General features: G+C 41.9%; 1 protein-coding gene across 8 annotated transcripts; it reads right to left on the bottom strand.

Moving 5' to 3' along the window:
* Window positions 1-3,557: 3,557 nt before the first annotated feature.
* On the bottom strand, window positions 3,558-113,884 carry LRRC8D (leucine rich repeat containing 8 VRAC subunit D). Of its 8 annotated transcripts, XM_061183915.1 has the most exons (4): window positions 112,565-112,852; window positions 95,109-95,181; window positions 91,871-92,021; window positions 3,559-6,758 (listed from the first exon to the last, which is right to left on the bottom strand). In XM_061183915.1, the coding sequence occupies exon 4, from the start codon at window positions 6,754-6,756 to the stop codon at window positions 4,180-4,182; it is 2,577 nt and encodes an 858-aa protein (XP_061039898.1). In that variant the 5' UTR covers window positions 6,757-6,758; window positions 91,871-92,021; window positions 95,109-95,181; window positions 112,565-112,852; the 3' UTR covers window positions 3,559-4,179. The 8 variants fall into 8 exon arrangements, 7 of the variants coding, with proteins under 7 accessions (XP_061039899.1, XP_061039900.1, XP_061039903.1 ...); XM_061183914.1 differs by lacking the exons at window positions 95,109-95,181; window positions 112,565-112,852 and adding an exon at window positions 113,451-113,883; XM_061183913.1 differs by lacking the exons at window positions 95,109-95,181; window positions 112,565-112,852 and adding an exon at window positions 113,002-113,385.
* Window positions 113,885-144,179: the final 30,295 nt, after the last annotated feature.

The raw sequence follows: 144,179 nt of genomic DNA on the forward strand, positions 1-144,179 counted from the left end.
TTGCTATGGTCGTACAGCTGAGGCCGAGGCAGGATTCAAATCCAGACACTCACTCCACAGCCTGAAATCTTGGGAGCAAAGAAAGAGCTGATTAGAGACAGCAAGCAGGACAGGGGCAGTTTCTAGCAAAGGGGTCCTGCAGCAGTGGGAGGGTGCTGGGTCATGAGTCAGAGATCCAAGTAAAAACATCTTACTCATTTCCACGAGCAAGTTGTGGCTTACTTGGGCAATTTATACATTGTATTTCTAGAGGCAGAAGGGCGAAGACAGCACAGCTATTCTTCTTTGGAGTTGTAAGACTTGTGAGTTAAGGGGCTTATTCCCCCGATGTTGGTGGCATGGGCATGACCGTCTCCCCAGGCTAGGCAAGACTTGATGGGCGAGGGCTTGTGGCCTGATGGTCTTCTGCCCCCTCCCCTGCAGCAGACACCACTCTGAATACCTGGTGCACTTGTCCCAGAAGAGCCACAGCTGGCCAGGGCCAGACAGGGCCACTGTTTTGTGTCACAGTCACAAGTTAGAGGACATTTGAAAACTGTTTTCCAGGCTTTTTTTTCCCCCTTCTTTTCATGAAAGGGGCTTTTTGTTAGTAATGCCTTTGTTTAGGGATGATAAAGGGACCATTTTATTGGAATGAATTACTGACTCAAGTGCTGCCAGAGGTCCTAGCGAGAGGATAGCCCTCTGGCTTCACTTCAGCAGGTGAATGGAAACAACCAGTGGGCATTGGTCTCAAGGGCACTTTGGAGTTTGCTCCATCAGCAACTTTGAGTGTAGTTGCTGGCCGAAGTCGAGTCCAGGGGAGGCAGTCACAGAAAGTACTAGCAGTAATATTAATAAAATATAACACCTTTTCCTTTGTATATGAAAAATGTCCAACGATCAGGACTGTTGTCCAGGACTTACAGAGAATGATCTCTTCCCACCCACTACTAAATTGCTAAATCTCCACTACTAAAACGGGGTCCCACTAACAATCTCACCTCATCTTTCTGAACCCCTGAAAAAGCCAATCCTCTCTGCAGAGCCAACTGAATGTTGGTGGAAAGGAAGTCAAACAGCTGAAAACAAGCCAGATTCTCTAAGACTCTGTGGAATTCATATAGACATGAAACATTTAAAGATACTTTAAAATAATTTTCTTCAAATGGTGCTCCAGGGACTTTAGAAAAAGATATGAAAATACTAGTAAGCCAAACTTGTACATTTTAACTTGTGTTTCCCCCATGTCTAGAGCATGCGGTGCCAGCATAAATTTGTGAAGACATATGGGTTGACAGTATATTTGGGCCCATAATCTCATCTGCTGTTTTACTGAGACTCCAAGACCCAGTGTATTTAAAGTCTGCTAAATGAATCAGCATTTCTTAGGAAGCCTCTTTTAAAATATGGCTATTTGCAAACAGTGGCAAGGAATGCGGCATTTAAATCAACTGACCGTGAACTCTTCAGAGTTCAAGGATATCATTAAGGGCTAATAAAGTCAATAGAAGTTTGGGTAAGAGCAAAGATACCCCTTGATATTGTTTGAAGGCATCTAATACCAATCAGCTAGCTCTAAGTGACTGAACCCCAAGTACTGATGAGGAAACAGGTGCCTAACGGCAGCTGCCAGTGGTCAGGCTGTGGGAAGGTCAGACTCTGGCTCCTACAGGCCTCTCCTCTGACAAGCAAGGTGAGTTGTGGGTAGGCTGCCACTTGTGCCCTTCAAAAACAACAGGCACGGGCTTCCCTGGTGGCGCAGTGGTTGAGAATCTGCCTGCCAATGCAGGGGACACGGGTTCGAGCCCTGGTCTGGGAAGATCCCACATGCCGCGGAGCGACTAGGCCCGTGAGCCACAATTACTGAGCCTGCGCGTCTGAAGCCTGTGCTCCGCAACAAGAGAGGCTGCGATAGTGAGAGGCCCGCGCACCGCGATGAAGAGTGGCCCCCATTTGCTGCAACTAGAGAAAGCCCTCGCACAGAAACGAAGACCCAACAGAGCCATAAATAAATAAATAAATAAAATTTAAAAAAAAAAAAAAAGGAAAAAAAGAAATAAAAAAAACAACAGGCACTTGTCTTAAGAGAGGAAGGCAAGTCTCCCAGTCCATAAAGCAAGGATTGTAAGATCTGGCCTGTTTATCTTACAAGCAAGACAGTGTGGCATCCTTCTAAAGATGCTGTACCAATTTCTGCTGGTGGCATTACTACGCAGGGAGAACAGTGCCCTACGTGGCTGGTGGTAAGGAAATGTCCAGGAGTGTTTACAGGCAGAGTTTCTAAGTGCAAAGCTTCCCTGAAGCTCCTCTTTAACCAAATGTGCCCCCTCCCAGCCGTTACTCATGCACAGATTCTGTACACCTTCTGTATTACAACTGTAATCAATCATTTGTATTATTTGCCTAATTGATATGATCTCCCACACTTTGTTATAAACCTCCATGTAGCCAGGGGCTGTGACTTATTCCAACAGTTAATCCCCAGTTCCTTGAACCTGCAAGGCACAAAGTTGGTACATAATCAATACCAGCGAATGTATCAGTGAATGCTGAGAGAAATGGAAGATGTGTACCTGGAAGAGAACGTGCTTACACCAAAAATCCGCCACTGTCCTCCGATTTTCTAAACTTGGTCTTTTATAAGCTAGTCTTCTACCTCAAGTCTTTTAGGAGGAGAGGGAGTGGCCAGGATGCTGGAGCTGGGGTCAGCTGCTAACTCAGCCACAGTGGCTGCAGCCTTTCCTATTAGCGATACTACTTCTCGAGGTATTTAGAAGCTCTATGGCAAGCAAAGGTCGCCACCGCTTCCAACAGGCCAGTAGTAGCCCGAGATCAATTTTGGGGAGGAAAAGCAAGAATGTTGAGTCCATCTTTTCACATTCTCTGCAAAATCCTTCAAGAGACTATCCAGTGTTTCACTAAATGAGTCCAGTCGTATATGGAGAGGACACTACTTTGTTACCCAGAGTGCCAGACAGTTCTCTTCTCTTGAAAAAACACTCCTGTAGAAAAGCCTATGAAATACCTGTCAACCAATACCCACACAGGTGGCAGGGAATATTTTGATTTTCTGAGATGGGTTTAGCCACTTTGTAAGTTAGATAAAGAAGGAAAAACTATCATCCAAAAAGTATATTCTGCCAGCATTTCCCCGGACATGACCCCTCCTAGCTGCAGACAAACACAGGAAGTACAGCCTGTCACTAAAATGAATAGAGATATAGTCAGTTTTCCAACTCAATGAACTACAAATCCTATTTTTCCCCCTACAACAGTGGAAAGGGCAAGTAATTTAATGATACTTGCTTTGAATTTGTGTTATCTTACAAATGGTGATATACTGGAAGGATGTTAGTCATCAAGCCATTAAAATTTTTATTTTGCCTGTAATTAAATTTATTTTAAAATAACATTTTCTATTTATTGGCAGCTCTATAGTAGTGATAGAAACATGTATCATATAACCAGAACTCCAGACTATGGAAAAACAGCTATGAGTAAGGAGAGCATTCTTTTATTTTTTCTTGTTATTTATTCTTAGAAAACAAACAAACAAACAAACAAAACTCCCTCAACGATCTACACACTTTTACTGCATTCCAGGCCTTTAAGAGTGTAAAATCTACAAAATGGGATTCTCAGAAGCGGTAGCACCAGTTAAATATTATAAGAAGTGCTTATTTGAGGTGCTTGAAATTAAAACAAAAAATAAATCAGTATTTCAGCAAATCTAAATTTACAAGATTGGACCTGATGTGCCTTCAGAGGTCTGAGTTAAAGCACTATTGCACCAATTAAGCAAAGTAAATCAAGACACCTCAAAAAAAGGTGGTATAGTAAGAAAATGTCAATTTAATCATTTACTTTAGCAGGCAAGCAATTTGTAAACATTCAGTAGCGGCAGCATCCAAGTTACAAACAATTTAAAAAGAAACCAAGATTAGTGATTATAATTTTTCCTTCCCTTTCCCCAAAAGAAAAAAAAAAAAAGAAAAGATTTGGAAGTGAATGACTTAACACACTACAAACGTTGAACATTCAGTTATGTCTTCTATCAGCCTTCTATGCATCCTCTCTGTGTTGTATTTTTAAAGGTGTATCTACTCCTAAAACGCATTATCTTGCAATAACTGGTACATGAGCATTTGCAATCTAGGAAGTTGTTCCTGCACACGGATGTGCACGTATGATCTCAGTTTAAATCCCATTTGCAAAGGGAATATTTATGTCTTGATTCAATGCTTCTTTGACTTCGAGTGGCAGGGTGTCAAAAAGGTGATCTTCCACAACAAGCCCGCTTTTCTTGAGCAGGCGACACTGGCCCAGCTGGGCTGGCAGGCGGTCCAAGCAGTTCCCTTTCAGCTCCAGCTGGGTGAGCTGGGAGAGCTGACCGATCTTCTCCGGGAGGGAGGTGATGCAGTTCTGCCCCAGATTCAAAGTCCTCAACTTAATGCATTTAAACAACTGTTTTGGTAGAACGTCCACTTTGTTCCCCGTGATATGCAAATGCTGCAGGTTCTGAAGTAATCCTATTTCTATTGGGATCATGGAAATGTTGTTGTAGCTTACATCTAAGCATCTGAGTTTCTGTAAACTAAACACTGCCACAGGTAGGGATTCGAGCTTGTTGTTAGAGAAATAAAGTGACTCCAAGTTTTTGACGTGGGTGATGGAGGGTGGAATGGTAACGATTTTATTATGCCATAATTTTAAACAAGTCAGTCGTTTTAAATGCTGGAAACTGATGATTTCTTCAATTGTGCGTATGTTATTTGACTTTAAATCTAGTTCCTGTAAATTAGAGAGGCTGAAAATAGCATGTGGAATTCTCTCTAGCTCACAGTTCTGGAGTTCGAGCTCGGCGACATTCATCATCTTCTTAAGGCTGTTCAGTACCAAGAGTTTAGTGCCGTCATTATGAACGACTAACCTGGTGAGATGTGGAGCCACATCTGTAATGTTGGAGGGGACTTTGGTCAGATTGCTCTTCACGTGGAGAATCTTAAGGTGCCGCAACTCTCGGAGAGATTCAAGTCCTATCATCTTATTGTTTTCAGAGTTCAAGTTGCCTATCAAGTACAGCTCGCGAAGGTTTTTGAGCAGATACACCCAGGCGGGAATTTCTGCCACGTCAGTGAACTTCACGTGAAGGCATCTCAAGTGATCACGGAGAAAGCTAAAAGCAGTCTGTTCCACTTTTGCAGGGCAGTGGCAGAGGTGAAGCTCTTGGAGATTAGTCATCTGAGAAATCTTAGCAGGAATTTTAGCTTCTGGAATCAGCTCGAGTTTTAGCACATCCAGGTCTGTGAGGTCGAAGACAGCATCGGGCACACCTGAGAGCATAAACAGATGCAGCTCCTGCTTGTCCTGGGCGTTGCGTGACACGTGCTGCCTCAGTTTTTCAAATGTCCACTCGTGGTTCAAACTAATTTCCCTCAGTTTATTTTCACTGACTTCTGACAAGAACACCCCGAAACGCTTGGAATAGAGCTGGTCGTACTGGTCTACCATGTGTAGAAGGAACGCAAAATCATTTTTGACATCTGGAATGTCGCTGAAACTGCTCTCTTCTCTGACTTTTTCAAAAGAATATTCCTTCAAAGGTATCCTGAATAACCAGAAGAGAGTGTAGAGGCAGATGAAACCATAAACACAAATAATGGATATGTAACTGATGAGCAGCTTTTTCAGCATGTATGCCATGTTGTGGGTGCACTCGAACACCTCGTAACCAGTCAGGTGCTCGACTTTGGGCTTGCACACGTGTTCAAAGCTGATCGCATTGACAAAGTTTGCAGTGTAGCAGAGAATAAAAATGAACTTGGCTGTTTTGATAACTGTTTGGACCACATAGAGTTTATAGATCAAGTCACTGTCTTCCACGTGAGCACGGAACTTCCTCACTTTCTCAAACAGGGCTTTGGCCTGTTCCCCGTCTTTTTTGTCCAGGATGGTCATGCTGGGGACTTCAATCACGGGCTTTTCAGCTGAAAATTTTAAGCCAGTTTTGCTGATCATCGGGGTGCTGGCGCTGGGGCTCCCTTCATCACTGCTGGTAGATACGTGCTTTGGTAGAGTCTGGGCACCTGTTATTCTCTGCTTGTTTTCCTCCGAGTCTTCGCATGCTGTCTCAGACAACGCTTTAGTAGTCCAAGGAGATTCAAAGCACTTTCCTAATATTGAAACGAAATGTTCTACTTTTGAGCATGTTTTGGGATATTTGAACCAAAAGTTGCTACTGACCATGAGAATAATAGTATGTATAAGAGCAAGGTACGGAAAGTACTTAGAATACCACGGAAGGGCCAGATGGTAACACATCTGATTAATAAATACATATTGCTGAAAATCCAAGTTTGTTTTTCGGCCTCCTGGGTCTTTCTTCTCTTTCTTTGCCTCCTGATTTGGAACCGTGGAATCTGTGTGAGGATATGTGGCTCTGAGAGGTATGTCAGGTGTCACAGCAGATGCGCCAAAGGAAATCTCATTTGTCATCCGCCCATCTTGGTCTTGGTCTGTGGCTGACTCCATCTTCGGGATGTTGGTGGTAACGTCGGCACTTCCTGGTGGTGTGTGTGCCTTTGAATTTACAGGAGACGGCAATACTGGCAAGCAGACCACCTGATCTTTGGTAAGTTGCATGGTTCCTGCAAAGATGGCTACCATCAACATAACGACAGCCAAGTAATCCATAAACACGTCCCACCATGGTTTCAGGATTCGGTAAGTCGGTTGAATGTCATTAAGCGAAGCAACTTCCGCAAGGGTAAACATTCCTAGAAAACAGGTAAACAAAAGACATTATGACACATGCAAGTGAAAACATTAAATGAGAAAATGCTTTCTTTTTCTAGTTTCTTCTTCCAGTTTCTCCAACCAGCCATTCTCCCTTGTGTTCTGCTCCTCCGATGCATCGTTTCCTCTACCTGGAATACTTCCTCCTCATCCCTTCATGAGGCTATCAGGTTTCTGTTGCCTTTCCCAGGAAGCCCTCCCTGATCCCTAGTCTGGGTGAGGTGCTTCTCTGATGTGCTCCCACAGGACTCTGTACCTCTATCCATCACAGCCCTTATCACACTGGCAGAACCAACTGTTCACTTGTCTGATCCCCCATAAGATTATAAGTTCCATGGGGACATGGATCATGTCCATTTTCCTTACTGCTATACAGTCAATGCCTGAAACACAGCTGATGCTCAATCAGTGAAACACTGTACGGGTTCTTGATCATCACCTTTATCACCATCATCATAATCAACATCAAAATTCCTCAGGAACATTTATTCACGGTCTACATATTGTATTGGGCAGAAGAGCATTTTACTAAACTTAATTGCCACCACAAGCAACCTGGACCCAAGCAAGAATAAAAACTCTAAGCCAGTCCTCAACATAAAAAGTTAAAGGACCACACAGCAAAGAAACTGTGGGATTCTTGTAACCAGTGACATTTTGCAGCTGTCAGAGTGTCAATGGTAGTTTTCCAGCACATTGTACTTGGGACAGGTTTTGATCCCAGGAGAGAGAAGAGGAGGCTGATTACTTTCCTAGAGGAGGAGGAAAAGGTAAAAAAGGTGGGGGGCAGAGAACACAGCAGTAGAGTACTGTAATGTCACACTGACCCTGAATGGTCACCAGCTCGGCCCAGCACATCCCTTCAAGGGCGATAACACCCGAACAACCAACACCAGCACGCAACGACTCCAGCCTCAGATGGCTTTTCTCTTCCAGCATGCAGTCCACACTGCCACTCCCCAACAAGGGTTTTGGGCCCCTGCCGTTTCCTCCAGCCCATTTCCTTTTTTTTCTTTCTGTTGAACTCTGACGTATTCTTCAGGTCCCAGCTCAAGCACTACCTCTTTCTCAAGCTCCTATCATACTGTCTAAAAATAATCTATTTCCAGTGTTAGTCTCTTCAACTAGCACTTGAGCTCCTCCTGGGTAGAGACTATGTCTTATTCACCTTTGTATCTACCGTGCCCTATTCTCTCCCCTTAGGAACAGAGAAGGCATTGAGTAATGATGATGATGATGATGATGATGATGATGATAGCAGCTATCATTTGTCATCTTCCCTCCATATACCAAGCACCGTACCAGGAGCTTTGCCATCTGATACAATCTCCTGCTTTTGTACACAGCACATTCCTGAAAATGAATGTATTAAAGTTGAGGTTTTGGGGGCTGAGGGAATGGTTCTATTTCCAAAATGCTACACAATCTTATAATATCCACCAGAACTCCTAAAATTAAAAAGACAGGTAATACCAAGGATGTGAGGATGTGGAGCAATTAGAACACTTAAACATTGCTGGTGGGAGTGTGAATTCATATAACTGTGTTGGGAAATTTTTGCTTTAATATCTACCAAAACTGAATATATGCAAACTCTATTGCCCAGCAATCCCACTACTAAGTATATACCCATGAGAAATACATATACTCATCAAAAGACGTGAACAAGAACATTCACAGCAGCACTCTTTGCAACAGCCCTAAGCTGGAAGCTATCCAAATGCCCATTAGCACTAGAACGGAAAAATGAAATGTGGTATATTTACAAAGTGGAACATCAGGCAGCAACGAGAATGAATGATCTGGTTACAAGGGCATATTCAGTTCATAAAACGTGATCTGTACACTTAAGGCTATGTGCCTTTTTCGTATGCATGCTTCAACTTCAATATGGAGTTTCAAAAAGAAATGGTAAAAGAAGCTGTAGCAGAAACAGCTGCCCTAGGAATGTGCTGGGACACGAGACTGAGGCTTTGCCTCACCCCTGTCCCAAGGCACACCCAGGCTGGCTGCGGTCAAAGGCCAGGCGAACCCGTAACGTTCTCCGGCAGCCTCCCCTTGCTGTCCATCTTCCCGGCTTAAGAGAAAGGGCCTGCTCTCCCTGGGGTACAATCTGCCACAGAAAAGAGGGTGCAGGGGTATGAATATACAATGTACAAAAGCTCTGGCTGGTAACAGTTGAACGTATACAGACAGAACACAAGTGGAACACTGCTTGAATTCCATCTAACCTTCACAACATTACTCTAAGTCGCCAAAGTGTTATTACCTCCCCTTGACAAGTAAAGAAATAGGCTCACAGGAGTTAAGTTGTGGAAGTCAAATAATTAGTGGTGGAGTCTGGATTTAAAACCTCATTTAAGGCCAAACGACCTGTTCTTTCTACCAAATTCTATCGTCTCTTTTCTTTACTTCTCATGTTTGCAGTGCTTTACAGTTTGCAAGCTACTTTTCCATAAAATATCTCAACTGATTCTCACAATAACCCAGTGAACTAGGCATTACTATTGCCCAAGGATATGAGGAAACCTGAGGCACAAAAATCTTAAATGACCTTCCCGAGCCAATTTAAGTGACAGAGCTAACAGAATCTTTCATCTTCAAACCTCCTTCTCTATCACGCTGTCATCCAATGACTGTGCTGTTGGCTAAGGCTTGGCTGTTGAAGGAAAGACCTTCTCACTGTCGTCCTTGGCTTTGAAGAGACAGAGGAGTGAAATTATGTAATCATCACCTTCCCTAAAAACAACCTTTTATGACACTGACTCAGAATTCAAGAAAACCACAAGTCAGGCACCATGGAGGAGAAGATAGAAATGGCCCGTCAAGGAGCTCCCGGTCTAATGGGGGATGACAAGCAATAAGTGTGCTATTACAACATGGTAAGAAAATTGCTGACCTGGTTAATGCAAGGTATAGGAGAGGCACAGGACAGGGAAAACTCACATTTGCATTTGGTAAGTGGGAGGATTTCACAAAGATCTGGTTGTTCAGGTGAGACTGGAAGGATGGGGGCTGCCATGGGGTGGTGGGGAGGGGAGGGAAGATAATTTGGGGGGAAGAAATAGCAAGTCAATGACATAGACACATGGGAGAAATCATGTTATAGAAACTACAAATAACCCTAATGTCATTCTATTATTAGTCTAGTATGCCCCTGAATAGATATCACATTTAATGGGTAAGCCAAGAGATGGAAACCAAGGCATAGATGGTTTAAATGCAGTTATAAGGAAGTGCCTGGGCCATAAGGCAGGAAACCAGTACTTTCCTGCAATGTCAGCCACCGACTAGCTCTTATCTCGAACATAAGACTTCAATTAATGTGTCCGTTCTCCTATTTCACCTATCAAAAACTGGGTGCAGAACTGGGAGTGTTTCAACCACTAACTGAATTAAAGATGCAGTGGCACTTTGAAAATAAAAGTTGCTTTTCATATGTTGTGTATGTGTGTGTGTACATGGGACGTTAAATACATATTCATATAATATAGTGTATTAAGTCTATTATGATCCTCAGGTGACTTTCTAATCTAAAAGTCAAGTCAATGAGAGAGGAGATCGTACCTAGTTATCTTGAGGCTTGATCTCCTTAGTGAGTCAGGACTCAGAATGGCTATAAATGGTTATTAGGGGATTTTTTTTTAACCTGAGGAAGGCACATTAATAAGTACTAACTGCGTACATGCTTTGGACTCTCCTTTATAATATGTCTGTTGCAAAGAACGTAAAGAATTACATTATAAGGAAGTGGATTTCACATTCCAAGACTTCTCCATGGCACGTATGAAAATCAGCTTAATATGCCTGTAAGCAAACATTTCTCATGGAAGTTGAGGAAGCTTTTTGTACTAGAACTGAAAGGGGAATGTTATTGGACTTTGGTTGGACAAAGATGAATCAGAAAATAACAAAGAATGGAGCTATATTATTTTATGATATGTGATTCTGTTTCTTATCTTACGGCCAATAATAATGGAATAAACCAATAACCAGTAGTCAGGTTCAGAACAACCCTGAACCTGACAACCTGTGAATATACTAAAAAAACACTGAATTGTACACCTGGGTGAATTGTATGGTATATGAACTGTATCCCGGTAAAACTATTAAAATTTAGAAGCTAGATCTCAATCTTTGTTAACTTTATTGCCTAAGCTGACTCTCAACAGAAATAGGAAAGTGAAAGTAGATAAGATTATAGCCTAATTGTAGATACTCATGCTAGACTATGTACATTCTAAGTTCAAACATGTTTTTAGATGGCTGCTATGTTATTATGATTGAATTGAACTGGTTCTGGAGAAAAATCTTTAGCATTTTACTTATCCTCTCTAAGCATCCATGCCTCACCTATAACATCTTGATATCAACACCTCTCAGGGTCATGTGGGTCATGTAGTGGAAATACCAGTTCAGGGTCTGACACAAAGTAAGCCCCCAAAGATGTCTGCTAAATCTGAATGCAGAAAAAGAATCATTAAGGTGAAAGCAAGCCCATCTTAATCAGTCTTTAACTGAAAATGACTGGGCCAATTTCTTGAATTTTGAACTAGCATGTCACACTATGTACACAGAATTCATTCTGTAATAAATGATTGACAATAAAACTTTGCATTCAGTTTCATTTATTCATTCAAAAACATTTCAATTAAAATTTCTTATATTAGGAGGTGGCATATTATACTAGAAAGAGCACAACTTTGATGCCAAAGAGACCAGGATTCAAATCTTGCTCTTTTTTCCTGTTTATTAGCAGTGTAAACGTGGTAGTGTTTGCTGGAAAACTTACGTTAATGAGATTATTATTAGCATACAGAAAAAGTCTAGCATTAAAACAGAAAAATATGATCACCTAGGGCTTCCCTGGTGGCGCAGCGGTTAAGAATCCGCCTGCCAATGCAGTGAACACGGGTTCGAGCCCTGGTCCGGGAAGATCCCACATGCCATGGAGCAACTAAGTCCGTGCCCCACAACTACTGAGCCTGTGCTCTAGATGCCGTGAGCCACAACTACGGACCCTGCGAGCCACAACTACTGAAGCCCACGTGCCTAGAGCCTGTGCTCCGCAACAAGAGAAGCCACCACGAGAAGCCCGCACACCGCAACAAAGAGTAGCCCCCGCTCGCCGCAACCAGAGAAAGCCTGCGCACAGCAATGAAAACCCAACGCAGCCAAAAATAAATAAACACATTTATTAAAAAAAAAGAAAATGATCACCTAATTTAAAACTTAAAAAACTTGTCCCATCCGCACTAGGTCTTCATACCCCTATTAAAAGGAAGAAAGTCAAATGGCTTTGAAATGTCATTTAATGAAAAGAGTTTAATGTAAGAAGAAGCAAATAGCTTGATTAATCAATCTAATACATACACTTTCCACCTAGGTATGAGTTCCCTACCGAATCAAACACCAACTTTCATTTTCTTTCTACAGTGTTCTGTGAAAAAACAATCAGCCTTCTTGGTCAAACTGGGAAAATGGGAGAACACCCAAGAGACTGGTGAGGATCAAATTCTCAAATCTTTCACAGAAATAAGTAAAAGGAAAACAAATTAAAGTTCATAAAGAGGTAATAAGCTACACCCTCACTACGAATAACCCTTCCTCAACACCCAGCATACCCTAGTGCATGGATGCACACACACCATACCCAATTCAGGTACCTAAAATTCATATGGTTAAAGAAAATAAATGCTTCACATATAGAATGAGAAGGAATGATTCAGTTTTTTCCAACAGAGCTCTGTATTACTGGTATTAGATAAGTGTTAACAGTTATGGATTACAATTATACAAGATACTCTATAGTTGATATAATTCTGTATACAAATAAAACAATTTACTACAGTTACTCCCTCTTAAAGATTATGATAAGAAATTATACTTTTAAAAGTAGTTTTCTTCTAACACTACTTTGGTTTAGATACCTCAAAAATAACTGAAAAAAATATTTAAAGAAAAAAATTCCAGAGTTTTCAGGAAACTTCTTATATAAACCCTATCAAAATCAGATTCCACACTGGGCAAAACCCATCCATTTAACGCCTGAAAGTAGAGGACTATAAAAATTTCAGAACTTGTTAACTATAAAAAGAACTTTACACAAAGTATACTTTAGTACCTATATTTTAGTACCTATTGGGGGTTTTTCTCTAGAGTACTGCTATTCACAGAGAAAATTTACTTCAAAGCTCAAAGCTGAGAAATATAACTCTAAATACACTTTAGTAGACGTAAGGCAAAATATCTTAGGAAATATAACAAATGAGTTATATTTATATGTAACAAAGTTATATATAACAAATGTGAACTTTTTTGCTTTTTCTTGTAGCTTTTAATTCTAAAAGTCAAGTCCCATCTTTGAGAGCTAGAAATGAGATATTATTCATGGAACAATACAGAAAAGCCTCTAAATCAAGGGCTTCCACATTTTATTCCACACAACATCAGAGTCTCTTCTACAAGTTAGCACTAGCGTTCCCTTAACCACAAACTCAGGCCAAGAGAATTTCAGAAATGCTTCAGGACCTACTGGGCTCTCTTAATATACCCTCTACTAGAAACTTCATTTTATTCAACAAATATTTATGGAGTATACTCTGTGTGCTGGATACAGATCCTAGAGATAAGAAGGGGAATAATAATAATAATAAAGTAGCTGTCCTGACTGAGAAAGCAGCCTGGAGTAAATACAAACAGAAAAAAGAGATAATGGGCAAACGGTTGACTAGCCCCTAAAAAGAGAGCCAGCAGCTAATGGATCTTAATAAGGGATCCAGAGAAAGCCATCCCAAGATCAGAACTAAGTGTCTGGTCAAACCTTTATAATCATAATTTCATCCAGTTTACTAGGCAGCCAGTGGGATTTCTAAGGGGAGCTTTATTTGCATTTCTGCTGCTTCTTTCCATCTGTAAGATAGAAACTTAGACCCAAAATGACCATTTTCCTTTTAAGGGCACTCACCTTCAATCTTGTTTCTCTAGAGTATGTCTGGCACATGCCTGAAACTGGGCTAAGGGAAGTGAACTAGGATGGAGCTCCCTGAAACCCTAGCAGCTTTCCATGGTCCTGGGAAGTCTGCCACATTCTCTTCCAGCTGTCTTTGGGACAGAATGCCCCTCTGATGACAAACCCATGGATATCTGCTCTGGATATGGACAGCTGGGAGCCTAGCGGTTTTTATTCCTGGCTTGGTAAAGACTGCTAGAAAGCATGTGAGTACCTTGCCCCGGTGCTCTAGTTACTAACTCTCAAAACACTTCTTGAAGTTAGGAAAAGATACTCAGACATTGATACAGTGTACCCTGGATAGGTAGCTTATTTAGTTAAAAAAGGCTACTTGGCAGTTTATTAGGGACCTTAGCCATCAGTACTAAAAACGTATGCAGAGTTAGACAATGGTTGCTCATGACCCTTCTGAACTGGGAGCTCCATCAGTCTGGCTAGTTCCCTTTCTCCCTCCACCTGGGTTTGAATCCCTAACCTAAAGGGAGGAGAGTTTCTTCCATCTGCACGTCCCCAGGGCATGGCACAGGACAGGCACTTAATAAAGGTCTGTAACTGAATGAATCACGCAGCCCTGTAACAGCATTCCAGGAGAGGGCTCAGAAGGCACTGAACCTGGGAGCCAAATGCTGTCACTATTAATTACAGTGACACATAAGGTCACTATTAATTATGCCAAAGTCAAAATGACCAGTTCTGACAGGCGTCCTTCAATGTCCAGATGGACAGCAGTACACAATTCTTTGGAACAGGTTATTCTGAAGGTAACTCATTCTGATAGACCATCTGCATGCAGTTTGGCTCATAATTAAACATTTTACAGGAAAACAAAAAGACAAAGGTAAATTTCGGCACACGTTAACCAGGAGAGAAGACTGAGATCTGATTCCTGATGGAAAGCAGGTGACAAGCCAGTGTGAACTCTAGGGCAGAGGCAAATGAGCACCAATTAAACACACAGCCAGGTGATGTAAAAGGCCAGAGAGGAAGGAGCACCAGAGAGGCAAACTCCCTGAGATAATGAAGCTGCCAGATCCTCAGGCCTTCCTTTTTTCCTTGTCCGCACGGGAGTTTGCTGCCCTTCCCCCTGGGCAATGGATGCAGAAGTTCTGATTGTATCTAACTGTGCACACACACAGTTTACTGGAGTCGATAAACACTTAAATCAGAAAACCGTGTCAAAGTGTTGAGCAAGTGCCCAGAACGGTAAGTGCTTAATAAGATTAGCCACTGTTATTATTCACTGTGTTGAATAAGCTGTTTTACAGAAAGAACCCTATACAAATGCATCTTTACTACTAGTTGTGAAAAGAAGTTTGTCTTTCACGATTACTGATATAAAGAGCCATGGAATCCAGATGTTCTCCACTTAGCTTTGGCTTTCAAGAAATCTGGTTAAATTTTATATATGCATTATAAACATTAACTCTTAGCCTGAGTCTTCATTTAATTATTCACTTACTCATCCCTTCATCCATGAAATATATACTGTATACTCAAGTATTAACATGATGCACATTCCTGGAGAAAACTTGGTGAGCAAATTCAGGCCTATTTCCTTTCTCACAGAGAGAAATGTTCCTGTAACTGGATATAGAAAATGGTCAACTGAGAAGAGCCACCAAGAAGAGGAACAGGCAGAGGCAGATTTGCTGTGCAATGAAAACTCAAGCTTCAGGACACCTTCCTTCCACAGGCCCCTTTCAAGGCCCTGCACCTACTTTTATGTCTCTAACTTGGTGTTTTTTTCCTTAAACAGGGCTCCTTCCCCAATTTCAGATTCCAGAAAACCCAGACCTTCCCTGCTTGCCTGGGATTATGAAGGCGGATAACACGGGACTTTCCGCCAGTCAGTAAGACTGAGGAGGAAGTCAGGACTGACGTGAGGGGTGAAGAAAGAGTGCACGGTGGGCTGGACCAGAACGTCCAAAGGCCGTATGGAGAAAGAGGGAGAGCAGAAAACACTGAAGAACTGAAAGAAGGTCAGTGGCCTGGAGCCTGGGCAGTGAGAGGAACGGGCGGCAGGAGATGAGGAAGTGTGAGTGTTTCTGATGGCATCAACCTAAGGGCAGTGGGAAGCCAATGATGTGTTTTTAGTGGAGGGGGGAGGTGGGTTAAGTCAGATTTGTGTCTCTGAAAAGATTACTGTAGGCCTAGTGTACAGGTCAGTGAGGGAAGATGTGAGATGAAGAAGGCAGCTACTGCATTGCTCTGAGCAAAGGATGGAGGGAAAGACTAGGCTGTGACTGATGGAGAACTAAGTGAGTAAAATGGGTGGATTTGTGAGCTAACAGGCCAAAGAAATAACAGCAGGACTCAATGGATTGGATGGGGAGGATGAAGGAGAGAAGGGTGTCAAGGTTGACTCCCAGATTTCTTTTAATTCTCCACTTACTGTTCCATACCCTTCTTCTTTTACATCCATTTACATGGTTTTATTGTAACTGAATCTTTTTTCATAAGCCCTTCAAATCCTTTTTTTTCCCCTCATACATCTTCCAGAATCCTTTATTCTTTTCTTTTTCTTCAAGTCTTTTTAAAAAGTAGGTAGGTTACAAAACAACTAATACTAAACTTTCATTGGGTTATTTGTATGGAAATATGTTAATATAAATGTTTCAGACATTACGTGAAATTTCTAAAAATCTTATATGTTCTGGTATAATGTTATAAGTCATAATTCTAGTTATTACTTTAAAATGTATATCTCAGAAATAACTAAATTTCCTTGCCAATTGCACTATTATGAACTTTCATCAAATCTTTAACTGTGGTCATTTTTAAGTCTTTTGTCATTTACAGACAGTTCTGGGTGTACTCTGATGCTTTTGCAAATATGTTCCTATAAAAGGGTTTCATCTTCAAGGAATTCATGGAAAAGACTCTGACAAGTACAGGTTTCTGGTAACTGACTATACTGCTGAACTGAATGAATAAGCATTTTCAGAACTCTAATGAAAAACTGATGAACTCATAAAAGTGCTAACAAAAGATCAAGATGAAAAAAAATTAATTACATGGGACTGAGTGAACTGATGAGGATGATTATAATTTTTGTGACTTTCTGTTTGAATTAAAAAAAAAAAAATCCCACAAGGACTCAGAGGCAAAGAATATACAAATCAATTTTCACTGCAAAGTAAAGGAGCTGTTACAGTGGAGGATTACTGGACTGAATGTCAATATTATGACATAGTATGAGTGTGTTTCGTGTTTGGTAATTGCAATCATTGTTGCTTTTGTTGTGGTCATCCATTTACAATGCTTGGTGTCAGTCTATTTATCTCTTGTAAAAATAAAATACAGTGTGTGTGTGTGTGTGTGTGTGAAAAAAAAAGTAAACAATGCTTGATAGGATTAAAAAAAAAAAAAGTAGGTAGGTTATATATAATAAATGAAAAGAAATATAAGCCCTCACATGCTTGGCCATGAAATCTATAAGCTTAGATAGTTTGAAAAACATTACTTTAGTGTTATCAACATACAGATGATTGACAGCTATCTTTTTGTAATACTTCTGGGGTGAAGCACAATTTTAAAACCCCAAATAGTCTGCCTTCATCTATATTTGGAGAACACATACATATGATGTATTTCACTGAACATTATGTGCAACATAATCAAAAGGGAGCCAGCATATAATACCGTAAGAATCCTACCTGTGATCAAAGCCTGTGATTATTCATGCTAATAAAATCTGGTTTCTGGGAAAAACTATACAGAACAGTAAAAAAACAAAAATAAAAACCCTTTATTATACCTTTTAATGGAGACAGGGGAAGGCAGCATAGTTTCATTCTTCACTGTGCTTTCTTTAGGTCAATATTAAAATGAGTTTACATTTTATAAGTAAACAATAGCCGAACAGTAGGGTAGCAATAAAGGTGGAGCAAAGGTATAAGGGGTAATAGTATGAGAACAAAACCAAATATTTTAAACGTGTACAAAGATAATCAAGAAATGGTGTCATTTATGCGCAAATAATCTAGAGTCTTCTTTTTCTGAGCTAATAATTTAAAATGGAATTCAATTCTTAACAAGTTGGTAGCATAATGGATAAGAACGAGGCTTAAGGAGCTAGCCTCCCTGAGATTTCATCCCATCTCCACCTCTTACCAATTCAACTGTAAAACAGGAACACAAATAATGTCTCACATCACGTGCTGTGTAAACTTGGGCCTTTGTTTTCCTTATCAGTGAAATGGGGATAAAATACCACTGTGACAAGATATGCAAATCACCCAGTATAACGTTAAGCACATAGCAGGATGTTCCCACACTAAGTACTCTCCAAAATTGGCCCTAGATGTCCAAAAAATTGGGGAAGGTGGGAGACCTTGAGGAAAACCCAGGATTGAAATGTGGTGGCAACAGGGAGGAAAAAGGACCATGAAGGCTTTGAGGGTGAAAAAAAAATTAATGAAAAAAAAATTAATGAAGGAAAGAGAGAAAAGAAAATCAAGAAAACTAAGATAAGGAGGAGCTGACTTCAAGAGAAAAGGTATAAATCAAATACCGCAGAGATAAAGGACAATCAAAACTCTTAAAAATCATTAATGACCTTTGATAACATAATCTCTATTATAGTGTAATTCATTATCAACATTAGAAACCATCTTAGAGTTGACTAAAAATGACCCCAAAGGGTTAGCCTTTTAGAGGAATGCAAACAAAGCCTTGCTTTAGAATTAGTCATGATAAATTGGTAAACTTGGTGGAATATCACTTTTGTTCTATTTCAAAGGAATGTTTATTCATATTCAATTTGCTTAATCTTGTTTCTAAGGACTTAGCATCTATTTGTGTAACTCTTGTGAAAATTACAAATGATCTTTAGAAAAGCAGGTCTGATAGGACGTTTAACTGGAAGACGTTCACTAGCTAAGATGTGCATGGAATTCATGCTCTTCTCCTTTTCCCCAAATTATAACAAACTAATGGAGCTGTAACAGAGAGCCACAGTCATGATGTTATAATTTATAACACTTCCCCCATTTATAAAGAATTAGTGAAGCTATAAAATGGAATCACAATTGAGCAGTCCACAGTTTGTAAAAAATCCCTAAACCTTTTGAATTGGGAAGGTACATAATTTCTTTACACATCACTTTAATTATAAAAATACATAATTTCTAATTTAGTATGCTGTAAGTTATTTCAGATGAGTTGCTTCTTTGAAGATTACATGAAGATCTTTGACTTTGGAGATTTGGGGATATTTACTTTCTGCTAAAGCATGGCATCTATTTAACTCTGAAAAAATGGCCCAAGGTAACATTTTTGCAAAAATGTATTACATGCTTGAGTGCCAATGGTGCCAATGTATTTATTTAAGTATCTACTATTCTAATTGTAGAGATCATTAATGGCGCTTCCCAGCCCAGTTCATGTCGTGACCCACAGAGAAGAGGACATTTTTACATGCCTTTGGGTAAACTTAAGAGGGTGAACACAGTCAGGCCCAAGGCTTTCAGCTGATGAATGAACTGATATTTCAGCCATCTGGTACCCATTCCTAGAACACTCACTGGGAATTCCAGACTAAAGTATCAGACATTGGATGTAAACTAAGGTCTAAATCTTCTAAGTGACAGAATTTATCCTTCTGAGGTATGATCATTTTTGGAGCAATTAAATCTCATCTTCCTTTCTTTCTCATGAGAGCCAAAACAGTAAAAACAAATCATTATAACCAAGAAACAACTGGCTCACTTGTATAATTTTTACATGCAACACATGAGAACTATAATCATACTGCCTCCTGTCTTGATGGACCAGTCTCACTAGGTAGAGGCTGCCAATGTTAAGATTGAGAGTGGCTGTTCAATCATTCATCAATTCATTCTCAAACACTATACATTGTGTTAGGTATTAGGGATTTGTAGTTGAAGATAACTTACCTTGCCCATCAGAGACTTCAGAAAATGTTTGTTGTCATGAAGCCATCAAGTTCATACCATTTATATTTTCAACAATATTTGCTTTAGGTGATGTGATAGTTGCTGAGAATATACATAATGGAACAAGATAGATACAGTCCTTGTGTTCCCAGAGCTTAAAGATCTGTCCATGCCTACCTTAGGTATTCTGGAAAAGATGAAGCATGAACCACTACACCATTCTGCCCAGAATTATTTAGGGTAAACAGCCCTAAAAATGACATCAAAGTAAGTATATGACTGTCAAGAAAACTGTGATAGCTGAGACCAGCTATATGCAACATAAGTAAACATATAATTCACCTTCTGAACTGGAAAACTCTTGATAGTGACAAATGCTAAACAAGGTGAGATGCCAGGCTATGGTATAACTGGGACTCTCCCAGGAAAACCAGGAGTTGTTGTCACCCTAAGTATGGGCCACATGGGCTAGGAATATGATGCCATTATGTAAGGCATGTATAAACAAGTCTAGATCTTCTTTAGACAAATAATCTGTACATACATCCTAACTTTGCTATTTCACACTACAGTCAATTCAAAGTAGTTGATGTCTCATGATAGTCTTTACTACTTTACGAATGGAGACTGACCTTTTATCATGGTAGCATGTTACATATTACAACTACTTTCTAATAAGAAATCTAGAATTGAAAAAAAAAAGGAAAAGAAATAGACACAAACCATCTAAACAGCATTTCTTACACTTTTCCCCAATAGGATATAGTAGAAAATGATAATATTTGTACTGTACAAAGTGGAAAAATGCTGAAGCTGCTCCCAGATGGAGTGCTCTGCATTGTGGGCTAAGAGGATCTGTATTTCGGCAAACAGGTACTTATGCTGTTACCTGTGTGCCAAGCCACACCAGCTGAGAAACGGATCCAATATGCAACACATTGATAGGTGATGTTTACTTACACATCTGAGAGTGAAGAATACAAGATGGCAGGATGAATGATAACACCACTGAGAAAGAATATGTCAACATTATCTTTCAGAAAATGTTCTGAAGATGGTGATAAAATGCTACCAAAAGTTGTACTAAATGTGAAAATATAAATGGCGAGTGTAGAGGGAAATTCCACGCTATGAGCGTTACTCTGTATATCTGCCCATGTATCAGGTGCCACCAATTTTTACCACAGATGCATTAGTTGAGGATAAGAGCTACAAACTGCCCTTTTCATTCATATAGTCTTAACCCTGAATAACATATATTTTTTTTTGGAAGGGGAAGGAAAAACAGTAGAAGGTGTTGAACGAATCCTATAACTTACATATTGTGACTGCCGAAACCTTCCAGAGTAGGTCCAGATGAGTTTTTCAAAAAAAATCACTCATTTTCTGCCAGTTTGGCTTTTTAATCAACATAGTTCTTTCTTTCTGTGATAAAGACAACTAAGTATCTTCCCGAAACCATTCTCCCTTTCTACTTTTTGGTAACAGACACTCAGTTTAGCTGGGTGCACTGCGGCCCACTAGAGATAACATTTCCGAGCCTCATTTGCAACCAGCGATGGCCATGTGACTAAGCTGGGCAAACAGGCTGTGAGAAAAAGTGACTGTTCACTTCCTGGTAACCTCCACATAGACAAGGCTACTGGACTTGGCCTTCCTTTTCCCCTTTTCCTGCTGGCTAGAAAACAGGGAAGCAGGCACAACCTCAGAAACCATGTGTACACGGCAGAGCTGTCCTGCCAGCCCTTGGCTGCTCACACCTGGGCTGTTATATGAGAAGGAAATATCTATCTTATTTAAACCACTCTACTAGAGGTCTCTGATAGAGCGATTTAGCAGGTACCACAATTAATCAATTTCAAATTACTAAAAAATGCCTCTTAAATAAAAGCATCTAGAAATAGAAAGATTTGGATAGACTCACTCGTGAGTACTCCTTTGTGGTTTCCCAGAACACAAAGGGGTGGGGGATTCTGCAGGAGTAGGGCTCAGGGAATGTGCAACCCTGTCAGATCCAAATTAGAAAGGGACAATAAGGAACCCCTGAAGGGTCTGAACAAAGCGAGCAATGAGATCAGCATTCCAGTTGAGAAAGAATTCTATCCAGAGTATGCAAGGGGAACCAGAGGGAGGAAAGACTGGAGGAAGGGAAATGAGAAAGTTTTACTAGTCAAGATGATTTCCAGGTAAATGTAATTTTTCAGCGTGAAGAACTAGAATTGGTATAATAAGTTTAAGTAGAGATGTCTAGTAGTCAGCAGACCTGCATCTCAGGACTACTGAGAAGGACCTGGGATGGAATTACATTTTATGACTAATCAGTGTATGGAAAATGAGACTACCCTAGGAGCGTCCATATAGAGAAAAAGGTCAAAGAATCCTGGAGATGACTAACATTTAGAGAACAGGTAGAAGCAAAGGATTCAGCAAAGGAGAGGGAGAAGAAAGGGTCACAGAAGGAAAAAGAGAACTCTGTCCTGGAAGCCAAAGGAGGCAAACGCTTCAAGAAGAGACTGGAAGGCAGTATCACTTATCACAAGCTAGTCAAGGAAGTTAAGGAGTAAAGAAAGTGACTGCTGGCTCTGGCAGCTGAGAGTCCCCTGAGAATTTGGCCCAAGCTCTCTCCGTGAAGAAGTCAGGCCCACCGTGGGCAAGCAGTTAAGTGGGAAAGGGAACATTCGCTTCTCAGAAGTTGGCTGGGGAGAAAAACAAAAGGCTGGGAAAACAGCTAGAAGAGGAGGTAGGTTTGATGGAGGGGTGTTACTTTTTAGGATGAAAAGGAGCAGGGAGTTAGAAGTTAAAAATAACAGTGAGAAAGTACAGAGATGTTTTCATATGTCTGTTTCTCATTTCGAGCATAAAGTTAAATAATATACGGTAAACACATTTCTACTGGGAGCGCTCACCCAAGTAGGTATGCTGCTATGACTACATAAAGGTATCAAGATTAAAGAATTCATAATTCTATGGAAATTCTTAAACAGAGTTTGGATATATATTGTTTGCTTTTCCCTTCAGAGAGCTGGTAAACATTAACCTTGCTAACCACCATATTATTTATCCGGTCGTAAAACTTTAAAAGGTCTTTTCAGGGAAAGTCTAAAGGAAAAAAAAAAAGGTGCCTTACAAAAATAATTCCAAAACTCATATAACTTTGAAAAGAAAACACAGCCCATGGACATATGACTGAGTAGCTCTGTATACGTTCAAGGATTCCAAACAGTGTCAGGCTTTCTCACCCACTGAAACTCCCTTTGAAGGTCAAGCACTGAAAGAACTCAAGTCAGATTACACTGAAAGGAAGAAGGTGGGAAAAGAAATATTTACTATTCCTAAGGAGAGTGTCAGTGACCTAAAGCAGCTTCATTTTCTTCTCCTTTCCCTGGCCGCAGTATGCAGGGGAAAAGACGAGGTGGGGAGACCATCTTTGGGTGGCAACCTCAGGCTGCATCTCACCATGCAGCACTGAGACTTCTGTAAACACACAGGAGGAGACAAGAACACCGTCCCTACTGAGTGACCAAACATTCACACACTCGAGCTCATTAAATTGTCACATCCTCCCTGAGCAGTAGTATTACTGTTCTTGTTTTACTGAGAGAAAAACTGAGGTTTAGAAAGTTTGAGTTTGACCAAGAACATGCAGCTAAAATACTGTCGACCGGGATTCAAACCCAGATCTGACTGCCCCTACCAAGCCCATAACTGCCCCCTTCAGCTTATTTTAAATTCGAGATTAGCTCAAATTAAATTAAATCCCATCCCCCACCAATTCACAAGTTATTAGAAGGAACTCTTAAGCGAAGGAGACAAAACCCTGGTGTTCAAAGGCTGCCTCACGACACAAGGAGCAAAGTCTGAAATGTGAAATTACAATTTACAGCCCAAGTGCGATTTAATAAGAGTATTAGCTAATGTCTTTATCATCACCTCAGTTTTTAAAAGCACTTGCATGGATTCCAACTAATCTGATCCTTACAAACTACTGAGAGACAAAGAAATAGTGTCAACTTCATTTTTTTGGCCAAGAAACCACTGCAACAAGGAAACAGCATAGCTGAGATTAGAACTGGAGATTTCCATAGCACCAAGTATACTAGAATGGGCCTCTAATAAGTGTTAAGAGTCTCACAATTTTACTTATCTTCAGAAGGAGATGTTAGCAAAGTCAGACCAAATATCCAGTATAAGCTTGTCTTTAAATTTAAGTCATGAAGATTTCCTTTTTATTCTGAATTCATTTAATATAAACTGTAACTGTAATTATAAAAGTGTAAAGAAGTCACGTGGCCAGCCAGTTCCTAAATGCAACATGTACTAATTATCCATTGTGAACAGAGTACTGCCATAGCTATGATTTCAGGACTATTAAAGGAGGGGGCCAAGGGCTTAAATCAGAGGTAAGATTCTTACTCAGTAAGGGGACTGGCTATATTCCCTATATTCTTATAATTCTACTTTGCTGAATAAATTTACTTTAGTGCTACTGAAATGATGCCCCACTGGCGCTCCTATACACATTCTCTTTCTCTTAAATTAGGCAATAAAAAAACTGACATTAGAGAAAATATTTCTACCTATTACTTTTAGTTATGGAGTCATTGGTTACACAATCAAATCCACCAAGTTTCAGCCTGGTAATCTATACCTAATGGCGACTTTCCATGAACTATGGCATGTGAGGAGGTAGTGTGTTTCTTAAATGACTCAGATCTTTATTCACTAATAATATAACCACAAGCAGAAGAAAAACCAGACCTGAATTGCACAAGCATCATAGTAATACCACTGATACAAATTACAGGCCTCCTCTAAATGACTGTCATCAATCTCACACAGAGGTTCCCGCCCAGTAAAATCTGCGTTAATTGGTTTTCTTTCTGTTGTTGAAAAACAGAGAGTGAGCCAGCTCAGGCAGCATCATGGGAATTTCAGACACACACACACACACACACACACACACACACACACACGCACACCCTTTAAAGCCCAAGTGAGTACATCTAGTTTTTAAGGAAATACTAACAAGGAACAGGTTGAGGGTATTTTCCACTGGTTTAAAAATAAAGCATTCTACCCGTTAAAAACAATAAATCTCAGAATTATAGAAACAGGAAGCAGCAGCTGGATTTATCATCCTTCATTTCCTGAGAGTGGTAATAAGGAACTCCCCCTCGAGACTAAAGCAATGGCGGGGTTAGTCTCCTCCTGCTGGACCCACACGGCTCCCATGCTGCGGCTGCTTGCTCCAGGGCTGGCTGGCCACTTCAAAATCACCCTGCTCACTGTATCTTATAAAGCTTTCTGTGCCGAGGCCCTACATTTTGAGAAAACAAAAAAATCTGACTGGACCGTAAACACACATAGATAACTATCCTGATCCTAGAAGAGCCTAGCTCTTGTCTCTCCTAGGCTCACTCCCGGAGGCTCTGGGGGGACACCACCACACTCTGAGCGACTCTGAGCCTTGGGCCAGGGGCTACGTCGGAAAGAGCAACATAGTGGCTGGGTTCGGGCTTCCTCCAGCCACTTGTGATTGTAGCTGAAGGACTTCGTCTCTCTCAGCCTCATTCTCTCACGTGTGAGATGGCAATGAGACACCACCTACTTCACAAGGGTGGGATGAACGGTAAAGGAGACTATGAGTGTGAAAATACTTTGTAAATCACACATACACAATAACAGACTAGAGGAACAGCGATATACATCCTTGCAGGAGGGGTTTTACCAGTTCGAAAGCTTTCACAAACATTATGGTTTCGTTTCATCCTCAAAATGATACACGGAGATAAAGGCGGCAGTGGAGGCATCCTCATCAACACTATCATTATTGTTTTAAAAATGAGCTAGTCTAGAGAAACACAATAGGAAAATTGTGTCCTAGCTCTGTAAGCGAGCATCCAAATCATCTGAAAACATTTCTGGCAGCACGTGAGTGATAAGTGCTAGACGAGGAGTCACGAAAGCTGTTCACATTTCAGGTCGGCTACTCTGGGCAAGTCCCTTAACCTCTCCAGGCAACATGATTCATCCATTTGTCACCAGACTAGTGGGAGACAAAAACAAATTAGACCTGGTTCCAGCAATTGAAGAACCCACTTGGAGGCAAGGGTGGAGGATGGAAAGAAGTGACATATAAACAGATTAACTACAAAACAGTATTTACTTAAAATATAGAGTATGAACAAAGTGCCTCGGGATCAAAAAGCAGGAAATGACTAACTTTGTCTGGGGGACTCATGGAAGAATTCATCTCATTTGTAAATTGGGAAAAGAAGGAAATCAGACAACATATTTATCAATGTCCCTTTTGTGGCTAAAACTCTGAGAAAACTAGGCCTAGAGAGATTGTAAGCAACATTAATACACAGCACAACTCCTCTTACACATCCGCTCAGAGCCCACACATCAGTGAAAATAATTTAGGTGGCTTAAGTGCTCAATAACTGTATTCTAGAAAATGATGAAAAATAAGATTTTTCAGAATATTATCCAAACACAAATCATACTTGTAAGTCTGTGGAAGCTTGTGGGAGCTGCGTCTATAGTTAGCCCTATGTGTAGTAATTACAAAACTAGATCCTAGAGCCAGACTGCCTGGGTTAAACTCTTGACTTTACTAGTTATTAGCTGTGCTACTAGGTAAGTTACTTGATTTCAGTTTGCTTCAGTTCTCTCATCGATGAAATGGAAGTGGTGGTGTGCTGGGAGGAGGAGGAAAAGGGAGAATAAAAGTAATGATGATGGTGATGATGATGGTGGTAATGATGATGGTGATGGTGATGGTGATGGTAATGGTGATGGTAATGGTGATGGTGATGGTGATGGTGATGGTGATGGTGATGATGGTGGTGATGGTGGTGATGGTGATGGTGACGGTGATGATGGTGATGATGGTGGTGGTAATGATGATGGTGATGACATTGATGATGGCAATGTTAACAGTGATGATGTCACCAGCCTCCTCACTGTTGTGAAGATTATATGAGCTAATATACACAAGTACTTAGAACAGTACTTGACACAAAATAAGGGCTACTTGAGTTAGCTGCTGTTGTGATTTGCCAAAGTGTATTAATTAGCATTTTTGAATTGCTCCTCTAAAAATACTCTCTTAAGCCTGAAAGGTTCCAATTTGATTTCAATCCACAATTTTCATTTTTTTTAGAACTGTATGGAAAATTCAATGAATCAATGATGAAATGTAGGTTGTCTGCTTCAGAAACACACTTAAGCAGAATTCTGGAGAATGCAACATACTAAGTTTTTGAATGATATTTTGGAAATTACAGAAAAGCAGAAATAAAGGAGGAGGGAAGCCCATATTTCTACAAAATTTCTTTTTTTCTATTGTTTCAGTTTTATATTTAAAATATAATTTATAGTACTTTAAAATTCTCAGCAATCAAGGTAATATTAAAGATGCAAACTTAGCCACCCACTGAAAAATATAAGCATTTAAATAACAAAGTTATTTTTTTCTCATTGAATTCCCACAGAATTTTAGGAAATTATTTGGGTTGTTAACAGTATTTTAGAATTATTATATAGTAACTGTCAGGTGAAATGGATTTTATCCGGGTAAAATTAAACTTCTGTAAATCAAACTGGATGTTTTCATTGGCAGCATTAGCAACACTCACCAAACCAAAAGATTCTGCCTTTAATATTTAATATATTAAACATCATTCACCCATTGGCTCTCAACCAACATCAATACTTACTGACTCTTGAGGCTTGTGGTTTTTATTTTAGTCAATAATGCTTGGCTTCAGGCCTTAAAATTTATCATTAAAACTGGCTGCTCCAGGACATGGAAGCAACCTAAGTGTCCATCATCGGATGAATGGATAAAGAAGATGTGGCACATATATACAATGGAATATTACTCAGCCATAAAAAGAAATGAAATGGAGGTATTTGTAATGAGGTGGATGGAGTTAGAGTCTGTCATACAGAGTGAAGTAAGTCAGAAAGAGAAAAACAAATACAGTATGCTAACACATACATATGGAATCTAAGGAAAAAAAAAAAAGGCCATGAAGAACCTAGTGGCAAGACGGGAATAAAGACACAGACCTACTAGAGAATGGACTTGAGGATATGCAGAGGGGGAAGGGTGAGATGTGACAGGGTGAGAGAGTGTCATGGACATATATACACTACCAAATGTACAATAGATAGCTAGTGGGAAGCAGCCGCATAGCACAGGGAGATCAGCTCGGTGCTTTGTGACCACCTAGAGGGGTGGGATGGGGAGGGTGGGAGGGAGGGAGATGTAAGAGGGAAGAGATATGGGAACATATGTATATGTATAACTGATTCACTTTGTTATAAAGCAGAAACTAACACACCATTGTAAAGCAATTATACTTCAATAAAGATGTTTAAAAAAAAAAAAAAAACTGGCTGCTGCAAAAAATGTTCACCAGAACCCCAAAAGAATAGAGAGGCAGTATATTTATCATGTCCTTACCATGTTCTGAAAAGAATAGGATAGTTTTTCTCTATACAAAACAGGTTTGCTCTGTTATAACATATTCGCAGGATATGAAGCAAAGTAATCCAAGCTATACTTTACTGAGATTTAAGTATGTGCCAGGCACACTGGCGGAGGGGTTTTACAAAAACTATTTCATTTAATTAATACAACTCCTTGAGGCAAATTATTTCCCTAATTTTACAGGTTAAAACAAAAAAGCTGAGAAATGTTAGGTAACATCATCCTCATAAGGTTCATAAAGTCACAGAGTTAAAAACTGACAGACCAGGAGGCAAAACTAAACACAAACACACTGTTTTGCAGGTCGTCCAGGTGATCATTCTAGAGAAATATAAGGAAGGAAGGCATTCAAATGATTCTTGATGAGGGGATTAGATTAGTCTATTTAATTCTACTAATCAGGAATGCAAATGATACGAAAAATAAACTTATAAGTGCTTTCTGGATATATGGCCAAAAATTTAGAAATAAACTTTACAGGAACAGAAATTTTAGGCACCCCGAAGGTCAAAAGGCCACTCTCTCTCATCTAACAAATCCTTATAATCCCAGAATTAATTAAAAACAAAAAGAAGTATAGTGATATTTTAATAATTTTATGGAAGTGTTTTTTTTTAAGATAGGATTCAACATTCAAATAATTTGTGCCATTTATTAAGTTTCTGGTATATCTGGTGCAATGATTTATAGCTCCAAGATTACCTGGGGGCCACGAACTATTCCAATTAGCAAGCTTCCAGACTGCCCTGCCTTTTACTGTTTTTGTAATAAAGCATTAAAATAATGCAGCTAGTCCATGTACCAGGAGAGCTGTTACTTTAGTCTCATACAAACAGTTAATCAATCCTTCTAAGACAGCTTTACGATAAATGTGACTAAAAATAACAGGTTGTTCCAGGAGAAATTATACTCAAAGTCAATCCCATTTTCCCCAAACAATTATTTCTTTGGGTACCTCAAATTCTATTTCTAGAAGAAATAGTAAAGTTCTAGTGGAACTCTTGTCTGACATTGACTAGCTATTGTATCCTAGCAATGGCAATTAAAATCTCTAGGTCCCCAGTTCCTTATCGGTAAAATGAAAGACTGCGTTTTAGATTGTCTCTTCCTCCCTGATGTAAAATTCTAAGATTCAGTTCACACTTAAAATCCAAACTCAATTACATCCTTCAATGAAAGCCATTTGCCTCCCACCCAGTACGCCAAGGCTGAGTAAGCTACTCAGAGTAGCTGAGTCCCCATGCTAACTTATTTGCTGTCAGTTCGGGTAATCATTATGATATTATTATTTGTTTACCCAACAGACTGCAAGTTATTCCAGAGGAGAGACTGTGTCTTATTGATCTTTCTATATCTGTCATCTAACAGTTAGATCCTAATTGCCTGGTATACAAAAGATACGTAGCAAATGTTTTTAGAATAAATTCTTCGAACCACCCTATCAAGTAGTCATTGGGTACTTTGTTTACACCTAGACCACATCCTGAAGATACACCAAAGTTCCCACCCGTAATGCATCTGCAGTTTAGAAACAGGGCAATCGCATGTGATGATGAATAATAATACAAGTTTAGTGCATTTTAACTCATAAGTTTGAGCTCTACAGGAAAAAACATTCTCTTGGAGTTTAAGATGTCTAAGATCTTTGATGCTTTAACATTTTGTGACCGCTTTGCAGGGTTTTGCCATTTTTCCTCTTCCATGTTAGGGGTATGAATCTGTATCATGCTTATTTTTAATGATTCAACTCTTTGGGGGAAAAAGGGATCTCAAAAGGGGAAAGACTGATTCAGAGGTGGAAAAGACTAAAATACTTGAAGATAAGCAAAAGAAGAAAGTTTAGGAAAGGTTAATAAAATTTTTTCATGGGGTGGTGTAAGTTAAGAGTGAGGCGACCTCAGGCCAGGGCAGGGAAAAGAAAAGAAGTAAAGATAATGTATTTTTTGGCCTGAGAGTGTTTAGCTTTCAAGTTCCCAGACAAAATTTCACGTAGTACTTGTCTGTTCTTTGGTATTTATTTTTCTTGTTCATGCACATCCTGGACGATTAGGACAAATGGGAGTGAAGGCTGCTGGCACTTGTGCATAAAGGCTCAGTGGAAGACAGGAAGTCCAGCACCTGAATGGTGGCCAAGAAGCCCCTTGGGACCCTTTGTGTTCTGAATGTGACCAATCACAGTAGCCTCTCTGCATGAGTAAATGCTGACAGGTTTATACGGAGGAGCTGGAGTTACCCACTCTTTTGTGTTTCTTCTAAAGTAACAGCTGAATCAAGATGAGCTGGAGCACATATTATAAATTCAGATTCCTTCTGCCCCACCCGGACCTACCCTTTCTACAGTAGCCCCCATTATCTGCAAAAGAGTCCCTGGCAGGCTGGAATGCAATGGGCAGTAAAGCAAACCAGTGAAGCTGTGGAGCCCTTGCCAGCCAGGCTGAGCCGAGATGACTCAGCAGGTTAGAGCCGTGACCCTTGCTTTCTGGAGTCATTATTCTGGTTCTTATCCAGTGGCTACTACAAATGCACACGCATGGATTGGTCTTACTCCAGAGCCCATCTGAGAACATCAGGGAACACAGCTGGGCGCAATCCACGGGCAGGTTTTTCCGCAGAAAGCCAGCCCCAGGTCCTGGTTGACAGCGGGGTTTGGCTGAGGACACCAACCAAAAGAATTCTGGTCTACCTTAAATTCTGTAAAACTCTGTTCTTTAAAAAGGGCACAGAAGTGGGGGAAAGCAGAAAAGAAAAGCTGGGTGTGATTGTGGGGTTCTGTTCAGTTCAGTACTACAAATTCAGTTCCAAAACTAGGAAATTAATCATGGTAATAATAATTAATAATAATAATAATAATGAATTCCCTTCAGTGATGATAGTGACTTCTTTTTTCTGTTCTTCAGCAGCTGCAATGCACTTGCTTCTGTTTGAGCCCAGTGTCATCATGCAATATACTCTGCATCCTGCTTATATTTAGGGTAAAATTCACCTTTGGGCTAAGTTATATACACCACCAGATGTTTGGAAGGCAGTACTGTTTGGCACTTTACAAAGAGGAACTCTTCCTCTCATCATTTTTTAGTCAAATAAGGATTAATTTTTTTTAAAGCCTAAAGTGGCACTTGAAAGAAGTCTCAGACGTTGGAAGGGGGCCAGTTAAAACGCCAGGGAAAAATGCGGCAGCCACAGAAAATGTGCTCCTACTCCACATTTAAAGCTTTAGAAAAAGCAGTGAAGAAAGGCAAAGCAGAGCGATCTCGGGTTCAGTCACAGCTGGACAGATGCCATACCTCCCTTTCTTACTGAGTATCCCTGGAGAGAAGGGCCAGGACCAATCTACCTTTGAAGGCCCCACTGCAGGTGTTATGAGAAGACTTTTATTTACTTTTCTCCACCTATCACCTGCAGAGAATTTCCCTCGATAACAGACCTGGCCTCTCTCTCCACCTCCTCCTCCCTCTCTTTGGGATCTGCCTGCCTGCAAAAATGGTGAATGCTGGACTTTTCTCCTGCTGGGGAGTAGGAGGTTTTCCCTGCTGGTTGCCAACTTCTGTTGTCCTGCTGTACCAGGGAAAGAGTGGGTAAATCTATCTAATTCAAGGATGAAATTTCAGAAGGCCTGCTTGGCTGCAGACCCAAAGCCACATTCTCCCAAAAGCACTTTCAGTAATAAAGATGGTATTTTGCTGTCCATCCGCCTGACTCCTTTATCTCTCTCAACTGCTTTTTAATTCAAGCTTGGAGGAGGGGTTATCTATGGGCCTCCTCAAATCTCAAGAGTGGGTGGATCTCCTTGCCTTGTATATCTTACGGTTTTTAACAACTATTTATTGAAGCTATACATGCAAAAAATGCGTTAAGAAGGGAAACTAAATAGTCTGTTTGGTCTTATTTGTTCGTGGGTGGGTACGTGACCATACCCCATCCCACCAAATGCTGGGGAGGGTAGTCTAAGACATGAAATCCAATTTCTGTGTGAATTCTTAAAGGGAAACAATTCATCTAAAATATATTCAAAAGGGAAACAATCACACCCAAAATATTACTGATGACTTAGCACACGGAAATAGGTTTCTGACCTATGAGAAGCGTTAACCACCTGTAAAGTTTTTTCCAAATGTTTTGCAAGCCAAATGACACAGGTGAAAACTTAACCCTTAGGATGATTTCTTTGCATATGCTGAAACAAACCTGAAGGGCACCGTGAAACGTCTTCACAAGTTCTTCTCCATTTTTATAGCCAGATATTTCACACTATCAATCTTTTATAAAAGGGTTATTTAAAACCTCCAAAATGAAGTGTTTCCATGTAAAAATTCATGTAGCTAGCATTTGCCTGCATCTGAAAAAGCCAGCCATGGGTAGGAAACGTAACAGCAAGGATACCGAACAGCTAACAAAGTGACTTTAACATATGTCATCATGTTAATTCATCCTGAGGCTACCCTGTGAATAAGTGTTATTATCAACCTCAAATAGGGGAGAAAACTGTGTTCAAGAGGTTCAACTCCTTGCCCAAGATTACTCGGCCAATTAACAGCGGTGGCACTAGGACTCAAACCTAGGTCTTGTGATGAAAGAATATAAGTGCTTTCCATGCAGTCTTGATTAGAACTGGGATGGGCGCTGCAGGAGTGGTAAACTGAGATCCAGAGCACGCCAGCAAAAACAAAAAAGTAACCTGGAGCAGACAGAAGAGCAAGCTACCTTACCAAGTTCAGATTCCCCTTTTGTATCCCTGCAGAGTCCTTTTAAGGAAGAAAAGTGAGTGAATTCATTTCTTTTTATTTCCTTCCTTCCTTCCTTCCCCTGGGCCGGACCCACAAAGACACAGCCCAGGAACCAGCCCCGGGGGCAGCTGACATCTCTAAAAACAGTTTCACATCTGGTAAACTACACTGCTCCATTAACTCCAAAGAGAAGCTGAAGGTCCAACTTTCCTGAATTTCCAAGTGGTCAGATGGTCATTTACAGCCACAATGCACAGCTGAGGCTGGGGACTCCTGAAGGAGCCCAGCTAAGGGTGAAAGGCCTTTGGCTTTGATGGAAGTATGGGGGTGCAAGGTAGAGAGATCTTTCCAGAGTGCTCAGAAAGATATCTCTACTATTAAGTTTTCATCCCGCCTCTTCACTTTAATTCTTTAGACTCTGCCTTCTCTGGTTTGTCCTTGGAGTAACAGCAAGTCTTGAGTCCTGAGTAGGGGGAAGTTGGGTGGTCTCAGACTAAACTGGGAATTCCATAATGATCATTATTCTTAGGGGTGAAAACAATGAATAATCGGCTGCCCCAAACCACTAGAACCATTAAATAAAGTGACAAGTGGGTGTTAGATACCAGAATTATCAGGAGAATCTTAAAAGTACACGTACTTATGTTTTGGAAGAAATCAATTCAAAGCTAAATATCAAGTTTCTGGGCTCAACTCAAGGCATCAAATTAGTCTTAAGAACTCCACTCAAGAGAAGTAGCTGACTGAAATGTTCATAAAATAAACGACACCTTTTCATGAAGCACGGGTATAACCACACTTAGGAACATCAGCAAACACTCCCCAAAATCAATGCGATAAAGCAGAGGAAATAATGTTTAACTTTCTGAAGGAAACCCTCCTTCTGAAAACAAACCAATGAACAATGCCAGAATCCTGAAAAGACACATCTCAATGTACGTAACTGTGCTTGCTTGTTCAGTGAGAGAGGTAAGACACCTAACACCACACTTTTTGGCTAACGATGCCATTTCTCTCAGTGGTGAGAACGGTGTCACCCAAGTGGAAATTATGCTTGGCAATGTGATACTGTGTACCTCATTGAAAAGGCATCCATATCAAACAACTTTTATTTTGATCAAATACTGAGTGAAAAAAAAAGCGATGAGGAGAATCAAAAAGATGGCATTACGGATAAAAGATATCATCTAATATATTTAAGAGGAAGCACTTTCTGGTATTTCCTCTTGTTTAACAATTCAAACAACTTTCATCTTGATGGAAAGAAACTCAGAATGAGTTCTTCCTACTTTGTCCACGCTGTCCCCAGCCTACGACACCGCCCAGCTCCTCTTTCTCTGAACACATAGTACAATGTAATGGTTTAGAGCAGGGGCTCGGGAATCACATTGCTAGAATAAGAATCCTGGCTCTGCCATCAGCTATATGGCCCTTCAGGTGCGTTACTTAACATCCCTTCCTTTCCACATCAGTAAGACAGAAAAAAATAGCACCCATCTCAGAGGCTGTGATGAGGATTTAATGAATCCACACATGTGCTGCATCGAGCACAGTGCCTGGCACACAATCACTCAATACATTTAACTTGATAATGACAGTAACGATGACATGGGCTTAACCAGACTGTGGTGAAAATAAGGGACTGGGGACCGACCACTCAGGGTCTATGCAAAAGCCAAATGTTCTCCTAAGCAACCACACAGAGTCTACTAGGAAAAAGACCTATCGTTCTGTGGGCCCAGGGGACTCAGCTTGGCTATTCTTCTCAGTGGCTACAGCAGTTTATCTGAAGGGACAGGTCCAAAGGACCAAAGCCAGGGCAGAAGAGATATGGAGGGGCAGAGACAGAGAGCCTGAGCCTGGGAGAAACTAGTTTGGGGCAGTTCTGAGAATGGGTAGCAGCCAACAGTCCACAATCATGGGATTCAGAATTTAGAAATAAAGTTAACAGGCCATTCAGATGGGCATATTTTGTTATTATGAAAACTCTCCACCACTTTTCCTTCAAGGACCCTCTGGCAGGGAGTATCTTCCAAAAACTGCTCTGCCTCTGAATTTCCGTAGCACTCCTTCAAATATTTACGTGCACTTGTGGCATTTAATTATTCTGGAGAATAACTTACGTCTCAATTTGATGGAAAACTTTGGAGGGGGGCATGAGTGTGTCTTATAGTTAGATGCCTCTTTTCCTGGCCTATCTCTGTCCCAGAGCCTAACACCCACCATGGAAATGTTCAACCAGAAAGTCCATAATAAAATGGAAGACTTTGAGTAAGCCGGGGCTATAGAAATACATGCCACTGTACTAAAATAAGCACACATGGCTAGTACAGAGAAGAGGGCACAGAGCAAACGAACGAGCTTGCCCCTACCTTTACGAGGCTTTAGTGAAAAGGCTGAGTCCAAGAAGTTTAGAGGTAGAAGATGAAGCCTTCAGCAACCCTAAGTACTGAATAGCTTTTAGTGTTCCTCCAAACAGAAATTAAATTAAAATAACAAACCATAAAATAAGACTAAGGAAGTCCAGCAAAAGTCTGCGTTTTTTTTTTTTTTTTCCATGATTGTTCTGATATTTTTTAAAGTAGTGAATAACAAATTCTCTTGAAACCATTTTCTCATGGTGACTGTGCTTTGCAGGTGCCCTAAACACACACTTAGTCTATCTGGAAATCCAGTCCTAACTGGGCACCAAAGGATTCCCTCTAGGTACGGAGAGGCTGGCACGAAAGAATGGAGCCAGGCAGGGGCAGGTAGGTGGAGAGGGAAGACCGAAGGAGGCAAAGGCGAGGGGCAAAGATGGGGAGAGCTGGAGACCAGGCAGTGACAGAGTAAGGTTAGGGCCTTTGATTCCTGCCAGCTTAAACCTAGAGAGAACTTCAGAGATGATCTAAACCCAGCCTTCTCCTTTTACAGGGGAGAAACTATAACCCATGGATGGTGACTCACTCAAGGCCAAAACTGCTGGTTTGAGGCCAGGACTGAAATCTGGGTCTCGTGGTGCCTGCTGAGAGCTCTTTCTACTCAGCACACCTCTGCTTTACACTCCCAGGGCGTGGGGGATCAGGGCTCAGGCAAACAGCTCAGAACTCAGGCAGCCATGAAAAAGCCCTGGCAGTCTCTCCTACCCCAGCACCATGTGTTGACAGAGTCAACAGAAGAGGCAGGAGAGATTAGGCCCCTGGTTATCACGTTGCTTTTGATGAAGCCATTTGGCCTTCTAATAGGATTCACCGGACGAGAAATGTACGGGGACAGTCTGTTTCTCAGCCAGAAGGAAGTCTGGCTGGATCAGGCTCAGGCTTGACAATTCATGGCCTGAAAGCCTACAGCACAAGAAGTATGCACCCCATACATTCCCTGCCCCCCTCCTGCCTCCACGGGCTGTGGTACATGAAAGGAAATCACCACTGGGCAGCTGGCTTTCTTGATTTCTGTGATTTCTTGACTCTGAAGAGAACACAACTGTGGAGAATATACAGGGTGAGGATAAGACACATAACTAACTGTGACAACTACTTTAAGAACAGACTTGAAGGGATGCCGCTGCAGTTTTGCTGACAGTAAAATCAGAGCAGACACAGGAAATTACCGTGAGGCTCAAGAGAAGCTCCTGCTCAGTGTTTTCTACGCGGTTCGCGGATGCCTGGTTCGCGGACCACCTCTGGTCCCCAATTCAGACCTCGTGAGCTATAAAGGCTTTCTTTATAAAACAAAGTCCTCTGCGGGAGACTTTCTGTAAGTACCACTATGCTTCAATGCCCACCTTGAGTGTTAAACATATACTACACCTGACCTGGACAAAGTGTTCTTTCTAATCATGGGGTTTTGGTGATGTACATCAATCACTCAACCTCATTCCTGTTCCATATCCCAAATGCCTACACAAAGTCAGGCAAATGAAGAGGAAAACAGATGACGACCATTTTAACCTGTATCTCTTGCCTTTCTTCCTTTGAATCCTCTCCAATGCACCCTACTCAATAACAGGTCACTTCTCCCAAGGGAAAGGAAGCAAGCACTGAATAAAACACCTATCAGCATTAGCATCACAACCTCCCTTTTCTGTGTTCTCACCTACAAGCCTTTGCTCACTCTGTTCCCTCTTTCTCCAATTCACCTTGTTAACCTCCACTCTGTCCTCCGTTAGCACCTGTGGGAGGCCTTTCCTGAAATCCCTATATCAATAACCCAGTCCTTCTAAACCTTCCTTGATGCTCCTAGTGTATCCTGTGCATTTCTGCCCCTCCACACTCTTTTAACCGTCACCTGGTTTTAAGCCTATCTCCTTCACTAAGCTATAAGGTTCTCCAGGGCAGGAGTCAAAACTTACTCAGGTCAGTTTCCCCAGGGACTAGTACAGCACCTGGCACACAGCAGGAGTGCAACAAATAATAAGTTGTAAGGCATGATCACACACATTTTTTAAGTGGATTCTTAAAGGGACATTTAGGCAGGAACTATCACTCTCATTTTACAGACAATGAGGCTCAGAGAGGTTTTAAGGCTCCCCAGGGCCACCCGTTTTTGATACCGTCTGGCTCCCAGGCTAGATTTTCACTTGACCACATTATAATCAGTTAACAAGCTCCATATAGGAGATAAAACAGAAAGCACTGATGTTCTGATGTGGGCATATATGTAGTGACCTGCACGATAGGTCACAAAAACTTTCAAATATGGGTAAAATCACTGTTCTGAAAGCAGGACCCCCAATCAGATTTGGAGATGGAGTTTACGCTAATTCTTTTCTCAAGGACCTTTCCATCCTAAAGCTCTGCAGAAATGTCTGGTGGACGCGACATTAGATACAAACAAAGGTTCCGCTGGTTAAAAGGTCATGAAACAAACTGTCTCTGGTTAAACTGCCAACACTGCCTTGGATGTCTTGAAAGAGCTAGACGTGGGACAGCGGCAGCTGCGGCCAAACTAGAAGTGACTGGGATGTGGCTGATTCACCATCAGGGCGCAGAGAAGCAACAACAGGCAGGATGGGGTTGGTTTGGGTCTTTGACCCTTCATGACCCTCTCGAGCTCTTGAGCCTCTCCGCTGAGGAAAGCAGCTTTCAGCACTGCTGCCTCTAATAGGTATCTGATGCTGGGCCCTACCCCAGAGGTGCTGACTTAGCTGGCCCTAGGGTATGGCCCTCATACCTGCATCTGGATGTTTAAACCTCCCTTGCAATTCTAGCGTGCAGCCAAAGTTACGGTGACAAGCACAACTGGACCATCTTCTGGGCCCTTCCATGGCCATGTATCCATCAAAGTTTAAAACACTTAAGTGAATAGCTGCTCAGTACTCTGGGGGTAGTGAAACCACTTTTAACTTACTTAAAATGAACTTTTCTAGAGATGGAAGCAGGACTTTCCTCTTACTATATCCTTGACTGAGAGATTTTCTAGCCTCTTCTACACAGGCAGTTCCAATGACAGGACACTTGCTACCTTAAAAGGCCATTTGGAATTGTATACTTAGAACATGTGAACGTTACAGTTTATAAATTGTTATCTCAGTAAAGCTGTTTTGCGTGTGTGTGTGTGTTTAGGGCACTTTTTTATTTTGGGAAGGAACAGTGCTCGTTACAAGAAAGTGCTTTTGGATTGACCTGGGAAATGAACCTCGCTTTATGGTACAATATATATCTACTGGTTCTAGCTTTGCTACTGGGGCCACTCAGATTTAGTCTGATGCCTCTTCCACTTGACTTTGGATTCAGAGACAACGGTGTTTGAATTCATTTACTAGCTAAGTGACCCACAGCAAATGATCTCTCTCTAAGCTTCAATTTCCTGAACTACAGGAAGTGGGAGTATTTCCTTTGTGGGACTGGTGAGGATCAGAAAGCATCTAATGTCTGGATCACTGTAAGATGCTCAATGAAGAATTCTTTCCTTCCCGTCCCCATAAAAGTAGGTGCCGGTCTTCCCCCAAAGTTCTCCTTTTTTAAGCTAAACATCCATGAAGTTTAGCAACCCACAGATACTTAGTGATTCCACATCAGGGTGTGGTTTTTCCATTCTTCACCCTCCCAGCTCTCCTCCGCTGAACTCTTTAAGATTTGACAATGTTTGCAGTGGCCTCGCTTCCATAGCACCAGTGGATTCTGGTACAGTGTATGTGGTATACCGTCAACTGCTTACTGGCTCATGTTAAATATTTTACAAGTTTTAGGAGCCCAAGATTTTCCCTCCCAATTAACAATTGCCTGTGGGCACTAAACCATATACAGAGGTTCAGTCACATTTCAGAGGCAATGAGTCATCTTTATTTAGCTCCTCAAGGATAAGTATGAGAATTAGGTGGGAATTCCTTCTGTTGTCCGCTGTGCCATCGGAGAGGTGGCCTCCTTTTATTACACCAGAACAATGCTGTTCCTTTGCTGTAAGTCTCCAGGATCAGGCTCACACCATGCTGCCCCCTACTCCATCTCTGATCTCTGTCACATTTGCCCCACCCTGTTTTAAATCTGTGATTCTGGCTTGGCAGCATAAAACTGTAGAAATCAAAGAGCTCTGGCTAAGGCAGACAGGTTCAAATCATTGCATTCTCTCTCAGACAAGCTATGTGACCTTGGGCATGTCATTTAATTCTCTGAATATCAGCACCCTCCTCTGTGAAAACGGGAACACAGTGCCTTTCTGCAGGGGTTATGAAAATTACATGATATGTTACAATAAAATGCACAGCCCACTGCCTAGTATATAATAGATACCCAAAAAGTTGAAGAGTAATTATTATCATCACTACCGTGATATGGCAATTTCCCATTCTTAGACTGGACTCTGCCCTGAATGTTAATCTATTTGGTGAGGGTCCTGACCTCTCTGCTTAGTTCCTGCCCTCTCTTGGCCTCCAGGAGAGGTAAAACCTGATCCTCATACAGGAGCTTCCCCGACCCCTGCCCTTCCTTACAGCCTCTCTCTCTCCAAGCCCCAGGGTGTGGACTTCCTATCAGCACCTGCATAAAGCAAGCGGGGAATCAGGAGACCTGGATTTTAGGTCCTGCTTGGCCACTAGCCATGTGACCTTGAGCTAGCCACATAGACCTTTTAGATCTCTGTTTCCCCTTCTAATGATGGCATTAGACAACATGATCTAAGATTACATAGTTCAAACCTGTTCACATCAAAGTAAAAGATGGAAATTAAAGATAAGTCAAAGAGAGAATGAAGAGATACATCTTTACATAAAAATTTCAAATCAACATATATGCTACATAGAAGATACATGTACTATATTAAAAATTTCTATATAATACACATATTTATATACAGTTTTCTGAGCTTGCTCAGGGCTAACTCAAGTTGCCTTTGAAATTTAAGCAGATATTTGGGATAAAATTACCTAGCTGTGAATTTTTCTAAGCTGTTTGCTTATAACGATAGCTTGAAGAAAACATACACGTCTGTCGAGTGGGTGAAGACAAAGAATTTAAAACTCTTGTCAAATAAGAAAAAATAAATGTAAATGCCATCTAACAGACTTCATTGTTTACTCTATGAATATAGTAGGCTTATCTTTTTGGAGTAGTCATGTAAAAGCTCTACATGTGCTCACAGTGTATTTATTTCTAGGTATATGTAATAATTCGGTTTCTCAAACATTTTTACTGTATTATCACACACGCAGTTATTAATTATCCAGCATGCCTATCTATTCTCAGACAAGCTGGTGTAGGAATCAGTTCACGCTGTTCACTGAAACACCATCCTGTGTGCTCACTGAGGACGGGTGGGCAGCGGGGAGGACACATTTGGGTCCTGGGCTGACAGTGAAAGAACATGAACCTGTAGCAGGGAATATAGCTGCTGCTTTTGTCAAGTGCATCGTTCTTTCTGAGCTTGACAGAACCTTCCTTAACATGTAACCCAAAGCTTCCTCAGCTATAATATAATACACGGAGCACCTGGTATCCTGGGGAAAGGTAAGAGACAAATATTTAAGCGGCTACTTGTGACTGCCTTTATGAAAATACACTTAAGTCACTCACATCCAAATAATGATTAAGCACAAATTATTTTTCTATAATTTAGCTTACTTAATATTGTACCGATGATGTACATGAACTTTTTCTTCTTGGTTTGCCCTGTTCTCAATTCACTTTCAGACCATTTATGCCACCATCCTTAATTATACGAACTACCTCTGAACCCCAAAGAATATGACTCTGTTCAATTTACTGAAAGCATTTAACTTACATCTCTCTAAATTTCTATCTAAAAGAATGTTCAAGATAAGGGAACATCTGAGTTTCCTATGTTCTGAAAGTTAACACTCAGAGGTAAACAAGACTCAGACATTTTCTACTGCACACTCCACTCATCTTCTAAGCATTTCCTTTCACACTCTTGTGCCATCGGTGCCGAGAATGCTACACAGTTGGCTCACTCTGAGACAAAGAGCAGAAAAGTGAGAGATATCATGGAGATACGGAGCTCTCTGCTCCCAGCATATACTGCTCCGATGAGAGTTATGGGGGAAGGTTTAGCACATTTTAATCTTAAGCCCATTTGGAAAGAATCCATCAAAAACTCAAAACGCCAATTATCTGCAAATACCAAAACACAACAATCCAAACTAAGAAAGTACTCCAGACATACATCCAACAAAATTCTTATTTTCCATTATGCTCTACTGAAAAGACTTAAGAAGAAAACTTATATCATCTGATTTACACCACGTCTGCAATCATCAAAAGATCTTCAGTCTAAAAACCAAGTGCATGTTTCCAGGCAGTATTTTACACTAGATATTAATGCATCCAAAACAATAACTCATTACCATACAATGGGTTTTCTATTTAGGAAATATCATTTTATCTACCCTAGGGAGAAATGAACACTTGGAAAGTAGGAGCATTCTTACCAACTCTTGAGCATCCATAATATCCAACATTTTGTTGTGTTTTTGTTTTCAGATGATACTTTGTTCCTGGGGAAATGTGCAAATTCTCTTCTTGCAATTCTGTTCTAACTTTTTTTCTAGCTATCTGAGCAAACAAGGTCAAATTTTAAGTATAAAATTAGACGATTTCTAGGAAAAAAAAAAAGCAGTAAATGTACCTGTCAAGTAACTGGAAATTATAACCTTGTTCTAGCTTACTGACTGCCTTTCTGTTCTCTGAGTACGCCAAAGTCACACATGCCTCAGGACCTTTGTGCTTGCTCTTCCCTCTGCAGGACTGTTCTTCCCCCAGATGTTCTCATGGCTCCTTTCTTCTTATCATTTAGACCCTAGCTCAACTATCAGTTCTTCACTGAGGACTTTCCTGATTAGTTCCCATTTTACTTTACCATCTTCATAGATTTTATAGCTATTTAAAGTATGTTCTTATTTACGTTTTTGTTTGCTTTTTTATCCATAAGCCAGGAACTCATATATTTTGTTCACACTACAGTCGTACAGTTAGAACAGTGTCTGTCATACAGTAGATGTTCAATAAGTATATGTTTAATTAATGAATAAGTGAAAGAAAAAAATTAAACAGATGTCATTGAAAGGTTATAAAGAACATGTAATTTTAAATCAGCTTTGTCTCATCAAACCTTACCTTTTTGTGCTATAGTAAGGAACACCAAAGACAGTCTACTTTATTTTCAGAAAAGTCTTCCACTGCACCTAAAGAGTGCTAAAGAATGTCAGGGGGTATCTCTGTGTAATTGGTCCTACCTTATCTGTTATCAATCATTTGGAAGGAGAAAAGCGCTTAGACTGCACAAACTGAAAAGATAGCAAATGCGGTAGAGAACAGAATTAGGTATCAGAAAGATCTCCACTGTTGAAAAGACAGGCTAAACAAACAAGATGATATTTAATAGGGATCAGCCCAAAGCCTTCAACTTCATTTAAAAATTCAAGAGTAGAGTGATGGAGTTCAGGACACCTGGCTTAATAGCAGCAGCACTTATAAAAAAAGGTCCAGTTTTCAATCATTGACTGTGCGCTTCATATGGGGCAACAACATGGCTTGGCTACCAAAGAGCCACTACAAGGATGTGTAACAGAACAATGCAGCATGACTAGGGAGGATGAACCAGGGTTATAAAGGCCCTAAAACCAAATTATTTCATTCAAATTTCTGAGCACCTATGATGTGACTGGCATTACACACAGGACTGGGGATGCAGGGATACGAGACCAAAGGTCTAGTGTGGGAGAGAAAAAGCCCAGAATTAGCACAGAGGGTCGGAAGGATGATGGCAGAGGGGCAAATTGTTAAGTTTCAGGAACAAAGAGAGTTATTCCGTCCACACAGACAGGCTGGAGAAGGTTCTGCAGAAAAGACAACACTTGGGGACAAACTGTCTAATTCAGAGGGTATTTTGAAAAAGTGAAATCAAGAGCTTAGCACAGCGCCAGGCACATAGCAGTCATAACAACAATGCTAGGCACGACAACTAACCCTACATAATAACTGTTGCAGGCGAGAATCACTGACAGATACTAAAGTATGCAAAAGTATCATGAGAAACAGGATATCTGCATGGTCTCAAAGTATCTATAAGATGCTTATTACACAAAGGGGAAAGTAGTGACTTTATAGTGGAGAAACCTGGTAGACACCACCCTTACTAAGAGATCAAAGTTAACATCCCCAGTGATGAGACATATCAACATCACGTACCCCCTGGTATGATATGGACTGGGAAGAACACACCCCTTCTGTGATATTCTAGCCAACAATGCATAACCCCAATCCAATCATGAGAAAATAGCTGAAAACCCAACTGAAGGACTGCGTACAAAATAACTAGCCAATACGCTTGACAAGTGTCAAGGTCATGAAAGACAAAGAAAAACTGAGAAGCTATCACAGAATGGGGGTGAGGAGTGCCATGTGGGATCCGGTGTTAGATCCTGAAACAGAAAAAGAAAATTAATAGAAAAACTGGCAACATTCAAACAAGCTCTGGAGGTTAATTGTATTGTACGAGTGTTAATTTCCTGGCTTCTACAATTGTTCTATGTTCTGTAAGACACTGCTATCACAGGAAGCTGGGTGCAGGGTATTTGAGAACTTTCTGTATTACTTTTGTAACTTTTTTTTCTGTATTACTTTTGCGACTGTATTACTTTTGCTTAAGTCCAGAAGTATTTCAAAATAAAATGTTAAGAAAAAGTAGATTTACCTGAGCCAGGAGCCAGAGATTCTGCCAGGAGATTAAAGGAGTGAGGAGAGGCTGCCTCAGACCTGAATTCTGAATATTGGGACTCCTAGGCCAAACTACGTCACAGGAAGATTGAATGGGATGATAGAGCGTACACAGAGCCTGGGGCTAGAAATAGCAAAAAGGTGGCTCTGACCAGGAAAGTGTAGTGAGAACCACTCTGGGTTAAAGTGGTATGTGAGGAAGAGTTGACTCAGCTCCAACATAAAGAACATCAATCAACACATGGTCTGTCATAGGGAGGCCCCAAGGCTCCTGGGGTGTGGCGTTCAAGAACTCTTGCAATGCTTTTGCAGTCCTGGTACCTTTCTCTTTCCTTAAGTAAACCCTTTGTTTTAAAATAGTTTTGGATTTACAGAAAAGTTACAGAAAAGTTGCGAGGCTATTAACAAGAGTTAGAATATACCTCACACTTGGTTTCCCCTATTATTAATATCTTACATTAGTATTTCATTTGTCACAACTAATGAACCAACGTCAGTATGTTATTATTCATTAAAGGTTATGATTTTTGCAGATTTCCTGCTTTTTACGTAATGTCCTTTTTCTGTTCCAGGATACCACATTAAATAGTCCTGTCTCCTTAGGCTCCTCTTGGTTGTATCTGTTGCTTAGACTTTCCTTGTTTTTGATGACCTTGACAGTTTTGAGGAGTACTGGTCAGGGATTTGTAGAATATCCCTCAATTGGGATTCGTCTCGCCTTTTTCTCATAATTAGACTGGAATTATGGGTTTGGGGGAGGAACACCCCAGAGGTAAAGTGCCATTTTCATCATGTCATATCAAGGAGAAGTACTACCATGACTTGTCACTGTGTTGTTATCAACTGTGACCAGCTGGCTGAGGTGCTATTTGTCAGGTCTCCCCCCTTTCCATACTGTACTATTTGGCGGAAATCACTATGTAAACCCCACACTTGGGGAGTGGCAACTATGATCCACCTCCTTGAGGGTGAAGTATCTGCATAAATCATTTGTAAATTTTCTGCACAGATTTCTCTGTTCTCCCTCATTTATTTATTTACTCAATCATTTACTTATATCAGCAGGGACTCAACGAGTATTTATTTATAATTTGGGTTATAATTCATTACTAGTTTATTTTGTTGCTCAAATTGTTTCAGCTTGGAGCTATTTCAGTTAACTCCTGTGCACCTTTGACAAACTTCCATCATTGTGGGGTTTTGTAAGCAACTCTCTCACTTTCCAGTACAGTAAAATGCTCCAGGTTCATTTTGCTGACTCCCTGCCCCAGCCCTAGAATCAGCCATTCTACAAGGGGTTCTGGCTCCTTTTATTAGAGACAGATATTAGAAACCAAGATCTGGGTGCTAGGTGTGCTCATTGCTACTGGAGTGTTGTTGCTTCCAAGCCCTCTCAGCTGACAAAGAAACGTGTGTTTACTAACCCATGTATACATACTTATCTATAAATATTCCCATATATATACATTTATATGTATGTTTAGCTTAATAATCTATTATATGAATCCATACTGATGTCTCCAACTGTAATCCATTTCCACATGGATCATTCCTTCCCTTGCTTACCTGTCACCTCCCATTCCACAGTGAGAACTTGGCTCCTACTACCCACTATACACTTACTTATTTAATTCCAGTATACATATAGTGGTTTCAGATTCATTAACCTGTACCCTCACCCTCATAGGAAATGTTCTTCAACTAGAGTTGATAAAGTGCTTATGAGCAGCTCCTTTGCCTTCTGTCTTATCGTCTCCACTCATTTCCAAAGTGATGTAGGTCAGTATCCTTTCCGTCTACTCCCTTCAGCGACCTCATTTCATACATTTGTAACACAGCCGGATTCTTCTGTCATAGTCCGAGTTCCATCCTGAGACCCTCCCCCTCTTAAATGTCATGTATCCCTTGGGTTTCTTCTTTCTGTCTCCTCCTGAGGCATCGGGCCATTATCTCAGGCTATGGTCAGTCCACTCATCTCTAAGAATTCTCTCTCCCTCTTCACTTATGGCTCCTAATCTGTCATTAGCCAAAAAACTAAATAGATGAGTTTTATTAGCATTAGATATAATGTAAGAATAAGCCAGTAATGAATGAGAGCCTGAGATGTTCATCTATGCCAATCTACGGGGAAGCCTTGAATGCCCGTGCACAGGGCTCTCTGTCCTATCCCTGTCCTGCCCCACATTTTAAATCAGAAAAAGTTCTGATTGCACAAAACTGAAGAGGATAGCAAATGGGACAGAAAAAGAACTAGCAATAAAAACATACCAACAGTCTGAAAGGCCAAAACAAAACAGGTTAGATTTAGCAGGGATCAAGTTAAATAATTTAATTCAAAAAATTCAAGAGCACGGATCAGGGTAAGAGAACTGGCTTAATAGCCACTGCATCTATGGGAAAGACTTCAATGTTTTCATAGATAGGGGGCTGAATATGAGCAAAGATGAGACTTGGCCACAAACGTTACCAGAACATTACCAGAAGGACAATGATCAGGACAGGGGAGGGGACGGTCCCACTCATCTCTGCACTTGTCAGATCACACCTGCCATTCTGTGTCCTGTCAAACTGACACAACTATTAGATGAACCAGGGTTGCAAAGGGTCTGGAAAAACTAACCCAATAAGCACTTAGTGAGTACCATGATTTATTCAAGGTGTTATAAAAATGTGCTAGTATCCAGGGGTGATAACAATGAAAATAACCAGCTTATCCTATCCCAAGCATTGCTCTAAGCACTTTTTATATATTAAGTAATTTACCCAGATGACTTACTTTGCTTCTTGGTAACTTGTCCAGGTATCTGAGGCTTCCAGATTTCTGCCCACATGAACAATCTCTATACTCAACAGGTTGTGTTTAATCCCTTATTCTCTCATATTTTACTCCACACGTTTCCCCTTATTTTTCTTCTTTAAAGAAATTTAAATAATCAAACACCAAATTGGTACACACCTGTCATTAGTTGGCATAACCTTTTAAAAGTGACTTTTTGATTATAAAGTTAATAACACTCAACGAAGAGAAACTGGAGAATATAGACACAGAGAGAGGGAAGTAAAAGAAATGAAACACATCAGATACTTTTCTGACCATTGTATACGTCTGTGGTGTTCCCCTCCACTTTTTGTTATGAATACATGTGTGGTTTTCATTTTACACTGAAGTTATCATACTGCATATGCATATTTGTGTTTGACCTGGTTAACCTGATAAAGCATTTTCCCCTTTTACTAAATGAGCTGTGTTACTGTCAATTTATGGGCTGTGAATATACCATATGTTCTGAGATAAACACCAAGGAAAATGTTTCCTCCTCTGCTCCATTCTAAATCACTTATTACCAAGTGATTGCTTTAAGGTTTCTAAAACGATGTCCTTGTCCTTGTAAATGAATGTAGCCTCTTAATTGTTACTATGATTTAAGGAGCACTTATCATATTGGATAAGGAGAAATTTTACTCAGTGAGCTAGACTACGAGAGCTACCAGATCCTTCCCCCACTACTTATACCCGTAAGAAGAAACTTGGACAAAAAAGAAAATCCTAACTGTGGCTGCTATCTCTTAGGCAGTTACAAATTACTACCGGATCTGTACCTCTTGAGAAGGGTGCTTCCTGTCTTAGGGCATCTCTCCCACTCTTCACCGATTAAATGAATTGGCAAAAAGAGAAAATCTTTGGATACTTAAGTTCCTACCACCTGCTATGGATGAGGCACTAGACTCCAGAAGAAGATGGGAAAAAAGAATTTCAAAGATTAATGAAATTCATCATGGATGAGGTGTGACATGGGACAGAGTCTCCCAGTAATATCCCTCTCAGCCTCTCCTTACGGAGATAAAGGCAGTGAGGTAAAGTATCTCAACAAACCAGAAAAATTTCAATTGTGAAGACTAAGCAAAATAGCATTTGTCTCTATGTCCAAGAAACATCTGGTTATGCCTACAGAAAAATGATGGAAAGCAACCTGGGGAGTGACCTTACATGCTTCTTTGCCTGTTCTGCCTCCATAGCCTGTGGTCAGAAGCTACGGTTTGAGTTGCTGAGGGTCCCGGCAGAGACAGACAGTGCCCTGCACCTGACTCTGCACACAAGGTCTTCACTGATGCTTAAGCAGGATGTGTTTATTCCATCTAAGTGTTTATTCCACCTAAGTAAAGGGTTAAAGAGAGCCAGTAAATACCAGCAATAGCAAGATAAGGATTCTCTGAGGAGTTTAGAAAAACGTTTCTTAGTGCACATAAACCAGAAACTTAGTGCCTTTTTGCCGTTTCCAAATCCCCTAACTCAAAAACACCTTCCTCTGCAGTTTAATACTCTTGTACTATCCTTACTAGGATGTAGTGATGCCATTAGGAAGGCACTGTATCCCAACACTGTCAGAAAATTAATTATCAAGGCAGAAATAAAACGGAAAGCTGAGGGATGTGTGTCAAGACATGAAATTCCTCACCATTTTTTAGATGAAAGATGTGTTTCTGGGCCCTCATGTTTCTTTCATGACTACTGATACACGTACACATACATGCATATTTTAAAATATAGACAATGCCGTATGCAGCTTTTTAGGCAGGAGCCACGGCCTGAGCAAAGGCACAGCGGCAGGTCTGAGTTCACTGTATGTCTAAGGTTAAGCTGGCCGGCGTGACCGTAGCAAAGAATTCATATTGCATAGTCATACAGAATAAAGACAAAGGTTAAGGTTTAGCTAGATTTCTGAGGACACTGAACTCCAAACAGAGTTTGGTTTTTGGTAGGCGACAGAGAGACAAGACAGTACCGATTCACAGCTAACATGCAGCTGAGCTTTAGAAAGCATAGTCACGCCATGATACATGAGATACGTGGTGAGGACATCATGGCTGGGGGTGGGGGAGACTGAGAGGTACTAGAGATTGGCTGGGAGGCTGTTGCCATCATTTAGCTGGAGAGGAGGTCAAGCAAGGTATCAACAGGACCGAGGCAGAAAGAGCACATGGAATGTCGCGAAAGGAGAAACGCAGGTGGGAACTGTTGACAGTCTGAATAGAGAGAACAAAGGTGAGGGACATTCAGTGACGCCAAGCTCTAACAGTATATGAGCTAAACAAGCGATCCCTGGTATTAATTATCAGTCTCCGCACCTCTCTGGTTCCAGCTGTGTCTACAAGTTTTATAAACCTAATTTCTTTCCACTGTCATACCAACTCTGAGAGGAATTATCATTCTGGTTTACCATGAGGAAGCTGGGATTTAGCGACATTCAGTAGTTTGGGATTTGAACCCATGTTTGTCTAACTCCATGGCTCTTATCCATACTATTGCTTCCCCTGTCAAGGCCTGAAAAAAAACCAGAAGCAGCCTGCTCTTCACCACAAATTCTTACCAAAATTCATACAGTCCCTTATATACCCAACACCTATCCTTGTTTTCTTGAGTTTACAGTAGAACATCATGTATATGATTTCTGATATTTGGATGTGAATATACATGGCACTCGGGAGCTCTAAAGTGCTGAACAGATGTTAGGTATTATTTTTATTATTATGTGGACGTTTTCCTTCAGTGACTAATGTCAGGAAATAGAAATGGTTCCATTACACAGAGTCTACCTTGTCTACAGCCCACTCTAAAGATGAACTCATTAAGGCTTACTATGAGATCATTTTCCTTTATAGCAAGATATATAGAACAGACAAGAGTCTGTGTTGACGCGTTTGGGATTCTTGCAGAAAGGCCCGCCTGCAATTTTAGGTACACACGGTAGCACGACCAGCTGCTGTTCAGACAGCATGCATTGTTTCTTCAACAATGACAAGGGAAAAAAGGTTAGGATGAACACACTCTAAACTAGCTGGTGTGTTTTCCTAAACACTTTATCTACAAAGTAGTAGTAATAATGAGTAAGCAAGCAATGGATCAAAGTAGCCACACTCTATCAGGCCCGGACGCCCTTCTTGAGCCTGATGCTGGCAGAGCGTGGCTGGCTGGGCTTTCAGAGAGCATCCAGGTTTTCTAAATTCCCTTACGTCTCCATTGACAGATTCATAGGCTGCTAGTGCTGCACAGGATCCGAAGGGTTATTTGACAAAGGAGGTAATTAAGGCCCCAAGAGATGAATGCTCAGTGTTCCGCATTTTCTGCCCAATCATCAGTATTCCAATTGCACCACTGGTGCAACAAGTGAGGTGTTGTAGAACATACAAGGGGGGAGGGGTAGCATGAGCTCTTCTGGTTTTCCTCTCCTGCCCCCCTGCCCAGCTGAAACCCCATGCTGAGCCATTTAACAGCGGCCTCAAAGGCCCAGAAGCTGCAGCCCCGGCCAGCTCCTCCAGGAGCACCTCTCTCCAGCAGGGGCTTTGCTGAGGGTGTCCTGCACCTGCGCTGACTAGGTCCCCAAAGGGCATGCTGTTCATCTCACTATCTCAGAGTGACCTTGCACCTCAGAAAACCTTCCCCTTCTCCTACTGGTCCTTTCCCCCTAAACTCCAGTCACGCTTGGGTCTCCCCACCTCCCCATTAAAAAAAATAAAACTCTTATATCTCAGTGAAACTAGGAAAAAAAACCCTATTTTGATCCTGTAACCCCTCCAATCTACCCATGACACTGCCATCAAAGGTAATTTCTGAAAGTACCCTCTGGAACAACCCTTTAAGAACTCTGCTGCTTACCAGCTGAAGTCTAAACTCACCTGACTGGCGGTCGAAGCCCCTCCACCCTTTCTCACGTCTCCACATTTTCCCACATGCCCTGTGCTCATCACCAAACAGAACTCCCTGGGGTTTCCTGGGCTGAATGAGTGGCTCAGGCCATTTTTGGTGCTTGGAATGTCTCGGGCCACCTCCTCTCTTCTCATGTGGAACTGCCACCTATTGTCCCAGGCCTGGTGCAAATGTCACTTTTTTCTAAAAGAACTGCTCTCTATTATGGCAACAAGTTAATTTCTGTCTCGCAACACACACTTCGTTGTTCATTAATTCAACCAACATTTATTCGGCACTTGGGCACCAGGTACTCTGCTGGGAATACAAAGACACCTGGAGTCTGAAATACAAATGATCAAATAGGGAAAAATTTAAATAGCGGTATATGCTTCTGCAAGTATGATACTGTGGCTTCTCTTCTCCTGAGTAGACTGTATACTACCTGAGGGCAGGGGATGAGCCCTTTTCTTCAGTATCTTCCTCATCACTGAATACCATGTGTGGATGCACAGAACTCTCAAGCCACCTCAATTACAGAATAAATGTAAATGTATTGGTATTTGTCTCCCTACCCTTGAGCAGACTGACATTAATTTTTTTACATTCCCAACAGCCAGTCCAGTGTCTGGCATGCAGCAGTCACTCAGTAAGTCTGAGGTAGAGATGAATGAAGGGAAAGAAGGAAGCAAGAAGCAACCCACTGTGACAGCAAGGATGTCTGCCTTGCTCACCTTTGTGTCCCTGGGGCTCAGTACCCAGTTTGGCACATCAAGGGAACATAACAAATGTTGAGCAAATAACCACAGCCACTGTCCTTGAGGAACTTGTCTTTCAACCAACTGTCAGGTTTCTAGTCTCTCCCAGCGCACAGCCGGAGGAAACGCTGTGGGCAGGCTTAGGACAAGAAACAAAAGTCCTGGTTCCAACTCCGATGGGAGTGAGGCCTTAGCCTCACTTCACCTTCCTGGCAGAACTTAAGTACCCGACCCTCCCAAGACATCACTCCACCATCTAGGCAAGGCGTGGACTGAGACCCATGAACAGCTCATAGAAAGGCTTAAAGTGACCAAGGCCAATGCCATCATTTACCTCACGGCCAGGGGTACCCTCTGATTGGCCTTGCTGCTCTGGGCAAGGCTCATTGGGCCAATGACCACTTTGCTCAGTTATCAATTTGGAAATGAAAAGCAGAAGCTAAAAATAAAGTTCAGTGAAAACTGTTCAAGGTTAATGGGATGGAAACCACAAAGAATTCAGGCCCGAGGGCAAGGCCCCTGGCTCTGGGAGATAGCACACAATCAGCTGGAGGTCGGTGGCCCTCGGTAACCTCTCCTGGCCCCTTCTCAGAACTGCTCTAGTGCCGGGGGCCTGCAGCACACAACTTGGTACTCCATTTGCCTCCACCCCACGTGCCTTCAAATTCTTTCTTGAATAAGGAGAGGTATAGATGCAGTTCTGTGTATATCAATTTTATTTCCCTGATAGGAATACCCTCAAGGGAAAAAGTGGTGGTCTGGAGGTCTAAATACAATTTGCCACTGTGTTTAGTTAACAACAACACAAGAAGTAGTCAGCATTTATAAATTGGGAGATTGCATAGCAAAATCCTGACTATTTTTTTTTAACTGAAAGGTCTAGCAGCCTGGGATCCACACACCTGGGGGAATAACAACTAGAGCTGAACTGCCCCCTTTCAGAAGGACCACGTGCCTGCCCTTTCCCACAGTCACCACCCACGCCTTATTTTTTGATATTTTTACCTGCCTGGCCTTGTGAACACCTGAGCTTGGAAACCATACTTATTGAGTCAACCCAAGCTTAGCCCTGAGCACCATCCCTGACTTCGCTCTTTCCCTCACTCCCCACATCAAATCAATCAGAAAGTTCTACTTATCTTTAAACATTTCTGAAACTCTGAATTTTCCAAATGATTCCCTCTGATGTTCACTCTAATCATCTGTTAATCCCGCTGGGACTAAATTCCATGGACCCTCTACTTTTTCACTGTCACTCAGCCCCTCATGTCCTCTCTCCACGTGCCTACTATTATAAACGCTTCCTTCCTTCCTCACTTCCACCTCTGCTCCCCTCACCCCTCTCTTTCTTCATCCTGCTCATCTGACAAACCACAGCTCTTGTTATAAATATTAATCTCTGCGTATTCTGCACCTGTACCCGGGCTGCTGAATGTGGCTGGAGAAAAACATACTCACGGAGACCAACATGATCTATTTTAAATTCATGACCACTGATCTCAGGTGGGTCCTTAGGTTAGCCTTGGCAATCCTACTATACTTCCCTAGCCCATCCTCTTCCCCTGTCCTAGATGACTATTCTATACATTGCCCTCTCTTTAGAAATCTCCTCCCCACTCGCAGCTACAAAACCGTGCACTTTGTACTTCACCAAGAAAACAGAAGTGACAGAAGACTTTCCACACACTCCCACTTCCACTTGCCTCAACCTTCCTGCATTTAGGCCCACACTCTCTGTCCTTCTGTTTCTGTGGAGGAACTATCTACCCCTATTTACAGCAACTCCTACATCTGTATCCTAGATCCCACCTTCTCTAATTTCCAAACCGTCATTCCTCTAGCAGCTGTCTCTTCCTCTCCTTCGTCACCCAACTTCCTCTCGCCACTGGGTCCTATCTGTCAGCAAGCTGCACGCTAGGCTTTGCCCATCTTTAAAAAAAACCCCTCCTTCACCCCACATCCTTCTCTGGGTTCTATTTTACTCCTCTGTTCCCCTTTGTAGGAAAACTCCCCAAAAGAGATGTCTACACTCATTCCTACTCTCTGTAAAACCCATCTCATCAGGCTTTCATCCCCCCTTCTACTCCACCAGAATCGCCAGGCCAGCTCCCCGGCCCCGAGAGCTGGTCCTCACGCGCCAAGCATTCTTCTGCTTTGAGGCCTCGGTCCAGGTTGGCCTTCTGCTTGGCTCACTCAGCCCCAGCTGTAGCCACACGGCTCCTGGCATCACTCCCTCCAGGCTTCCCTGACCTCCGCCCTCTCACACACACATCTTGACACTGCTTAGCCCTCTTCCTGGGTTTTATTTTTCTCCATAGCCCTTACTGCCCCATGACATATTCTAAGTATGTTCAGCTGTTACCCATTTCTCTCCCCTCTCACTGACTGGCTTTCTCATTATTAAGTTCTGAATATGACAGTGTGTGCAGGCTTTTATTCTCTATGACCTGGGGATATTCTGAGATCACAGAACACTCCTTGGGTTATGCAGAGCCTGATAATTCAAAGTACATAACGTGCCCTCTTTAGCAGTCTCCTTTCCGCAGGGCAACATGTCTGCGACTCTCGGATGGGTGCCTGGGAAGGCTGCTAGGAAGCACCTGACGTGTGTCATCCCAACACGGTAAACAGTTATAACTCACTGCAAGTCTTCAGACATCCTGATGGGATGGGTTACACATAAACTCGCCACTTACATACACATACAAGTATGTACTGAGCATAAAACTTGATTCAATCAGATGCTTGTCAACAATGTTTTCAAAATTATTTCATAATCCTTCAGAGGCTAAAGTTACTTGGCATAAAATTTTTATAGGCATAAAATTTCTTTTGTCCATATCACTCAAAGCTGTGGTCAGTGTAATATATTCAAAGTAATGTTTCGTTAAAAAGATGCCATCATTTCTTCATCAATTGTCCAGGGAGGGCACAAGTAAAACGAGTACATATTGTACTTTGAAAAACTATCCCATCAAATGGTTCCGCTGTTATTTTTAACATTAGAAAGACAAGAAGAGCCATTTTGGAAATCTCACCGAAGGAAATATGCCAAAACCTAGGAAAAACTATAGGTACATGATAATCAGCATTACAGATTATAGCATTTTGCATTACAGTAAAGCATCGCAAACAGCCTGATTTTCCAACCATAGTGATATACAGTCATACAACAGCGATGGCTCTATATTAATATGAAAAAAGGTATCTCAAATGCTCTGTATACCACAACTTTACTTTTTTAGAAACATTGAAAGGAAAGACATGGAGATGTTAAGAGTGATTGTGTGAAGGTATTTTTTTTTCTTTTCTCTAAGTTCCCCAAATTTATCATTTTGCTTTTCAAATTTAAATGTTACTAATTTTTAAAATTAAGAAAATATAGACAATTTTGACACACATGTATTAACACAGAAAAGCTCGATGGCACATGTCGTTTTGTGAACTACTGGGTCTTGAGACTTGAGTCCACATCCTGTTCCAAGTCCCCACTCATTCTTAACTTCCTCGTTAAATAGTTTCAGACAATCTCCTCTACTTGATAGTGCTGTTTTAATTTCTAAGTAGTTTAGATTTCTATAAAAGTTCAACTTAAAAATATACAACAGAAAATATACACAGAAGCTAAGAGATACCTTAAAATGTTACCTCTTTCAACAGACAGAATTATATACAAATACCTATCAATATCACTTTTTAATGAAATAGCTATTTCCTTTACTGCCCATCATGTTTCTAATTATAAAGGAATGATACACTCATTTTATAAATGCAAAGACTGAGAGACAAAGTGAGCAGTTATTGTCTCACTAAAAATTCCATAGTATATCTAGAATTTTATACAAGAAGTTGCAATAATTTTGTCAAACTAACATAAACTCAACCATTTATGCAACAAATATTTAGATGTCTCAAATGTAAGGTGCCTAGTGCTCTATAGAAATGTATAAATATGCAGTTCTAGTCCCCAAGGAGCTTATGGTCTGGAAATAATGATATGCACACCTGTCAACATCACTAGGTGACTAAAATTGGGATGTAACTCCATCTTATTTACCCATGTGTTCTTACCACCTGGCAAAGTGTGTCACCATTATCAGGTGCTCAATAAATGTTGGCTGAATAGACGACTGAAATGAAAAATGTCAAAAGAGATTATAAAGAGCAATAAAGGAAGAAGAAACCCACTTGGACCTGCAGGACTAGGGATAGAAATGGAGGTAGAAATGAGAAGAGGCTTACGATAGGCAGGTGAGAAGGTGAGATTAACGTTGGAAGAATTGGAGCCAGTAGTAAGAACCTGCTTTTCATTCTGCGGGACGTGGAGTGCCACTGAGTATCTTCAAACAGGGAAGTAACATGTATATATTACACTTGAAAAAATTAATCTGATCTTCTACATTTTGGATAGCAAGTGTGGAACCCGGCTCAGAGGCTATCACAATAGTCCATGCAAGGAGAGATAAGGTACTAAACCCAGGAGGTTGAGGAGGATAGAAAGGAAATAGATTTAGGGTATGTGGCTAACTGGGCAAGAGCTGCTGCTTTAAATACCGTTTTCTATTTAGATTCAACTGATATTGAGTTCTTCCTATACACATATGACACCTAGACTGGAACTGTCACATACTCAAGGGGCAGTACTTTTGCCCCTCATGTTATGGATGAAGAGACTAAGTCTCCACAGGACACTCAGCAAGTAAGTGGTAGGAAAAACAAATCAAACCCAGGTCTCTTAACTACAGTGTTCTTCCTGGTTTATGACAAATGTTCAACCTAATGAGATTTCTGTGTATTACAATCTGGAAGTGGAATCTACAGCTCGTCACTCCAATGCCAATATTGTTTGCCGGGAACGCTTTGCCTCTGATGGTCCTAGACGTGACTCTGGAGAGTCATTTCATTTGGATTAGATAATTTGACCCAATATACCTTTCCCATTTCTTATCCAGTTCCCTGTCCCCACACACCCCACATTCAGCTACTCAACATCTCCTCCTTCACACATCCTGAATAAATTCTCTCCTTACCCCTAAGCAATTTCCTCATCTGTAGAATGAGGGTAACAGTACCAAACCATATAGAGACAGGCAAAGCACATAGAATAATGTCTCACATATAGCAGATACCAAATAAATGTTAATTAATTACACCTGCCTGCTCCAACCTTATTTGTCTTTCAAAGTTCAGTCTACATCAACTCCCTGGATTGCTCCAGGAAGAGTTAATGGCTCCCTCTTCAGTTTTTGTGATTCAAAGATTTTTCATAGTCTCATTTATGAAATTTATGTCCTGGCTAAAGTACACATGCCTATTTCTCCAATTAGAATGCAAAGGCGGTGTTTCATTTATATTTCTGTCCTCGATGAGTCTAGCGTAGTGTGATGGGTATAGTCAGTCCCAAATAAATAACTGCTGAATTCACTCATGTATACTCTCATTAGTCAATCGCTAATTAATTTTAAAATAAATTTGCAGGGAAGATGATTACACAACACACATAATTAGAACAAATATATCTATCAGTGCCACATTCAGTTAGTCTCATTCACCTATGACTTAGGAAAAAAGAAATAATTCCTTGAACGTAACACTATAAATGAAGTAACATCATGGGTTTAATGAAGAAATCTGTTTTTGTTATATCTTCGAAGTATACAACATCACAGCATACGATACCATCTCATCCAGTTTCCTATCCACGTCCACATCCTAACAGAATCGTCCAGACTGAGCATGTCCAAGGTCTGTTAATAGCAAGACTGCTGGCCAGCTCTAGTGCTTAACAAATGTTTCCTTATATTGAGCTTAAGTCAGTCTTCTCATAACTTCTACTCATTAATTCTAGCTCTGCAATTTATATTAATAAGGTTTCTACCCCAAGGAAATCTATAATTGGAACCACAGTATTCTTGATTGCAAGCTGCATCCTCTCTCTACAGTTCAAACAAAAGAAGAGGAAAAACTATTGAATTTATAGCAGGAGAAAAGTTTTTATTGCTTATTTTCTTTCAGCTGAAATGCTGAGAATGGGTGTCAATAAGCTGGAGATAAATGCACTAAAGAGCAGTAGACAAAGCCTAGCAGGTAAATGAGGTGGTCAAATACAGAGCAGTGAGGTACACAGAAGTGCACGTAAAAGCAGGGCCTGCAGTCAGACAGCCGTGCTTACTGGACAACCTAACCCCTCATGGGCTACATCCCATCAGACTTCGATACTTCCACATCTTTCCACCCTACGATGACCACAGTTTCAGGCTGTACATGGTTTCAAACTAGAGGATATTAATAGTTGAGCATTTTCTCATTGTTTCTGCTCTATGTCCGACGAGCCCATGAAAACTCTCAGCAGGTTCAATGCATCTCAGATACATTCAAACACAACCTAGAATTTGAAAATAAAAAACAAACAGAATACTATGGCCTAAAGGATGGGATCACTACTTGAATAACGAAAGAGCCCCTGCCATCTGGGCGTAGCTTTCTTCTTATATTATTTGCTTATCGAGGGGTGTTGCAACATGGTCTTACAGATCAAAAAGGCAGCCTTGGAGAGCAACCGTTGAAGCTCATAAAATCTGCTGAACACTCTGTTGTTCCATCCTTGGAGAACAGATCTAAGGACTAAAAAGGATTGTTACATCATTACTGTCTCATAAAACCTAAAAGTAGATTTTCAAGAGGCCACAATCATTGGCTTCTGAGAAGTTTTACAAAGTGATATTGTTTAGTCATGGCAAGTATATAGCACTGGATTATAAGTAGATAATACTGAAGATGAGAAAGGTAACAAATGATCACGCCATTTAAAAACCTATAGCGCAACACATATACGTGGAATCTAAAACAAAATGGTTCTGATGAACCTAGGGGCAGGACAGGAATAAAGACGCAGACGTAGAGAATGGACTTGAGGACACGAGGAGGGGGAAGGGTAAGCTGGGACGAAGTGAGGGAGTGGCATGGACATATATACACTACCAAATGTAAAACAGATAGCTAGTGGGAAGCAGCCGCATAGCACAGGGAGATCAGCTCGGTGCTTTGTGACCACCCAGAGGGGTGGGATAGGGAGGGTGGGAGGGAGAGGCAAGAGGGAGGGGATATGGGGATATATGTATACATACAGCTGACTCACTTTGTTATACAGCAGAAACTAACACAACACTGTAAAGCAACTATAGTCCAATAAAGATGTTAAAAAAAACCTATAGCGCTATCATTCTGAATACTTTTCTCACTTTTGGATTTCTGCTGTTATCATTTACACAAATGCAATTCCCACCTCCCAGTGTGTTCCTGCCAGCCCTGCACATGCTTCTATAAAAGGGAAGATATCAAGCTTACTCATGTGAGCAGACTCTGACACGTCTCAAGATAAAATGGAACCATACTTCCTTTCAACTATTACTAGGATTTCTTCAGCTTAGGAACAAGCACCAACACTATGAAACGTCCTGCTTCTAATTAAATATACCCAGTTTACTGGTGAAGAGTTTCTGCAAAATAATGTGGCCATCTATCAGTGTTTGCAGTGACCATCAGTCAAACTCAGACAATACCATGTCACATATGTCACATGCTCGGTCGCATGCTGGACCCAACTGGGTTAATTGTAGTGAAACTACATGGAAGGCTATGAAGTATAGCTAGTCTCCAAGTTAGGAACAGACTACACTAGCCAGATTAATGTCATGTTATCCTGGAACTCAAAATCCACTTTCCTTAAAAGAAAAAAAAAAAAGGAGAGGGGGTAAATAATAAGAATTACTTTCCTAGACTAAGCTATAAAAAATTTAAGAAATAATGGTAAGAGCAGTAAACACTTATAATGTTTTTACTATATACAAGGCACTGTTTAAGCACTTCACAACAATCTTATAAGATAGGTACTATCACTCTCCATTTACAAATGATGAAACTGAGGCAGAGAGAAGCTAAGTAACTTGACCAAGGTCAAAAAGCTGGTAAGTGGCAGAGGGGAATCCTAACACAGGTAATCCTAACACAGGTAACGCTTACAAATCACAATGGGATAAAATGAACAGTTCTTCCAAAATGCAGTCGTTCTGCATGTTCCTTTCTCCAGGGTCCCTCTTGCCAGGGGCCTGAAGTAAACACTTGTCGGTATCTAAGACATCCCACAGCCAACTCCAGTCTGAAACCTTTGCACTGGTCCTGCACAACCTGTTACAGTAGCCATTAGCCAAACATGGCTACTTAAATTTAATTTTTGAAATTAAATTAAAACTAAATAAAATGAAAATTTCCGTTACTTGATCACACGACCCACTCTTCAAGTTCCAGTGGCGACCCTATTGGAGAGCAGATAAAATATTTCTATCTTTCTAGAAGTTCTACTGGATATTTGGCTACCTGACACACTTTTTCCATAAAGGGCCAAACAGTAAATATTTTAGGCTTTGCAGGCTGTATGGTCTTTGTAGCAATTACTCAACTCCACCAGTGTAGTGCAAAGCAGTCATAGACAAAACATAAACAAATAAACATGGCTATGTTTCCAAAAAGTAGGCAGCTGTCCCACTGGCCACGGTTTACCAACCCTCATTCTAGGTGACTAGAGTTTTCATGTATATTTCCCCCTAGTTTTGGATCTGCAACTTCTCTTCCTTAACCAGTGGAAAAGAGAATTGTAGTAGGATTATAGACTCTCCCTGTGCTCTCTGTGGAGAGAAACATGCGCCACGTAACTCTCTCATTTCATCTCTTTCCCCTCACAAGGTGCAAGTGCACATACTCCAACCTAAAAGTTCTTAAGAAGCTGAAAATCAGATGGGGGGGCCCCATAAGCAAAGGTTGACTTAGTAGGTTTAAGGTGGAGCCCAGAAACTGGCATGTTAAATGAGCCTCCACGGTTGTTTTAATCCTGGTGGTCTGTGGACCACAGTATGAAAAACACTGCTAGCCTTTCAAACACTAGGTGGGAGAAGGGAATGAAGAGTTAGCTGGTAACTTCCTCTCTAGTAGGTGTAATCCCAAACCACAGAGAGAAAGCTATCACTTAACCCCAGCAGTTCCCAGAAATGTCCAAGAGTCACTTGAGCAGATTAGAGGGCAAAGGAGGCCTCAAATGGCTCCAGCAGGAAAGAGCTCAGGGTAGAAGGAGGCCTGGGGAAGACAGGTATCTGCCTGGCTTGGAAGGCAGGGGACAAAGAAGCTTTTCAAAAGGACCTCAGGAACCGACATGCCCCACCACGCTCCCAGCCGGTGGAGACCCATCCTGTCTGGTGTTCCTGGAGCCCAGAGGCAACGCAAGGAATCTTCAAGAGCCTATCTTTCTTTATCTTTTCTTCCTTTATAAATGGATTCATCCACTATTAGCTGTGAGCATGCACAAGTTCCTCAACATCTTGGTGCCTCAGTTTCCTCACAAAATGAAACAAAGCGTACAAAGGGTTCTTGTGAAAATCAAATGAATTAACATTTGCAAAGCAATCAGAACACTGCTTGGCACAGAGCAAGTGCTTTATAAGTGCTTGTGAAAGAAATAAAAATGCCATTTAACATTTAATAATCACTTCCTATGTGTCAGGTATAGTGTTAGATGTAAAGATACAAAAATAAAGAGCACCGCAGAGGAGACGGACGTGAAAACGTTGTCTGACGCCATGTTTATACGGCACACAGTGCTGTGCGCACTTAAAAGATAAAGTCCTACGGCTCCGCCGCACTGCTGTACGTTATAGTTCATATACTGCCCTGTGCCCCTTGGTTAAGACGGCAAATTCACGCTACGTGCTTTTTACCACAATAGTAAAAACATCACAAATGAATATGAAGGAGAGGATGTGAGGAGACAGGGGAAAGGAAGTTGACTGCTGTAGTCTGGGATTGGACAGAAGCAGGAGGGATGCACTGGGGATGTAACGGAAGACCGGATTCCATGCACTGGGGACGGAGCCCAGAGACGCGCTGAGGAGTTGGGCCAGTGATCTGAGATGGTGTTTATCGTACATTATTAAACCTCCAGCGACTGTGGGAAAAAAAACACCGAAACCCCCCCAAAAAATGAAAAACAATTTAATATCATTTATCGTGACATATGATATATATATAAAACTGTAACTATAGTTAATAATACACTATTGCATGTTTGAAACTTGCTGAGAAAATATCTTAAAAGTTCTCATCGTAAGAAAGAAGACTGTAACTATGTGTGGTGATGTTAACTAGACTTGAGGTGATCATTTTGAATATATATAAATATTGAATCATTATGTTTCATAGCTGAAACTAATATAATGTTATATGTCAACTATATCTCAATATAAAAAATATTATCAATCAGAAAATCGGAGCCCTCCCATTTTTCTTCCAGGATAAAACGATTTCAGAAATACTCTTTAGTAATGGCTTTCACTGCAGATTTATGTGGTTGGAATGTTTTGTGATATATGATAGTATCTTCCTAGAAATGAGAATTTGTCATCTTCCTGAAAAACAAAAATCTTATTACTATTCTAACCAACCAACCATAACAACAAAAACCTAAATATCAAGAGTGTGTCCGGTGGCCCAGAAGGCCCCAGGCCACCTGCCCACCTGCCTGCACCTCCTCTGAACTGTGTCCTCTCTCTGCCCCATAGTTCACTAGGCTCAGCCAGGGTGCCCTTCTCCAACCACACAGCTGCTATGCGGCATCTACGTCTGTGTTTCCTCTAAGCAGAATGTTCCTGATATCCCACCTTCCAGGTCTCTGCTCAAGTGTCACCTCATCAGAAAGGCCCTCCGTGACCACCAACACCACCTTCTCCCACTGCTCTGTTTTCTTATCATGCCTGATTTCTCTTATTAGCACTTATTACAGGAGAGCTAACAGATTTCCATAGAATGTCTACTTATTAGCCCCATTTACTCTATGGTCTCTGGGAGGATCAGGACTTTGTTATACTCACTACTTTTCTCCAGCTATCAAAACAGTGTGTGGTGTTCAGCAAATGATCAAAAACTCTTTATGACATGATATAATAAGAATATGAAGAACACTTAATGGACCCTTATTATATTATGGTATTTTTGTAAAAGCCAGGTAGTCAAATATTTTGAAGCCTCTCACTTTTAATCACAAGCATATTTTAAAACTTATAGTCTAGTAAACTCCTCCCACATTAAACAAATCAAATAGCAATATCTAACTGTCAAAAGGACGTTTGAATTTTGAATCAAATCCAAAAGATTCTACCTGGTTACTTAACATATAAAGTAACATTGGTTTATAGCTTCATTTAGGTATTTTGTTTAACTTCATAATGATCTGACGGGATAAAGATGGGATAGATATTTCCCCCACTTAATAATGGGAAAATAGCCAAGAGAAGTTGCCTTGTTACACACACCCAGATCAGCAACAGAGGTGGAAACAGAGACACCTTTTCCTTCTCACAGACTCTTCTGAGTCATTAGGACCAAATGATTCAAATTCCACTTATGAGATAACCCTATCATGGAAACTACTGAAATGACAGTCATGGCAAAGTCTTAGTAGAACCAAGAATTAAATGGATATATGAATAAACACCCTCATTAACCAATGCAGCCCGCCTCCTCTTCTACCAACCTCTGAACATCTTCAGCCTATTTCTTAAGGCATTATCCTTACGTTTATCTGTAAACATCATAGATACTCCAAATGCCACCTTTTGGCTATAAGTCATATTAAACATCTACATTCAGATTACTGCATACTTCGTCACTACTAGACGATACTGACATCCCATGTCAGTACATGCTGAATGGAGAGGAGGCCGGGTCTGCAAACGAATGGTAACATGTAGACATATTGCCCCAGTCCTGGGCAAGGATGTTTTTCCAGGTGATAAAGTCATTGCAGTATGACAATAACCCTCATTACTCTTGACCTGAGGCACATCCAAGTACAACACCTCTTCTCAATAAACAACAGCAAAAAGAGTTTCGTACTTCTGAAGGAACAATGAAGGAAAACAGATTTATCGCTTAGGGGGCAGATGGTCCAATTCCATCTTGTTACAGATGAGAAAACTGAGACCCAAATAAGTTAAAAGATTTGTCTAAAGCCGTACAGCTAGTTTTTGAAAGAGCCACAGCTAGAACCCTAGCCTCTTGCCTCCCAGTCCAGAGTTCTACATTACAAGCTTGATAATCCATATAAATTGGACTTTTTCCTCCTAGTTTTTCCCTTTAATGATCTTTTAGGTTTTGAGCAGAGGAAAATTAGTCATGAAACAAAGTGCCCCCAGACTGTTTGATCATTAAGTGCCCCATAAATATTTGAGTGAACTGAACCAAATCTGGATATGACTTATCCCCACAAGATGCAGAATGTTTAATACTTAATTTAAGGCCATCCCATTTGTGATTTTTGGTTTCCATAGTGATAAATAACATTTACTGCTACATGTGGCCTGGCTTACATCTATGAACAAACATTTCCTGATGAATGGCAACTCCCACAAGATATAATTTCCCAGATATTTTAGACAGCTGATGAAGGAAAAACATTCCCCATAGAAAAGATTAATAACTGATTGGGTCATTCAGCATTGAAAGGCGCTCTAAGTTTGCTATGATACAGCTGATACTCTGCCCTTATAAATTGGTTTCAGGAACATAAGGGTAAACATTTGGGCTTTATTAGCAAACTTAACAGAGAGGACTATAAAATTTAGAATTGTAAGAACCACACCATAAATTTGATTCAATAGTTTTCAATCCTACACAACGACAAAGATGTATTTCTATTTTAACTCTTCAATCATGAGTTTCAGTCTTACAGAGGACCCTGTGACACCCCCGTTCTACTATAACCAGCATATTTGGAACATAACAATGCTGTTAGTCCATTCTGGATATGAACATGGGGGTGACGCACAAAGCTAAAGCCATGGAAAGAAGCCATGAGCTTCAATCACCACCTAGTCCTTCACTGCCTTCAGTTGCCTTTTATGAGCGGTCGTTCTGTAAGAAGCAAGCTTATCAAAAATGTTCCAGGTGTTAGGTCATTAAAAATATAAGAAGAAAATAAAAAGGGTATATATGTAATTACACTTGCAGAAATATTTTTGTTCTAGCATCATCTTCCCAGAAGGCTGTGATATAGAAACTGATTTTCATTTCTTATTTTTCAACTTTGTGTTGACAGCTTTGAGGGGTTGTTGAGTTAGAGGGAAGGGGTCAAATATTTTTCAAAGAGGACAGCAGGTTGAATTAGTATCTTGATGTTCGCTGGGTCTCTATGATCTCTCCCCTGTGCGATTACAGAAGCCTGTACACACTGTTTCTAAGAACATTTCAACAAAATTGCCTTTGGTGAGAACAAGACAACTGTTCACAGTATGGACGGAATAAGTAAATCTTCTGCACTAGAAGCCTCATTTTAATATGGCTTAATAAACCATCTTTATTCATCTCAGGTCACAAACTATTCCCACCTAAAATTCCCAAGATTCTATCCCAATTTCAACCCTACACTAATCCTCTCCCAACCTGTGGAAATTAAATACAGATACTGTTCAGTTTCTCCAAAGGACAGCAAAGAGGTCCTTCAACATCAATTGGATATATATTTCTCACAATATGGCCATCCTTATGGAAATTCTCTTGGAAATGTGGAATGAAGAAACCAAAGCTGGGAAAAGGAGAACAGACTGCTAGGGTGTTTGGTACAGAATACGACTGCGTTGATTCATGTCTTGCCTCTTCTGTAACAAACAACTGAACAAAGTTCTGGTCACTACAGTAGAAGGACCCCCATAAAGAATAAAGAAAGGTGACTAACTGCCTCTGGGCAGTTTCAGACTTCATGTCTTGGCAATGAGTGATTTGGCCTGGAAGGGATATGCAACATCTCTGAAAGCAGCTAACAGAATGCTCTCTATGTTCTGCTTCCAGATAATAAGCCGTCCATCGTGCACTCTGGGCAACTCCATTCAACCAGTGCTTACCATGAAAGTACCATATAGTTAGCACTGTACTGGTTGCTGTCAGTGGTAACTTACATTTCAACTAGCGTACCTGTCGCAAAACAACTTTCATTTAAATTGAAGACAATATATTCTCAGGAAAGTGATTAAGTACAGACCTAAGCCATATCCTAATTTATAAAATATAAATTTTAAATTCTACAAGAGGTTGCCAGGTACTAAGGAAGAGATCATTCAAGGAACTGAGCTATACTAGGTAAACAGAGGTATAATGGCCCCAAAGCCAAAAGAAGGTAAAAGCTACAGATGCCCAAAAGCAAAACTGGAGAAATATGAGATAGCATCTGAAAGCAATAAGCAAAAAAAAAAAAAAAGTATAACAAACACCTCATAATAGTTTTCAGCAGAGTTTTACTTCAGAAAAGAGCCACTGAAGTTATCGAAATAAATCTGTCCACCATCCATACCAAACCACAGGTAACCAGATATTATGGGTCATCAACATGTTCCAACTGCAAATCACCAGAAAGTTTTAAAATGAAGTCAACTGACATAAATCATTAACTCTCAAGATGATAGTTAAAGTATCTTGTTAGTATTCCTGTAAGCAGCAGAAAGAAATGAGTGTTAATGAAAAACTGGAACTCCAGTGCTATCAGAGCCTAGAGATAATTATGCCCTATGTAAATTAATGTAAATGCAAATAGTCTAAGAACTCTAAGCTTTGAATTCTATTCATATATATTTTAAGTCTAAGTGTAAACATATTTTTTAGAGGAGTAGTTTAAGAGGATCTCTCCTGAATATCTTAGCCCCCAAAGACCGTTAGGTACAGGCACTTAGAAGAAAAGTGTGTTTCTGTGTGTTTTTAATTAATCATTAATGAGGCTCTAAATACCAATTTAACCTTAGGTAATCATCTACTCACTTTCTTTAACAAAGTACAAAATAGAAACTTTGTTACATTGTATCACCCATGAAACTGTGACATTTAACCCTAGATAATTTGATAATTATAAGATAATTTGACTCTGTAAACATAAAACAGCTGCAAGAGAAGACGGAAGATATTCATCATACTAAATGCTTGGGGTCTGTACCTTCTTGCAGGAGCCAAAAAAAAAAAAAACTTTTCTTCACTAGCATTTTATCTGTAAACAGCTTACATAACTTTGCAACCTTGAGGCACTAAACATGGGAAGCAACTTCATCATCTATCACTACAATGCAATATTACTAAATATCTCAGAAACAGAATTTGAAGTAGAATTATTAAAGTTCAATTTTATGCCTAAATTGAAGGTACGAGTCTAAATTTAATTGTTCCAAGAATAACACACCGTGACTACCACTGGTTCACTCAAAACTGATCTAACTGAACAAATATTCGTAAGGCTGAATTGGGAGGGGTACCTAGTTCCACCCTGTCACTGCTCCCTACAGGGTCTGTTTCCCTTAAACTAAAGCTTTATCTTGAGGAATCCTGTAGCTAAGGAAGGGATGGATGTTGGGACCTACAACTGGGAAAACACCTTCATTATCAGATTGAATTCCTCTGGGGAGGAGCAGAGTCTAAAATGTCTCTCACCAGCTCAGAAAAAAAAATGCTGTTTCTTCAGTTTCCCTTCTAAATACTCCAACTTAAAAGAAAATTTTGCAAAAACATAGGAGGACTTTAGTAAAAGCACTAACAGTTAACTAAATGCTTTTCTTGCCTTAAACGACTACCTGATACCAGGAGAAGTGTTAATGTTCATCAATTTTCTAGAAAAACTAAAAGGCAGGCAAACACAATTGAACTTTTTATCTTCTAATTAAGTTGACTAAAGTACCCAAGATCAAGAGAACCCCAAAGGTTCTCAGACCATCAAGAGTGGGGCCTTGAACCTAAGTCTACCACTGGCTTTGATATTCCCCACCTCATCTCTCACCCAATCCTACAACTCTGCATCAATATGGCACCTTGCCCATGTATTCTAAGCTAGAATTCTTGAAGTTAGAATTCTTGAAGTCCTCTATCTCTCAACTCTTGCATCCCCAAGGTTACCAAGTTCTAATGGTTTCACCTTAGAAATCTTTCACATTGGTCCTCTCTTCCCCACTGCCAAATCTAAGCTTTAATCCAAACTCCCTGCCACCCATCTCCACCTACTCCAGCCTATAATCCACAATGCCACCAGTTACATTTCTTTAGAAAAGAAAAAGAACATCTAATCATTACCCTCCCAGGTTAAAATCCCCTGCTGGTTCTAGGATCAAGTCCAAACTTCCTAAGTGTGCACGAAACTGCAATACCTGCTTCAGGTGCAGCCATGGCCTCACCCCCTGTGAGGTTCCTGCCACACTCAACTGCCGCTGCAGTGATCAGGCCAGGGGAGCAATGACAAAATCTCCATCCAAATAAAATGGCATCAATATGTACATAAAATTCTCGTTCTACATCTTCCCAATTCCTGCTGCAAAGACTCAGTGGGATAAGGAAGACTTTTCTGTACTGAGTTCAGTGGTTGAGATCATTGGCTAGAAGCCTAGAATCCTCTTGGCCTGTCTCTTTAGGGCTGGTGTGATACTGGGCAAGTTCCTTAATGATGCTGAGCCTAAATTTCTTTCTCTATAATATGGGAATAAGAGTAGGACAGACCTCATTCAAGTGCTGTGTCAATTAAATGGCACAATGACATTATGTGGTTTTAGCACAGTGCCTGGCATATCCTGGAAACTCAACAATTAGCTCTTTATTACTGCAAGAACTGATTTGCCTTATGTAAGGGGGGAAATAAAGTGAGATATATTGACATAAATAAACATCACTGGCATCATTGAATTCATAAATGCCTTTCATGTGTGTGTGGTGGTAGTCATGGGAGATATTAGGCACATATTTTTGAAGGAATCTGTGCAATCTGAGGAGGTCTGGTAGCATTTATGAATTTACTCTACGGATGCTTTACTTCACAGCCCCATTTTATACAATGTAAAGCTTCTAATTCTCATATCTTATGATTCTAAACTCTTGGTTTGTCTGCTACACTCAAGGATACATCTTCTCCGAAACAAATAATAAATAATTTGTGCCAAACACCAAACAAGATACTGGGGAATAGAAAGATGACTACTGTATTTTCCCACCATTTGAAGGCCATTCTTTGGCTTGGTTGTGTTGGTAGCTTAGCACTTTGAAAGGGAATCTCTTACACCTGGGCCCATTTTCCACCTTTTCTTCCTTCCTTTGCTTATTATGGACAAGGACTCCATATGTAGGTCCCTGAAAATGTGAGTGTTCAACTGCTTCTACTTAAATTCTGACCTGCCAATAGTCAGTCCACAGTGAGGGCAGTTACCTTCTCTCAATCTTCCAATCCCCAAAAGTGTACTTCCTTCTTAAATTGTAACCCCAGGAGTCTAGGAAAACTTTAAGAAAAAAAAATTTGTTTAACTAAATGTCTTCACATGAAAAGATGTTCTACATCATTAATCATAGGAGAAATGTAAATAAAGATCACAATCAGATACCACTTCACACAGACTAAGATGGCTATAATCGAAAAGACAGAAAATAATAAGTGTTGGCCAGAATGTGGAGAACTTGAATCTTTATATGTTGCTGATGGAAATGTAAAATGGTGCAGTCACTTTGGAAAACAGTTGGGCAGTTCCTCAAAATGTTATAGAATTACCATATGACCCATCAATTCTGCTCCTAGGTATACACCAAGAAAAATGAAAACGTATGTCCACACAAAAACTTGTACACAAATATTCATAACATTATATACAACAGCCCCAAAGTGGAAAACAATGCAAATGTCCATCAACAAATGAGAATGGATAAATAAAATGAAGTATATCTAGTTTCAGTTTTGCAAGATGAAAAAGTTCTGGGTATCTGTTTCACAACAATGTGAGTATAACACTACCGAACAATACACTTAAAATTTGTTGGCGTATCTATTCAATGGAATATTTGGCAAAAAAAAAGAAATGAAATACTGACACATTACAACATGGCTGACCTTTAAAACATTATGCTTAGTGAAAGAAGCCAGTCATGAAGGACCTCATATTATATAATACTATTTAAATGTCCAGAACAGGCAAATCTACAGAGACAGAAAGTAGACTGGTAGTTGCCAGGGGCTAGGGGGATTGGGGAGAATGGGAATCACTTGTAATGGATACAGGGTTTCTTTTGGGGTGATGAAATACTCTAAAATTGATTGTGGTGATGGTTTGCTCAACTCTGTGAATGTACTTAACACCACTGAATAGTACGCTTTCATTGGGCCAAATGTATGTATATGAATGTTATCTCAGTAAAGCTATTAAAATTATACATGCAAAAAAAGTAAGTGACTTCTAGGTCCTTAGGCTAAAGCCATGATGTAATAAAACCACTACAACTTTGGGGTCTATATCAGCAAAATTTGCACCAATTTTTCCTTTTAATGTTAAGTGTAAGGATCTGATATATTTGAAATCCTCACTGCCTTCCCTACCCCCTCTGCTATGTTACTACTCTCTCCTCAACAGGTGCTCCATGCTCCTGAGGAATAGGGCTTCACAGTTACCTAGGGAACCACAAATAACCAGAAAGAGACTCCAACAGAGAGCCTCTAAGGCCTTAGAGAGACCAGAAAACAAGGCTTCTCCATCCTCTCACCAAAAAGGGGCTTGGTAAGATGCAGGGACAGGTTAGCAGGCTAGAGAGGTAGAGAACCAAGGCAATGACCCACATAAACCAGAACATCTCCATAAACACAATGATCTGGTTATGGTTTGTACATGGTCTGCTGTGAACGCTATAAGCAAATATTCTCAAATGGGGGTCTCAGGATCTCTAGAGACCCACAGATACACTCAAGAATCTGTGACTTCTCCAAAATAATCTTTCAGTCCGGTGTTTTCATTTCAGTGTTCATCTGAAAGAAACTGATATAATTCCACACTGGATCATCTGAACCAACCCTTTACCAACACAGTGCCCGGGTATGCATTTATGATTACAGTGGCACCGAGTGATCCTTATCAGCAATGCTGACAGAGTGCGGGCAAGCACACACATGACAATGATAAAGGTCAGTTTAAGACACTTATTGATCATCGAGTAAGACTTTGATTTCATGACACCATGGAATGACAGGCAGTGGAGTACTGTACTATATTAATTGCTACAGGCTAATAAGGAAAGGACAGAGGCAGACTGGACACACAATTGATGAAGTCATACCAAATGAAGGTCAAATGACATTAAGGCATTCATAATAATGTCTTCACAATGGCATGAAGGTATTATAACAAAGGTTTTGTTTTAGGGGTTCAAAAATTTACAAAGAGGAGGCAATGATAAGAAAAGGAGTTGTTCAAGTTGTTTTCAAAACAGTGTAAATGAGTCATTTCTACTATCTATTGACTTCCTTCAGCAGTCTGACACTTGGCTGTATGCTGAAACTGTAAAAATTTTCCGCATCTGTAAGACCTAAAATTCACAAACATTATATTCCTGTTTCTGATTCTAGCAATCATTGAATTAGAGGTATGCTTGATGCTGATTTCAGTAACTCTGGAATGCTAGCCTTATCTTTGAATGTACGAGACACTGACTGCACTAGCAAGGAAACTGGAAATCATTAAAATCATTAAAATTGTAATTCAAGGACTGCTCACTGGCACAGCTGCTATCTGATGGTCCTGAGATGAGAGCAAGCAAGGCCTTCAAGTGCAAAATGTGCTTCTGAATAACATATTTATTGCCAACAGGTATTTTCTGCACTACTGTTATCAAAATCAAAAGACTCTTATGCATTAAGTATATATTAGGACCCGAGGCAACAACTTTATAGTAATTTTAAGAAATCGACGTAGGTGATTTAGTCTCAGCAAAAAATGCATTCATCATGTTTAATTTAAATTTTAATGGTTTAAAATATTGTTTGCATTTATTGGTGATTTTTAAAATGTTTTAATAGTGGTATAAAAGCTATAAGCATAAGGAGTATATATTTTACCTCATGTTTGTACATATTTAGTACAATTAAGCTAAGCTAATTTAAGTCAAGGGAAGGAGTTGGCTGAAGTGCATGTGTGGGCTGTTTGACAAACGCTACTGTAAGTAATAATATGGGGGTGATTTGGAACATGTTCATTCATTCAAAAAACATTCAAGATCCTACTGTGTGCTAGGTACTAGGATACAGTGTGGAACAAGACAGACATGTCTATGCCTTCAGGGGGCTTAGAATCTATTAGAAAAGGCACACGAATGTAACAAGTGAAATGCCGGAGAGGTAGAAAGTACTACAGAAACAAATGGCAAGGGGACTTCATTTAGTTCAGGGGGTAAAAAGGACTCCCTGAAGAATATGACATTTAAGTTACGAAAAAAGGGAAGAAATAGGAGTTAGCTAGACAAAAGTGAAGCAGCAGAGGAGGAAAGAGCATTCTTGACATCAGACACACCCTGAAGGCTTGTCGTCATGAAAGCATAGCAGACAAGAGGAACAGAAAGAAGTTCTGTAAGGCTGTAAGGGGAGTGTGAGTCTGGAGTATGCTGGGGGGTGAGGCAGGGCAATAGCTGTAGATTCCAGATAGAGGCAGGGACTTCCTCTTGCAAGGTCTTGAAGACTCCTTCTGGGGTCTGGCTTTTAACTCCTTAGGCAGGAGTTCTGAGGGCAATGAGAAGTCACTGGAGGGTTTTACACAGGTCACTGACGTTGAGCTTTGTTTTGCAAAAACCCCTCGACTTCAGCGTGTACAGAGCATTGGAGGTCAAGGTCAGAGAGGGCAGCTGGAGGCCGCTTCAGCAGGCCAGGCGAGACAGGACGGTGGCCTCACAGGAGCTCTGCACTGCCGCAGCACACTGGAGAGTTTTAAGACATAACGGATAAAATGTAAGAATTTAAGTTTAAGATAGAATTGAGACAACTCGGCAACTCACTGCAGGTTGGAGTTAAATGAGAAGGCTATATTATGGAAAATGGCCAAGTGGGAATGGTGGATGGTGTCTTTCACCAGAAGGAGGAAGAATTGCAAATCCTTGTAAGTTGAGGACCACCTGCATTCAAAGGCTGCTTTGTACAAGCTGTTTGAAAAAGTATTTTTGTTTTTCTTGCAATTTCATACCTCTGCATCTATTGTGAATAGTTTAAAAAAATACTACTGACTTGCATAATCACTCACACCCAGAGGCGGCAATATTCAAAACAAGCCTGTGTTCTTTTTGGAAAGTCTTGTTTCAAAGACAAGAATCTGAGAACAGACACATCTGTTGATCCTGACTATTGACACGGTGCTTCAAGGCAAACCCAAGCACTACTTAAGACCTTTCTTTGATGGGACAATAGGCAACATAGGTACTTAGGTTTAAGAGGCTCCCACTCTGCACTTCATGCCTTAGAAACATGGATTTAAATATCAACAGAACTGGGAATTCAAGTTCAAGTGACCAATGCACCTGGCAGAATTTAACCCAGCATTAAACCTCTCCATGCAAATTCACAATTTGCTAAGAACAAACAACTCTGGGAAAAGTTTTCCCATGACCCACACCCTCATGAGCATTTTTAATATTTCAAAAATGCTTAGAAACTGGAACAAAGCAATTTAAAAATCTCAAAGGGTCAGAGCAACTGGAGTTAGCTTAAGAATGCATTATACATGAAAGACACCAAGGCTCTATAAACAGGGCATCTTCTTCACACCAAAGCACAAGAAAACAAAGGAAGAACTAAACTAACACAGACCACAGAAAATATCACATGAAAGGAAATTCATGTCTGGCACAGCCTACAAGAGAAAAATCTCAAATAAACAGGCTTGGCTTCTGTGGGCTCCCTAAAAGCAAGGAGTAGAAAGAGGAGAATCATTTTTAGTATCATGAAAGTGAGAGACAGACCTTTATTAATGTGCCAGTTTATTAGGATTACTAAGGAAGCAAATAGAAGCAGAGGGTCTCGGGCCACTCTCCCCTGCCTCTGTCTCCACACAACTTGGCCCATTATCTATTCACGGCACTGCACAATCTACCTTCTGGGTCTGCCTCTACTTCTTTCCCCAGGGGCCACAGATGGGAAGACTATTGACATGGGTGATCATTTATTTAATCAACACTCATTTCACTCTTATTATGTGTCAGGCACTATTCTAATGCCTCACAAATAAAAACTCACTTAATCCTAACTACTGCACAAGGCAGGCACTATGACTATTCTTGTTTTATGCACAGGGAACTGAGGCATGGACATTTCGGCTATAAAATTTGCCCCAAGTCAAACAGTGCTAGCAAGTGATACAGCTGAGATTTGAACCCACTTTTAATCATCAAAGGATATTTTAATTTTCTCCATTATTTCTTATATTTTCATACTTTCTAACAATGAGGATTTACTACTTTTATAATAATGAAAAACTAAAAGACCACTTTTACTTTGAAATACCAAACCAAAATAAATAAATAAATAAAAACAAGGCCTCGAATGCCTCACGTATGACATCATACCTCATTTGTTGGTAGCCAAGAGGCTAGGCCAGATGATCCTCTTTGGATCATTTGCCATGAGATCTTCAATTCTACACCCTGTTCCCCATTACACAGGCAGTAAGGGGAGCAGAAAATGTAGACAAGGCAGAGATGATGAACATATGGTCCGAAAACCTGTCCTGGGATCTAGTTCTAGCTTACAAATTGTAGACTCTGGAACAAATGCTGAAGACCTGTAAGCTTCAGTTTTCTGATCTGACAACTGGATATAGGTAATTATACCTGCCTCCTCGAATTAACTCACGTAAACTACTTAAAAACATAAATTGTGCCTGGCACAGAGTAAGAGATCATAAAACTGTCGAACACAGGAAAACTAAACTGTCTAAATATTTGCCTATGTAGATTATTCCTGGGCCAGAGCAATCCAATAAACCAAAGATTTCATAAAATCATCGAACATGAACAAAAGAAAGAATCTGAGTAAGAACACAGGAAGTTTCGCATCACTGCATTACTCAGCAATCAGGGCTAACAGAGTAGAGAGACCATCTTTCAGCCACAGGGAAATGACTCTAGGCCCAGAGGCAGGAGTCATGGTACTGCAGTGGAATGTAAGAAAATAGCTACAGTGGTAGGGGCCACATCTCCCTGATGTGCCTTTTTTAAATACAAAGAGTTATGTTTCAAGGAACAAGAAACTTCATGCCTCTGATTCTCCATTTCACTATTTATAAACCTGTACTTCTTTAATGGTATAACCAGATCCTCTTAGTCAAGATGTACTAATGAGTTTCCATCACATTTCTAAGGGATATCACTCTGTCAAGCAAGTGGGTCTTCAAATAGCATGTAGTAAATAAATATTTTTATGTTGCCCCCTTAGTACCCACAGCAATTCCCTAAAGTTATGTTAAGCGTTCCTGTTAAAAACAATGCTTTTGGCCCTGTGGTCTTGATATTCTTCTTCTCTCTCAAATATAATATTCACAATTAGGAGCCCGACCCCAAAACAGAGACTTAAATAGAGGAAAAATAAATGTTACCAACACAGATCTTTACTTTCATAACCTGTTGTATAAAAATTTTTTCTCTATCCATATCCAACTCCATTTAGTGCTTTCATGACCACCAACTGTAAAGCTGAAAGTGCCATAGTAAAAGCACATAGGAAAGCTAACGCAGCAATGTATCTTGGCTTTTTTAACGTCTTCGGTGCTGTTCCTCGTGCCAAATCCAAAGGACACAGAGGATCACCAGCTGTTCATTGATTTGCCCAGGAATCAGACACTGATGGTAAAGCTACCAAAGGAGCTCAGGGCATCCCTAGGCCGTAGGGCACAGGCAGAGAACAGGAGAGAAAATAAAGACTGTAAAAGAATGAATGTGAGGGCAGAAAAAGAACAGAAGAGGGGCAGAGAGTGAAAAGCTACAGAATCAGAAGGAATAACTACACCAAGTGCTTTAGATCTATTAAATTCACATGGTAAACCTCACATCATTTTATCCTCATTTTAAGGACGAGCAAACTGACGCTTAGAGAATCTAGATTACTTTCCTAGGGTTGCACAGCCAATACACAGCAGAGTTGGTACTTGAACAAAGTTTTTTCCAGCACAAAGCCTGTGACTGAATATGTACTTTGTGACCTCAGAGGGCATCTCTGGGCCCCCTCCCATGGGAGGTTTCAGGTCTCTCTACACCCTTGGTCAAGCATGGACAGCCTCTGTGCCCTCGGTGCTGGGACCTGGACAGTGCCAGGCAGTTGAGCCCAGCTCTGCCTGGCTTTAAAGGAGATCTGTTCCCCATATTAAGCTGAAGTCTGTCTCCCAGCAACTTCCACCTGCCTTTATCCCAGGAGATCATCACATCTGCAGCAAACGACGTTTCCTGTCAAAGCCCCTATCGATAGTAACTAAACGGAGGAATGGAGAACGTTAGAAAGTTTTCAAGGAAAACCTCAAAATATCCTATAAAAAAATTTTTTTTAAATCTCAAAAAATCCTCTAAATTTTCTTTTTTTAAAAATAGCACTTGTAAGGTAAGGGTAACAAGCTTCGGAATTAGTAAACTTACTACAGAGAAGGTTGAACGTGGGCTTGTCTTTGGTTAGTTATTTCACAGAGGACGATGTACATCTATTTCTATTAAGAAAGAAATCAGTTGCCTTAAGTTTTAGCATAAAATATTTACTTTAAAATATGATTAGTTTGAAAGAGATCAGAGTGCAGAGGTTATTTCTTCTAGAAAAGCTGAAAATGTACACTCCCTTAATCTTAGAATGGTTCAGATAAAAGCCTGCCTTAAGTAGATTTGTAAGCTTTCTTTCCCAGCTCTGATGAAAGCTTACGTAGGAATGAATAGCTCATCTAATGTGTGACCTACTACTTAAACTTACTGCTTGGCTTTTAGGTTCCATCCATAAAGTGGGAATACTACTTGGTAAAGTGTATTTTAAAACTGTTGTAGGGGGCTTCCCTGGTGGCACAGTGGTTGAGAATCTGCCTGCCAATGCAGGGGACACGGGTTCGAGCCCTGGTCTGGGAAGATCCCACATGCCGCGCAGCAACTAGGCCCGTGAGCCACAGCTACTGAGCCTGCGCGTCTGGAGCCTGTGCTGCGCAACAAGAGAGGCCACGATAGTGAGAGGCCCGCGCACCGCGATGAAGAGTGGCCCCCACTTGCCACAACTAGAGAAAGCCCTCGCACAGAAACGAAGACCGAACACAGCCAAAAATAAATAAAATAAATAAATTAATTTAAAAAAAATTCAGTAATCAAGGCAAAAAAAAAAAAAAACTGTTGTAAAAATGTTGCTTTTTGGTCTAAGTGTTACTGTGTCCTGAAACATAAGAATTACTCACCTAGAATTAAACACTAAAAAAAAGGCAGGGAACTTTATTTTAGTAAATACATAAAATACTTCATATATTTTATTCATTATATGTATTTATAAAATGTGTATCAATTTGGCAATTATATAAGGATTATTTTAACGCTCAGTATTTTTATAGGTTACTGCCAAAATCATTTCTGCAATTTTTAAATTTTCACTTCACTGTTTACAACCACTTCCTGAAAGCAAAAAATTGGAGTTGGCCTCTTTGTCAATGCACTGTTCTAATATCTAGATCTCATACTGGGTCTTTGTGGCAGGACTGATCACAAGTTCATACTTCTTTCAAAGAGCAAATGATTAAGGAAACACATAGAGGAATCATCATGAAATAAAAGGATGAAAAGGTAGCTCAAAATTAGTGCCTCTTGACTTTTTCCTAAGAGTAGTTATTAAAGCATTATGGTTTACATTTATAAAAGCAAAGATGACCTATTATACTATCAGTTCTTTTGGAGTGAAAGCTCAGGGCTGCAGATAATCCTCCTTCCCTGTATTTACATAATGAGAGGATTATTTCTTTCCTCCATTCACAATTCTTACCCCCAAACGACTTCTCACTTAAGTAATTTTCACAGCTGTACCTGAGGAACAAAAAGGCAAAGAGAATGTTACAATGTAGACTTTGACAAGTTAAAACCAGAGTAAAGGGACCACCAGCAGCAGGTCAAAGGCACCAAGCCAACACAGGTAATGCTTAAATAAATGAGCTAAAGTGGTAACAAGCCCTGGACTTTTCATCATTGTTTCTCCACTAATATTTCCATGTATCAAGTCTCTCATTCAAAAATGAGTTTTAAAAAAGAGTCAGATTACCTACCTTACTCCCCACATCTACTGAACAGTCTACTAATATGGTTTATACTGCAAATATAAAAATTCAATACCTTTTCCAACTTATCTTAGTAAGCATCCCAGAGACTTGATTTCTGACTTCTTTACTTCTTGTAAAATGTCTAACATCAGAATAGTATAAAGAAAGTTTGTTAAATTTTACTTATAATTCCTTAAATAGCAATATTTATATTTTTGCATTCCCTTCAAAATTTGTATCTATTTTAACATAGTTGCAATAATAAATGTATTGTGAATGAATTCTTTTTTACACTTATTTCATAACTTTTCTATTTTTTTTGTACATATCAAAATGTATAATTCTATTAGCTTTAAACAGAATACGACTGCTACTTCGTTTCTAACCTTAAATAAAATTTTCTGACACTTATAATAAGATACATTAAAATGGAGAACTATAGGTTTTCACTTGGAAGAAGAGAAAAAAGAGTTTGCTTTTCTTAGACTCTCTTCTTTCAGAAGACACAAAAAGCTTCACTTGTCTTTTGTTTACTTGAATGCAGCAGTTAAGCAGCAAAAGATAATATTCCCAATTATACAGGCTAACAAACTGCAGTATTTACAAAATTTATGACTTTCTTGAAAACACCCGGCAGGTGACCTGGTACTAAAAACCATTTTTTAAAAAAATCTACATTTCATCTGTTTGCACTGAGCCATGCAACTTTCCTAAACCTTAATTGGGTTTGGTTTACATGCACAAGTAAATTCAGAGGATATAATTAACAATGCAAGAACAGGAGTGATAATTTTCTCTAAAACTTCACAAGGGGGACTGAATTCCCCCAAATCCAGACAGAACAACAACCTCACACTAGTTACAATATCTTCACCTATTACCATAGGTACCAGCCCTAACACTCCCCTCCCCACCCTGCCCAAAAAGAGAACGGGTTTCATACCAGCAAACCATAAGAACTATTACAAGTTTTACATGGAAAGCTATACTTTAAACTAGTTTTCGAGTGTTCTTATTCTGCTTATTATTTTTTGAAAGTTAAGAGGCATAGAGACATTCCATGTAGAGGAAAACTTAATTATGCAGAGAGAGTTTTGGTTTACTCTGTATTAGATGGAAAACTTTTTTATGTCAAACCACAGGGTGAATTGATGCTAAGTCATTCAGAAGGTTCATTCTCATTGTACAGGCACAGATGGTAGAGGACAAGAATTGACAACCTTCCCAGGGCAAGGTGAGAAGCAGCGAAGCCCCTTCCTATTTCCTACCTGTGGAGTGCTGGTGTAGTGGGACAATGTGCTTACCTCAAGCTAGAAGCAGAGAAAGGGTATAAATTTCAGAACCATGGGAGATTTTCAGCTTGTTCTGCTCTGATTTGCCTTTTCCTTTTCTTCAAAATGAAAAGAGCCTCGTTGTTTCTGATTATAAAAGCAATACTTGTTTGTTATTTTAAAAAATCAGATAATACATAAAACCATAAAAAAAGAAAGTAAAAATCATCTACAATCCTGACACTCAGACATAACTACTCTTAATGTCTTGGTATATATCCTTCCAAATTTTTTTCTATGCATACACACACAAATGTTTTGTTTTCTGGTTTGTTTTTGTTGTTGTTGCTGTTTAAGAAAGTGAGAGACCAACTGTGACCTCCAGGGCCAGGACTAAAAAATTCTGTAAAGGAAATAAATGCTAAAAGAGGAGACAAAATAGAACCATATAAAATGTGTACTTAAAACCACAGAAGGCAGAAAAAGAAGGGGAAAAAAGAAACAAAGAACAAATGCAACAAATAGAAAACAGTTGGACAAACATGGTAGATATTAATCCAACTATACCAATAATCACATGTGAATCATCTAAATACACCAATTAAAAGACAGATTAAAAAAAAAAAAAAGACACAGATTGTCAGAGAAGATTTAAAAAAGACCCCGTATTTGTTATCTACAAGAGACCCACTGTAAATATAAAAGACTTAGGTTAAAAATAAAGAGGCTGAGAAAGAAACTGAGATCATGGGCTGTCTACTACTTTGAGATCTGTTTTTCTACCTTTTCTTGAAAGACAAAGAAAAAAAACTAGTCTATTGAGAAAGTCTATAAAGTTCTCAATGTATACATAATTTCCCCAATACATATAAACACTGTTCAATATTTCAAAATGTTGACCTATGTTATATTTAAGAACTATAAAATTGTATATTCTTTGAGCCTACAAATTAATGATAGATGAATAACACGTATTTCCTCCCTAATCTTGCTGATAGCTCAGAAACAAAAATCTGGCAACCATAACACAACTGATTTCCTTTCTTTAAAATGGGCTCCCACTCCTCGTTTCTGGAAGTAGAGAAATATTAACAAATGTCCCTATTCCTGCCTGGGAATTCATATACTATTATTATTATGATTATCATAGCAGATTCCTTCTTCAATGTAGTTCCATGGTCAACATGAGCTGCTAAACTTTTCTTACTAGCCAAGCTATGAAATAATTCACTAACCTAGCAAGTTCAAGTTTAGATGCTATATGGATATATAGAAACTCAGTTGGTTTTTCTCTATTCTAAGTTTAATGCTGAAGGACACTTTCCATGGTTGCATGTCTAACATGCCCATACTGATCAAATACATCTTGGAAACAGACTCTCCTAGACATATTCAGGTTACACAATTTCACATATGCCAAAGGTATGTTTCTAAATTGTATATACAGATCCTGGTTCCTTGTGTTTCAAAAAAAAAGTATTAGACTTGATTTTCCGAGGTTAGAAAAAATGACTGCAAATTTCCCATTGTGTGATGATGCTGGAATCTTTGATCTCTACTACTCTGAGTTCATAGTCAGGCTACTTAGTTTATTTTGAGAAAGCAAATCCTTCCTGTTGTTTCTCAGGAAACGGAAGAACACATTTATAGACTATGTTTTAATTTTGTCTTTAAATGGTTTTAATTTTTTAAGTATGTCTCACTTTGAAGAATATTTAATTATGTGGAGATATTAACACTTTCTGAAAGAAATTAGAGCAGGTGGGTGGAGAGAATATTCTCAGACTTAAGATAAAAAGGCTAATTTTCAAAAAATGTCTCACACGAACTGTTACACCCTGTTTCTTCCTGTGAAGAATTTTCCAAGCATTAAGTTGTGCAACAGCTTAATGAAGACAAAAGGAAATGCCCAAGTTTCTCTCAAATATGTAACAGCATAAAGAAATATTAAAGGTTTAATTTTAAAAAGAGTGTCCTATCACCTGCTTAGGCATGTTAAATCACTACAATAATCTCTGAGTCACTCACCTGATCTGGATTCACCCTTTAATGCTAGGGTCACACACCCTCCTGGGCTTAAAGATGCCATCCCTGCTCTTAATAGGAGGCAGAAACAGTTAATGGCTTTGAAGAATAAACTTTCCAGGGGAAGAACATAGCTAACTGAGAAGAGTGATGAAATGCTTCAAACTGTTTCTGATTTCTCTACGGGCAAAGAAAAGCAAGGTGTAATGAAGGAGATGGGAAGGAGAAAGGACATTTAAGGTAAGATGCTTCAAATAATGCTTAACCTTCTTCCACTGTCGAATTCTCTCCCACATGGCACACTTTTAACTAAGAGGGAGAAATAAACCCAGTGAAAATAAAATGCAATCGTATAGGGAAAGAAAATGTAGATGATGAACACAAAGACTATGACCACCCTTTCGAAATGATGTCTCAGGGAGCCTTGGCACACAGCAAACCCACCCTGTCTGCCCCTTGCCCAACTCCCATTATAGCCCCACGCTCTCTGTTCCCCCTTTCCTGACTTGCTACCTCTCTCCCATTGCCAGGTGCAGCCCAGTGGCAGAGACCTGGACATGGTCACCTGACGGCTGTCCTAGTCTCACGTTGTCAATACTCACTGGCGTTAGAGCTGTTATCAGGACTCATGAATGATAAATGACAGGAATCTAACGACTCTTATTCTTTTGTCCATTCATTTTTGTCCAATGAGGTACAAGTCTCACAGAAGTCCTAAGAGTTACAAGAGACTTGGGGGACATGAAGAGTAACTTCCTCCAGTGAAAGATGAGGAAACTGAGGCTCAGAGAGATTAGCTGACTCCCCATTCTCTGTTACTGGAAGAACTAAGACTAGAACACAAGTTCCCTAAGCTCAGTTTTTGTTCCCTCTGTCTTATTTCCCTCCACACCCCTCCTGGACCCAACATCCTGAAGCTTCCTTAAATGATCATCTAAACTTAACGTTTCAGGCAAGGGCTGTGTGTTTTAGTTTAAAAGGTCATTCATGGTATTCATCTTCCTCTATCAACCAGAAAAACAAACAAACAAAAAAACACCACCACCAGCATCTAATCCCCACTGACAAAACCCCAGCTGGGCCCTCAATGATACAGGACTATTACTTATCCTAAATCAGTGAGCTCCTTTTCCCAAGTTAACTGTGAACTCACTTTCAACTGTCTTCTCAAGGTCCCCTCGCTCTCGGCAGATTTCATTTGCTCCTACCTCATGGAGAAAACCCAAGCCGTCAGGAAGGAACTTTCTCAACTTCCTCGCAGCCTCCACTTGCGTACTCATCCACAGTCGCACGTGTCTTTCCCTCCTCCTCTCCTGTCTCAAAGGAATGAACGTCCCTATTCCCTCCCGAGACAAGCCTGCACTCCAGACCCTGGCCACCCTATCTTTTCTGGAATCTTACTCCCTTAGTTATTCTCTTCTACCTTCAGTCACTTCCTCTCCACTACTCTCAACTAAAATATAAGCTCTAGTTACCATGATACACAAAAAATATTCCTCGATGGACAAATGCGTGTACACACACACACACACACACACACTCCACTCAGTGCCCCTGCTTCTCAACTCCTACTCTGTTCACCCATGACAACCTAGATTTAGACTTTAGAACTCTCTACCAACTAAATACCTAATCACCAAATTCATGTCCCATTTTCAATCTTTACCTGAACTTCCTGTGGCCTTGGACACACCTGACAGTTTTCCCTATGTAACACTTGGGCGATTTGGCAAGTTGCTTACCTGAGCTTTAGATAGTTTATCTGTAAAGGACAGTAACAATAATTATTTCAGGGGGTATTGTAAAAATTCTCTGACATAACATACGGAAACAACACCAAAAACCCTGGTGCTTAATATTACTATCACCTGTATTTGTGGATTTCCCTGGTCCTCTTTCTCTCTCCCCTTCTTCTGTCTGTTGTCTTCGGTCCTTGGGCCATCACTGGGAATTTCAACTGTCTGCACGGCTGGAACCACCAGTTCCACTCTCTCCGCAATACACGTCTCCAGCCCTGACTTCTCTCTTGGGTCTGGGTCTCTCAAGATCAGCTGAGTGCCCACAGGCACCCCAACTTTACTTTAAACTGAACTCACTATTCTCTCTCCAAACTTGCTCCTCTGCTGTTTTCCATCCCGATGAATGACACCCTCAGACAGTGAATCTTCCCAACGAGAAACATCAAGAGTCACCTTTCTTCTTCTTCCCTCTTACTTCCCTCCCACTTTCCACCAAATCAGCAAACAATTCTTTCTCCTAAGTGATTCTCAAATCCATCCTCTCCTTTCCTTTCCTGCCATCATCACCTTAGGTCTGGTCCTCATAATTTCTACCTGGATTATTTCAACAGCCACTGGGCTTCTCCCTGCTTTCTTTTCACATACCTTAAGACAGTGACTTAAGCATTTATTTGACCTTTGATGATTCCACAATGCTGCCAGGAAAAAGTCCACACTTCCAGAAATAGCAATGTACGATGCTAGACAGGACTGGACCGAGAATCTGAACCAAGATGCACCTCCTGCTCTCCTCGCCTCTGCACCACGACCCCTCTGCTCCAGTCCCACATACTTGGTGCTCCTTACCGGGCTCTGAACCTGGGCTGTTTCTTCTTCCTTTTTTTTTTTTTTTTCCTGTTCAGCCTGATAAATAATCCTATCCCTCCAATATTTAGCACTAAAATCACCTCCAGCATGAATTCTTTCCTCACAAACAAGAAAGAACAAAGCACTCCCTCCTTTGTGCCCCACTCTCTATTATTATTTATTACAAGGTATTGCTGTAAAGTGTTCCACATTCTAAGTTCCAGTTAATGATTTGTGTGTCTATCTTCTAAGGTCAGGCACTGTGTCATACTCACATTGTATCTTCAGAATTTAGCACAATGGGGCTTCCCTGGTGGCGCAGTGGTTGAGAATCTGCCTGCCAATGCAGGGGACACGGGTTCGAGCCCTGGTCTGGGAAGATCCCACATGCCGCGGAGCGGCTAGGCCCGTGAGCCACAACTACTGAGCCTGCGCGTCTGGAGCCTGTGCTCCGCAACAAGAGAGGCCGCGACAGTGAGAGGCCCGCGCACCGCGATGAAGAGTGGCCCCCGCTCGCTGCAACTAGAGAAAGCCCTCGCACAGAAACGAAGACCCAATACAGCCAAAAATAAATAAATAAATAAATAAAAATTAAAAAAAAAAGAATTTAGCACAATGACTGGTGTACAGCAGATAGGAGGAGGAGAAATAAGGGAACTAAGATTTAACAGTCTGGAACTCAGCAAATGTCTGTTGAATGAATGAAGTAGCATAGCTGTCAATTACATTAGAATAATTGAAGAAGAGAGGAGCTGGGAAGACAGGTGGACCTGACAGCTGGTGAAGTGATCACAGAGGAACCTGAATGAGAAATGGAAAATGTCCACACTGATGAAGTCCTCTTCTGAGGATGTGAGGTCGGTCAGGTCAGAGGCTGGGGCTGTTGTCATTAAATGCAGGTGAATACCTCCTGTTTAAAGCACAATAGGAGAACAATTCCAACAGCCCAAGGACATTGGTCTTATAAGCAGGTTTTGGACTGTAGAACATTCTACATTATCATTTTATCAGACTTTATGCAAGCTTCGTACCTTTCAGTAGGTGGACTGCGTCCCTCTACTATATCCATAAAGCACCTTAAGAACGGCAGACAAAAAAGACATGTACAGATTGCCAACAAACACATGAAAGAATGCTCAACATCATTAATCATTAGAGAAATGCAAATCAAAACTACAATGCGATATCATCTCACACCGGTTAGAATGGCCATCATCAAAAAATCTAGAAACAATAAATGCTGGAGAGGGTGTGGAGAAAAGGGAACCCTCCTGCACTGTTGGTGGGAATGTAAATTGATACAGCCACTATGGAGAACAGTATGGAGGTTCCTTAAAAAACTAACAATAGAACTACCATATGACCCAGCAATCCCACTACTGGGCATATACCCTGAGAAAACCATCATTCAAAAAGAGTCATGCACCAAAATGTTCATTGCAACTCTATTTACAATAGCCAGGACATGGAAGCAACCTAAGTGTCCATCATCAGATGAATGGATAAAGAAGATGTGGCACATATATACAATGGAATATTACTCAGCCATAAAAAGAAACGAAATTGAGTTATTTGTAGTGAGGTGGATGGAGTTAGAGTCTGTCATACAGAGTAAAGTAAGTCAGAAAGAGAAAAACAAATACAGTATGCTAACACATATATACGGAACCTAAGGGGGAAAAAAAAAAAAAAAGGTCATGAAGAACCTAGTGGTAAGACGGGAATAAAGACACAGACCTACTAGAGAATGGACTTGAGGATATGGGGAGGGGGAAGGGTAAGCTGTGACAAAGTGAGAGAGTGGCATGGACATATATACACTACCAAACGTAAAATAGATAGCTAGTGGGAAGCAGCCGCATAGCACAGGGAGATCAGCTCGGTGCTTTGTGACCACCTAGAGGGGTGGGAGAGGGAGGGTGGGAGAGGGAGGGTGGGAGGGAGGGAGATGCAAGAGGGAAGAGATATGGGAACATATGTATATGTATAACTGATTCACTTTGTTATAAAGCAGAAACTAACACACCATTGTAAAGCAATTATACTCCAATAAAGATGTTAAAAAAAAAAAAAAGAATTGACACACACACACACACACACACACAAAAAAGACATGTAAATGCCTGCTTATCAAATAAAGCAACCTAGCATTTAGTGTGACATACACTGGAGACTGGAGAGAGAAAGAGACCCCCGTGAGCTGGGAACAGAGTGAAGCAAAGTAAACTTGGAGAAAACCCGAGCTGAAACTGGCAGTGTTTTCCCAATAATAAACAGACATCTATAATTAACAGGCTTTCAAGAGTATTCAGCCATATATTACGGCATCACACCTCATAAAACATTCATTCAAAAGCCGTATCAGGAATGCATATCCCAGATCTATGAGCACGTGCAGATCACTGAAGAAGAGAGGACTTTGAAGTGAGACACCCACTGCCCTACATAGATGACCAAGCATGAAAGGGAGCTGTGACTGCTAAAAAAAAGAAATAATAATAAAATCGAGAAGAAAGTGTAATGTCAGGAATGTTAGGGTTACGTTAAATTATGCTACTAAATAAATAATATTCCCGAAGGAGTAAACACATTTCTCAAAGATACATTTGCAGATGTAAAGGGCTAGCACATACAAATAAGGGCAAGACAGCCACCCAAAATAATCTCAAATAGTTTTGAACTTTTAAATTTATTTCAATCATGATAATAATATCAAGTCATATAAGTGTACGGGTAACAAGATAAGGCATATTTCAAAGCCCTAGTAATTTAAAAAAGTGAATCAACGACCCAGGAACACACAAATAAGCCATCTGAATAAAACAGAGATCTCAGAAGGAGATCTGTATAAATGTACACTTATATGCTAGAGGTGGCACCAAAAATCTGTGGAGAAAGAGTGGATTATTTAGTAAATAGTGTTGAAGAAACTGGCTCACAAGATGAACAGTTTCTAAAAAATAACAATGAATTTACACCTCATATCTTAAACTTCGAATCGTTTAAACACCCAAGAGTAAACCTATAAAGCTAAGAAAGTGAAGAGAGACTATAATATGAGCCTAGACTAGGGAAGGGTTTCTTAAATGACTCAAAATGCACAGACCACAATAATGTTAAAAACTGGTGGGTTCAACTACATTAAAATTAAAGATTTTGTTGTTATTGTTACTGAAAGGCACCACAGACAAACTTATCAGACAAGTGACATACTGGGAGAAAGTATCCACCATATCCACAGCTAACAAGGCATTAACTTCCAGAATATACAAGGAACTCCACAAGAATTCTTTCAAGGAACTTCTTACAAGAAAAGGGGAAGAGACCCAATTCACAGAGAAGGGAAATTAAGTACATGAAGAGATGCTCAACCTCACTTATAATCAAAACAAGGCAAAATTCAACCATGAGGCACAATGAACATCTAATGGATAGCAAAAATCAGGAAATTTGTTAATAAAAAAAGAAATCATCGTGTAGAATTGGTGGAGATATAAAACTGACAACAATCTGTGTAGTTCCTAGTAAAATTAGTATGCTATGTCCTAAGATCCAGCAATATTGCTTGTGGACAATACTGCCTCAAGAAATTCTTACCAACAGATTCAATACACTCACGAATATAAGTATACATTCCTTGGGGGGAAAAAGAGCATACATACTGCATGGAAGCCAAAAATACTTATAAAAATATTGACCCTTTCATGTCCCTATCCCTAAAGTCTGCATGTTCTGTATGATTTTAACTGAACCTTTGCTGAAAAGGTAGGTAAGACTAAACAAAATGTTCTCATTTCTCTTCACAGGTGAGGTTAAGGACAGAGAAAGAAGCAGATGTGATGACAGAAATGTTTTAGCCTGGGGACTGACAAACCTGGATCCGAGGCCAGGCCTCAGCTTGTCCATGTGACCTGGATAAATTACAGTCTCCACTTGCCTCAGTTTCTTTACCTATAAAACAGGGATATTACCCACCCTGCACAACACCAGGAAGACTACAGATAATCCATATAAAGCATTCAATAAATAGAAAGTGATTTTTTTTTTTTTTAACCAGAAAAAAGAGCATCATGCACTAACCCTAACAGATTTTGGTGCCCTGCCTAATCTGCCTTAAACAGAACACCAAAACCTCAGCAATGGGCATGGAAATCAGAGAGACAGATTCAATATGAACCTATATGTCAGCTTTTTCCACTACAGAACAGGGTAAATAATCTCTCTCCTTCTATATACTTATTGAAAACTGTAAAGGTTAAGATTGGGAAGCCTCTTTTAGCTTCTGCGAAATGAATATAAGGCTGCAGATGGTGACAGTTATGACAGTGGTGACCCTGGGACTGGTGTCGGAGTCCTGACTCGACAAACATTAAGGAACCACCGTAGGGAGAATGTCGAGAGAATGCTCTTAGAAGAACTCCAGTTACCCGTGACTGAGTAACTACAGGACCTCAAAGCTGACCATGAAAACAATTAACCCAGAAACAAGATCAGATCCAAAGTCAGGACTTTACACGTCACCTATTTAATGTACAACAAAGAGGAAAAATTCCACTTGGGAATCTTTATAACCTGACGGCTAACATACTGTACATCACCATTTCTGCATTTTCAGCCTGGAGCAGTTGTTTTACTTCAGTCCTGAGTCCCAACCTGTGGACTTCAGGATCCTGGCAGAAGTCGGTAGACTGAACCCCTGTCCCACTCATACATGTACTACTATTTTACAAAAACGGGAAGATGCTGTGGTGATTCTTTATAATGTATATCCAGTTCAGTAACATTAAATAGTGACTTTGTCACTAAATATTACCAATCATCAGAAATGAGAAGTAAAACTCTGAACAAGTCAAAATCTTTGAAATCTTTTAGTAGTAAATAAAAGTTTCCTGGTTTTTGTAAGGGTTGAGAACCACTGTTTTAAAGTTCACAATTTCCAATTGAAGATAGTTTTTATTTTATAATAGACATGAAGGAAAAGAGAGAGGGTTTTGAAAAAATGAAAATCCTAATGCACATTTATCTCCACTCCTAGTCCTCTCTTGGCCATAAACTTTTCCTTGGCATTTAACATCAAAGCTAGTTACCCTTTCATTCTTAGTTCACAAGCCACTGCAACTGTTCAAAACAGACAGAAGTGGCAGTGCATTGTGTATTAAGAAAATATGCATATATCATTCCATTCCTTACTTATAAAAGATCACTCAGTTTATCTCCTTTTCCTCCCCCTCCCTCCCCCCCACCTTCTCCCCTTTCTCCTGATGCTTTGACACAATTCTACAAAGGGGAAGTTATAGATCACTACCGATACTTCAATTGTTGAAGACAAAATAAATATTTTATCTAGCATATCCCACTGAAAATATACTCTAAATTTTAATTTATATTCTTCTTGGTGTAACATAAAAATCCTAGCTAAAGAGAGCCTCAACATTAAATGTTGCAAAAATAAGAAAAATAAACTTATTTCCATCTGGGGAGTATTACAAAAATATTTAATATATAAAGTGTATACGGATTTGCCCATGTCTTTTATAATATAAGCTTTTCAGTAAGTTATCCTGAACTGGGGTGGGGAAGTTGGGGGGCTATGTACAGTGGTCATACAGTATGTAGGGTAGTGGAGTATGAAGAGAGCTATATACATCATTTATTAATTTTTTAATTTATTATTTCTTTTCTGGGATGTAAACTATGTCCTAGGGGTAAACCAGAAATGTTGTTTTTTACTCTAAGAAGTTAAAATATGCTAATCTGACCTTTCAAAAAGATACTGTTCACTAAGACCTGACATAAGATATTTGTAAATTAAAATATGCCATTAGAATGTTGGCAGCAGAAAACAAATCACAATGATGCAAACACAGCTAAATCTAGTCACTAACACAGAGGAAGTGTAAATTTCAAACATGGAAAAAACAACAACAACAATAAAACCCCCTAAGCTCTGGGTAGAGAGGAATGGGAAAAGATCTGGAGATTTAGGTGAAGTTAATCTCGAGTCAGTGTTTATCAGCTCTCTTTTAGAAAGGCAAAAGACCATCTGAATCAGCGTTGCCATCTCTTCCTTAAGCGGCCACTTTCCAGATTATAAGAGAGCCAAGCACTATAAAGCATAAGACTCTTGTTCAAGTCCCAGCAGGTCCATTTACTAGTATGACCACTGACAAGTCACATTTTATCAGCCTCAGTTTCCTCGCTCCATCAAACAGAATAAATGAATCCTATTTCAGACTGTTAAACAGAGTAATAAATTATACAGGAGATATAGAAAATGTGCTCTGTAAACAAACAGAAAATGAGGATCTAAAGGCCATTTATTATTATTCCTGGGTTATTAATTAATTATTATCAAATTCCACTAGGGTGGGAATAAATCCTGTTCCTAAATAGGGGACAAGTTTGGGAGGTCACAAAGGCTGTTCTATTTTATCCTGAAACAGAATGACAGATGCTGAGGAAAGTCCTCAGGTAAATTAATGAATCAGAGGGCCAGGAGTATACCTGGGTATAAAAATAGAGGCAAATACTATGGTTGTACAGGTCTTTCAAGAGTCTCTCTTAATGACTTGTTTTCACTTTTAACCTCATGATGTATTTGGCAAGAAGAGGCATAAACACAGACTTCTCACAATTAAATTCAAATTTGAGAAGTCCACATCTATCTAGAAAAAGATAAAATTAATTGCTCAGCGCTCATAGTGTATCTTGGCTACTTAATTCTAACACAATTATGCCAATTACTGATATCACAATGCTCAAAGCACCTGCATTTTAAAAGAGATTAAAGTTCTGAAGGACTATTGGAATAATGGGATCTTATAATTTAAATTACATCCATGCTGCTAATAAGAAAAAGAAAGGGAGGGAGGGGAAGGTACAAATGTACCAGGCTGAGTAACTACAAAAGATTTTCCTTTCAAAGCAAAATTAATTATGTAGTAAATAATACTTCACTACAAAAAACATCAGCATTAGAGTGGTATAGTCAGCATAGGACATCATGAATTTAAATTCTACAACCAACCCTGCTTCCCGAGAAAGCTTGACCACCCAATAAGGTGAAGGGGCTAAGTGCACATAGTACTGTGATTTTGCACTTTCCCTACCTGCTACAGAAAGAGGCCCTTCTTTGCAGAATCTCACTTTCCTCCCCTCTAGTCATTTGCATGGATCCCTTCTTCCAAAAGAAAGAAGATGCTACTGGCTTTAACTTCATTCAAATATTTAATTTGAGGCTACAATCTTCCCATCAAACTGCCTCTCACCTCCTCTCAACCATCACACCTCCTTTAGTGTCCCTCCGCAAGACTGGAGTTCAACCAGGTAGACAAGTAAAGGCGGGTAAACAAGACCGGGCTTTCACTGGGGGAAAAGTCCGTCTGATTTAGTCCGCAGAGAGAGGAGCTGCCAGGGATATGAAGAAGCAAAAACTCTGTGCATAAAACCAACCTTTCCTCTAGCATTTTGTTCTCCACCTATGCACTTCTGAGATGGCGTAAGACAAGCAATGTGAAACTGTAACCTACCCAGTGAATTTGAGAAAAGTCTTTCTCAATTTTACTCCGATGAAAAATGGCATTTAATGAATAAAGATGTCAGGCTTCTACCTTTAAAAGTACCTCTGTCTCAGCAAGAGAGGCTGGCTAAGAATCCACAACTGGAGTTAACAAGCCAGACACCAGACTAAACATCTCAGAACTAGCTGCCCCTCATTCCTGGTCACTACCTTTCCAGTGTGTGTCTGCATCACGAATTCCCTCAGTTCCTGACAGCCTGGCTCTTCCAAAATGGAAAGCAAAGAGCCTGGACTCCTCTGTTTCACTGGCTGAAGACCTGGTGAGATTTCTTAGCCCGGACACCAAGGCTCTTGCTCCCCTTTCCACCTTACACATCACCCTCAACTCATCCTCTTTCTCCCCCAGGTCCCCACCCCTCCCACTCACATCACTCTAACACCCAAGCCACCCATTTCTGTAGATAACCCCTGGCCTGGCGAACAAAGTGAAGAACAAAGAGCCGCTGCTTCAGGCGGCAGGAGGAGGAGAGGCGAGGGTGGAGAGGGCAGCTGACGACTCGGGAAGCCTCCCGGGCACAAGCAGCCCAGCCTGGAAAGCTCCCGCCTAGGGTGGATGAGGAAGCGGGCAGGTCCCGCAGGCGCCGCGTGCCGCCACGCGCCTTATCACCGGGGTCCAACGCACCCGGGTAGCAGAGCCACAGAGTTTGGAGAGATCCTCCGGGAGAGAAAGCAGCCAGGGGAGCGCAACCTAGAAGAGGCACGGCGAGTGAGGCTGCAGCGCGGGAGCTGCAGATCCGCTGAGTGACTGAGTGACAGCCCAGCGCCCGGCCCGCGGGCTCGCAACCCAGCCCCGCACCTGGACCAGGCGGCCACCCTGCTCCCTCAGGGCGCTCTCCTCTCCGGGGACTGGCTTCCGGCGGGCTCCGCGAGCTGGAACCGGCGCGACGTGAAGACTTCACTCTTCCATCCTGGGACCCGGCGGCACGTTACAGACAGCCGTGCACTTCCTGTTTGAAACACACAGGGGAGAGAAAGACCGAGAGAGATCCGAGTGCCGGCCAAGCGGAGGGAGGGACGCAGGCCGGCGGAGAGGGCGGACGAGGGGGCTGCGGGTTGCATAACCACCGCCGCCCGCCTCGCACGGTCCGCGGCACCCGGCGCTCTCCCGGAGAGCGACCCGCCACCCCGGCGGCCCGCGAGGTGGCTGCCCGCGGCCCGGCCTCCCCCTGCCGGCGGCCTCGCCTGCGGCGCACTGGCAGCCCTTCCGTTTCCAGCCCCCGCCTGGGTTCCCCCTCCCCGCGCGGACCTAAGTCAACTACAAGCTGTACGCCTGCCTCAGTGTTCCTCCTTTCCTCTCCTCTCCGCCCCCGGAAAAAAAAAAAAAAATCGGCCGGAGGGGAAGGTATAAAGACAAGCTGAGCCTTTCCAGGGGAGAGGAAGCTGGATTTACGCACAATTTTAAACTTAGCCACATCCCAGTATATCCACTACAGCTCAGCTGCCGAAAGAGCTTCTGGATGGGAAATTACTTCTCTTGCGCCTGGCTGACTCAAAAGGGGGAGCGTGCATGCAGCAGCCACGAACTGCCAAAAAAAAAAAAAAAAAAAAAGTATTCCGGGTTCCTAGGCTGTCTACTGGGATCCTTACCCGTACAGTGCCCTAACATTTACACATACCAATTCCACACAAAAGATCATCATATAGTGCATTCTTCCAGAAAACAATTAAGTATTTCTCTGGACGTATGAATCACAGAGCAGTTCCAAAGTTCTGCGTTTATGTCCATTTTGTCACCCTCTGACTTGGGCGAACTTCGGGGTAGTGTTTAAAAGATAGTAAACAGGTGGTTTAAGAATCTGCCATAGGCAGAGTGTACCAGCTCTAGGAGTCCGCTTATGCGTTCAGTGCCCAGTTTCTGGGCTTCCAGGTGTGGACAGCTTCACCGGTACCCTGCCTGCCCTTGCACACGAATCTATCAGGTTGCAAGGCACCTACAGCACTGTCTCTGATAAACAGCTCCTTTTATCATCAAGGTGACAGCTTAAATAAAAGTTATTCCTGTTTCAAAGCTCAACATGGAGAATAGAATATAAAGGATGATTATTCTACATAAAAAGTTAAATTTTGACTGAAAGAAACTGATGGACATTAAGCTCCTGCTAAGCGTTAGCATCTCATTTTAATCTCCCTTTAGTCTTAATATTTCCCAACAGATCTGCAAAAGTCCTATTCTCATATTCCCAATTGAGGAAGCAGGGTCAGAGAAGTTAAGTAACTGTCCTGATGTCTTAGCTAGAAAGTGGTCAAATGGAGAATTGAATAAGAGTTCTTTCCTAAGTGTAAAATCTGGGCCATTTCCTCTAAGCTCTGCTTATTCTCAAAACAATAGTGAATTCTCAGAGAAAAATCAAGCCCATCGACCATCTGTGATCCATTCCTTCATCTCCAAATGAGCCTGCAATTCCATGCTATCTGTTGAACTAGCTAGGCTCCTTACCCACCTGAATAATATGTACCTTGATTACTTGAGCAGAGGACACCGTGCTCTTTCCCATTATCTACCACTGGCTCTGTCAGCCTTTTCAGAATTACTCGGTGGCAAAAGTTCAAAAGGTTCTAGGATAACCACTCATATACCAAGGTACAAAGTCTATCCAGTTCAGAACCTAATCTGCTGACTAATATTTGTTCCCTGAATACTCTTCCAACTGGGCCCTTTTAAGAAGAAGGCAAACAAACAAACACACAAACAAAAACCACACCACACAAAACAAAACATGCATGGACTCCACTCTTAGTGAAACTTGAAATTCTCTCACTTTCCATTTCCTTCTGCTTTGGCACTTAGTTCACACTCACCTGTCAATAGCATGCTGCTATTAGCCTCCTGACAAGCCAAGAAACAGAGCACGTATTAAAAGGTGATTAAGAATCTTGGCAATGATGAGACCCCAGACACTTGAGCGGAGAGTGAGGGAGAAAGTGAGTGCTTTTGTCTTGTCTCCTGATGAACTGTGTCTCACTCGCCCTTCCCCACCACCTCACTCAGCAGCACAGACTCTGGAGCTGTAGGGCGTGCAGGTGAAGGGCAAGGACAGTTCAAGTGTGCCGGTATGGGCTGGGCAGGGGCTGGGCACGAGCAGGTGCACTCCCATCCTTCAGGTTCGCACAGTGGCATGCGGGCTTATTGCTAGAAACCTCCTGAGGGATCTTAGCATGCTTTTAGGGTCCAGGTCTGCCTCTGCTGCCAACATTTTCCTTCTCTCAGTCCCTTGCTTACCCTGGACCTGTCCACTCTTCATTTCTTTTCACAAACTTAATGCTTCTTCCCAAAGCACTGCCATTGCTTTCCCACAAAGTACCTGGTGGGAGGGAGGTAGGAAGGAGGGCATTTAACTCAAAACTTCTCTCAATTCTCTCTCATTAAAAAAAAAAAAAAGTCAATAATTACCATGTTTTGGATACAATTCTATTTTAAAATACCTTTTGGTATCCCTGCCTTCATTTCTGTTACTCATAAATCCAAGAGCCTAAAAGGAAAACCTCTAAAGAAAAATGAAATTCTTGAGACAAAGCAAAGGAAACATGCTTAAATTAAGCTGTCTGGATCCCAAAGTTCATAGTTTGGATAATACAACATCCTAAGATTGCATCCATTCCTGACAAGTATGTATCCTAACAATCACAAGACCAAAGCATCATATCGTACTTTCTCACAGCTCAGCTATTCTCCTGCCCCTTCTGTATTTCACGGAAAGTGTTTCTTCCTTGCCACTGTTAGGCAGAAAAAAATATTAAAATAACAACCTCATAAAAAGAGAAAAAAATGCTCCCAGGTAGGCACAAATGACGCCACAAAAAATAAAACTGATTTTGGAAGAATACTGGAGGTTAATTTTGCAAGTCTCCACTCCCTAAGTACCACGGTCCGTGGACCAAGACAGCAACAGTGTGAAAGCCATTTTAGTGTCTCCAAATTAAGTGACGAAAGATAGCTTTCCTGCGGACTAATGGGTGTGGAGGAGGAGATGATAAACTCATATCCCAAAACGATGCTCCTTATCTTTCTTCATCTTAAAAGAGAAAGACCTTACTTTGGTGATTAAAAATGTCTGCCACACGATTTCTCTGAGTGAGGATTCTTGGCCATTATTACAGCTGGATTTTCTGCAAACAAAAAAAGAAAAATGACAAGCCATCTGGTTACCTAAGAGACTGTTCTCTGTAATAGCAGCCTTCACAGCGGCATCCCTGTCTCTGTCTTCACTTCTAGGGTAGCACATGCAACAGGCTTTTCTGTGAAGGAGGTCTCTGGCACTCACACTCATCTCCCGGCCTCTGCAAAACCTGGGCCGTGGTTTTCAAGGAAAATGTCTTCAGAGCCAACTGGCTGGCTTGATTGGCATTTACCCACGGACGATTATTAGCCATTTTCAAGGAGCCAGAGTGTCACTTCCCATGGCAAAAATGTAGCAAGGGGATGCAAATCACCTTTTTAAAAAAGTCCGGGGCTTCCCTGGTGGCGCAGTGGTTGAGAATCTGCCTGCCAATGCAGGGGACACGGGTTCGAGCCCTGGCCTGGGAAGATCCCACAATGCCGCGGAGCAGCTGGGCCCGTGAGCCACAATTACTGAGCTTGCGCGTCTGGAGCCTGTGCTCCGCAACAAGAGAGGCCGCGATAGTGAGAGGCCCGCGCACTGCGATGAAGAGTGGCCCCCGCTTGCCACAACTAGAGAAAGCCCTCGCACAGAGACGAAGACCCAACACAGCCATAAATAAATTAATTAATTAATTAAAAAGTCTGCCTGCAAGATGGTTTAGGCTCCCTCCTAGGCAGAGTCTCCTGGTTTCAAGCAAGTTGAGAAGGAAAGCACTACTCAGAACACCTGCAGCATTACTTGGAAGACCCAGCTACACGTCAGAAACACAGGCTTGGGTGGCTACAGGCGTGAGCTGGTATGTCCCTCAGCTCAGTGCTTCAAAGCACACACATCTTGAGCAGAATTAGTAACATTTACATAGGACCCACACATGCCCTGCCTCACTGGATTCTCAGAACTGCCTTTGCAAGGAGGACTCATTACCACTGTGCTAGAAGAAGTGGAGCTCATAGGTGTTTTTCTCAAAGCAGTAGGTAATGGAGCTAAAATTCACCCTGGGTCTGTTCTTCCTCTGAATTGAGAAGAAATGAGTAGGTGCATTTTGGCTGTGGATTTATTATTCTGTGCTACACATCTTTTACTCAGAAGAATCTCTCTCAACTATATCATGTGACTTCATCAACTTCCCAAGTTGTTTGAAAGAGTAAACTATAAACACGTATTTTGCAACGGGCCAACTGATTTTTAGCAATATGTCAATATAAATTAGGTTAAACATGATCTTAGGTTGCAGCTGAAAAGTATTTAATAAAATAATAATGACAGATCCACAGGTCGATCAAACTGTGATGGACAAAATCTTTTTTTTTTTTTTGGTCTGCGTTGGGTCTTTGTTGCTGCGCGCGGGCTTTTCTCTAGTTGCGGTGAGCAGGGGCTACTCTTCCTTGTGGTGCGCGGGCTTCTCATTGCGATGGCTTCTCTTGTTGTGGAGTACGGGCTCTAGGGCGCGTGGGCTTCAGCAGTTGTGGTGCCCCGGCTCAGTTGTGGCTCGCGGGCTCTAGAGCGCAGGCTCAGTAGTTGTGGCACATGGACTTATAGTTGCTCCACGGCATGTGGGATCTCCCTGGACCAGGGCTCAAACCTGTGTCCCCTGGATTGGCAGGCAGATTCTTAACCACTGCACCACCAGGGAAGTCCCAATGGACAAAATCTTAATACATTTTTTCCAAGTTTCCCCTCTCATTCTTCAGTTAATATGCAAATATACATGTAAAGTGAGCCATAATGGCTGATGTACTGTGATTCAGTGAGCATAAATATGAAAGATTAGCATGAAACCATATAGGCTTGACTAAATGCAAATACTTGTACATAAGTTAAGAGTATTCAAACAGTTCCTGGCACAGACTGCTAACATGAACAGCCTTGGGTTATTTACTGACTGTTGATCATGATGTGTATTGTGTAGACTAAACACTGTCCTATAAGACATTTTTCTTTGGAAGGCATGTTTTGTCTATTCATTGTCTGTAGTGGGTACTTCTGCCTCCTTATTAAAAAAAAAAATTTAAAAATTCTCTTTGGGCATCCGTTTAAAAATAATACATTAAAAATCCAACAACTTGGGCTTCCCTGGTGGCGCAGCGGTTGGGAGTCTGCCTGCTAATGCAGGGGACACGGGTTCGGGCCCTGGTCTGGGAGGATCCCACATGCCGCGGAGCAGCTAGGCCCGTGAGCCACAACTACTGAGCCTGCGCGTCTGGAGCCTGTGCTCCGCAACAAGAGAGGCCGCGATAGGGAGAGGCCCGCGCACCGCGATGAAGAGTGGCCCCCGCTCGCCGCAACTGGAGAAAGCCCTCGCACAGAAACGAAGACACAACACAGCCATAAATAAATTAATTAATTAATTAAAAAAAAAATATATATATATATATTTATAAAAAAAAAATCCAACAACTTAAAATGATTTAACAGGTCCAATAAATATAATGTTTATTACTAAGAAAATAATGTTCTTAAAAAGATTTTTAAAATATATGAATATCTGTACAATTACACACTGGGAAGTAGCAATATAAGAGTAGATAGGGAATAAGTCATATTGTCTACTGAGTGTATCAATTCTCAACTACCTATTATAATGGAGTCTTCAAGAAGAAAAGCAATTTACAAATAATTTAAGGTGGCAAAGTTGGACTGTTTGATCTTCATCTCCTTTCCTTTGTCTGCAGTGCAGTGACTAAGGCAAATAGCATGAAAGAAAAACAAAGTGCCTGGAAAATCCAGAAACGTTATTATAAACTTCTGAAAGATTATTCATCAATTTTTAAACTAAACCTAGCTAAACAAATTCCAACCACTTTACATGTATTGACTCAATTATTCCGGACAACTCTATGAAGCAAGAACTACCATTACTTCCATATTACAGACCAGGAAACAGACACAGAGCTATTAAGTAATTTGCCTAAAGTAATACTACTAGCAAATACCAGAAATTGGGCAGCCTGGCTGGCCACAGAATCTACTTTTAACCAACACATTTTACTACCAATGGGGCACCACTGGCTTGGGCTTGCTTTCTCCAGCATGAAAGTTCACGGGGAAGAGTCCCATGCTAAGGCAGAAGGAGAGAAGTGAAAGGCTGAGGTTTTCCTTTCTATAGCAAGAATGTAACCACTGGTTGTATTGTACAGGGTCAGGAATGCAGTGCCTGCTACATGTTGCTGAATATTTAAAAGAAAGGAAAAGATATTTGCAGAACGGCCAAATCAGGAAGAAGGGCTGCTTCCTTACCTTGACCAGAATCCTGGACTGCAAGGCTCCAGGACTGCCTGCCTCCAGCACAATTGAATTAGCAAAGGAAGGGAATACACTGAACTCCACATGCTTTGATCTTGATGAAGCATTTGATACAGTGTCCCATACAATCAGGATGGCCAAATCAACTGAAACTTATGTGGCTACAAGAACCACACAGGAGTTAAGCAGGCTGGATAGAAAAACACTGGATACATCTACCAGTGTGATGAAGAAAAGAACCGCAAGGAACAGTATTCAATCTGTATTGAAAAGTAACTTAGAAATTATTCACACTGTTACAATCAAATTGGCACATAACATTAATTTGGGAGGGGTGAAAAGGGCAAATGAGGGCAAGCCAATTGACTTAGTTAAATTAACAGAGAGGTGAGGAAAAAGAAGTAGTTTGGTTTCATTTATGTGCTCCCTTTAATTTTCCGGGAGGGGCTGAGGATGCCCATTGGGTAGTAACCACCTCTAGACCTGAAATGCCAAGACTGAACTAAAAGTAAAGTAAGCAATAGCAAACTGGATATGTTTAAGATTTTAGGACCTTCGGTCTGAACTTCAAAAAGCATGATCCTATTATTCCACACACCATCAGTAAAGTTCCATGGGAAATAATATTCCTTTCAACAAGAAGACTCTGTTAGCAAAACTCAAAGAAATGAAGGGGCTCAAAGGCTGAATTTAGAGGTCAGATGAAAAAGTCAGTGGTGTATGTATAATCTGGCCCCACTACAAATATGCTGCTCAGGCAGAAGGTCATGAGAATGGTTTGTAAACATACGGCAGGATAAAGAACAACGGAGAAGGAAGAGAGAAGAGAGCAAAAACTTGGACTAACATTATTTTTTTAAGCATAAATTATAATTTCTAATTTTTTTTAATGTTGAGAAATTGCTTCTCCCTTGGTAGAACTGTTTGCTCTCCCAGCAAAATTTATACTTTAAAAGTCAGTAGTTGATTCAGAACTCAAGAAACGGAAGTAGGAGAGGTCTGCAACATTTGGGGGAAAAAAAATGGCCTAACTTCAGGCTAGGTCCCAGGAAATGTGCAAGTGAGCATCATATCATTCAACTCCTAAGAGACTGAAGAGCTGAACTATTAGCTCTGTAGCCACCATGCCCCAGGCAGTGGACTCCACAGCTGATGAGAGATTGTCCATGAAGGGACAGTCAGGAAGGAAATGCTACATGTTCCATTTCCTCCAAAATAAACAAACAAAAAAAGGGGGTGGGGCAGGGTAGGGGACTTAGCACAAAGGCATAAAGTTTAGAGCCATACTGCATTCTACTGTAGATATGAATGGGAAAATTTATGTGAAAATGATGATGCTTTGAGATTATTTAATATCTATACGGAATAATAAGCAAACGATAAAACCTAAATAGACAGATCTTCCCCAAGGTTTGATTACTGGCCCCCTCCTGTGGTTTATAAATCATCCACACAATGGCAAACTCACAATTAGCCTCAGAATGCATCTGACTGCACTCAGAATCACCCGCAGGCTTTTAAACAGAATGTCTGGGGCAGGGGGTGGGTGGGTGTTGCTGGTGGGCATGGTGTGCTCCCAGAATCTGTATGTTTAAGAACTCCCAGGTGACCCCTATGTTGCAGTCTGGTTGGGGAACCTTTGCTGCACACATTCTACTCCTTTCTAGACACTGCCACCAGAATCAGTCACATCAGAGACTAGAATAAATGATTTCCCTTCTCAAGAACGTTTAATGGAATAACCTTCAAAGGCAATGGAATGAAGTCTAAATTCCTTAGCAGGACACTCGAGACCCTCTGTGATCTGTCCCAAACTACTTTTCTGCCCTCCTTCCCTCCCACATCCCTCACTCTGTCACAGCACCATTCCCCGAACACATCACACGCTTCTTTTATGTCTTCGGCACTTGCTGCCCCAATGTTCCCTCAGCGCTGCTCAAGTTATTTTTCTCTGTGAAACCTTCTCTGATCTTTCCAATCAAAATCAGTCTCTCCTTCCTCTGAACAAATGTTCAAAAAAATTAGCTCATGCAGGAATTACAGCATACACTGCGTGCTGAGCTGAATTATACCAAACTGTGTACGTGGTGGTCTCCCCCTGAAAGCAGGGGCATGTGACACACTCATTTTTCATACTGTGAATGAGAGACAGACCTAGGTTCAAAGTTTAGCTCTTCCAGTTACTTACTAGCACTGTAACCCTTGGTAGGTTATTTAAATACTATGAGCCTCAATTTTATAATCTTTGAAATGGGACACACAAAAAATGATTCCTACCTTCATGACTAATTTGAGGATAAAACAGGAAAAGTGTTTGGCCCAATGCGGACCACCTAAAATGCACCAAAATGACAGCTGTTGTAAATATCATTTATCAATTTTTGTTTCCTATCCTACCAGAATGCATTGCAGACATAGTAAGAGTTCCAAAAGTATTTGCCTCCTCTCAAAAACAAAACAAAACAACCAAACAAAAGCATTTGCTTTCAAAGTAATAAGCAGTGATTTCTTAAAGCCCTTTCTCCTTGCCCAATTTTGTTCTGTTATGAAGGGCATTTCATAATATTTCTATGGAGAAGTCATCTCTTAATCCCTTTTCTTTCCTTCAAAAATCAATGTACAAAATTCTAACGAACAAGCCTTGTCTGTCCCTCGTCCTCCAGCTTGGCTTTCTGCTTTGAACTACAGTAACTGCACTGCCCAGAGAATTGCCCGCTTCACCCTCACAACAAACAGCACTTTGTAGGCAAACTGGAGGCGAGCCCGAAGCAGGAGGGAGAACCAAGGAAAAGGAGTTTGGGCCAGAAACTGAGTGGACACCCACATTATCATCCACACTGTACCACAGGTAAGGAGAGAACAGGAAAGGAAAGAAGCTCAGATCAACGCAAACCTTCCCACCAACTCCCAAGCATCCAGCCACCACCCACCCACAGGAAAGACTCCCGAGGCTCGCAGAGCACACGCTGGTCCCCAGCTGCCTAACACACACGGCCATTGTTGTTAATAAAATATCGTCCTATGTAATAGCTCCTTATCCTCACCAAACCAATCCTATTGCCGTTATCACTCCACCCCCTCCACCAATTACAGCGGATGAAACCCAAGTCGAGAAGTCCAAGGCCACACAGTCAGTAGCGAAGAAGAGTGCCAGGACTAAACTCAAGTCATCTAAGCTCCAAGTCCTTGGCCCTTCCCACTGTCCTTAATTAAGTGTGAAAAGCAATTTTTAAAACTTTCTCAGAAGCTCACCAAATCCACTAGTTGTACAGGTAAAATAGTTTCTGTCCTCTTAAAAACAAATCTGGTGCCAAGAGTGAGGGCTGTCACAGCAAGGAGGCCCCACCTGCAGCCCTTAGAATGATCAGTCCAGTATCTTAGGACAGTGTTCCAGGAAGACCCTTTAGTTTCTGTGCCTAGATGGAAACTGTCTCCTGACAATTCTGTTTGTTCATTTGGTTTGGGGAGGAGGTATTAGGGAAGGAGTATAATTTTCTTTTTTTAAAAATCAAACCCTGATCCTGAGTTTAAAGCTGAGGTGATATGGAAAGCAAAAGAAGTTTGTAAAGCCTATTTGCGATCCTTGTTGTGAGAAGAGTACAAGAGGCCATAATGCAGTCCTCAGAAGCACAGATTCTGAAGCCATGACTGCCTAGGTTCCAATCACAGCTCTGTCGCTTCCAGCTCTGTGGCCTTGAGTCCCTTGGCTGCTCACAGAGATGGGGAAGTGCAGCCAGACAGGGGAACTGGGCCTTGTTGTTCTCTGCTACAAAATGGGCTGTTGTGAGGAACACATGAGCTAATATATATAAAGTGCTCCAAGCAGTGCCAGGCACGTGTAAGTACTACGTAAGTGTTTCCTATTATTATTTCCAGAATAGATTATTCTCTACGATTGTGTTCTTTTTCAAGTGTATTTTAGAAGAAGGTTAAAGAAGACTTCTTGCACAATTTGTTAATCCATAATGCCCCAAACCAGCACAAAGATTATTTACAAGTTTCACTTCCTGATAGGATCTTCCAGGATTTCCATCTGTGGGCTAGAGTCCCTGGAAGAACAAACAGTGGAATTCGAAGAATCTTCCTCCTTCCCAGCAACAGTGCAAGTAAATCTGTACCCATTCTCTCCATACTACAAAGGGGCTTCCACGCTGAGAAACTAAATAAAAACAAAACAAAACAAAGAACTTATAGCATTGAACTAACTAACATAGGGGAACATCTGTAAAATTTGCTTTATATTCTGAAAGCAACCAAAGCGTTAAAAATTTAAAGCTATACCAGCTGAGAAAGACATGGTTCAGGTCACACAGGGATGACAATCCTAAGGACTAGGATAAAACCTGCTGATGAATCAAAAGGTTTATTTCCCAGAAAATGCTGGAATTCCAAGAACAATGTGCTATCCTTGGGATGATTAAGAGAAAAATGGTTTTAAAAATCCCCTCTCAGGCTAAAAGTCTAGACTCAGCTAGTAACAGAGCTGCTAGAGTATCACCTCTCCTCTCCTTCGGAGAGGGCGTATGTACAACAGATTAGATTTAAACAATGGAAGGATTTTCCCCAGAACAGCAGATAAAACTAAAGACAGGAGCACTAGAAGGAAGGGTCACAACACAGGTCTGGGGTCACGGCCTGCCCGGGGGCACCCAGCCGGGAAGAGGGGCTAAAACTCAGCCTGCACTGACCTCCAAGCAGCATGCCTGGCGGGGCAGATGCAGCCCTGCTGCCACCAACTTCACACGAAGGGCCCTTGGGGGCTACATCAGTGGCACTGAGCACACCAGCCCCCCTCAAGCCAAACAAGCTGGAGTCCAGAGCCATCCAGGAGCGGTGGGGCTATCGTGCTCACCCCCTCAGACAACGCCGTGGTTTGGGGGGTGGGGGAAGAGTGCTGGTCTGTACCATGGAAACGTTTTCAGCTTCCCTGGTTTACTTTGTGACGCCAGCTGTCCTGTCGTCGCCTCTTCCTTTCCTCACTCTATATTCTCCTGACCTAAATCCTCTTTTCCTTTTCACTCCAATTCTCCTTTTGAAGAAGCCACCACACAAGTTAACGTGCACACTAGGAAGGGCAAAACAACAGCCCTCTGCCCACCCAGAGCTTCTGCGCTATTTCTGAATATTTATCAGATCACAGTGTTCCCTTCTCATGTAAGGACTCCTCTTTCATCTCCCTCTCCTCCCTATAACCCCCAAATCAATGTTTAGATATAACAGAGTCTTCCTCTTCGCTTATTTTCTGGGGTGGATGATCCCTCTGGCCCCACAAGCGGCTCTGACCTTTTGTTCTCTACCACGGGGCCCACCTGCCTCCCAACCCCCCATCTTCTCCTACCTGCTGCGTTCCCATACTCCATGTATTTCTCTCTGCATCTGTCACTCCTCAGGCAGGACAACCCCTTCAAATGTAACCACTCTGGATGTAACAAACCAAATTTAAAGGGCAGAAATTGTTACAAGTATGGGGATTTTGGTTTGTTTTGTTCTGCTTTCTGTGTGTGTGTGGGGGGGGGTACATAAAACGATGACATCAAGTTTTGCTTTGTTTCAACTTTTTAAAAGTGTATTATGCTTTTATTTGAATCATATGCTTCCATTTACCTGGCCACTAAAGGGCTATCTATCTCTAAGGGCCTAAGCTCACAGGCTGTATCCAGCCCACAAAGCTATTTTGTTTGGTCTGCAGGAAGTTCTTTTTAAAACGTCGTGTTAGCCAATCTTTTAAAATCAGGAGATTTTTAAGTAATCCAGATTTCTGGCTTACAGTGAAAAAATCAGAAGATCTGTCAAGACTGGCCCACATTCCCATATGGCAACAGTTGGCTGCTGAATAGATCGGCTCAACAGGCCCCTTTTCGACAGGACCTGCAGTTTCTGGTTCAGCCCAGGTTCATCCCCCACTCCCTCCTGATCACCCTACCCTGAGGTTGAGTACCAGCTGTCATAAATTATCCCATGTGAGGCCCGCTTCAGGCAGTGTTTGGGATATGCCTGAGACCACAGCTAGCACCTAACTCTAACTCTCTCTCTGGTTAGAGCAGAAATTACAGATGTAATTATAAAGTTTCTGCTTCGTACAGAATTTTCCAGGTACAAATAATTCATAAAGAAAAGAACTTAGAACTAAACAGAAAGGAAAATGTCCCATAATAGAGAAATACTAGAAAAGAACTAAGTTAAAGAGAAAGCCTCTGCGTGTGTGTGCGTGCGTGCGTGCGTGTGTGTAGGAAGGGGATTCATTTGTGCAAGCTGTGTAACACTGCAGACCATTTCCCAATTTGTACTTTGTTATTGGCTAAATGTTAACATGAACAATAGAACCATTAAAGTAGAAACTCTAACAAAGTGAATTTACTCCATTGAAATAATTATATTTGAGCATAATAAATCTATAAATAAAACAGACTACATATCACATAGATATATAGATATTTATTGATTCATCATCATTAACTCAGAGGATATGGGGTAATGATTACTTGTCTTTAACTGCATATATTTGTGATAGCATTTATTCAGCAAACATTTGGACAAAACACCTTAACAAATATTAGCTACATCTTTATTTATGTACAGTAGTGTTGTAGGGTCAGAACTAATTAGGAGGAGGGCACTTAGTGTGTGCTATTACAAGTGGCATTCTATCACCAATATTGATGATAAAAGAGAATAGGGCTAGAGAAAGCACCAAAACAAGTGATTTTAAATTACCCTCTCAATTCTAGGATCAACTTTCACTCAAGTGGTTTTACCGACAGGTTGATGTTTTCTAAAACCACTGTGCGCTGATGAGAACTCTGGCCTGGAAGCCTGCAGAGCTGGGTGCCCCTATAGCTTTCCTCAGCTGTGTACCCACGCTTCAGACCTGGTCTATAAATGAGGAGCATGAACTAGACAAGCTGTAAGGTCTCTTTACACCTCAAAATTGGATTCTCTTTCTTTAAAAGAAATATTAATAATATTATAAAATGAATACAAAGAAATCTAAGATAAACGAGAGGAGTGCAGTACATTAAGAGAATGAGTTTTGAAATAAAACTAGCTTCAAATTCCACCTCCACCACTTCTTTGTGATTTTTTTTTTTTTTTTTTTGCAAATCACATAACCTCTCAAGCCTCAGTTACCTCATCTCTAAAGTGGGAATAAGTCCACCTTCCACTCAGGATTGTTTTGCAGATTAAATGAGAATGCACGTAAATTCCAAGGCATAGGTCTGGACAATCAGTAAATGCCTAATAAATGATTACTGTTATTAGCTATGGGTATTCCATAAATCGCCCAATTACTTCTTGACCAGTTAAGTTTAAAAAAAAAAACTAGTTATATCTGATAATAAACTAATTTTAAAAGCTTATTCAGTAGGGTGCCATTGCAAGCATCATGGGGGTCATTTTCCAAAGAATTTTAGTATTCAAATATTTCTTAGAACTGGCTTGGGAACAAGAGAATTTGACAGATGGCACTTCATACCCAGTGTGATGGGCATGAATCTGTCCCGTCTCCACTGAGTGAGCTCTGCAGAGGCAGCTTGCTGGTGGTTGACACCCTTCAGAGAGAACGGCTGCCTTGCACTTCCTTCCTTCTCCCTGCTTTGTAGAATTCACTGCAGTATTGGTGATCTTTTGATGCTGAGATTTAGCAATGGGATTTATGGGTTGCTGGGGAAGTGAAACCTTCTCTGGCAAAGTTCCTATTACCAGCAAGCAGAGAAGGAAAATAAAAGGTTTTTTAAGGAATTAAATGTTCATGGGACTTCCCTGGTGGCGCAGTGGTTAAGAATCCGCTTGCCAATGCAGGGGACACGGGTTTAAGTCCTGGTCCAGGAAGATCCCACATGCCGCAGAGCAACTAAGCCAGTGCACCACAACTACTGGGCGTGCGCTCTACAGCCCGCGAGCCACAACTACTGAGCCTGCGTGTGACAACTACTGAAGCCCGCGCGCCTAGAGGCCATGCTCCGCAACAGGAGAAGCCACCGCAATGAGAAGCCCGCGCACCACAACGAAGACCCACGCAGCCAAAAATAAATTAATTAATTAATTAATTTTAAAAAAATGTTCATAATAGAATCTAACATCGATATGTGTGATCCTTCCCCAATAGCAGGTGTCAAGAGGAGGACAAGGACATCCTGAACACCTCAGGGAAGTAGTAATTCCCAGACTTTTGATATCACAGACTAGTAAAATTTCAAAAGGAGACTGTTATAAAACTACTAGGTTTTAGGTGACCAAGAAATGATACCAAAAACAAACCATCACCATCCTTTTATAAAAGGAAAAAAAAATTAACCCCTCAAAGTAAGAGATTCCAAGATTAAAAAAAAAAAAAATCCTTTAAATTGAACAAACTTAGTACTAAAATTAAACACGACAAGCCTGCTGCACTGTCTTTATTCTTATTTTTCCATGGGCTGGTGTAACTGTCACTATGGATCCACTCTGGAAACAACTGCTCAAGAATGGACTGCAGGTTGATCCCCTCATGCCATCCAATCCAGGACACAGCGTCTCATGGAGGCACCAAGCGCCACACAGTGGACATCTGCTGTCTTGGTCATCATCTTCCAAGGACACAGATGTATCCTTAAAGGTCCTTGTCTTAACTACCAATTGTGGGCCTGTCAGCCACAAATGTTTCAAAACTTTCTGAAGGCTTCTCCAGTCAATACCAGCCTTTCTGTACAACTATGCAAGATGGTGGTTCTCAGTCTTGGCTGCACACCAGAATCACTTGGGAGTGAAGAGGGCTCTTTTCAAAATGAAACTCCACTCCCAGAGACTCTGACTCAATAGGTATGGGGAAAGGTCTGCGCTCATGTAACTTTAAAACCTTCCCCAGGCTGATTCTGATGCCAGCCAGGGCTAAGAAAAACTGGTACCCTATTTTTTTTGCATTTATCCTGAATTTATATCTTAGAAAGCTTTAAGGAATGCACCTCTTCATGCATTCCTTCAGGTGTCAAATACCAATGCAGGGCCTGCCATGTGTGGGGCACTAGGAAATCAGTGGAGCACAAGACAGATACATCCCTGCCTTCACCACATTGACAGAGTACTGGAGCAGGCAGACAAGGAAGCAGGCGATTGAAACAGCACACTCAGGTTTGCTAGGATTAGGGAAACAATCCAGGTTTCCTCTGTCCCTAATCTAGTGGTTTCATGGGCTTCAGAGACATCTCCTCCCAGCTGTCTTCTTCCAGATACTAGAAACTCGAATATTTACATCAGAAAAGCAGATGGGCAAGGCTCTGTCCTCATGGAGCTTCCATTCTGGCAGGACTGTCTACCCTTTCTAGGTACCATTACGTTGCTCACTCCAGCTCTGGTGTCTTGCCTAAAGTCAGGTGCCCATGCTTTGAAAAAAGTACAGAAGAAACTCAATTAAGACTGTGTTTTCTGTTTTGTTGCCAAAATCTTTTGACGAAGCTTAGTATTTCCTGTCCTTTTTAATCTGCAACAACAAGCTGGGACAACACTGTGCAAGTATTTTCAAAGCCCTTTCCTGGATTTTCCCACCAAAACATCATCCTATGACAGCTCCATAATTCCCTCCTTAATACCTGACTTCACATTTGCCCACAAAGAAACTCACCTGCAAATCTTCTGATGACTAACATATCCTAGCACAGTTTCCCTGAAGTAAATCCCCATTGGTTAGCTATTTCATAATTCACAAGAGCTTACTGTCATCTGTAAACCTAGAAATTCCACTGGGTACTCCTTCTTTTGGATCAATTATGTAAGTAAGACCTAAGGGACCCCACTGTTTACACTCCTCCAAGCAGAGATGTCTTTAGCCTTAGACTTAATTTGTGGTCTTTAAGGTAGGTGGATACTAATGCCTGCTCTGTCACTACATTCGCTCCCCGGGCCTCAATTTCCTCGTCTATCTAATTCAAACGTTGATCACTCCCATCTATAAAATTCCCTCCTCCTACTCAAAAATGATACACTGAATCCTCAGTCCCAAGGTGACTTCAACTTTGATACAGCCTTTGAAAGTGTAAAAGGACAGTCTCCAAGGGTTTTCAAATATTTCCCCCCTCAAGAAATCTCATAAATTCACAAAAATCCCTTCTTCTCATAGGAATATCCTTCATCTCCAGAGGATACAGACAGGTTTCCCATGTGGGCTAGCACAGAAGCAAGAGCAAGCAGACCGTACCATCTGGACAGGCAACACACCTGCAACGAATTGGGGCACAATGGACATTCATAACAAAGAGGTTACACATTTTGGCTATGAGATCTGGAATTTTGTTCTAGCACTCTCTACACTGTTGGATGGCGACCACCTGAATCAAGTAATTTATTTAAATCTAGTTTGCTGGATAGATCTAGAACATTTGGAGAACTTGGCACTAAGTTACCTAGGATTTCTAACCTGTCTGCTTCAAAAGACATCCAAGAATGGTAATTTCCTAATGTCTTCTCAGTGAAGACATGTGAAATCTGATAAGTGTGATATTACACCACCAACAAGCTAAAGCTTAGTACTGGGAGAAAGGCCTATCTCTAATCCCCAACACCCCCCACCCCTTCCCCAAATGTAAAGCTGTCACTAATGAAGTATTTCAGGCATACTAGCAAAAAAAAAAAAAGAAGAAGAAAAAAAAACACTTAGCCTGAGTGGGAACAAACTTCATCCATGGTTTTTGCCAATACCAGTTATTACCCAGTTTACCTCTTCACAAATTTCAAAAGCAACTCGGATTTGGCAAGCTTCAGATTTGCACAGAACATTAGCAATGCTCTTCCAGATGTCTAAACAGAATTACAAAGACCCCAGAGGAGTACCGATTTCAGAAGCTTGCAACAGCCTGAAATAATTTCGAAAGGGCACCTCAGGTGCAAACATTAGCCAAGAGCCAAACTCAGTGTAGCTTGGCCATGAACACAAATTTCTCAGACGCCCCTAAACTTGGGGCTAATCAACCCCCGGAATTCACCTCCATCACCCAGCACACCCAGCTCTCAAATAGGACCAGCAGTGCCAAACAAAGTACTGGGTTTCATGAAGTGTTAATGTAAGTGACTACAAAGCTTTCGACAAAGTCATACTCCACTCCTCTCTCATGTGATTACAAGGCAGAACTAAGATTTTAAAATCTCAAAAGGCCTCAAGACTGGACCAAAATAAATAGGATAGCACTGAACAGGGACAGAAACAAACCAAAAAATGTCCATTCAACGTCACACACACACACACACACACACACACACATCTGCATGATGAACACAGGATGCAGCAGCTCATACAACAAATATCTGGGAGTTTTGACTGTCCAGAATCCTGTACATGAGTCTGTGCTGGGCAGTTTTGTAAGCTTAAGCTGCGGAAAGTAGATGCTTGTGCCTTGGTCTCAGGAAATAGCTGTCCTACTGTACTCTTTGTGGGCCAGATCAGGTCTCAATCACCATATTCAATTCCAGTCGCCATAACTTTCCATGAGAGATGTGGACAAACTGAGAAGACAGAAACCATGTCCCATGCAGGACTGTGAAAAGAAATGGGACTATTTTGCTTGGAGAAAAGTTAATCAGCTGGAGGGCCAGGAGGGGGACGTCATTCTGTCTTTGCCCATTTGATGGGCTGTCCTGGGGAAGTGGGTAGTTCCAGAGGAAAAGAATCAACAGAACAAAGTTTCGGGGAGGCAGTCTTCAGCTCAAATAATAATCATACACACAGTCCAAAGATATGATGACATGTTTTCATAAGTACAGAGGTCCCTGTTCCTGGGGGTGTTTAAACAGAGGCTGCCTCACAAGTATAAGAATTTACTAAAGTAAAGAAGTTAGACCAAGACTTCTCTAAAATACCAATTCTAATTCTGTGGCTCTCCACTTACCCAATATTATACTGCCCTGCTAGCTCATCTGCCACGATCTCTCAAAAATGCCTTTTTCTCTGATTAGAATTTGCCCAGATCCTAACCACTTCTGGCCTGAGCATAGCAGAAGTCTCCCAGATTGGCTTCCCAACCTCAACGTCCTTCCTCACATGTCAAAACCACCTCCTTCGAGGCCTATTCTGAGATGTAACTTCACTTCACAGCAGCCTTTACCTTCCCTGTCTAGGCAGGGTTCCTCAACCATGGCACTACTGACGTTTCAGATGGGATAATTCTTTGTCATGGGGGATATCCTGCACATTGCAGGATGTTTAGCAGGATCCATGGCCTCTACTCACTAGATGTTAGTAGCACCTGCCTCCTAGCTAGGACAAGCAAAAATAAAACCGTGCCCAGATATTCCCAAATGTCTGCTGGGAGGCAAAGTCACCCCCCGTGGAGACCCACTCTGGAGGCAAATGATTACCACCACTGACTTGTGGTTTAAGTTTTCCACTAACTAGATCCCCTCTACCTCCCTTCATCAGTCATGTTCTCTGCTCCAGCCAGGCAAACCTATTTTTGACCCATGACACACCTCAACGCTTCCCCTAATACGTGCTCCTTCCCTCTTCCCCAACACACACAACACTCCCGGCTGGCTCCAAACACCCTTTACATCTCGGTATTCCTTGGCCTCCTAGACAAATGCAATCCCTTGCTTCTGGTGGTGTCCTCACGTGGGCGGTCTTACTTGCCCTCTATTCGTACAAGAATCCTCTCCTTCCTGGTTAAGGCATCACAGCACCCACTCTGGTTCTCTGCTTCTTGCTGGTACTCAATAAATATTGGCTGGCATTTCTCAGAATGTCAACATCAGCTCCAATGATACATGAAAAATACGTGAAACCCCTTACCCACTGCCATTTCAAGAACATATGTAATCATGAGCACACAGTTTTGACAAAACTTTGACTTTTTCATAGCTAGTGCCAATTTACCTACAGTACTGAGACTGAACCAAGTTTGATTTCCAAAATACAGCTACCAAAATAATTTAGCTATTGGGACCTTACAAACACAGCAAACTTTTAAAAAATTAATCAAAAAAGTTCTGTTCAATATAAAAATTAAGAAAAAAAAGGTCAAGTTTTGACCAAGTTTTTTAAATTCTGTAAACCTTGGCAGAAAGAAAAGGATACAAATATGGCTCAATACTTTAACTGTTGCATCATACACCATTCCACATGGTCATGAAGAGACTGGAGGACTGGGTCATGTGAGGACAGTTTCCTCTCCAACCTTCTGATGTGTTAGGTTTTAATCAACAAAGTACACACTCACACGCCCTCAATAAAAATGAGACAAATCTAAGATAAAATGTTCAAATATATAAATAAACCATGCCGATTCAAGATTTTGGATTGCTTTTTCCCCAGCTCTATGGATTACCTAATCATTTCATGGGAGGCTCCCTTACTAACCTATAGAGACCAAGGACTTCGCCGGAACCCTATTTTACCTAATTTTCATCTCAGGATCTTTCCTATCTTGTTCTTGTATTTTAACAGGGTTTTAGTCACTTGATATAGAATACAGGAAAAGAGACAACTCTCACCGTGTCCTAGCTGATGGGAGGTGTCTGGTCAGTATTAAATGGGTTGTAAAAATAAATGCTGCCTGAAGACCCCATTTACTGGGAATGGTGCAGGTTTCTTCCCACAGGTCTGTACCATGCAGAGGCCCCAGAAGCTCTGTCGGGGAAGGTCTGAATCACTGTCATTCTTGGCACTTGGAAGCGCCCTTCGGTTGTTTATGAAGTAAACAGCCCTCACCAGTACTGCAGACGGGAATTCCCTGCCTGCCCAGACTCTTCCAACTTCTGGCACAGAACACATAATAGGTGCTCAATAAACGCAGCCTGACTAGAATTTTATTATCAAAGCTGCTAAGGAAAGTTTCCATAAGTCAGCTCTCTCTTTACTCCTGAATCTCTCAAAATATGTCCTCAAAGCTTTCTTTGCCCAACAAGAAATATTTTTTCAAAGTCAAGGAGAAGGAAAGGAGGAAATCTGCAAAGCATAAGGAGCCACATAGGAGTCCAAGTGGCTCAAGTTGGGCCCCACAGTCGGCTAGGACTCCCCGATACCTATTCCCCATCCCCTGCGCCTCCTGAGTGCTCCCACACTCTCACCTTTGCACTATTTCTTTCCTGAAACCCTACGTCCCCACCTTCTGCCACATACACCCCCAACTGCGTATCCAAATGGGACCGCATACCCCACCTCTCCCTCTCCAGCAGGGACCTACCTCTCTTCCCCTCGACCTGTGGCAGCTCTTCTTTACCGCGGCTGGCTTTGTAAGAAACCAAAAAAACTCATCTCTTTATCCATAAGGGATACCCCAAATAAAGGGGGAGAGAAAGAGGAAGGCCCCTATCAATCCTCCAGTAAGCGGAGGTGATGATTCCCTGAGCAACCACCCCCAAGCCTCCTCCTTCCCAAGCCACTAAACGGGATTTGAGCAGAAGTCCGGCTCCCAAGTGCCCACGCTTCCAAACAAGCTAGAAGCGGATTATACCGGTACCCAACCCGGAGATGGCCCGCGGCGGGCTGGGTGCACCTGCGGGCCCCCGGCTCCCTCCCTCTCGCGCTGAAGGCGGGGCGGGCCCTCACTTCCCAGTCCAGCCCACCCGGCGCGGGAAGGAGGCGGAGGGGAAGCGTTTCTGGAGAAGTTGAAGGGCTCACCTTCTGGGCAGCGGGCCAGGGAGGCCAGACGCCAAACACCCACCTCCGGGAAGAATCAGCGGAGCCGTAATCGGGTCCCCCCGCCCTTCCGATGGGGCGGAGGGAGGCGAAAGAGAAGGGAGCGCGCGTGGGGGGAGCCGAAGGGAGGCGGTCGCAGGCACCGTCCTCTCGCGGGGCCCACTCGGCTGCCGCGGCGCCCGCCGCTCAAATTGCCGAAAGCGGAACGATCTTCGGGCCCCAGCGGGCCGAGGCGGGCGCCCGGCCCGGCCCCGCTCGCCTTCCCCGTCCCCGGGCTCCTGGCCCCCCGGCAGCGAGGTCCCAGCCGCAGCTTCCTCTCGGGCCGCGGCGCCGCGGGGCAGGTCGCCGGCGCCGGGGTGGCGCGCGTCGGCTCCGGCGCGGCTCCCACCGGCGCAGCCCCCGGCCCCTGCCCCGGAGAGGCGCGCACCAACCTTGGGGGGAAGCTTGGCCGCCTAGCCCCGGCTTAGGCGGAGGCGGGAGGTGGCGGCATCACCTGCGGCGTGCGGTGGCTGCTCCCGGACGTGCCGGGGCGGCGGAGGCGCGCGGCCCCCAGGACCCTGCTTCCGCGGCCCCGCCCGCGGCTGCCACCTCGAAGCGCGGCGGAGGAGCCGGGGCACCACGGGCGGCGGCAGCGGCGGCGACGGGAGCAGCAGCACATGACTCTGTAGCGGGGGGAATTAAACAAAGCGTAACATGGACTCCGGGCCCGTGCAGGCGCTGCAGCTCCGGGACCAACCGCAGCCAGCGAGCGCCGCGACTGGCTCGGCCGCAGCCAATGGGGCGGGCTCGGGCCTCCATGTGATGGCGAGCTCTCTCCCCCGCCGGCTCTCCCGCGTCTGCCGGAGGTCTGGGCGCTTCCGCCGCCGGGCGTGCTGGCCGGAGGGGCGGCGTGGCGAGTTCGGTGGTCCGGGGTCTGACGCTGGCGGCGGGAGGCTGCTGGACTGCGCGCAGATGCAGCCGGCGGGGAGGGGCAGCCGCCGTAGCTCGCAGTCGCCCCATCGCTCAGCTGTAAAACGCCCACCTGGACAGGGCCCGGGGCCCGGCGGCCAGTGTCGCCAGGCTGGCGCGAGGCCACCTCAGGAACCTTCATCCCCCCTGGGGCTATCCTGTCAACTCAAGCTCTGATAGTAAGACGGGGGGGGGGGGTGGTGGGGGATGCAATGAAATGGTGGGGGGAAATTTGCGTAAAAGTCATTTCGGCGGCTTCCAACCCTACGGAGAACGCACTTTCCTGGGATTTGGGGCACACACAACTTTATCTTGGAATGAATAGCTTCCCACCCTCATTTGTTCAGTCTCTGCTATTAAACATACACGAGAGAGTCAGTTCTTGTCTTAATCTGAGTCTACTCTTCCCCCCCCCCCCATTGTTTTATGCCAAAACTGTCTTGTATCTGAAGCAGGCAGACGAAAGGTTGTCCTCCGCTAAGAAGTGTTTCCCAACCTGATAGTTTTCCCTCTTGTTTTTGTTGTAAGATCAAAGTATATTTGCAGTCTTTTTCGTGGGTGGGGCGACGTAGGGGTCAAGAAATAACGTCAGGAGGGATGTTTGGAATTGTTGGTTTTTAACATGACAAATGGTTCCAGCCCAGTACTTCAATATCTCCTTTTATCTGAATCCACCCGTTTCTGTGAACAATGGGAAATCTCATCTCTCTTCTCCAAGATCTCTCCAAGTCAGTGAATGTTCAATCAGCATTTACTAAGCATCTAAATGTTGTTCATAAGCATGCTGCACAAAATGTTACAGGTACTCAGGAAAGTGTGAGTTCAGATATAATGAGACAGTAAGGAGAGTGGTTTTCTAGGGTTTCAGGAAAGACTTCAGAGAGAAGGGGGCAGAACTGACCCTTGGAGAGTAAGCACTTGTTCCTCAGGCACTGGAAGTAAAGTAGAGCAGCCCTGAGGAGGAGTATGAACAGAGGTCCAGGACACACTCAAGGGACAGTCCTAGAGTACTCACAAGATGACACTAGATTTTGAGCCCTTTTGACGTCCTCTTGCTTTCTCACTTTCCCTGCCCTGTCCCTTGTGCCAGCAGCCTCTCCTATTCCACACACCCAGCCAAGAAGGAGGTGGGTAGGCAGGAGCTGCGGCAGGTGATCTAGTTACAGTACCAGATTCGCTGATCTGGGAAGTTAGAGCTGTTTTAAAACTGTTAACGTCTAGTGGTGTGATGTTTGGATTGAAAACACCTCACTACTATAATTAATTTGGAATGTTTTGCTGTTTGTAAAAACACTGTTCTGTGTTTTGATCTTCCCTGAGTTTTAAACTATGATTCTAGATTTGAGAGAAATGTGATTTCCGGAGTGGGATAACTTGAGAAAAGAAAAAAGTAATACTCAGAAAACAGTCAAATGTAGAGAAAGAGGTACATATTCTTTTTTTTTTTTAAACATCTTTATTGAGGCACAATTGCTTCACAATGGTGTGTTAGTTTCTGCCCTACAACAAAGTGAATCAGCCACACACACACATATGTTCCCACATCTCTTCCCTCTTGCATCTCCCTCCCTCCCACCCTCCCCATCCCACCCCTCTAGGTGGTCACAAAGCACCGAGCTGATCTCCCTGTGCTATGCGGCTGCCTCCCACCAGCTATCCATTTCACATTTGGTAGTGTATATATGTCCATGACACTCTCCCACCCTGTCACATCTCACCCCTCCCCCTCCCCATATCCCCAAGTCCACTCTCTAGTAGGTCTGCGTCTTCACTCCCGTCCTGCCACTAGGTTCTTCATGACCTTCCCTTCTTTTTTTTTCTTAGATTCCGTATATATGTGTTAGCATACTGTATTTGTTTTTCTCCTTCTGACTTACTTCACTCTGTATGACAGGCTCCAACTCCATCCACCTCATTACAAATAACTCCATTTCATTTCTTTTTATGGCTGAGTAATATTCCATTGTATATATGTGCCACATCTTCTTTATCCATTCATCCGATGATGGACACTTAGGTTGCTTCCATGTCCTGGCTATTGTAAACAGAGCTGCAATGAACATTTTGGTACATGACTCTTTTTGAATTATGGTTTTCTCAGGGTATATGCCCAGTAGTGGGATTGCTGGGTCGTATGGTAGTTCTATTTTTAGTTTTTTAAGGACCCTCCATACTGTTCTCCATAGTGGCTCTATCAATTTACATTCCCACCCACAGTGCAAGAGTGTTCCCTTTTCTCCACACCCTCTCCAGCATTTATTGTTTCTAGATTTTTTGATGCTGGCCATTCTGACCGGTGTGAGATGATACCTCATTGTAGTTTTGATTTGCATTTCTCTAATGATTAATGATGTTGAGCATTCTTTCATGTGTCTGTTGGCAATCTGTATATCTTCTTTGGAGAAATGTCTATTTAGGTCTTCTGCCCATTTTTGGATTGGGTTGTTTGTTTTTTTGTTATTGAGCTGCATGAGCTGCTTGTAAATCTTGGAGATTAATCCTTTGTCAGTTGCTTCATTTGCAAATATTTTCTCCCATTCTGAGGGTTGTCTTTTCATCTTGTTTATGGTTTCCTTTGCTGTGCAAAAGCTTTTAAGTTTCATTAGGTCCCATTTGTTTATTTGTGTTTTTATTTCCATTTCTCTAGGAGCTGGGTCAAAAAGGATCTTGCTGTGATTTATGTCATAGAGTGTTCTGCCTATGTTTTCCTCTAAGAGTTTGAAAGTGTCTGGCCTTACATTTAGGTCTTTAATCCATTTTGAGTTTATTTTTGTGTATGGTGTCAGGGAGTGTTCTAATTTCATACTTTTACATGTACCTGTCCAATTTTCCCAGCACCACTTATTGAAGAGGCTGTCTTTTCTCCACTGTATATGCTTGCTTCCTTTATCAAAGATAAGGTGACCATATGTGCGTGGGTTTATCTCTGGGCTTTCTATCCTGTTCCATTGATCTATATTTCTGTTTTTGTGCCAGTACCAAACTGTCTTGATTACTGTAGCTTTGTAATATAGTCTGAAGTCAGGGAGCCTGATTTCTCCAGCTCCATTTTTCGTTCTCAAGATTGCTTTGGCTATTCGGGGTCTTTCGTGTTTCCATACAAATTGTGAAATTTTTTGTTCTAGTTCTGTGAAAAATGCCAGTGGTAGTTTGATAGGGATTGCATTGAATCTGTAGATTGCTTTGGGTAGTAGAGTCATTTTCACAATGTTGATTCTTCCAATCCAAGAACATGGTATATCTCTCCATCTATTTGTATCATCTTTAATTTCTTTCATCAGTGTCCTATAATTTTCTGCATACAGGTCTTTTGTCTCCTTAGGTAGGTTTATTCCTAGATATTTTATTCTTTTTGTTGCAATGGTGAACGGGAGTGTTTTCTTAATTTCACTTTCAGATTTTTCATCATTAGTATATAGGAATGCAAGAGACTTCTGTGCATTAATTTTGTATCCTGCTACTTTACGAAATTCATTGATTAGCTCTAGTAGTTTTCTGGTAGCATCTTTAGGATTCTCTATGTATAGTATCATGTCATCTGCAAACAGTGACAGCTTTACTTCTTCTTTTCCGATTTGGATTCCTTTTATTTCTTTTTCTTCTCTGATTGCTGTGGCTAACACTTCCAAAACTATGTTGAATAATAGTGGTGAGAGTGGGCAACCTTGTCTTGTTCCTGATCTTTGTGGAAATGGTTTCAGTTTTTCACCATTGAGGACGATGTTGGCTGTGGGTTTGTCATATATGGCCTTTATTATGTTGAGGAAAGTTCCCTCTATGCCTACTTTCTGCAGGCCTTTTATCATAAATGGGTGTTGAATTTTGTCGAAAGCTTTCTCTGCATCTATTGAGATGATCATATGGTTTTTCTCCTTCAATTTGTTAATATGACGTATCACGTTGATTGATTTGCGTATATTGAAGAATCCTTGCATTCCTGGAATAAAAGAGGTACATATTCTTATAAATGAGTGCAAATTGGGTAAATCCCTTTGGAGGACAATTTAGCATTTTGGGATGAAATTAATATGTGAGGTTCTTTGACCAGGCAATTCCACATCTAGGAATTTATACTTTGGACATATGTGTGCAAAAATTATGTATTTCAGAAATATTTACACACATGTAGAAAAATATAAGTACAGGTATGTTTATTACAGCATTGTTTATAACAGAGGAAACATATAACGGTGTATAAGTCTAATAACAAAATCCCAGTAGGGAACTGGTTAAGCAAATTTAACTTGTTTTATAAAAATAAGAGACCTATTTGTACTAACATGAAAGAATGTCCAAAATCTGTAAGTGAAAAAAGCAAGTTGCAGAACAATATGAATAGGATGATCCCATTTTATTTGCATATTTTGTCAAAAATACACATGTTATAAAATGTATGCTTAGAGGAAATCTGGAAGCATATATAACAAGCAGTTAACAGTGGTTATCTCTGGATGTGGAGTTACTAGGGCCGTTTGCTTTCCATTACAAATTTCTGTATGTTTGAATTGTTTTTATGTTGAGCACCTATTACTTTGATAATAAGAAAAGTAGTAAACAAAAAAAATTTTAAGATAAAATTGCTAAGAGCTGTACCAATGACAAATAATGAAGATCACTCTGAGGGTCTAGGAAGCAAAAAAAAGGTCAGCCTCCCCTATTCCCCAAGGAAAACAAACAGGTAGGAGGCAGTAAAGAATGATAACTGATTTGACATTGGATTCAAAATGAAGAAGTATGATAGAAGAGGCATCTGAGGCTACTCTAGGCCTGTCTACAGGGATCCGGTGGGGGAAACACAATAAGCCTTCAAGGAAGTTCTAGTCAGCAGAGACTTAAGAATATTTACTGTCCTTTGTTGAGTTATGGTCACAAATCGGCAACTATTCCAGCGCTTGTTAAATCTGTATCACACTAATAATGACGACAGCTAACACAGTGCTTGTGATAGGCCAGGCACTGCTCTAAGTACTGTACATGTGTCCACTTTTAGTCCTTGTGGCAACCCTATGAGATAAATACTACTACTATCCTCATTTTTTAGAGACGCCTGGAGAGGTTATATAAGCAGTGCAAGATCACACAGCCTTTAAATGGCAGAGCTAGACTTTTAAGCCCGGCAGCCTGGCTCTAGAGGTCCAAACACTCACAGTACTGAGGACCATGTAAGATAAAGGCCTTTATACATGCACCTCTTTCTACCAAGTATTGTGATTCTAAGTTGATTTGTGTTTACCTAAACTGTAGCACTTGGCATGCCCTAAGGCACTCAACACTTTTTAAAAAAAAATAAAGTTATTTATTTTTGGCTGCGTTGGGTCTTCGTTGCTGACGCGGGCTTTCTCTAGTTGCGGCGAGCGGGGGCTACTCTTCGTTGCGGTGCGCGGGCTTCTCATTGAGGTTGTTTCTCTTGTTGCAGAGCACGGGCTCTAGGCGCTCGGGCTTCAGTAGTTGTGGCACGCGGGCATCAGTAGTTGTGGTACACGGGCTTAGTTGCTCCGCGGACCAGGGCTCGAACCCGTGTCCCCTGCATTGGCAGGCGGATTCTTAACCACTGCGCCACCAGGGAAGTCCCAGTAATACTTATTGAATGAGTGAATGAATAATTGACTTTCCTACTAGAGAAGAATCTGAGCTCCTTGGAGGAGTGATTTTGCATTGTTCCTGTGTTTGTCATCCAGTAGCGTGCCCAACATGTGGTAAGCGATATGAATTTCAGTAATCTGTAAACATGTTTTTGAAAAGTTGTGCAGAAATCAAGCTTTATAAGTTGATCCCAAATACATCCCAAATATCCGAAAGGGTAGCTTATGAATAATATCATGATGAATTCCTCATAGAATGAAGAATAGCCCTGGGGGGACAGAACTAAATCTGGTTGCACCTGTATAACCATACACAAATAAATGTGGAATATATTTGCTTGGGAAGTGGCAATAATGCTGATGAGCTCAAGAGCTACAGGATTTCAAATTATATTAGCCTCTCTCTCTTTCTCTCACCTCTCTTGGTTATTGAAATGGAGATAATAGCACCTATCTCCAGATATTGTGAGACCAAGGATTCAATCACATATGGAAAGGTCTTAGCCAAGTGCCTAGAACATAGCTATTGTTACGTAAATGCTACCTACTATAAGTGTATCCACGTATTATAAGTGTGACCAGATTTCTTTCTTAGTCTATGGTTATTCTGTAAATACTGCAGCTTACATAACATGCAACACCTGGGGGCTCACATACATATAAGGCTTAGAAATTACATAGTCGCGGTTCAACCTAAGCACATGGTAAGCAGTACTCTTATCTTTCTTCTCCTGTGCTACCTCCCACTGTTCTCTTCTCTCTCTTTACATGGGTTAAAACCATTTTACTTCTTAGACCTATTTAAACTCTCAGCCTTGGAGGTAGGAAGCAAATTGTCTGCCTTCTTCACAGCTAAGGAGACTGAAATGCTGGAGACCAGACTAGAAATGAATAGGTGGAGGGTGGAGAACAGTGTGGAGAAAAGGAACCGAGCGGGGTGTGTAAGGTAACTCTCGATGCGTCCTGACGTAACATAAGGTCCAAAGGGAAAGGAGAATTGCCAGACTGCTATAGTTAGAAATAATGTGGTGAAATTGAAACTAGAAAAACTAAGGGTAAATGTGTTAGTCAACCACAATGAGAAGAAAGAAATGGACCTATACCTTCTAAAATGGACTCATAGGGAGATCAGATCAGGGTTGCCTGACTGGTAAGCCAGAGCTTCTTAATTGGTAACCCTAGTCTAAGTATTCCCTTCACTGGGGAAATTTTTTTTAAAAAGCATAAAAAAATACCAAAGCCAACTACTTGAGAGTCTGTACCCATATCCTCTGCCTTCCTGCCTGCTACTACTAAGGATGAACTTATCCATGTTCTTATCGAAAGCCAGTCCCTTCACTTTTGCGCCAGATCTCATTCAATCTCAAATGATAACTCTAGCAATTGAGCCCTGTCCCCTATAGCATTGACTTTCCCCTCTCTACTGGATGACTGCCATCACCATTTTTTTTAAATGTTATTCTCCCATCATTAGGAATAAAATTTTTCTTGACCCTGCTTTCCCCAGTCCACTTCTTCTCTTTCCCTTGCATCTAAACATCTCAAAAGAATTGTTTATACTTATTAGCACCAATTCAGTTCTTTCCATTTTCTCTTCAACTCCATCTAATCGGGATTTTACTCCCATTGCATCACTGAAATTGATCTTGCGAAGGACACTGTCATCTCATTTTGTGCTAAATACAGTGATCAATTCTTGGCCCTTAATTGACCTCTCAGTGGCATTGAACACATTGACTACTCCCTCCTCTTTGGTAAGCTGTCTTCTCCTCCCTTCCAAGACACCACACTCCCTCCCTCCAAGGAGCTCATCCAGTCTTAGAGCTTTGGATTCCCTCTCTATGCCAACAACTCCACATTTACATCTCCAGCATAGTTCTCTCTCCTGAGCACCAAATTGCATTTCTAACTGCTTACTTTTTTTTCCCATTAGACCTCTAATAGATACCTCAAAATTGAGTTCAAAACCAAACTGGTTTCCCCCAGAAACCTGTGCAACCCACACAGATTTCCCACTCTTAGTAAATGGCAAGTCCATCTTGCCACTTGCTTGGGCTAAAAGCCTTGGAATCATCCTTGACTCTTCTCTCAGAACCTACGTCAAAACTGTAGTAAATCCTATTGGCTCTACCTTCCAAACACACACCCTCCAATGCTATACCTAGGTTCCAGCCACTGTCATCTCTCTCCTGGGCTAACTCACTAGCCACTTCACTAGTCTATGTGCTTCCATTTCACGCTTTTGTCCCATCCCTCCCTTACAGTGTATTCTCAACAGCAGCCAAAGTAATCCTTTTAACATGTAAGTCTAGTCATCTCATTCCTTTGTCCAAGCCCTGTGACAGCTCCCCATTTTACTCAGACTAAAGCCCAAATCCTTACATTGGTTTGCAAGGTTCTTACCTGATCTGCATCCCCTAAGCACAACCATATCTAAAATGGAAACTCCCTTCCTACTCCCATTCCTCTTACTTTGCTTTATTATTTTCCTCTGAGCACTCATCATTTACTTATTTCATATATATACAGTTTAATATCTATCTCTCCCTGCTAGAAAATAAGCCCTTTTTTAAATAATAAACTTTTTAATTTTATTTTATTTTAAAATTTTTATTTGGCTGCGCTGCATGGCATGCAGGATCTTAGTTCCCTGACAAGGGATCGAACTGGTGCCCCCCTGCAGTGGAAGCTTGGAGTCCTAACCACTGGACAGCCAGGGAAGTCCCTAGAATATAAGCCCTTTAAAGACAGGAAATGTTATCTGTCTTGCTCATTGATGTATCCCAGGTATTTAGAATAGTGTCTGACACATAGTAGGCACTCAATAATTACGTTTTAATAAATGAATAGATTTATTACAGATTTTTAATCAATACAAATAAGGAAATTTTTTCCTAGGAAGAGATTTTTTCGTATCATGCTGTTCTCTAAGTAGTTGTTAATTGAGAAAAGGCATTCATATTCAGTCTCCAAGTCTTTTATTAAAACAGTACCTGGTAGTTTGTGTGGCAGAAGAAGAAACGTAGTAGAAAATATTACCTTTTTGTTAGTTCTCTAGCAAACAGGAAAACAAGCTCATCTGAGTTAACAAAAAAATTGCAAAATAATAATTCCAAAGTCCTAAATTATATTCTTACTAAGGAAAGTATTTAAGCAAAGTAACACAGTAGTGAAAAGAGTAAATTAGAGAAGATTAAACATTCACTTCCTCGTAACGTATTACTTTAAAACTGTCATGTTGTGTAGTAAAGTGGCTATGTAGTCTAATCTGGCTAAAAGAAAAGGTTTAAATGAAATAAAAGAACATAGATGTGACATAAAATAGCAAGTGGGGACCTTAATTACAGTTTTGGCAGTTGAAAGTTGAAATGACACAGAAATCCTAAGAAAAAGCACTGTGGAAAGGAATTGGGCTAGACTTTAAAACAAAACAAAACAAAACAGAACCAGCTCCCAGAGCAAACTGATTTATACGGTCGTTTGAAAAGAGGAAGGAAGGGTGATTGCCGTTTCCAAATGGTGAGTTGAATGTTTAAAAATCCACACGGAACCCACCCCACCACCCCCGTTTGGGATGTCTCCTTAGAGCTTTGTCTGTGGGAAGGGAAGATGAGCACAGCCGGAAACCTGACCTGTCAAGATGAGGCTGAGCAGGGCTTGGGCTGGAGAGAGGAATGTGAACACAGGAAGAGAAAAGCCAGCCTGGAGGGTTTTCTTGCTCAAGGGTGAAATGCTAGCATTCTGGGTTTGAAAGATTATTATGTCTAATTACTGTCTGAAACTTTATCTGATACATCTTTAAAACAGTGTGGCCCGTGGGCGTTCCCTGGTGGCCCAGTGGTTAGGACTCCCAGCTTTCACTGCCAAGGGACGGGGTTCAATCCCTGGTTGGGGAACTAAGATCCCACAAGACGCACGGCACTGCCAAAAAAACCCAAAACAAAACACCGAAAAACAAAAACAAACAAACAAACAAAAAAGCAGTGTGGCCTGGAGATGACTTGAAAATAAAGTTGAGGGTGGAGAGTCGTCATGGAACTAAAAGTCTGCTTTGTCCTAGGGTGAGCGGCTCCCTGGCATAGGCAGTGGGGACATAGAGGAGGAGGTAACCATCCTGGCCCCTGTTTCTGATCAGTCTCCCAGCCCAGGCAGGGCCCCGGAGCCAAAGGGCAGCTAAGTCTCAATCTAAATCTGAGTTCCTGAGACCAGGTGACCAGGGGCCTCCCATTCCCTGACATCCCCTGGAAGTTTATCTCCAGCATGCTAATGGATAGTTCCTCTTGCCACTTCCCTCCCTGATTTTTACCTCATCTCCTAAAATCTCTCCTCTTTTCTCTTTTTCTCACGCAGTAAGAGTTCTGTGAGTAACCATGTTTGTCCCCCTTCTCTTTTTGTGATACCTGGGTGACAATCTGTGCACCCACGGCCTGCAGATGTGTTTTAACTGCAGAGTGTTTTCTAAAAATCTTTTTCAATTAGCTGCCAATATTTAATAATCAGGAAATGTCACATAAATACCCAGATTTCCAGCACTTTTAACAACCAGAACATCTGGCAAACCTTGAGTAATTCCTGCACAGCAAGCTCGTGCTGGGGCTGAGCCGCTGCTGCCCCCTTTCAGCTGCTTCTGACTCTGCAGTTCACAAGCACCCAGGCCACTCCTGATGGTCTGCGGGGTGGGGGTGGTGGGGGGGGCGGGGTAGGGGTACCTGCTGCCCTTTATTATTTTGTGCGTGTTGTTTTATCTGTAACAGGGAACGTTCTCTGTACCACGTCTTAACGTTTCCTCCAAAAGTGCTTCACGTTCCCTATACGTGACCTACCTTTAAACTACCTATCTGGCTCCTCTAGTCTCTTGAGGCTGTGATCCATAGTTTACATTATCTGGCTATACGCCCAGGGTTTCAACAAGGAAACCTCAAAATAGAATTCAAGAATGAGGCGGTGGCACGCCTTAAGCCCCAAACAATCCAAGACAGTATATAATCATCGGGTGGCTAGACTGAGGACACACTTCCAACCAGGGCTCTGATATTCATACCTTATAAATCACTATAAAGAATTTTCACAGGAAACGTGGTTCTCAAGCAATTCTGTGAGGTATGGATCACTGTCTCCCTTTGTACAAATGGAAAAACCGAGACACAGAAAAGTAAAGGGATTTTCCCATAACCACACAGCTCATAAACGCTGGACGCAGGAACCCAGCCCAGATTTTTGAGGCCACGTTCAGTGCTCTTTATAGCTACTGCATCATAGCTGCTGCACATCGACCTTGAAAATCAGTGTGCTGTGATTCTGAGAAATCTTTAGAAGGCTCTTTACCATCAACCCAATAACATGTTTCAATGCCTCACAGCTCAGCTAGTGAGGAGAAATCTTGGAATCATCTTTGACTCACACCCCTCCAGCTCCTATATCTATCCAGGTAAGTGGTCCTGTCTATTTCGCTTTTAAAATAACTATTCTACCCAAATGTTTCTCTCCATTCCCTCTGCATAATCCCCAACCCAAATCCACTGACGCATTCTTGAATTAATGTAATGGTCTCCAGCCGAGGCCCTTACCCAGCATGCTCTTCTCCCCCCCCACCCCAATCTATATTTACAAGCAAAGTAGATGGCTTTGTGATACAGCTTTCTGGTGCCATTGCTTGCCTCAGAAACTTATAGTGGTTTCCTATGCATTAGCTATAAACCACTGGGTCTGATGTTCAAGGTCCATCCTATGGCAGCTGTGATATTGTTTCCAATGTCTACTGTTCTCCTCTGTGGGAGATTTATACTTTCCCAAACAGCAACCTCAGTTTTGGCCACATGACTTGCTTTGCCAATGAAATGTGAGTGAAAGTGACATGGACCATTTCTTTTTTTTTTTTTTTAATTTTTATTTATTTATTTATTTATTTATGGCTGTGTTGGGTCTTCGTTTCTGTGCGAGGGCTTTCTCTAGTTGCGGCAAGCGGGGGCCACTCTTCATCACGGTGCGCGGGCCTCTCACTATCACGGCCTCTCTTGTTGGGGAGCACAGGCTCCAGACGCGCAGGCTCAGTAATTGTGGCTCACGGGCCTAGCTGCTCCGCGGCATGTGGGATCTTCCCAGACCAGGGCTCGAACCCGTGTCCCCTGCATTGGCAGGCAGATTCTCAACCACTGCGCCACCAAGGAAGCCCCGACCATTTCTTTTTAAAGGAAGAGGTCTAAGAGCTGTTACGGTTTCTCACCACCTCTCTTTTCCCTCTTCATGGGGAATTTTTTTTTTTTTAATTACTACTCTTACTTTATTTTATTTATTTATTTTGGCTGCGTTTGGGTCTTAGTTGCTGCACACGGGCTTTCTCTAGTTGCGGCAAGCGGGGGCTACTCTTCATTGCGGTTGCGGGCTTCTCATCGTGGTGTCTTGTTGCGGAGCACGGGCTCTAGGCACCTGGGCTTCAGTAGTTGTGCCTCGCGGGCTCTAGAGCACAGGCTTAGTAGTTGTGGCGCACGGGCTTAGTTGCTCCGTGACATGTGGGATCTTCCTGGAGCAGGGCTCGAACCCGTGTCCCCTGCATTGGCAGGCAGATTCTTAACCACTGTGCCACCAGTCCCTTCCTGGGGAATATTAATGTGCCAGATTAGAGCTGCTCCTTCAGCCTGGATCTTGGACTAAAGAAAATGTGGTACAGAGTTACAGCCAGCATGAGGGCTGAGCCTATGCTATGCAATTCAATGCAGACTTATAGGACGACTCCTGTTTATATAACATGTTCACATAACACGATCAAGAAATCAACCTCTGCTGTTGTAGCCACTGAGAGTCTTAAGTTGTTTATCATAGGGTAGCCAGAGAAAGAATACGGTACAGCCTCCATAAGCAGTCTGTTTCCTTGACTCCACACACTGTGCTCCTTTCCCAGGGCTCTTACTGGGGTATCTGTTGTCCATAGCTTTTCTAGTCCTCACTGAATTAGAGCCACTTAACTTGAACCTATCATTTTCCTTGGTATCAACTTAGTCCCAAAAGATGTGCTTAAGATAGAGATTGCTGGCTCTGCCCAAGTTCTCTAGAGTAGGGCAATAGGAAATCAGAACCTTGTAGATATTCTGTTAGTATGCACAATAGAATGATCATACAATCTGACCCTTAATACCAAATGGTTGGTGCACTAATCAAACAAAGCTTTTAAATGTCCAGCCGTTCAAGATAACACACGAGGTTGCAAGCTTCAGAATCCACAACTTCTTTCTTAGAGATATATAAATAAAGTGACCAACGATTTGCTCAAAGTTAGATGGTTTCTGTGATTTCTTGAACTCTAGCTGCTGCCTTGGTGGCTGTTTTTTGCACACTATGGTGTTCTTAATTTGGATAGCAGCATTGTCAGTGGCTGCCCTGAAATATGACCCAGTTCCGGGATGAAATTACCAGAAGACTGATCCAAAGGTCCCCATCTCATGAAGAACTATTCTCTTCAGACCCATTTTTTGTTATTCTCACCACCTGCCAACCTTTCTTTTTTTTTTTTAAATAAATTTATTTATTTATCTATTTACTTATTTATTTTTGGCTGAGTTGCGTCTTTGTTGCTGCGCGCAGGCTTTTTCTAGTTGCGGTGAGCGGGGGCTACTCTTTGTTGCAGTGTGCGGGCTTCTCATTGCAGTGGCTTCTCTTGTTGCGGAGCATGGGCTCTAGGCGTGCGGGCTTCAGTAGCTGTGGCTTCCGGGCTCTAGAGTGCAGGCTCGGTAGTTGTGGCACACGGGCTTAGTTGCTCTGTGGCATGTGAGATCTTCCTGGACCAGGGCTCGAACCCGTGTCCCCTGCATTGGCAGGTGGATTCTTAACCACTACACCACCAGGGAAGCCCCTGCCAACCTTTTTTATTCACCCTTCTGAATCAGAACCAGTCATGCCTTCCTCATGAAGCCTCTCACTTTTCAGGATACCTGGATAGATGTTGAGAAAGGGTCCAGGGAGACATAATATAGCAATGTGGTGCCAGGGGCCTGGTTAAACACTAAAGTAACTGTCTCATGAGTGCTCTAGCCCCAGGCTGCACCAAGGAGGCAAGGGGATCTTCAGAAGTTTTCAGAAGCAAATTAGGATCAGAAGCCAGGGACACAGAATTGGGCATCAGAAAGCCAACAGTGGCATTAAGCTATAGACAGCAAGCAGAATCATTGGCCAGAAAAGGATAACAGAAAGGTGAGAGCAAGTATGAAGGAGGATTAGCAACTGAGACACCAGTTCTGCAAATACTGGGTTTGAGGCCGAACCTCTCTTTGTGTGGAGCCTAGAGGGTGTGGCAGGGTGAGGCAGCTCCCCCTTCAAGGATCTTCCATAACCACTTTGGTCCTCATAGAAAACCCTCTAATGCCAAGAAAAGGGTGAACACTAGCCACTGGCCCAAACCCTCCAGGTCTGCCCTGGCTCATGAGTGAGGGTTCTGAGGTCCTCCCAAGGAGGACACCTGCTGGGTGTCAGTCTGAGCAAGGGCAGCCAGGAAGGAGGAGAGAAGTCACAGGCTAGGAGTTGGTGAGAGGGGATTGGGGTTGGATTTGCAGAGAATTCAAGGGCAAAAGCAGGAAGTGGGGTGGAGGCTGAGGAGATGAGAAAGGGGCTGGAGTGTTCAGAAAATAAGCAAAGTAGAACAAGGTCTGAGTGCAAAGTGGGGTCAGGAACAACCCAGAAAAGGGGTTCTGACAGCTATTTGACTTTTAAGCATTGGTTTGGGGTAATTCTCCTGGGCGGGGAGTAGAACTTAAATATCAAGCTCTGACACCCCCCTCCTACTGCTCTGAACCATTGACTGTAAGATGTAATCATGGATTGTTTCATGCTTCCCCTGCTGTTTCACATGTGTTTCCCTGACTCTCCCAACCAGGATCTAGACTCCGTCTTCTGATTCTTCAGTCTCTCCCCTTGTCTTGCGCAATTGTTACTAACTTATGAATTAATGCCCACCATCAATCCTTTTTATTCTTTGTTCTTCTTGCCATTGCCAAACATGCATTCATTCAACAAGAATTTATTTTTATACATTATAAATAATAACAACATTTACTGAGTGCTTATTAGCTGTGAGTCAAACATTGTACTCATATACATACATCAATGAAATATTTTCCGGATCCCTGAAGAGCTCACAGTCTGGTGGGGGAGAGACAGAAATAAAAACAGAAAGATTTTACCCTGTCTAGTATATCAAGGGAGACTTCATAGTAGAGGTGATCATTTTGCTGGGTCCCAAAGGATGGATAAGAGTTCTCCTGGTAGACAGGGCAGGGAGACTTCCATGGGCAGAGGGAACAGCATGAGCACAGACACAGAGGTTGATTCTTCATCTCCACTCTATCCTGTAGCCATAGAACAAGGGACAAGGCCTCTTCTACACCTAAATTCAAGTCTTGAATAAGAACAAATACACAATTTCTTTTTATGCTATGCATGAAGTGAATACTGTGGCTTTGTTCTTTGATCTCACTAGCAAACATGCAAGTAAAGCCCTCAGCCAATTGCTTTTTTGATGGGGCTGTTGAGTTTTGAAAATTGCTCGAGAGTCTAAACACGAGATTCTTTGCCCTTTTCATTATGAGCACTAGACTTGAGTGGCAACTCAGAAGAACTACTCTTCTCATCTTGTCTGCTTTTGATTAATTAACTGATGTTGTGTACAGCATGAATAAATACTCCACATTCACTTTGACCACAAAAAAATTCTTTTTTGCAATAATAAATTTAAAAGTGATTCCTGTCATCTACAAATTTCTCCTTTATTTCTCAGCAACCTCAAAATCTTTTCATTTAGCTAACATGGTCCAACGGTACTTTATTCAGGTCTGAGCGAGCACTTTTATCTTCTGAGCTATCACGGAATGCTTGAAATAACATGGATTCTAAAGACTGGTACATTGTAACACTAACACAGTTCAGAGAGGGTGGACTACTTATCCAAAGGGGAAGTTTTTTTCTCTGCTGAAGTCAAGTATTTCCCTCTCTTATCCCCAAGCCTTCAACACACCAGTAGCAGTTACGGACTCAATTTACGTGCCTCTAACAGCATGTGGAAACTTCTGGCCAGGGAGCATTTACTGTGAGTCCACTAGGTAAAGCCATGGCTGAGCCCCAATTAAGAATGCCAGTGCCGTGACTGGGAAGGTCATCAGTGGACTTCGGAACAACCGCATGGCTAGGTGTGAGCATCCAGGAGGTGGGAGCTGTCCTTTCATGCCTGGAAAGCTGTCCATGATACTTGAACTCAAAAGTCCAGGGAGCAAATGGCCATGCTCTGACTGCTTTGATCCTGCTGGGGGTAGTACTGTAATTTGTGAGTAAGTTGTAATCTTGCCCTGCAGAGCAGCTGAGAACCTTTTTCTGGAATCAGCTTTGACCCAGATGGACTCTTGGGTTTAGGTGGATGGACAGCTAAGATGTCTATTGCCGTAGTATCTCACGCTCTGTGAGAACACTCGGGCTCTTTTTTGTTGTTTTAGCTGGTGGTGGTAGTGGTGATGTGGAGTGTGTGTGTATTAGTTCTCCATGTTAATGAACAGATATCTGAAATCTCACTGTGTTTCCTATCCTTTGTCCTGCTGGCCCGTTAGAAGCACAGGGTCACGCAGGCAAGAGGTGCTCAAAGCAGCTTTAGGCAGCAGGACTTCCATCCCTCAGGAACTCTGCCTTCCTTCCCCGAGCCTGCCCTCTGCAGCCCTGAGTTCTTTTCCTGAACCCCTCACCTATTCTCCACCTTCTTTTCAGTTCACGATGAACCCTGTGTGGCATGTTTGCGATGTCGTGCAGAGGCCGCTGTCCAAAAATAAGCTCTTGTATTGAGGAGAGGAGAGGCTGGTTTGAGGAGGCATGCCAGCCCGCCACGGTGTTCAGTAGCGCTTATTGGTTAATGTCTGCAAATTTTCTTTTTCGACAAAAAGCTAAATGGGGCTCATTAAGCTCCTCTTGGTGTAATTTTTTTTAAAAAGAAAGGACAGGTTAAAAATAGCCTACGAACAAGTCTTAGGGGCAATGAAAGCTTTGGTTATTAGGAAGAACTGGTGATGAGGTCCAGGGAGGGTGTTCACACTTGAAATTCAAATTTCTGCAGCGGCTGTGGGACTCACACAGGAGGGGAAGGCTGGAGCTGAGTGAGAGAGGCCTCGGGGGCAGGGCACGGGTTCCAAGAATAGACTCACACTCAGATTCAACTCAGTTTTGCTTTTTCAAGCACCTATTAACATACAAGCTACCAAATGGTAATAACAAAAGTTCCTGACTCATGCCTGCCTAGGAGGTCAGGATCCTGGTACAGTTTCAAGAGAGAGTTGGGACTGGAAAATCTGAAGGCCTGCCCCATTGTGAGGTACCGGCCCTTTGAAGAAGACAGCTGTCCTGATTCATCAAGGGCTGACAAGGCCTAGCCTTGCCTGCTGTGTGCTGAGAGAAAGAAATACAGCCGGAAGTGGGGTTTTAGTCACTGCCCCTCACTAATGAGCCCCGGTGCTGATAGCTAAGTGAAGAGGCTTCCAGGGGCAGCACATTCTATTCTGACATCTCCCTCCCCAGGTTCTACTGTTGGTGAAAGGAAAGGCAAGGAGAGCTTTGCAGAAGAAAATTAGTCATCAGTGAGCACTCTATAGCCCACGAGCTTTAACAAGGACTTGTGTGTGCCGCCTTCTGCACCCAGCACTTGCAGGGCTGTGGATCCCTGGCCTTCTGAGCACCTGAGCCTGAGATGCTGTCTTCTGACCATGCCTCCCAGCTCTCGGCCGTGGTGCCCACCGCCTGGCTCCCCAAGACTGAGGACCTCTCTAGCCTGTACCGATTTTTTTTAATAATATTTTTTGATTGAAGTATAGTTGATTTACTATATTGTGTTAATTTCTGCTGTACAGCAAAGTGATTCAGTTACACATATATATATTCTTTTTTATATTCTTTTCCATTATGGCTTATCACAGGATTTTGAATATAGTTCCCTGTGCTGTACAGTAGGACCTGTCGTTGACCTGTACCAACATTAATACGGATTCGTGAACACAAGAGCCTTTCCTGCTTCTCATTGCCTCCTGGACGGACAAGGAGGGAAAAGGGGGGATGGCAAAGAATGACTCATTCTGTAGGAGGGAGGGAAGAGTTCTAGCCTCTCTTAGGGTTAGGTCACTGCTGGTCCCCACTTTCAGCAGGCCACAGGCAAAACACATGGGGTTGACTTAGAAGATCTTGAAGGTGTTGTCCGGTGATGACTTCTCGGGCTTGAGTTCTGTGCCCTGTTGTCTCTGCTGGAGAACAGTGAAAAGATGACATTCAGAAGGTGGGTAAGGCTGAGACAGATGGAAGCAGAGACAGCCACTTGGCAGGTGCATGGTAGGGGGGGCATGTACCAGATTGGGACCCTGACTGGGTGACCCATGAGGCCCCTGTAACCCTAAGATCCTATGGTTCCCGAGGATTGGGGTTGGGGGATGGCTCCTGAGTCTGGAGTTGTAGCAGCCCTGGTGGCCAGTTGGCTCCTTTCCTTCCTCCAGTTTGTGCCATGGGCTCAGGAACCCAGGCCTCCTCCCTACCTGCTGAACCGTCCACATAGTAACTCACCCCAGAGGCGATAATTCTGTGGGCCCAGCCTTCTTGAGTGTAATAAGAATATTGGAGGCCTTTTGTTGAAGGCTTATCATCTGCCAATAACCACACCAGGCTTGTACCTACATTATTATCTCATTTATTCATCAGCCAGTCCCAGGTTCAAATCCCAGCTGTGCCATGTGTTATCAGGTGTCACTTTAGGCAAATTACTTAAATAAATTAATGCATGAAAAGAGGATTAAATAAGTTAATGCATGAAAGGAGCTTAGCAGAGTGCCTGGCACAGTGCTCAGTAATGTTAACCATTGCTATTATATGCCAGGAGTGTCATTATTATTATCAGATCTATTTTATACATGCAGCCAATGCTCTCCAACCTGGGTTCACTGGACTTTAAAGCTTGGTTATTTCCTCCATTATGCCTCATTGCTTTTCAAGCCTCCTCTCTTTTTTTTTTTTTAAATTTATTTGTTTGTTTGTTTATTTATTTATTTATTTATTTATTTATTTTTGGCTGCGTTGGGTCTTCATTGCTGCGTGTGGATTTTCTCTAGTTGTGGCGAGCGGGGGCTACTCTTTGTTGCGGTGCACGGGCTTCTCACTGTGGTGGCTTCTCTTGTTGTGGAGCATGGGCTCTAGGTGCACAGGCTTCAGTAGTTGTGGCATGTGGGCTCAGTAGTTGTGGCTCACAGGCTTAGTTGCTCCACAGCATGCGGGATCTTCCCGGACCAGGGCTCGAACCTGTGTACCCTGCACTGGCAGGTGGATTCTTAACCACTGCACCACCAGGGAAGCCCAAGGCTTCTCTTAAATGATGTGGCAATTATAAGACTCAGAATCACTTGAACTCTCCTGAGAGTGGAATAGTGTCATTTCTCGTTTCCTATTAAATAGTTAAACACACTGACATATAGATCACAAGATGGTTTCACTTTAAAAATCACACCTGCAGGTTCAGGGGCTGTGTCTCACACATTTTTCTTTCCCCAGTGTCTAGCAGAGTGCCTGTCACATCGAAGGCACTGATTACATATGTATCAAGTTGAACTGACTTGGATCCAGAGGGAAGATGAAGCTGGTGAAGTAACTAGGGATTCACATCGCCCCTTGGCCATCCCCTGGGTGCCCCATTTGGCCCCAAAGGTCATTGTCGCCATACTTCCCAGCCTATTGTGAATTAAGGGCCTTTTCTTTTTTCTTTAAGTTTCTTCTCCTATGTTTCTTTCTTCTTAGTCATTCTTCTCAGTTCATTCATTCATTTATTCTACAAGTAATCATTAAGTGCCTAGTATGTATCAGGCTCTGTGCTTGGTGATAGGGTATAATAATGAGCAAGAAAACCAAAGTTCCTCCCCTCACAAAGGGATCCAACAAGTATTTAGTAGGTGAGGTTGGAATAAAGTCAGTAAGGAAATACAGAATGTCGTGTACGTGAAACAGAAAGATGTGTGTCCTGTGTCCCATGCTCTGGTGGGAGAGCTGTGGGCTGCCATGGGAAAGTGTGGCAGGAGTGCCTCACACTGACTCATGGGATCAGTTCACAAGGAGCAGTGGGAACTGCGTCTTGAAGGGGAGTGGGTGCTACACAGGTAAGGGAAATAGGGGGAAGTTGTGTTTTCAGCAGAGAGAAGTGCTAGGAACCCGCTAACCCAGTAGGGACCTAGTGGGTATGAAAGGGGAGGAATAGAGCTTTTACTCTTGAGAAACAAAATGTGTAGAAATGGGGCAACCTGGGAAAATGTTTAAAGTAATAGCAACAAATGGAAAATCACATCAGATGATGAATATATGAGTGTGAATTCATCCAGAAGAATGCAGTAAGAGGTATTGTGTCAAAGTGACATTCACAGACTACCTGCATCAGAGTTACTTGGGATGCTAGTTAACTATGCAAGGACATTATCTCAGACCTCAGGAATCACAATGTCTGAGGTAGGGGCCGGGTCTCTGCAAGTTCAACAAGCACCATGGTGCCTATTAAGGTTTGAGAATGACTGTGAACCAGTATCTGCTGAGCGCTTCCTAGGCCTCAACAAGCGCCAACATTCAGGATCAGAGAGGAGTGGTCTAAGGCCCAGAGGAGATGGCCACACAGACCCTGGGGCATGAAGGCACGGTGGTCCAGAGGTGGATAAAGAAAAGAGAGGATGTTTCCAGTAGATGAGGTTGGAATAAAGTCACTAGGGAGTCCAAAAAGATGTGTGTATGGGACAGCAAAAATACTAGACTGGCTGGAATGGAAGGGCAAGATTGTAGAATAACAAAGATTTAGCTAAACAATTTCTAAGGAATTCTGCAAATGAAAGACATTTAATTAGACAATAGGACATTATTATTAAATGGTCTTCAGCAGGAAACGCCCCACTGCAGTGGAAATGCTACTGCAAGGATGGTTAATAGTAAAATACTTTTGCATTTATGACTTTGGACATCTCACTTACTTTCACTGAAACTCGATTTCTTCATCTATAAAGTGGAGATAGTAATACTTTTCAGGGTTGTGAGGATTGAATGGTAGGTATGTGAAAAAGCAATCCTATTCTGGACCAAGGCTATATTGAAACAATAACAAAAACTAAAACCAAACACACACAACTTTTATTAATCCATTGTTGTCGCTTATGATGTCTGCTCCCATGATAATTACTGTACCTGTTCACTGTTTATTTCCTCTCTTCTTGTGTGTTGTATGCTTGTCTCTAGCTGCTTAGGGCTTTCTGGGAATCCATATAGCTAGCCTTCTCGTGGTGCGCCCTCTAGTGCTGGATTCTGTAATGACTCAGTCTTAGAACTGAGGATAAAGTCTTCTAATCTTACAAGAAACTGTTCCTTAAAGCTAATATAACCTACATAAAAATACATCTTTAGTAGGATGCTTCACACTGACGCCAAAGTAAAATTACTTTGTAATTTTATGGCTGTAATATCAACGACCGATTAAGGATTTTCTGCTCAAAACAAAATCTCTTAGCAAATACTGCGGAGTTGAAGATAGAACCAAAGTTACAAAATTTCTCCATCCTGAGGCTTCCCCTTCATGCTTCCAAAGCAACGGAAAAACCTTTCCTTCAAATACGTCTTCTACTGATTATTTTAAATCAGTTAAAGTTTCCTGTTTTGAAAGAGTGAGAATATCACTAACTTGGGGACATCAGCAGTCTGACTTGTCATGCCAATTCTGTTATTGGCTAATTGGGTGACCTTGGCTAAGCAACTCTCCTTCTCTGGATCTTAGCTTCTGCAAATGTAAAATGAGAGATGTAGGCTCCACTATCCCTCAGGGCTTTCCTAGCATGTGGCTCTTTGCCTATATAGAGAGGCTGTGCAGGGAGTGGATATCACGCAGGGTAGGAGTCAGAGACCTACATTCTTATCCCTCTTCCAGGATTTACCAGCTCTGGGACATGGGCCAACCATTTAACCTGTCTGGACCTCTTTACCCCACTGGACCGTGTTGCTCCCAGAGCTGGCACCAGTTCGCCCAGCACTGAAAAGCAAAATGTTAGGACTAGTGGCAGGACAGATACTCCCTATCATGGGGTCCTTGGCCCAGACTGTGGTCACCATATTGTGTCCTTTAAAAAAATAAAAACAAAGACAAAACTGGAATCCCAGTGAAAAACTATAAGCCCACTGCCAGAACAAAAAGCTATGGGCTCTGGCAGGTACTTCTGGGGCCAAGTGATGATGCTTTATTTTGTTAACATCTTTATCGGAGTATAATTGCTTTACAATGGTGTGTTAGTTTCTGCTTTATAACAAAGGATGATGCTTTAAATAGGCTTGTTCTCTGATTTCTCCAGCCATCTTGGGTAGAGAAGATTTACGTAAACCGCCTAGGAAGATGCCGCGTGGGAGCTAGCTGGCCTTATTTGTCAACAGTATTCAGAGGGCTGAAGGGAGAGGCGCCTTCCACATCAATGAGGCAGCTTCACGTCAGCATTATTTCCCTGAATTTTGAAAAACAGCTTCTGTCTTCAGGCTGTGTGACTGAAAGGGAGAAGCCAGGTTGCAAAACAATTCTGATAAGAGAGGCTCGGTGCTTCCCTCCACTTCCTTTGGGGCACCATCGCCCCGGCTACTGAGGAGTCCGAGGAAGGCAGCAGGGAGCACGTGGGCAGACAGGTGCGGAGAATCTGCCAGTGCTGAGCGAGCTGGCTCATTCCTCCCACATTGCTCTTGTTTTAAAAATTGAGACTCCTGCCAGCAATATATTTAGCATGATGTGCATAGCTACGCAGCTGTAAAGTTGACGTCCCCGTGGGGTGAGGAAGCGGAAAAGCCATGGCTAGGCTTTCCCCCAGTGCCCTCCCTTCACAAAGGAAATCAGAGCTTCTTTGCACACTGCCCCAGATAAGTCAATTGAAGTGGGCACGTCTGCTTTCTGCGGGCGCTCCTCGCTTTGTTTGCAGTATCCCAGGAGATGGGTTGGAGAGAATGGGGAAAGGAGATTGTCACTGAAAGGGCCCTCGTTCTGCATTTCTAAGTCCCTTGCTCATATAATTAGGAAATCAAACACTTTACAACAATTCAGGGCCTGCCAAAGTCTTATGTCTCGAAAATAAGAAAGAAGCCCCTTCATTAAAGAGTCCATCTTTTCTGCAGAGACAGACTGAAATCAGAAAACCTAGATTAAAGCCCAACTCAGTCACTTATTAGCTGTGCAAGCTGGGGCAAATCCTCAAGGGCTATAAATAAAGAAAATATATCCTATCTTCCCTATTGAGCTCAGAGAGTGGTTATAAGAATGAAAATTAAAATGTATAAGGTTTACACAAAGGATCTGGCAACTGGAAGGGATATTTAGGTGTGCCTGCCTCCCATACTCATCAAATATCTGTGGAATTGGCTGCTAGAGGGAGATATGTGGGATGTCAGGCATGAAGCAAGCAAAACTGATGGGGGGAGATATTTGGGGCTTTGTCTTGGCTTACTCCCTTCAGTCCTTTATTTAGTCTGTCCACACATGAAAATGGCTTCAATTCCCTTCAGCCATACTATCCCCACCAAACAGCTATCCACAAAGGGTACACAGTGGACCTGATTCTCCAGTCCCATCACAGCAGCCTGGGCCCATCCACATGTGACTGACCATGTGCCCGATGGCTCATTTGTAATGCCACCCAACATCTATTTTCATATACTAGGAGGCCAGTGCAACAGCCTCCTACAGACCTAAAGGAAAAGAATATCCAGGTGCATATAATCACCTCACTGGGTCCCGTCTAGGCCACAGCTGGATTACGTTTACCGAACTCGAGTAGAGCTGCTCAGATGTGCATGGAACCCCCTGGGGAGCTTGTGCAATGTGAATCTGATCCAGACGGTCTGGAGCGGGAACTGCCATCCAGCCCTCAGGGGGTGCTATGCTGGTGGTCCTCAGAGCAGACTTGGACTGTCGAGGACGTAGAAGACTATCAAGGACAGAATCATCTCTGCCTCACAACCCTGTTTGCTGCGGTTGACCCACAGTTGTAAGCCTACCCTCTTGATTTCAACCCCAATAAAACGTGGTACTCCCTCTCCTCCAGCTCAGTGGCCGGTGCCCTCTGTCATGGGCAGGTGTTCTCTTGCCCATGGACTCTTTCTCATATGGGTTGCTCTGAGACTCTTTGGAGACCCAGTTCCTGGGGTCTCTCATTTGCACTTTCTGAAGTCCATGATCTACTCACAGATTGGCCGCTTAAAACTCCCCTTTTAGGGGCTTCCCTGGTGGCGCAGTGGTTGAGAATCCGCCTGCCAATGCAGGGGACACCGGTTCGAGTCCTGGTCTGGGAAGATCTCGCATGCTGCGGAGCAACTGGGCCCGTGAGCCACAACTACTGAGCCTGCGCGTCTGGAGCCTGTGCTCCGCAACAAGAGAGGCCACGATAGTGAGAGACCCGCGCACCGCGATGAAGAGTGGCCCCCGCTTGCCGCAACAACTCCCCTTTTAGCCTCTGTTCTTGGGAGTTGAACTCGGTTGGAATTCCTTTAGGAATGGATGGCCCTTTGGGGCAAAGTCTCTTTTAAGGAGGTTCCAGGTCAGCTCACAAGGCACACTCCCAAACTGCACTTCTCGTTCACGGTAAACACGCACCTTTGCCCTGTTGTCAGTGGAGTGAACTTGCTGCCCAAACGGCACCCTCTGCACTGTTGCCACAGGCAGCCTCCATCAGACGCCTGCCCTTGCCTTTAGATTTCTCAGGCCTGGGGTGGATACCCGTCCACGCCCCACCTCCAGGGACACATTTCAATTGCTTCAGAAGGTCTCCCTGAAGCCCGCCATCTCTGCTGCATTGTGGGGATTTGGGTTGAACCACACACCAGACACTGACCAAATCCTCCTCCTACACTTCCCAGCTTTGCTCTCAGGCCCCCCAGCCTCTCTCAGGCTGAGGCTGGGTAGTCAGCTAAGGTCTCAAACCAGTTCTTAGCTCCTTCTTTGCAAGTCCTGCACAGTCGAGCTACAACCCACTCTGAAAAAGGGGAGCGCTTGCCACCTACTCTCCTGTGTCCTCAAAGGCCAGCCCAGGACTCTCTGCGACTGTGGCCTTTGATACTGTAACAGTCACGGAAGGAGGGTTTGGGACCCCAAAGCATTGTTTTTGACAGAATAAAATGCAGCCCTTGCTCCCTAAGCTCCTTAGGTGTTTGAAAAATATCTGTTCAAGTTCTGCTCCAAGCTATTTGACATAGCAGAGAGTGACAGGCCCTGTCACCCAGCTTCCCAGCGAGCCTACCATCCTGGACAGCCCCCACCCCCGCCCCGAAGGTACACAAGAGCTCCACTCCAGGGCGTGAAGGAAACCACAGTCTGGGTCACTCCACTCACTTCCCAGCTTGGGAGAAGGTGAGGGAGCCCTGGGGGGAGTGGGCAGCATCTCTGAAAGTTAGACTATAAGAGCCCCAAGGGCAGGGACTCACCTGTCCCCTTCATGGTGCCAGTGCCCTGTCTGACACATATGGATGCTCATGGAATATCTGGGGAATGAATGACTGGTCACTAGGAATGTTGGTGGCCAGGTCAACCCATTTCTCTGTGATGATGGTCCTTCCTGGGTCCTGGATTTTTTAGAGCAGTTCCTCATTAAAATATGTCCAAAATTGGGATTTGGAAATTATGGTCACTATTTCAGGAAGGGACATGTTCAGCTTGGTTGCTCTTTGAGCCCTCATATGAAGGTACCACTCCACCCCCCTGGAAAGCAATGTGGCCCAGGAAGGCCTGGGCCTTAGACAGCAGGAGGGGCTCTGGGGACATTCAGAAGTTGGTCTCTACTGGACACAGTGGCTGAATGGATGTTGAGTGAAGGAGAGGGCGGAGTCCATGACTATTATAATTATTTTGTAAACTGTACCAGGTATTAGTCCCAATGCATTGGATGGCTTTTGAAATGATTAATGAAAGAACCGGCTTCTACATTTATAAATTTATTTCACCAAAATATCAGGAAAAATCTAAAAGTCAATTGTATAACTTGATGCCAATTTGCCTCTTTTGTCTGGGGTCTGGGATAATGCTTGGTGAGATTACCTATTTCCCCCCTCACCCCCAGAAATCACACATCCAAAATTCATTAAGAAAAGATGTGTTTATAGGCATCACCACCTCTAACCCTGTAAAAAACTAGGGAGCATTAACTAATTTCCATGGAATTAACCTACTCACCAGGGGAGATTGGCCAACTATTCTAGCATACTGTAACTCCTACCAAGCCCTATATAAGGTAACATACCTATCGTATCCAATGAGTGTATCAGCTATTTGTGCTGCAAACCCAAAATTTAGTGGCTCAAAACAACGAGCATTTATTATCTCAGTTTCCATAGGTCGCGAACTGGGAGTGACTTACCTAGGGGGTTCTGGCACATGTCATGTCTTATGAGGCAGACCTGATGTCTACCAGGGCTGCAGTTACCTGGAGGTCTAATTGAGGCTGGAGGATTTACTTGCATGCTCACCTTAGTTGCCAGCTGGCTCCTGACTGGAGGCCTTTTGTAATGATTAAAATGTAGTATTTACAGTTTTATTATATTTGTAGATAATTTTATCCCACTAGGTACTTTTCTTTCCTAAAGTCTAGAATTACTGTCATATGGGAGACTGTGACATTTTTTAACATTAAAAAAGAAATTTCGTACTGAAGTTCCTGGCACACAATAGATGTTCGCTAAATATTTGTTTGACTGGATTAAATCAAACGTAGGGCATCACTGAATAAGATGATCAATTTGGTCTCTGCCCACTCTAAAATCTTATGAATTCTTTACTTTAACTCTGAGGCAATTTACCAGTTTGAGTTTTACTGTAACCAATCACTCCTACATAATTAAAACCAGCTCTGGTCCACTGCATCATTTCTTAAATACTGGGAGACTTTCTGTTTCACATACATATAATGGCACTGCCCTCTTAGTATGCATATCTTCAAAATCCCTTACTGGAAATAATCTTCCCCTTTTGTATAAATGAAGTAGGTGGAACTTTTACACTCCACCCTTTGAAGGTTTTGCATTATAAATTCATTCAGGAACACGGATTATGTATGCTTGTGAGGGTAAAATTAGGAGACAATGTGGCACATCCCCAGAAGGGGGGTGGGGATTTCCAAGGCTCTTCACAAACCCCCCAACCTTTATTATTTTATGCTGTATAAGGTTATGAAGTTCTAAAATTTTTAGTCAAAAATATGAAACAATATATGTTGCTGGTAGGGTAAAGAAGCTCCTGGTGTTCCCCTCATCCATCTGAGATCAGTCCCAGGAGGAGGGATGTTTCTATAGATTGGTCACGTTCCTGTCCAACTTGCAGAGATATTCTTGAGCCACGCTTTCTAAGGCTCAGGGCATGGGAGGCGGAGCTTAAGTAAGACTTCCGTCTTTGGGGATGCTTTTCCTCCGGAGGGGGAAGGAAGAAGGAGGCATTGTGGCTGCTTCATATCATTCTCTGTTGTTTCTTCCCTCTCCGTCTTTCCCCTCTGTCTGGGTAAGTCAGAAGGGCAGGGCTGAGTTCACCTGAGGGCTGGGGCTGGCTGCCCAGAATGGCTCTGTTCCGGCCATTGGTACCCACGCAGGCTCACAGCTTTCTTCTTCTTGGCCCTCATTCCTGATTGTCATGGCTTGGTTTTGCCCTCCCACCCAGTGCTGGGATGAAGGGGCTGAGGCTCGGGTGGTGCCTAGACTAGGAGGGTCAAATAGGCTGTGGGACCAGTTTTATTTCTAGGCTCTGGGCCACTTGACCTGGCTCTGCCCAGCCTACTAGCAGAGTACAAAGCCCAAGTTTCCAAGCCATGTACCTGTCAGCCTCCAGAACTTCTCACAGGGTTAGCAACAAGTGGAGGATGAGATCGAAGTGTTGTGATCTTCTCTCCAGGTCATCTGTTTTTGTTTGCAACAACATGTCATGTTATTTAAGAGGAGGATTTTAGGTAGAGAACATGGGAAATGGACATTAATTCAGACTGTTCTGACTTTGAGTTTATAATACAGGAGATTGTTCTGAAATGTAACAAACCACAAATTTAAAGTTAGAACACTGGGGTTCAAACCCCACTACACACTATTGGCTAAGATATTTAGCCTCTGGTTTCTTGGAAGTGTGTGTGTTATGTATACATCTTATAGGAGAGTTAGGAGTGAATGGGCTATCATATATATGTTACACAAATAGTAGTAGATGCTTGGTAAACACTTCTTGAATTTCTATGATAGTTCAAATACATTTTACTGAATTTAAAATTTTGAGATTATTTCTTCTGAGTGTTTTCAAGACTTACTTGCTAAATTCACAGCATTCTTTTATTTTCAAAGCAAGGGATAAAAAACTTATGTTTCTCAATATGCAGTCTATTTTGGGAATCAGCAATTACTTCTTATATTCAAAGACTTGTATGGTTCTGACACACTACGATTTTGAACTATAACTTTTGTCATTTAATTAGTCTCATTTAATTTACTACATTATGTTGATGCTAATTATGCATATTTTACCTAAAAGGATTAAAAACACTTCACAAAAATATTTCCCACATTTTGTGCTTTCATTCTACAAGTAGATATTAGTGACTTTAACCTAGTTTTCTCTATTATTCTAATTGAGGGACACTTTCTTACACAGAATCAACTTAGTATGTAGCCAAGTTTTAAAATAAACAATTCAAAATTTTATTTTGTTCTTACAGTAATGTAATGGCAACACCACAGGCAAAATTAGTCAGATTCAGTGATTTGTCCAAGGGCACACAGTTAATAAGTGGGAGAAAGTTAGTAGCCAAATCTGGGCAGCCTGACCTTAAAGCCTGAACTCTGACCAGCACACTACCCAGTCTCCTAACTGATGTCTTAGCCACAGTGATCACCATGAATCCGAAGTGTCTTCAAAAGTCCCGGCTTCAACTCTTCTGTCTCTTTAGTTCATGATGATGCTCTAACTTGTCCAACTGTGTGTTCCATATTCTGGTAAAATTTTAACATAGGTGGCAACCACGTGTTTATTGAACAGACACATTGTGCTTACTAGTCTAAACGCTCTATTAAAATTAACTTAATCCTTATCACAACTGTATAAGCTGTGTATTACCATGTCACCTCCATTTTATACATGAGGCAGTTGAAGATCAGAGAGGTTAAGCAACTTAAGCGAGGTTGCAGAACTAATAAATAGTAAATGGTAGAGCTGGGATTCAAACCCAGGCCACCTGGCTAGTAACCATTATGCCACATTGCCTCTACATTTGCGATAACAGTCAATGGAACACTTCTCATGTGCTCAGCACTCAATTAGGGAGATACAGACAAAGACTTTACCCTTCAGTTGCACACAAATTACAATAATAAATAGTTGTTCAGAGAAGGGTAAAGTTCAGGCAGGCTAGAGCAGGCTCTGAATGTATGGCAGACACTGCTGATTGTCTGTTATCTTCAGGCTCTTCCTCTTCCTTTCTAACCAAATGCCAGTTTTGTTTAGGATAACAATGTGCCCAGTAAGAGATGGCTGTGCAATCAAGTTCTGGCCAACGAGATGACAGAGGAAGTCTGCTGGGTGGGGCTTCCTGGAAAGCTATTATTTTCCTGATACAAAGGTGCAGATTCAGTTGACATGCACCTTTGACCTTTTGCCCTTGTCCTTGCCCTTTCTTTTTCCCTGGGACCCAGATACAATACCTGGAGTGGAACAGCTATCCTACAACCATGAGGACTAAAGCCAAGTGCTAAGGATGGCGGACAAGGAAGTTAGAAGCAGCCTGGTCCTTGATGATTTCTTTAAGCAGCTGTAGCAGTCCTGGACTTCTTGATGTGTGAGAAAAAAATAAACCCTTATATGGTTACAGCAATGTAGTCGAGTTTCTGTTACAAGCAATTGAACGAAATCCTAACTTATACAGAAAACTTCAGGAATAGAGTATCCATTTAAGCTTTGAAGGTCAGGAATATTCAGCTAGGTTGGGGGAAAAAAGAAGCGTACCAGGTGTGGAGTGTGTACTACCCAATGACAAGGAAGCAGAACCAGCACAGTGGGTTCAGGGGAAGGTGGGAAACCAGCAGGTCTGGGAAGAGCATGGCTAACACATCTCTGTAGCACCTGAAGAAGAGCAAGAACGTAAAGGAGCTGATGTATGAAATAGCATGGAAGGGGCTGAGACTCAGTGAGAGATGAGCGTTGGGCCACATCATGGATTTGGAACTAAGAGTTTGGGCCTTATGAATACAGAGGTGGGAGGCATCGAAGAGCTTGGGGCAAGGATATGATATTAAAGAGCCTGCACACAGGTGTTCTATAAATGCTATTGGATCTTCACACAGTCAGTCCACAAATAGTTTTGAGCATTCTACTATGTGCCAGTCACTGTTCTAAGCCCAGGGTGAGAGATCAAGATTCTGTAAGATGATATAAGTTCAATTTCTGGGTCCCTAAACAAATATTTTAAAAAAGGGGTCCCATTTTTCCTTCTTTTTTTTTTTTAATTAATTAATTTTTTCTTATTAGTCATCCATTTTATACACATCAGTGTATACATGTCAATCCCAATCTCCCAATTCATCACACCACCACCCCCAACCCCTGCCGCTTTCCCCCCTTGGTGTCCATACGTT

This window comes from Eubalaena glacialis, chromosome 3 (genome assembly GCF_028564815.1).
Source record: "Eubalaena glacialis isolate mEubGla1 chromosome 3, mEubGla1.1.hap2.+ XY, whole genome shotgun sequence".
In the NCBI taxonomy this organism is placed as follows: domain Eukaryota; kingdom Metazoa; phylum Chordata; class Mammalia; order Artiodactyla; family Balaenidae; genus Eubalaena; species Eubalaena glacialis.

What these genes read in the sequence shown, in the direction of transcription:
- LRRC8D (XM_061183916.1), bottom strand. Translation starts at nt 6,756, where the DNA reads ATGTTTACCCTTGCGGAAGTTGCTTCGCTTAATGACATTCAACCGACT.